The sequence below is a fragment of the Vitis vinifera genome, chromosome 8 (genome assembly GCF_030704535.1).
Source record: "Vitis vinifera cultivar Pinot Noir 40024 chromosome 8, ASM3070453v1".
NCBI lineage: Eukaryota > Viridiplantae > Streptophyta > Magnoliopsida > Vitales > Vitaceae > Vitis > Vitis vinifera.
Genome location: NC_081812.1, coordinates 16,633,416 through 16,755,311, shown reverse-complemented (window position 1 = coordinate 16,755,311; position 121,896 = coordinate 16,633,416). Strand labels below are relative to the sequence as shown.

Below are 121,896 nucleotides of genomic sequence, written 5' to 3'. Positions count from 1 at the left end.
ATTTACAAATATATATATTTCTTATTTTTAATTATTAAACAAAATCTATGAAACGAATTTATTAAAAAAATTATCGTTTTAGTATTTCGAACAATTTGAAATTTAAAAATAAGACATATATATATAATTTTTGCCAGCCTAATTTTTAGTCCCATTATAAACACAATTGAATATCATATAAAATTTATTAAATTATTTTATTAGAGTCGTTTGAAAATTTGAAAAGAATCTCTACTTTGTCGTTTTCTCTTAGCAGTTTGACTGGTGACTGATTCCCATGGAGTCATTCTTGCGCTGTAATGTGGTATCACTAGGATATATGAAGAAGGCTGTGAAGAGATGAGGTTTTTATTTTAAAATTTTTGTGTAATTATGTGCATACATATAATCATGTTAATTGCAGGAGATGGCGATATAGATGCTCCCATCACCTGCATTCCTGGGCTAGAAACGGTCATGTGTCGCAAAGATCTTTCAGGCATGTCCAGTCGAGGAGTTGAAAAGCCAGGCTCCCCATTGATGTTACGTGAAACCTTAGGCACGACCAAAGCCAGCTTCAGCCGTTATACTCAATACCCTTGAAGAAGTGGAAGCCACAGCGATTTCTAAACATGCCTCTCTGTTCCCAAAAGTTTACGCCATTGGTCCACCGGATTCTCTCTTGAAATCCCTCACAAAAAAATTCTTCGCCATCTTTTTCATCCGGCATTAATATGTGGAAACAAGACAGGAGGTGCGTGACATGGCTAGACTCTCAGGCGTCGAGATCAGTGGTACATGTTAGCTTTGGAAGTATAGAAGCGTTGAGTCGTGATCAGCTGTTAGAGGTGTGGCATGGGTTAGTCAACAGCGGTGAGCCATTCTTGTGGGTGTGACGGCCAGACTCTGTTGCGGAAAAGGAGAGTGATTTCGTCGGGACTCTGGAGAAGCTTGAAAGGGCGTGCATAGTGGGATGGGCGCCACAAGAGGAGGTTCTGCTTCATCCGGCTGTTGGTGGGTTTCTGTCCCACTGTGGGCGGAGCTCAGTGATAGAGGGCATTCTTGGGACGTGTTCCTATGATTTGCTGGCCACAGTTCGGTGACCACCATATCCGCACCATCAGCGTAAGGGAGCTTTACAAGTTTGGCCTCACAATGGACAAGTGTGATAGGCTCACGTAGAGACATTAATTGGTGGGAGATTTGATGGAAAATAAGCGAGAACGAGTGATGAAACCAATGGAATGCAAAAACGAGTCGTGAGCGTGTTGCTGAAGGTGGATCTTTACTGCAACTTAGAAAAGCTAATTGAAGACATAAAAGCAATGAATCTTGTTGGCAAGGCTTCCAGTGGTGGGGAGGCGATTAAAGACAAAGTTAAAAGATCTTGTTGGGGACGCTTCCAATGGCAATGGGGGCATTGAAGAAATAGAGGTATTAAAAGATCTTGTTACCAATGCTACCAATGGTTGTAATGGAGAGATTGAAGACATAAAGGCTTCAAAAATGGAAGTACTGGGGCGTTGAGGTGATGATAGTTTGTTATAATTGATCGAAGCTTGTTTCTTTGGGATGAAGCCAAGTGCAAACTTGGTCTATCTAATAATAGTCTTTAAATACAAGACTGGCTGACTGGGTATCTACAGTAATGCTCTCATCCGTCATGCTTGGCTTGTAATACACAAACATTTGCATTTATCTTTGGCCGGTTCACCGTGCTTCATTTATCGGGTTCCCGTGGAAATAGACCCAATTGACTCCCCTTTAATTATTGAGTGGAAATAAAGCTTTTTCCATCTCGGAAAATGCCACATTTTTTTTGCCTCCCTGATAATTAGCCCACAATATATAATAATTTCACGTTTTAATAACACGCTGCATCTTTGCCTGATTGGTGCAACCATGCTTCAGTACTAGTCCATTAAGAAATAGCAATGAGGATAGTTGATCAAAGGCTTTGCTCTCTACATAAAATGAGATTCCAGCAGCATTGCATTTTTTAAGTGGTAAAACTAAGGGTGATCATGCGTGCTGCTGGATCATGTTTGTGCTGTATCAAAATCTAGGCATTGCAATATATAGATCAATGTATATTGGAGATGAATAATATTTGGGTTAAAAATATGAACTCAAATTATACTTAATTATAAAAAAGGCAACATGTACTATATTCCATTTCACTTATTTAATAATCAAATTAAGTCTTTTGTTAACCGTCTATATGATTAATGTCTTAATCAAATATTTTTATAATATAATTGATCTATTTATTTGAAAAAAAAAAGTCAAATAGTTTAACGTTATAATTAGATTAATCAATATGATTATTAAATAAATTAATTTAAGTTAAATTCATGTTATCTTAATTGAGTTAAAAATTATTTATTTATTAAATAAGTTATATAAACTATTAATTTGATCAAAATCTAATTATATTAGATTGGAGGCGGTGCCTGATAACTCAAAAGGTGAATGAATATGCTTCTAGAAAGAAAAGTCTTAAGAGTGGAACCTACCATTCCCCCGATCCATGGGCAGTTTTAACTGTTCCAAACAATAATTTGAGAAAAGAGATGGCCCCAAGTAGAGTTATCGCACTCCAGATCACATGCTGTTTTGTTTGCAATATACCACTAGTTCATATCATTCTCAACCAAACATGTCTTTCTTTCTTTAGCTGGACGAAGCAAATACAAGCCATATTCCTTCCACAGATCAGGGCCCTCTTATCATTCACAGCTCCACTCAGAATTGTGCCACTCTGGTATTCCTTTCCAATAATATTGCACCCTGTCCTGGCTCATTAATAACATTGGGCAAATGTGCTGATTTTACTCGAATATTTGTATCTATAATTTGCCAAGTAGGTCATCTCAATTTTTGTCACTATAAATATTGTACTATTATATATATAACCCTTTTAAACAAAAATAGGTTTAATTTTCTCATTTTTGAAGAAGAGAAGAAATTAAGAACATTGAATTTTATTTTATTTGTTAAAAACATAGACAGGAGTTCTTAGAAAGCCCAAATCAATCCGAACCAATGACTGCTTCGATATGGTTACATAAAGTCTAACTTGATAATTAGAATTTTCAAATTGCTTTTTGAATAAGACTCGGTGAAAAAGTGCTCTTAGTTCCTCATAAAATCACATGATTGCAGTAAGCAAATATAAAAGATTATGTTTTATAACTATCTCAACAAGAAGCTTAATTAGACTAGGATTTTATGTGAAGATTAATATGTTATCATTTGAACAAAGAATTCAAAAAAAAAGTCAACTGCCTGTAACGGGTTAATGTCAGGGTTAGTGGAGAAAAATGGTGGGGTTTGTGCCAGCTCGAAACCTCATTCTCGCTTGGTGTGGAAGCAGAAAGAGGCAGGGCACATGAGAACGTGAATGCTGCTGGCATAATGGGGGTGCAGGCTTAACTGCAAAAGGTCGTTTTCTTAGTGACCAAAGCCTTTTCAAGGTTTTGGCTGTGATGGATAAGGACCTCCCAAAGGCAAACGACGCTCATGCCTAGCAACCCACATGGCCAGCTTGCATTCTATGGATTTTGATCACTTCCATGATTTCCATCCCAAAACTCCTCTTCTACCCAGTTTCAAATTCATCTTTCTTCAGATGGGTGTCAATGCAGGAGTGCGTAATTTGCTTTGAGAATTTTTTTATTTTATAGCTACAGCACATCCAATAATGTTATTTCTTATTATTTCCCTTTCTATATTTGAATTTTCCATTTATGTTTCTAATCCCTTACTGTGGAGTGATTAGAAATCACGTCACGAAGCATTCTTGATTCAATGTATCTTCTGCATTGATGGTTTCTTTGTAGTCTCTTTAAATTTGAGCTGCGTTCTTTAATATATTCTTCAAACGGGTTTCATTCTCTTCTGGAATTGGGTTATGTTTTCTCCATAATATCTCCCCAAGTTCGGTTGTGATTTCTTCCGGCTGCTGCCTTTTCGGTGTTCTGCCATGGGGTTTGATTCAGGGAGATTGGTTGCGAGCTCCAGCAAATTTTCTGTTTCTTCAAAGAAACAGAAGTACTGGAGCAACAATATTGTTGGAAATGCAACTGCGGTTCCTCATAGCTTAAAGCCCATTGCAGGAAATGGTCAAGAGAAGATATCCATTAGCGGGTTCAGGGATTCGAGGACTTCAAATTCAGGGAATTTGAAATATCAAAACAGCGGGAAGGATTTCGGTGGACTCACTAGGCATCCCAACGTGAATACCCGAAAAGATGTGAAAGGTAATGACATCTCGAGTCCCACTCCTTCCCCGTTCCCATCTTCTCCTTGTGATTCAAGAAAACGCTTGTTCCATCTTCCCTCCATCTCATCCCATGAAGGGAGCCCAAAATCTGCTAGGATAGATTGCTCAAAAACCCCTGTATCCCTTGTTGGAGGGAATGTCCCCAATGACAACTTTTGCAATACCCACACTGGATTTCCAACACCCAAAAGCCCCAACACTAGAAGCATCCTTTCATTTGGAAACATATATAAAGCTTCCAAAAATAAAGTCTTGCAGAACGATCCGCATCACACTAAATATGTTCAGGTAAATGGTGTGCCTGGCATTGAAGGTAAGATGGGTTTGGGAGCACCTGAACCAAGTCAATCAAGTAAAAATGTTTTAGGCTTTGGTGGATGTAATTATGGTCATGGAAGCATCATGAAGGGTGTAAAGAATGTGGAGAACCTTTCAAATGTTTGTGAAGTTAGCAGAAGTAAAGCCTTGGCAGAAAAGCCCAACTGTCGAGTGGTTCCACATTTTGAGAGTGTGGAAAAGCTTAAAAATGCAGGAAACCAAGAATACAGAAGAGGACGCTATATGGAGGCAATATCCTTTTATGACAAAGCTATTGCTTTGAATTGTCAAAATGCAGCTTGCCATAACAATAAAGCTGCAGCTTTGGCTGGCCTCGGCAAGTTTACAGAAGCGGTTGGAGAGTGCCTGCAGGCGATCAATTGTGATCCATCGTATTCTCGTGCTCATTACCGACTGGGAACCCTCTATACCAGGTACCATTTTAGCTTATGAGTTCATTCACTTTTACAAGGCTGATACACTGCAATTCTGTTTCCCTTTTTCAATTTTGTTTGTTTCATCTCCTAATGCTATGTTCATAACAAAAAAATGAAGGTAAATACGATAACAATAAGATATGAGAGAAAACTAAAAAAATATTAAAAATTAATTATTTTTATATGTTTTTAAATCATTTTTACTTAAATTTATTTTTTATATAAAAATTAAATAATTTAAAAATATTGAAAATTTTAATTAATTTTAATTATATTTAATTCTTTTTCCTTATTTTTTTTTTTTAATAAATCAAACATGACAAAATACAAGTATTCTTATTCAGTTTTAAAATGCTAAAAATATTAGAAATACTTTCATGATCAACACCAAAGGGATTCTTATTCAGTTATTTATGATTGATTATCTTCCTCTCCGCGCATGCGGGTTTAGGCCACGAGAGAGGGAGGATGTTAGCTTGAAATATGGGTATGCTTTGGCCACCAAAAGTTCAAATTCTATAATACAAGACTGAGCTTATAAAATACAATCATTTTTGTTTGTTTAGAGACGGTGATGTAAGACAAAACTGGAATAAAAAAAAAGTCATCTTTCTCAGTTTCTATTTTTATACTGTCTGCAGATGGCATTACCTCTAAAAGTGTGTAGGGCCATGGGGTTGTAATAGCCGTCTAGATTGGTGGGTACATTTCCAATGATTATTTATGTAATTTTTTTTTAAAAAATTTTGATACCTTGCATGAAAATGTGGGAGCCGTACCAGTGGTCATAAATGAAAAGTTGAATCTACAGAAAAATTTTTGAAACTTACCAAACTTGTAATCATATCCTTTGTTCGGAAACAAACTCATCTTAAGACAGCCTTACCATTGTGCATATGCTTGATTGCCTTGAGTTCAATATGGGATACTGTAGAGTCTCACAGGGAAGAATAGACTGCTGAAACAGAATGAGTCCCCTTTGACTGAATGCTTTGCTTCTTGTCCTTCAATTTGACTCTACAATTTTATAGGCGTGGAGACCAATATAAAGTTAATAATTCCTCTTTCTAACAACCTGGAATATTTCTAGGTTGGGCCGTGTGAATGAAGCAAAATGGCATGTCAAGTTGTCGGGGCATGATTTAGGTTCAGAGGCCATGCAGCGTCTTCTGCATCTTGAGGTACATTTAACAAATATGCAAAAAGCCAGAAAGGTTCAAGATTGGGACCATGTTTTGAAAGAAAGCACTCTATCTATTGAAGCCGGAGCTGATGCATCAAACCAGGTAATTAGAAATGCATATGTATATATTTGTTTAGATGATATAATGAATGTGAATTATTGAAAAAGAAATGTTTGTGGCAGGTACTTGCTGCTAAAGCTGAAGCTCTATTAAAGCTTCACAGGGCAAAGGAAGCACTCGAATTATTGATGGATGAAAAGAATTCAGAAGAAAGTAAATCAAGAAAAGCTGGTGAAGAGGCACAATGCTTGCTGATAATTGAAACTCAGATCAATTTGTATCTTGGAAGGTCAGTGCATTGTTAGCTTAGTTTGTTGTCCCGACCATCTTTTAACCTAATAGTTGTAAACTTTGTGACTCAAGTTCAACTGAATCACAGGTTCGAGGAAGGGGTTCTGGCTGCTGAACAAGCTGTTAACTTGCACTCCAGTTCTAAGTCATTAATGTGGCTAAGAAAAGCTAGGGGTGTTGCCGATGCTCGAAAAGCTGGAAATGAATTTTACAAAACTGGGAAGTACTTGGAGGCATGTTCAGTGTATGGCCAAGGTCTGCAGCATGATCCTACAAATTGCGTCTTGCTGTGTAATCGAGCTGCTTGCAGATCTAAACTTGGGCAGTGGGAAACAGCTATCGATGATTGCAATGCTGCTTTACGAAACCGTCCTGACTATTCCAAAGCACTTCTACGCCGTGCTTATTCTAATGTCAGGGTATGATTCTAATGTTCGCATTCTTTTGAAAAAATTAGTCCTTTTTGCAAATGAGTTGGAGCATTGGGCCCTTCCTATAGAATAGGGAAATGAGACGCTGAATATTTACATTCAAGTTCATTTTGTTGTTCTTTCAGTTTCAGTTTACTTTTATTTCCTTTTACTGTCAATCAGAAGTGACTTCCAATTTTTTTTCCCTCCCTGAATCAGCTTGAACGTTGGGAAGAGAGTCTGAGGGATTATTCTGTATTGAGCAAGGAGATGCCTGGAGATCACGTCATTGCGGATGCTCTTCTTCAAGTCCAGATGGAGCTGAAAAAGGCCAAAGGAGCAGGTGCATACAACATCGAGCTCTGGCCTCTGAGAAGCTAGCCCATTCAAACTGCCTGGAAACTGCCATAGTAAATAAGAGCATTCACTATTTTAAGATTGATATTGATATTATTTTTGTCCCTATATATTTACATGTAAAGAACAAAGTGTTCTTTGGCTTCTGTTCATGTGATGCCATACCATATAGGGCGAATGTATAGTTGATAGAAATTCTATGCTACAAATTTTCTTAAGTAAAAATGCAGAGTTTTAAAATTGTGAACAATATCCAACTTCCCTCACAACAAATTTTGCACTTTCCCCTCTTCCAATAGGCGATATATGCCTACTCCATCCATTTTTGCAGGCGGGTATTGAAGAAAACATATACAGAATGTGAACTGGAACTAAAAATCTTGACCATGCCATAGGCTTTGCAGCTCATATTTATACTTATATAAAATGATCACTTTCAGTTCATTAATATCAAACATACAAGTGCCTCGCTTAGTCTTCATCCAATAACATAATTTGCACGTCACACAAGCCATCTAATTGTTTGCTTATTGCATATCTATTTTTATTTATGAGCAGACTTCTGTAGGTTTTAGATTTTCAAAATTATCAAAATTTAGCTCTTTAACTCTTCGGATGTTACTCTGACTTGGGCGCAAATCACGCCCAGTGCATTGGTCCTGGGCCTCTGAATTGCGTGGTATAGCCGTATAGGTAAACTGGGCTTGGCCTTGGAGTTTTCTGCATGACTTTCGTGATGTGTTCTCTTTGAAGTCTTTGGTATGGTTGATTTCGGACACGTGGACGGCTCTCTAGGGAGCAATCCTCCAGGCTTCTGTGGATGACAAAAGCCCTGACCCCCCAATTGACTTGTCTTTTGATTGTGTCCAGAGACTGCCTTCAGAGGGGGTTATAGCACATTTATGAGTACTATTAGAGTTCTTAATCCATCCCACGCGCTTTTGGTTACCTCCATCTTATTTTAATAATTTCATTAGGAAAACTCAATTTTATCTTCCGTTTTTTTTGTCCCAAACTTTGATATTAATGTTCATATTTAGATGGTCTAATTGATCATTTTTATCATTTCCTTTGGGCGATTAAACAACACCCAGCTCTGTATTCTTCCAATTAACTTTATTTTCTTGCCACTTCTCTCCGACAAAACATGGCATAAATTATTATTATTATTATTATGACAATAATAAAAAATCCATAAATTAAAAATATCAATATAATTTTATAATATTTTATATTAGATAACAGATAAACTTTCTAGGACTATTATATATTTATATGAACTTTCCTTAACTTTATAGATGTATTTTAAAATTGAATGTGATGATTTTTTTAGGTCTAGAGTGGGTAATATTTATACGATTTGATATAAAATGGTATTAAAGTCGATCCTTATTTGGTTCAGTGAGAGGTGTTTATCTGTTTGATTTTATAATCTCGTTAAATACAATGAGGACATTGTGCGAACGTTTGTGATATCCCATGTAAGATAGAGAAGAAAATAATTGAAATCATTATATATGTATAAGTTTCTCTTAACATTATAGATATATTTTAAACATGTGAAAATTATTTTGGATCCAAATCGAATAATATTTACATGAGACATCGGTGGTTTCAAATTTTGATAGGATGTAATTTACTTGCCCAAAAATGGCCACTACTTAAAATTGATTTGTTTGTTTATTGATTGAAAATTGAAAATTTTTTCCTTTTATAATCTCACTAATTAAATTTTGTGAGAAAGTTCACAAAAATTAATTTATTATTTTCTTATATGGTGGAAAAACCTGCCTTGATTGAAAATAAATAAAAAATAAAAATAATTATGAAACAAATTTATTATATAAACTGTATTTATGCATTTGCTAAATATTTGTATATGTTTAAAAGATTTATATTTAAAATATAAACTGTTTATATAATTTCGTCAATAAACTAAAAAAATTGATAAAAAAGAGGGATCACGGAGCGTGAACTGCCTTCCTCATAAAAGACCGTGGATGTGGTACACCCCAGACTCTGCTGGCTATAAAGTGTAAGGGCCTATAGTTTTTATTTGGATTTTTAGTTAAAACACTCTGGTTTCGTTTGGCAGAATCGCAGCTTCACGAGAAGATGGAAAGCGGGAAAGCGCCGCATCACGATATGGGAGGAACGCCGCCGGTGGCCAATGTCTCCGGCACACACTTGCATCTGATCCACATGACCTTCTTCTGGGGCAAGAACGCTGAGATTCTCTTCTCCGGTTGGCCTGGAACAAGCTCCGGCATGTATGCTCTCGCCTTGATCTTGGTCTTTGTTGTCGCCCTGCTCCTCGAGTGGCTCTCTCGCTCAAGCCTCCTCAAACCCGGCCCACACAATGTCACCACGGGTCTCCTCCAGACGGCGTTGTACGCCATTCGCTCCGGCTTCAGTTACATGCTCATGCTCGCCGTCATGTCCTTCAACGGCGGGATTTTTCTCGCCGCCGTCGCCGGTCACGCGCTGGGTTTCTTGATTTTCGGGAGTCGGGTCTTTAAAAAAACGGGTGTGACGGCTTCAGATGAGCGGTCGGATGCCCCTTTGATGAAGTGATGGTGTGTTTGGTTAGTTGGAAATTGAATGCCAAAATTTAGTAGGAACGAGAAAAATCAGTGGTTCAAAATGCGCATTCTAAATACAATCTTTTTCTGTTTTCCTTTCCATAATCAATCGGCCTTTCAATTGGGTTTCTAATAAAACAAAATGAAATCAAATGAAGGAAAAGAAATAAAATCAAGAAAATACAGTCGGGTTTTTGTGATTGTGTTTGTTTGTTCCACCTGTGAATGCAAAATAGATTATTAAATTAGCATTTAGGAGTGTGTCAGTCCAACTTGGTTAGATTCAATACTGTTGGTTCACGGGATCAATACCCCATTGGCCGTACTCTTATCTTCCAGGTTGGACTTCTGCTACAGTCCTTGTAAAGTTTTCCAATTAATAAAATATGCATGATCTTATCAAACTTTAATCATAAAATTCCAATCATCATCAACAACTAAACCTTAATATTTATCTCTACCATTATTGCCTCTCCCTGGATTTCGCTTTGCTTCATCTAAATTCTAAAATATGAATGGTAGGAACAGCACTTCATTTTTCAACTACAATTCCTGTGGCCAGCAATCCTCTCAAATCAAATCAACAAATGTCACTATCAAATGCTTTTAAGAAGTAGGGTATTGTAATTCTTCTTGCATTTGAACAATTCTACGTTTGAATATTGTAATCAGTTTTTTTATTTTTAATATTATTTTTCTTTGACAAAGATTATTACCAACTTTGCAAATTGAGTTTCAGGAAAAAAATAAACAGCCTATATTTGGTTCTCAAGAAATTTGAGACAAAGAAAACCAAAGGGAAAAATACTTGTCTTTTTTTTAAAAAAAATATTTTTTTCTTATTTTTTATGGTATTAAGATGTATGGGAATTATTTTTTACCACTTTTTAGTGGTTTGGAGGAATTAACATAATAGAAAACTAAAAATTAGCATTCTAATATTCATACATTTAGAGCGACTTGACCCAATAATATTAGAATATTGAAAAATGTAATTTAAAGTCACAAGTATAGTATGATTAAGAAAAAATGAGTTTTTTTTTCCCATTTTGTTAGAAAAATCGATTGTGTGAATACCAAAAAAAAAAAAAATTATTAGATTTATAATTTCATTTGAATTTTTTAAAATATTATAGTAAAAAGGGAAAGTTGTGTTTTGGGCTTCCCATCTCAATATAATAACATTTTCAAAACCTAACAATGAGAAATATGACAATCAACTTTTAATATGAAAATTTTATCGTTTTTGTGCACTTTAAGCTAGCTCCATCTTTTGTGCCCAAATTGCCCCTCCATTTGTCCAGCTTAGCATCCTTGGCAGCATCCCAACCTCCATATTACCCTTTCTTGCTTGGAAGCTTTCTCACATCTTTCTTCACTCCCGAAAACCCAAAATCTCTCATTTCAATTCAGAAACATAAATCCAAAACTCCAAGACGATGTTAAAATGTGTCTTTCGGCTTGTCTAGGAGCCATGGGAATCTAAGAGAATTCGTAAAAAACGAAATGGAGCTCGGGTGGGAAGAGTAGGTACCCAAAAACTGAAACCCTAACCTCCAAATGTGTCCTAAACTTGCAAATCTATGTCCAAGATAGTTCTATTAAACAGAAATAGCATCAATCATCTTTCCTAGACCATTAAATCGATAAAATCCTTGAAAAATCAGAGAAAATGGTGCAGAAAATGAAACATAAGAGACTCTTAAAATATTGGGTCCCGACGAACTGGTCGACCGGTCCTCGACCGGTACTGTACCTTAGATATTACTTTAATAGCCCTTAGGTTGATCTTAATTTACCTTATGTACTACATCATGTGGGACCGATGACAATGCATAAGGAAACTTATCTAGAAATGGTCTACTTACATATGGGCCAACCACACGTGGCACTTTGGAACATGAAAAAAAGTTATTGTCGATCCCCTCAAGTATTCGAGTGGCTCACATGTAGTTCTTCAATTTGCTAGTTGTCCATCATCTTATTAATGGCAAAACCTTTCTCAACTTTTATGGCATACGTCTTTATCCTTCTACTGTTAAGGTTTGGCATTTTTTTTGGGCAAGAAGTGATATAACCTCATTCCAAATATAGCTCACATCCAAGCTCCAATGTTTGCATCTTCTCATTACTCTACCTCTGAATTTTTGGGGCAATGGAAGCTACCCATTGCCACCATCAAAGATTGTTTGACAAGTCACTTCATAGGTCAATGCAAATCCAAGAAGGCTTTATAGCTATGAAACAAAGGTAAATTTCGTACATCTATATTCATTCACTATGGTTAAGTTTTCTTCCATAGTTCCACTACTAAGGAAAAATTGAAAAACTAATACAACGGATCTTCTATTAAAATTGATCAAATCGATGCAATTTTTAACAACTATAAAAGGTCTCAATCTAGGAATTTTGAAAACAAACTTTATTAATTTGGTTTTCAATTTCCTTATCTCAAAACTAGTAAAAACCAAACAAAAATAATTTTCTAAAACTTCCATTTCTTGTGATTTATAATTGTTTAGTATTTAACAAGTTTTTTTTTAAATATTTATTATTATATTTATTTCATAGATTCTATTAAAGGAGTTCATTGTTATTATATTATGGTCAAATTAATTTCTAAATATATTCACTATATTTTGGATTAAATATTTTATATATATATATATATATATATATTGAACCTCAAACTTAAATTAGTTTTAATTACTTTTAAAAATAATTTGAACTTAATGTTTAACTTAACTTTTACACTCAATCGATCATTTAAACTGAACTAAACTAACCTTAAACAAATTTGTTTTGATTTAATTTTTCATTAATAAAAATTTAATTCAATTAAATTTTGATTCAATTATAAATTGATCATATTGGTTCAACTAATTTTTTCACCAAAAATCAACCAAATTACATGCACATTTTTACCATCCTACCTTTATCAATGTGGAGCCATAGTGGTTACAATTTTTTCCCCATTTTTATTGGGTCTTTGCTCAAATCATTACTACAAAAATCATTAACTAAAAAAGTTAGAAGACCTAAAAATAAAGGATTTGATTTAGAAAGCATATAAACTACAACTTTGCCCCAACTTGTTCTATTGAATATACATCACAAATAACTATTATCTAAGCACTATATTTTAATCTTAATCTTATAGTCATTGAGGTATTTAAATAATGTAAAAGCAAGTTTGTCTTCATACTTACCATTATTATGATTAAATGAAGGTATTAATATTGGACTTTTGTAAGCCTATAAAAGACTCTTGGAATGAAAAGAAAGACCATCCAAGTAAGAAAATGTTCTCTATATATTTTGAACCTCAAACTTAAATTAGTTTTAATTACTTTTAAAAATAATTTGAACTTAATGTTTAACTTAACTTTTACACTCAATCGATCATTTAAACTGAACTAAACTAACCTTAAACAAATTTGTTTTGATTTAATTTTTCATTACTAAAAATTGAATTCAATTCAATTTTGATTCAATTATAAATTGATCATGTCGGTTCAACTATTTTTTTCACCAAAAATCAACCAAATCACATGCACATTTTTACCATCCTACCTTTATCAATGTGGAGCCATAGTGGTTACAATTTTTCCCCCATTTTTATTGGGGTCTTTGCTCAAATCATTACTACAAAAATCATTAACTAAAAAAGTTAGAAGACCTAAAAATAAAGGATTTGATTTAGAAAGCATATAAACTACAACTTTGCCTCAACTTGTTCTATTGAATATACATCACAAATAACTATTATCTAAGCACTTTATTTTAATCTTAATCTTATAGTCATTGAGGTATTTAAATAATGTAAAAGTAGGTTTGTCTTCATACTTACCATTATTATGATTAAATGGAGGTATTAATGCTAGACTTTTGTAAGCCTATAAAAGACTCTTGGAATGAAAAGAAAGATCATCCGAGTAAGAAAATTTTCTTCATATATTTTGAACCTCAAACTTAAATTAGTTGTAATTACTTTTAAAAATAAATTGAACTTAATGTTTAACTTAACTTTTACACTCAACCGATCATTTAAACTGAACTAAACTAACCTTAAACAAATTTGTTTTGATTTAGTTTTTCATTACTAAAAATTTAATTCAATTTTGATTCAATTATAAATTGATCATGTCGGTTCAACTAATTTTTTCACCAAAAATCATCCAAATTACATGCACATTTTTACCATCCTACCTTTATCAATGTGGAGCCATAGTGGTTACAATTTTTTTTCCCCATTTTTATTGGGGTCTTTGCTCAAATCATTACTACAAAAATCATTAACTAAAAAAGTTAGAAGACCTAAAAATAAATGATTTAATTTAGAAAGCATATAAACTACAACTTTGCCTCAACTTGTTCTATTGAATATACATCACAAATAACTATTATCTAAGCACTTTATTTTAATCTTAATCTTATAGTCATTGAGGTATTAAAATAATGTAAAAGTAGGTTTGTCTTCATACTTACCATTATTATGATTAAATGGAGGTATTAATGCTAGACTTTTGTAAGCCTATAAAAGACTCTTGGAATGAAAAGAAAGATCATCCAAGTAAGAAAATTTTCTCTATATATTTTGAACCTCAAACTTAAATTAGTTTTAATTACTTTTAAAAATAATTTGAACTTAATGTTTAACTTAACTTTTACACTCAATCAATCATTTAAACTGAAGTAAATTAGCCTTAAACAAATTTGTTTTGATTTAGTTTTTCATTACTAAAAATTTAATTCAATTCAATTTTGATTCAATTATAAATTGATCATGTCGTTCAACTAATTTTTTCACCAAAAATCAACCAAATTACATGCACATTTTTACCATCCTACCTTTATCAATGTGGAGCCATAGTGGTTACAATTTTTTTTCCCCATTTTTATTGGGGTCTTTGCTCAAATCATTACTACAAAAATCATTAACTAAAAAAGTTAGAAGACCTAAAAATAAAGGATTTGATTTAGAAAGCATATAAACTACAACTTTACCCCAACTTGTTCTATTGAATATACATCACAAATAACTATTATCTAAGCACTTTATTTTAATCTTAATCTTATAGTCATTGAGGTATTTAAATAATGTAAAAGTAAGTTTGTCTTCATACTTACCATTATTATGATTAAATGGAGGTATTAATGTTGGACTTTTGTAAGCCTATAAAAGACTCTTGGAATGAAAAGAAAGATCATCCGAGTAAGAAAATTTTCTTCATATATTTTGAACCTCAAACTTAAATTAGTTGTAATTACTTTTAAAAATAAATTGAACTTAATGTTTAACTTAACTTTTACACTCAACCGATCATTTAAACTGAACTAAACTAACCTTAAACAAATTTGTTTTGATTTAGTTTTTCATTACTAAAAATTTAATTCAATTTTGATTCAATTATAAATTGATCATGTCGGTTCAACTAATTTTTTCACCAAAAATCATCCAAATTACATGCACATTTTTACCATCCTACCTTTATCAATGTGGAGCCATAGTGGTTACAATTTTTTTCCCCATTTTTATTGGGGTCTTTGCTCAAATTATTACTACAAAAATCATTAACTAAAAAAGTTAGAAGACCTAAAAATAAATGATTTAATTTAGAAAGCATATAAACTACAACTTTACCCCAACTTGTTCTATTGAATATACATCACAAATAACTATTATCTAAGCACTTTATTTTAATCTTAATCTTATAGTCATTGAGGTATTTAAATAATGTAAAAGTAAGTTTGTCTTCATACTTACCATTATTATGATTAAATGGAGGTATTAATGTTGGACTTTTGTAAGCCTATAAAAGACTCTTGGAATGAAAAGAAAGATCATCCGAGTAAGAAAATTTTCTTTATATATTTTGAACCTCAAACTTAAATTAGTTGTAATTACTTTTAAAAATAAATTGAACTTAATGTTTAACTTAACTTTTACATTCAACCGATCATTTAAACTGAACTAAACTAACCTTAAACAAATTTGCTTTGATTTAGTTTTTCATTACTAAAAATTTAATTCAATTTTGATTCAATTATAAATTGATCATGTCGGTTCAACTAATTTTTTCACCAAAAATCAACCAAATTACATGCACATTTTTACCATCCTACCTTTATCAATGTGGAGCCATAGTGGTTACAATTTTTTTTCCCCATTTTTATTGGGGTCTTTGCTCAAATTATTACTACAAAAATCATTAACTAAAAAAGTTAGAAGACCTAAAAATAAATGATTTAATTTAGAAAGCATATAAACTACAACTTTGCCTCAACTTGTTCTATTGAATATACATCACAAATAACTATTATCTAAGCACTATATTTTAATCTTAATCTTATAGTCATTGAGGTATTTAAATAATGTAAAAGTAAGTTTGTCTTATACTTACCATTATTATGATTAAATGGAGGTATTAATGTTGGACTCTTGTAAGCCTATAAAAGACTCTTGTGATGAAAAGAAAGATCATCCGAGTAAGAAAATTTTCTTTATATATTTTGAACCTCAAACTTAAATTAGTTGTAATTACTTTTAAAAATAAATTGAACTTAATGTTTAACTTAACTTTTACGCTCAACCGATCATTTAAACTGAATTAAACTAACCTTAAACAAATTTGTTTTGATTTAGTTTTTCATTACTAAAAATTTAATTCAATTTTGATTCAATTATAAATTGATCATGTCGGTTCAACTAATTTTTTCACCAAAAATCATCCAAATTACATGCACATTTTTACCATCCTACCTTTATCAATGTGGAGCCATAGTGGTTACAATTTTTTTCCCCATTTTTATTGGGGTCTTTGCTCAAATTATTACTACAAAAATCATTAACTAAAAAAGTTAGAAGACCTAAAAATAAATGATTTGATTTAGAAAGCATATAAACTACAACTTTGCCTCAACTTGTTCTATTGAATATACATCACAAATAACTATTATCTAAGCACTATATTTTAATCTTAATCTTATAGTCATTGAGGTATTTAAATAATGTAAAAGTAGGTTTGTCTTCATACTTACCATTATTATGATTAAATGGAGGTATTAATGTTGGACTCTTGTAAGCCTATAAAAGACTCTTGTAATGAAAAGAAAGATCATCCGAGTAAGAAAATTTTCTTTATATATTTTGAACCTCAAACTTAAATTAGTTGTAATTACTTTTAAAAATAAATTGAACTTAATGTTTAACTTAATTTTTACACTCAATCAATCATTTAAACTGAACTAAACTAGCCTTAAACAAATTTGCTTTGATTTAGTTTTTCATTACTAAAAATTTAATTCAATTTTGATTCAATTATAAATTGATCATGTCGTTCAACTAATTTTTTCACCAAAAATCAACCAAATTACATGCACATTTTTACCATCCTACCTTTATCAATGTGGAGCCATAGTGGTTACAATTTTTTTTCCCCATTTTTATTGGGGTCTTTGCTCAAATCATTACTACAAAAATCATTAACTAAAAAAGTTAGAAGACCTAAAAATAAAGGATGTGATTTAGAAAGTATATAAACTACAACTTTGCCTCAACTTGTTCTATTGAATATACATCACAAATAACTATTATCTAAGCACTATATTTTAATCTTAATCTTAATCTTATAGTTATTAAGGTATTTAAATAATGTAAAAGTAAGTTTGTCTTCATACTTACCATTATTATGATTAAATGGAGGTACTAATGCTGGACTTTTGTAAGCCTATAAAAGACTCTTGGAATGAAAAGAAATATCATTGGAGTAAGAAAAATTTTCTCTATTTTTTTAATTATTATTATCTCAATTCTCTTTTATACAAGATTCATTGTTAGTTTCTAGTGTAATAACATTTTTCAAATCTTTTAATTTAAAAAAAATTAACTATATTACAAATAAATAAATATTATTTTTTATTTTATATGTATTAAAAAGGGAAAATAAAATTTTACTTTAATTTAATTCAATTCAATTATATAAATAATTGGAGAGGGGGAGGAGCAACAAGTCAATGCATAAACTCAAATCAAACCAAACTATGGTGTTTTTTTTTTTCTTTCTTTCTTTAAAAAAAAATAATCTTAAACCTACTCTTAGTCCATTTATATTTTTCTGAAATCCATTTCATCATGTATAAAACAAGAGGATACGTGGAAAAACAAGAACATCGTTTTTACTATTACCATCAACATTACAAGAGAGTTTAAGGATAAAAATATTAGTTTTCACATAAATATTAGTAGATGAATTTTACAGATATATTTTGATATATCAAGAAATATCAAAAAAAAAAAAAAATTGACCAAAAATATTGATGAAACATAAATAAATCAAAACTCATAAAAACAAAGGGTAAAACTTAATATATATATATATATATCAAAAGAAATAATAATATGCTTATTAAAGTATTTGAAAACATGTTTTAAACAATTCTATCTAATTAGATATAATATGTTTATATCTAACTATATATATATATATATATATATATATATATATATATATATATATGTGCAAAATTCGTGAGTAAGAAAATTAGGAATTGAGTTATGTTTTTTATTTGATATACTCAATTTGAAAATCAAAATTATTTAAAATAGTTTGTTATTTTATAAAAATATGTTTAAAAGCTATATTTTTAACATACTTTTACAAAATCGATTTTGCTAATTTGCAATCAACCATTAACAAAAAAAAATTATTTAAAAGATTATGTTGAAATTTTAAAATGTATAAAACAATATCTTGAAAACATACATCTTAAAAAGAGATAACTTACAATTACGGAAAAGAGACGAAAAAAGAAAAGAAAATTATATATATATATATTTGTGATCTGATTTGTGTTGAGTGTCACATGACGCCAACAAATTAGAAATGAATCGAAAGAGAGATATATCTCTTGCCGCTACACGGCTACACCTAATATCTCCTAAAAAATGTGGACAAAAAATGGGGAAACTTTATTCCTTTCATGGGATAAGAACTCTAATTTCCTACTTCACCAAACTTCCATGAAAGGAAAAAACAGGAAATGATCATAAATAAATTTTCTCCTTCTAATTCATAAAATCCAATATTTTTATTCGTTGATTATCCGGCCAAATTTGAATGCATCAAGTAATTATTGAAAATTTTGGCCCTTACAAATTATACAAATATCTAAATAGCCTATTTCTCCTGAATTCTAAAGGAGGCGGCTTAGTAATTTAATTAATTCAGTCAACGGAATTGATCCATACATGTCCACTACCCAGCACTGACAGCACCGTCTCATCATTCACTGATCAAACCCCAGTCATTCCGCACTATGTCCAACACTATGCTTCTCATTTGAATTTTCATGATCAGCTAAGCCCTATATAGACCTGATCACCCTCCACCATTGCTCTATGACTCAATATTGTCAAGGATTTTCCTTCAGGGAGGTGGCTTACCCTTCTGCTCATAATTTCACATGGGCAATCGTCTCTAAGGAAACCGCCGGAAAGATGCCTTCCCACCCGACGGCGGCACACTCAACCTTCTGGTTTGGGAGGACAAATGTTATGATACTCTTCCCTGGATGGCCTGACCACACCCTCTCCCATTTCTACTTGGCTCTGTTTGTGGCTTTTATGCTAGCCCTCTTGGCCGACTTTTAGCACTAAGTTCGGCGTTCGAACCAAAACTCGCACCTAAGCGTCTGCTTAGCCACACCACTACGTATTGCCTGCGTATGTACCTAACCTACTTAGTCATCCTCTCCGTCGTCACCTTCAATGTTGGGGTCTTCCTCGCAGTTATCGCTGGACATGTCATCGGCTACTTAGCCGTAATGGCATTTATCCTCTATTGGCATCCCACCGCAACGGTACTTATCTACAATCAACATCCCACCGCGGTTAATAACAAAGTCTGACGGGGGCACCAAGTTCTTTATAGTTTATTCATGTGGGTCCTTGTCTCGTGTTTGGTTTGTTCATGTGTTATATCAAAGTATGAGTGGTGGCCTGATAGGAGAGGTCCCTATTGCCATCACAGAGCTGATACAAGGGTTACTGTTTCGTCATGTACTTTCATGGTTGAGTGAGGAATGTAACTGATGCCTATTTTTGTAATAATATCATTTGTTCTTGACTTCTGCTGAATATTGTGATAAACCAAACGTATTTGTTCTTTACTTCAAAATCAAACTGTTCAAGTGCGTAGAGTTCTTCCACTGTAGCCAGTGGAGTTACATTCGGAGGAGAGGTGAGGAATGCCATATTATTTTGGATTGGTTTTTAAAATTGCTTTTGGGTTTGTTAATTTTGTTGTATACAAATACTTGATTTATAAAGATAAAAGACCTTTGAAAAAAATTTTAGGCTGAGGTAAAGATGAGATCACTTGTGTTTTCGGATACTTAACTTCAGAAAATATTTGGTTATTTCTTTCCTCTTGTATATGTATGGAGCCTGTGGGAATGTCTTTCCCTGCAATCAAATGTGGGTGCCAGCATTGATCTCAGTAATTATGTTTGAAATGTGACAACTGGTGCCAGCAAAATACCCAATAGTGTATAGCTCAAGGAGAATGATAGCCCCCATTCAGTACTTATGTTGTTTATGTGGTTTGGCTTGATCAGGAATATTGAAACAAAGCCATCATCAAGAAATCTCTGACTCATCTCCAATTCTGTTTATGAACCTGAACTGATACCCATCCACTCTTTTTTACCGTCCACCCAAAAATAAGAAGGAAAAAGAGAAAGAGAACTGTCCCCATAGGGTAATCCATCAAGATGTTAGCACAGCGTGAGTGTGAGTCCATCCATTACTAATAGCCACAATTAGTAAACATGTTTGAGGATTAATATTGCAATGTGACATTAGAGGCCAAGGAGTAAGTTGGGTATTTGCCTTTTCATGGAGTACATGAAATTTTCAGGGCATCTACTAATTCAAGAGTCAGAGGGGAAAACAAAGGCCACCGTGGGCTTGTCACCTGTCTAATTACCTAATTGGGTGTTGTAGTTAATGTTATGATGGAATGTGAGCGTGGAAATCTTTATAAAAATTGTTTACTCAAGACTCTATATAAGATTCCTACCTCTGGAGTAAATTTGTGAACTTCTTGGAAATTTGTACGTTAGACCATAGAGCTTCTTTTCTTAATGTAACTTTGGCTGTGATTGTAAGTTTGTAACTTCATAATAAGGAAATAGTAGTGGGGAACAGGATTCGAAAGTGACTCTTTCTTTAGGTTGCAGGCATCGCTCTGATATCTTTAATTAGATAATGATAAAATTTTTCACGGAACTGTAATGTCCATTATTCTTGACAATTTTGTAAAACTGTTTGCTTGTGAACAAAACCTGTAGTGTTTTTTCTTGCTGTGTTTAGCGCTTTTCAACTAGGAAGAAAGAAGATAGACCTCTGAGCATTGGTTTCTTCGTTAAGCCCATGATGGGGAATGAGGATCACTGTTAGAGAAGCCTTTGCAAATGAAGGAAGCTATGGAGGAAATCTCTCTACCGTATAAAAGGAAAAATTGTTATGGAGTGAATCCATTCATTCTAACCGAATAGTAATTCCTAATTTTTGTCCTCATGTACATATGAACTCCACTGTTGTTTCAGTGTTACGAGGGAAAGACGAGAGAACATAGTAGGCAAAAAATGAACATATCACCATGGTTCAAAGTTACAGTATCAGTCACCCACCGACTCAACAAGTCTTGGCACATCGGTCTTGGTGTCTCAGAGTGATATGCAAAAAATTATGGTTTAAAAGCTGAAAATAATTTTAAAAAATTATAAAAATTATATAAAGATAATTACAAATAAATAAAATTAAAAATTAATAAAATAAACCTTTATTATATATAAAATTATTAGAATTGTGATAAAAGGATACCTTTAGAATCATTTATAACAATATTAAAAATATAAAAAAATAATTTAATCACTTAATATTAAATATGCATTATTGAATATGAAAATAATAAAAAGTGAATTTATTGTTTATATTTTTTTTAAATTAAATATTTTGAATCTTTTAAAAATATTGTCAATCATTAAAAAAATACATCTAAGAATCATCTTTCAAACAAATAAACATCATTTTTCTTATCAAATATGTTATAAATAAAATAATTATAAAAATAGAAAATTTTTATTTGAACAAGCATATTTGAATATAATATATTTTTCCTATGCGTCCATCTATTCATTAATTTAAATTTTTATATTCATATTCATTTTCTATTTTATTTATGTAAACCTAAATGTTCATAATTAGTTTACTATAATCCTAATTCCCATCAAATTTGCATTATCCATTTAAATACAAATATTCACCATATATTCATTAACTACTTAAAAAAAAAATACCACCCATAACCCATTCACCGAACAAATACCCATTTCCCTGTTTTGTATGGTACCCATTTTCCCTTTAAAATGGTAGCTTTGAGCTCTATGTTTCTCTGCACAATACCCATTTTTGAATGCTCACAAAATAGTCTTATGAAGATGCAAAATGATGAAAATGCAAATACAGGGATGAATTTGCAAAGGATATGAAGGCCCTAAACTCTCCATATTTATTCACTTTCATGGGTTTCAATCTTTTCTCCCATGTACCATTTTTGCTCCAATATTACCATTTTTTCCATCACTTATCACCCAAAGAGCTTAGTTTGGACATAATCTTAAGATTATCTCAAAGTTTCTATGTGATTTAGCAAGTTTATTCACGAGTCAAGGAAATATTGGACTTGGGTATTGATCTTATACCAATCATCGTACCGATTTCAACGGAGGTTCAACCCTGCATATCACCCATAATATGGGAATCAATAGAACATTAATTTTATTGTATATATGGTTCAAAGTTACAACTTTGGTTCTTGATTTGATAAATCTGAAGGCACATTGATCTCGATATCTCATATTTTTATTGGGTAATACACACAATATATTAGTTAAAAAATTTTAAAAACTCTAAAAACTAATCAAAACTAAAAAAAATATAATTACAATTAGGTAGACTCAATAAATTAATAAATTAACATCTATCACATTTAAATTTATCTAAATAATTATAAATATATGCATTCCAATTAGTTTATGAGAATTAAAAATAAATAAAAATTAAGCACTGTCATATTCATTTTTACATCAAATACCAAGTTTTAATAATGATATATCTTGAACATAAAATAAAAATGACAAAAGGTGATTGGTGAGAATAATTATTTTGAAAATGGTTCAATTTAAAATTTTTGTCTTATACCTTGGAGTTGTATCATAAGTTGGTCAAGTGATTCATATTTGAGTTGAAACTGAGTTATTATTGGACTACATGATACCAACTCGGGTATGGGATCAACTAATGCTGAACCAAGATAGACTTGACAGATACGTACCGGTATCAACTAATACTGGCTTAACATAATTGTGAAGGAGATCACAATTGGAACATGTATTGCTCCAATATCATAACAATGTTGTGGCCTAATAAATGGAACAAACAACTTCTGTTTTTAGTACTTCACTGGTTGGGGCTCTGATTGTCCATACATACACTAGTCCAGTATGCAGCACGTTGACATTGAGAACGTTTTTTATTGAAATTGCAGACCGATCAATGGAACTAAATTTCATGACTTGAATCAACTTGCAATTGAACCACTAAATGCCCTTAATTTACTAGGTGGCATCCAAAAAGTTGGGTTTTTGGATTTTATTTAATAATATATTGGTTTCCATCCAACTTCTGTTTTCACAATAAAAGTTGCTGTTGATGCCCAAGTTATTTATTTTAACGTTGTTGTTGATGACTTGATGTTGGGGTGTATTCTTTTTTTCTGAAAATCCAAGAAAAATAAGAAAGAAAGGGAAAATGATATAACGAATAAGTCCACGAAATAAAACAAAAAAAAAAAACTCCCTACTGAAGAATCAAAGCTAGAAAACTGTCATTTATGCCTTTTCCGTCCTTGTCATCACTCCCCTGCGTCCACGTTTCGCCTTTGGTTGTAGCTCCTCTGTTTAAATAATATGCCCGGTAGAAAAGCATTACCCTCTCTCACACCCATACTCAGAAATGTCTCAGCATGGTGGCATGGATATGCCTCCCTCTGATGATAATATGATGATGATGATGCAAAACAGCTTCTACTGGAGCAAAGACGCTATCATCCTTTTCTCTGGATGGCCCAACCACAGCCCTTTCATGTATATATTGGCTCTCTTATTCGTATTCCTTCTGGCTGTCGCCGTTGAGGTCTTGTCCATCCCTCCCACCCTCAAACAGGGCACGATCCCAACGGTGGCAGCCTTAACTCAGACCGTTGTCCACGCAGTTCGCATGGGTCTGGGTTACTTGGTGATGCTGGCAGTTATGTCCTTCAACGTGGGAGTACTCCTAGTTGCCATCGCTGGCCATGCCGTTGGCTTCTTTCTCAACAAATATCGTGCACTCTCTGTGGCACCTTCTCCCGAGGCCCTCCCTCTTAAAGTATGATGTTTTTTCAAGCCACTCATCAACAACTCCTTTCATGTGTTGTTTATTGTTCAGATCTCGCCTCTACACTCTGTATGTTTGGACATGTATGGGTATTGTATGCACTTATGCACTGTGGATGCCTCTTAAACGTTACACACTAGTTAATGTACCCTAGTTGGTGTCATTGTTAGATAATCACTTGGCATAGTAAATCTAAACAAGATGATCAACAGGAGTGGATAATCGCAGACACTAAGTAATCCGAAAAGTCTAACGAAATTTAACATTTCTGTTGTACAATATACAAACAGGTACGCAGGACTCTTTAAAACAAACAGATGTACAGAATAGAAATTCTTAGATGATGTGAAATTCTCTCTTGTTCGCTTCTCCAACTTACTCCATGCATAGAGTGTGGTTTTGTGCAAAGTTGCTTAAACATGTTTCCTAACTATTTTTTAAAATAATTCTAAAAAATAGTTTTTGAAAATTCTTGTCTAATGTTTTGTAAATCAAAAATATGTTTAAAGACCTAAAATATTTTTAACATATTTTTAATATTTTTAAATTTATATAATAAATAATTTTTATATCCACGACTTTAATTTTAATTATTTTTTATATTTATATAATTATTTTTTAAAGCAATTTTAAAAAAAAATGAAAACAACTAAAAGATGTTCTCTGAAAATATCATATTTTCTATTTTTCAATAATAAAAGACAATTTTTTTATTGTGACACATATTTTTCAGTTTTTTTCTTAAGAAAAATAGAAAACTGTTGTTAAAAACTATTGCCATACAAACCCTTATTAACCTTGAATGGCACGTAAAAACGAATATAAAATGATGAAATATTATTTTATATTGTACAACAGTTATAACAAGGCTAGAATCTCGGTTCTCTCAATTACAAATGGAGTAGTGGGTAGTTTGCCATTGGAAGTTCAACTCGGACATAACTCGAAAGTCTAAACTCGGATGAGTAGCCTTTAATTATTATTCCACAATTGCCTCACAATAGCTGTGACTCTACACCCGATCCCACTTTGGTTGATTGCTCTAGTGGCAAGATGAAGGGAATCCCCTTGCTACAAAATTACGAAATTGATAAATTGAGCGCCAAGAGAAAGACCCATTTACACAGGAAATATGCGTGCAATTTAATGTTTTTTAATACTTAACCTTTTTTTAATTAAAAATAATACTTTCAACACTTTTCACTTCTTAAAATCATCGTCCCACTCATTGTCGCCTATATTTTCTAAGCAATTTATCTTGTTTAAAAAATGAAATTGGAGTCGTCATTTTATTTTTGGTCAAATATGGATGCAGTACTGTGTTTAATTATAGTTTTAAATATATGAAATTTTTTTACCTTAGCCTTTAAACAAAAACACAGAACCCCCAACGGCTGTCATTGGCATGGAAATTAGTACGCCATTCTCTGCCATTTGCTTGATTTTATAGGCAACAGCTTCAAATCACAGAAAGACGAATCTCAAGAGAGATGAACCCCAACAGCAGATGACCTCCAAATGATTGGCCGGCTACAAGAAATGGGGTGGGAGTTTGTATTTGTAGGTGTACTTGCTTAGCATATAATGGCCAGTTTACAACTAAATACCACCAAAAATAACATCTCACTTGGGTCGACAGCCTTCCCAGCACCATGATTTTTTATTTTTTTTTAGCATAAGAAGAAAATGTTCCAACCTGCTTTTCAGTACTATGCCGATTCTTTGTCTAAGGATCACGCTGTTGAGTGAGGAAGGAAGAGCAGAGCAATATCAATCAAAGATTGCTGGATATGTTCGGACCATCCATTTGTGGATGTCATATTATTCCATTGACCCCAAACACAGAGTACCACACAATGCATGGGTTTACATTTTGAATTTGGTCCCCTTCACAGATGAGTGAGATGCAACATTTGAGTTCCAGATGAAGGGCTCAGCACATTGATACATGATCCAGACATATTTTAGTAGTAAAAAACACATTGACACTACTTGTAGTTCCTTGCAACTTATTATGCTGAATACACGAATCAGCAAGGCAGCAAGGGAATAAGGTGATGACCATCTCCAGCATGTCATTGCTAATGTTTTTTTTCAGCTGGGCCCCTTAATTATTCTGTCCCCACTCAAATTTAAGCACCTCAACCCCAATAGGTCGTGTAACTGAAACTAATCAATCTCAAAAAGTTAGACGCATGAGTGGGTGAGATACAAGTCTTACACTAAATCACAATATGGAACATCTATCCAACCCAAGAGCAGTGAAGAATCTTCTACCAGTAGGCCACAAATGGGAGAGAAAACCCATCGGAGGTGGAGCATCTTCTGCTTCCTGAAACTCCTTATCCCCATCAGAATCCTCCTTATCGTCGTTCTTCTCATTTTCACCCAACCTTTTATCTCCCCTATCGTCAACTCCAGCCTCAGCAATATCCCCTGGCTTCTTATCAAACAGCCCTTTAAATTGTGATCGAGCCTTCCTCTCAACTTCCTACACATCAGGTGGAAGAGACACAAAAAATGATAAAGCATTTTCACTCAATTAGAATTGTAAATGGAAAATTTGTTGGCATTTCAACTCACCTGCTCCTTTTGCTTTAGTTTAACTAGAGCTGCAGTGGCATCAGGTTCACATGACTTATCAATGCTCATCATCTAACAACATCCGAGACTAATGTTAGACAGAACATCAAACACCCCAACTTCTCAACCATTAAGAATAAAGAATTAGTACAATTACCATTTTGAAATCATTCCTAGCTTCCTCAAAATCTCCAGCAGACATGTAGGCCATTCCACGACGATACAGAGCTTTGACATGTGCAGGGCTTGCATCTAACACCTACATGGTTCCACAAAAAGGAAGAAACACCCAAGATTAATACTTAAAGAATTACCCTGCCCAATAAGACTTGATTATTGGGATAACCAAATGAGCATGACATAGACTAGGTTACTATTTTATAAGTAGGCTAGTGTTCATCTGTGGTTCAGAGGAATTTCATTCTGTTGGTTCTATTTATTCAGTCATCATAGGAAGTCTGAAGGTCATTTGATGAAGACTCAAATATCATTCCTTCATAGGCCATTTTTTATAGCTTATTTCCTCCACATACAGGCATGAGCCCTTCAACTATTCAATTACTTATTTTATGGAAAATGAAAATATTATTTGAAGGAGAATGTAGGAATAGGGGAAAGATATTTCCTCCTGAAGAAACAAGGAAAAAAAAATGTAATAACGGAAAGTGAAAAATGACAAACCCCAGGGAACAACACAACATAAGAGAGCAAGCCAAAAAGTCTATTTCCATATTTTCCATTGAGAGAGACCCACTTCAAAGACATAATCAAGGGCAAAAATGCTCTATCATCTCCTTTTGCAGATGAGCACACAATCCCAAAGACCTCTCCAGTCCCTTGTTCCTGTTAAAGGTCCAATTCAAAACATTGTGACCAGTACCCCCAACAGAGTTGGAGGAACTGTCACTCTTAGCCAGCTTAATGTCAACAAGGATGCTTGTTTGTGCCTTGTTGGAGTCTAGAGAATCAGAGGTTTTTCCTCTCCTTCAATCAGCTTGCCTCCTTCAGATTGGGTTTTCTTTTCTATAAGCAATGTTTCCTATTTTCTAAGTGCAAAGATATGGATCAAGTTCATTTGGAATTTAATACCATTTGGAATTTAATAATGGCTTCCTTATCTTTGTTGTTATTGATCCTCATCCTCATCTTGTGGTGCTGAGTTGGCTTGTGTGGATATCTGGAATGAGTGAGCACAAGAAAGGTTAAGCTCAGATCAGGCATTATACCTCGTGGGCTATAATTCATTATCTAATCCACACCATGCACTAAGAGAGTAGATGAACTGATGCTGAGATCAAAGAGCACGATCAAGGAGATGCTCCATTGGGTTATCAATAGAACATAGGGAACAGGTGGTGTGTTGAACATTGTGGCCCTCTATCCACCCCCTCCTATACTTACCACTTAAAGAAGTTTTGCAGCACATTTTAGCAAGAAGAATATTAAGTGCCTAGTGTCTTCCCACATGTCCTACATAGGGTGGCCAATTTAATAAGTAGGCAGTTATCAGGCATCATGTGCCACAATTGCTTTAATTGCGTGAGAGTCTATTTAAAGGGGTTGTGCCAAAAATCTGGTTTTATTCCAAGGTTTTTTGCAATTTTCATGGGTTTGAGTGATATTATTGAAGTGTTTGTCTCTGAGCAAATCTTTTAGCTCATGGTTTTTTTGTTAACTTCTACAATGCACAAGTTTTCATCCTAGCATGGTGCCATGCATCCTCCTCATGGATCACCTTGACATTTGAATTTTTAGGGTTGGTAGGTATTTGGTATGGTGTTCAGTAACAATCCAAACTCTCATTTGGGTGAGCATCCTGACTGGCTCAAGGTCATGATAGGCTTGGGTCACATGGACCATCATTCAGTTCATTCTTTGTCTGGGCACATCTTGGATGAAGAGGTCAATGAGGAGACTGAAGATTTACCATAGTCTCCTGCAAGAGCATGAAGATTCTCATTTATCTCTATAAGGATGAAGATGATTCAAGCTTTAAGTTTTCACCATAAGTTCTGGGTTCCAAGATATGTGGGAATTAGATTTCCTCTTCTGGAATATGCCTTGCGATACCAATTCCTCTGAGTTGAATGAGATGTATTTTGCTTGTGAGCAATTCCAAGCTACTTTATGTCTACCTTTTCCTGCTCTAGTTCATGAATTCGTGCACTTTATAGGAGTTCGTCCAATATTCTGGCATCCAAATGAATACCATATTCTTATAGAAGTAGAGTTTTGAATAGGTTTTATGGCTTTCTATTGGAGTTAGGGAGATTATGCTTGTATCAGTTTAAATTATCTCTGGTGGGCTACTTCTGTATCATCAGTGACTGTCAAGCATTTCAGATAGTTATTGAGTGGTACCTAGACAGGTTGTGATAATGTGATCTAAGGAAGTTGGGATGCCTTCCTTGATAAAGGGAGCAAGGGCCAGTGGTAACTGGACATTTGAATCATCCTTGTAAAAAGGAAAGAGCATTAGGTAGAGAGAATTAATTATGATAAGCTAGTCTGACTGTTCAAGATTCCTGTAGAAGAAGAGCTTACAATAGACTGCTAAGTGTGGCGAATCTTCATGAAATTCTTGATAATCCTGTGCCTTATATTAGGCATCACATTTCTCTGTGCAAGCCAAAAACTTTTAAATCTGGAGTTGAATTTTCATTGATCTATTTGCCAAGTTATCTAGAGTCAAAGGCACATGAACAAGAAGAAAGCCAACAAAAGAAGGAAGACAGGGAACAACCCCAATTGAAGGGTTGTTGAGACAAGCACCAATAGAGAAAGACCAATACGAAGAAAAACTATAAGAGTCGGCTGAGAGAATTTCTGCCGAATTTTGAGGATTCAGAGAATGACAACATGCCACTTGCAGACAAGGGAAAAAGAAAACTGTTGCCAACACCTCTTAAGCTTCTAAGAAGCTAATAGATAAAGTTCCTTCCAGCCAACCACTCCAAGCGTCAACATCTCAAAGATGTCCATTCTCCCCAACTACTGATAAGGGTTTTGGTCCAGTGAATCAGCCTCCTGTGAGATCTGGGACTCCTTTTCCCCTGGTTTGCCTCAACCAATCCATTCCTCAGTTTTTCTTGCTTGCACTTCTACTTTGCAGTTTTCTAGAATAAACACTCACATGATTTCAAGTGCCAAAATATAGTTTAATAAGTACTTCGGTCTTTCAATTCCTAATTTAGCTCATTTGTATCCTGACTTTATTTTTATGCAGGCTGGATTTTTGTCACTGAGATGGGAAGAAGGGTTGCTATGGGAGGAATCTTATGCTCAGTGCAAGCATATAAAGAAGAGAATGGAGGAGGCTCTTGCTCAGGCAAAGCAAGTCAAACCACTTGATAAAAGTGCTCCAGAAGAGGAAGAGAAAAGGCCAAGAAGGCTATGAAGGCAGCTCCCCGAGGAAGTCCTCTGTGCAACTAAAATTCAAGCATGGTCAAGGGTAAGAATGGAACTCTAAAGTTGGAGGCTGAGTTGAAGGAAGAAGCCTTGGCTAGTCTGAAGGAAGAACATGAGAAAGAGGTCAAACGACAAGTTTGAGTTTCCTTTTCGGAAGGTAATCCCAAAGGTGCAAAGGTTAAATATGACAAAGGATACAATGATTTAAAACCAAATACAATATTACTAAAGAGTATATTTCAAAGTTCTCCTTCGGAGTTGGTGGTGGGGGATTGTGGTTAGAGGCAGTGCCAGCTTTAGGTTGGCTGCAAAGTTGAAGGAGCTTAAACAAAACATAAAATCTTGGAATAGGGATGTGTTTGGAAGGTTGGAATGCAATAAAGTTTCAGCTCTTCAACAAGTGGATTTTTGGGACCTGGTGGAAAGCGAGAGAAGTCTGTCAGAGGAGGAAACATAATTAAAAAAGGAAGCAAAGGAAAATTATAAAAAGTGGATGTCTCTGGAAGAAGTCCATTGGAGACAGCTTTCAAGGGAGTTATGGTTAAGGAAAGGGGACGGAAATACAGCATTTTTCCATCGCATGGCAAATGCCGATCATAGAAATAACTCCATGGACAAAATTAAGATAAATGGGGTGTGGTTGTCAGAGGAGCAAGAAGTGAGGGAAGGGGTAGCTAACGCCTACCAACAGATGCTATCAGAAAACTTAGTTAGATCAACTAAGCCGTCAAGAAGCTGAGAACCTGGAGATTCCCTTTTATGAGGTAGAGGTTCATTCTGTTTTGATGGATATGAACGGAGACAAAGCCCCAGGCCCGGATGGCTTCGCAGTGGCTTTTTGGCAAAACTGTTGGGACTTTGTAAAAGAGGAAGTCATGGAAATGTTCAAGGAGTTCCATGAACAAAGCTCTTTTCTCAAAGCCTCAATACCACGTTTCTGGTTCTATTACCAAAGAAAGGAGGGGCTAAGGATCTTGAGGATTTTAGACCTATAAACCTGGTGGGGGGCTGTATAAATTGATGGCTAAGGTGTTAGCTAATAGGCTCAAGAAAGTGATTGGAAAAGTGGTATCCCCTTATCAGAATGCTTTTATGATGGGTAAACAGATTTTGGATGCCTCCCTAATAGCAAATGAGGTGATCGATTCATGGCAGAAAAGAAAAGAGAAAGGGCTTATATGTAAATTGGATATCGAAAAAGCTTATGACAACATTAACTGACAGTTTTTTATGAAGGTTATGCAAAAGATGAGGTTTGGGTCAAAGTGGTTGGGATGGATATGGAGATGCATCTCTACAGCTAGATTTTCAGTTTTGGTTAATGGGGTGCTTGCAGGTTTTTTTTCGAGTACCAAGGGGCTTCGCCAAGGAGACCCCCTATCTCCTTACCTCTTTGTCATGGGAATGGAAATGCTGAGTGCACTCATTAGGAGGGTTGTTGAAGGGGGCTTCCTTTCAGGATGCAGAATCCAGGGAAGAAGAAGACCGGATTTGAATATTTCCCACCTATTTTTTGTTGATGATACAGTTATTTTCTATGAGGCAAAGAAAGAGAACCTAACTCATTTGAGTTGGACCCTTTTTTGGTTTGAAGTCGCATCAAGATTAAGGATCAATTTGGCCAAAAGTGAAATCATCCCAGTTGGTGAGATGGAAGAGGTTGATGTGATGGCAATGGAGTTAAGGTGCAGGGTGGGTTCTTTGCCTTCTTCTTATTTGGGACTGCTCTTAGGGGCTCCTAACAAGGCTCTCTCTGTGTGGGATGGGGTGGAAGAGAGAGTGAGGAGGAGACTTGCACTTTGGAAACGTCAATATATTTCCAAAGGCAGGAGAATCACTCTCATAAAGAGTACGATGGCTAGCATGTCCATTTATCAAAGGTCTCTCTTTCGAATGCCCAAGGTAGTAGCAAGAAGGTTAGAAAAATTACAAAGAGACTTCCTTTAGGGAGGGGGAAACTTGGAGAGGAAAGCCTATTTAGTTAATTGGGAGGTGGTTTGTGCGGATAAGAAGAAGGGTGGGCTAGGCTTAAGGAAGCTAGTTCTTTTGAATAAGGCTTTGTTTGGCAAATGGATATGGAGATTTGCTTGCGACAAGGAAAATCTTTGTAAGCATGTGATATCGGCGAAATATGGGCAAGAGGGCCTTGGTTGGAGGACAAATAAGGCTAATGGGGCGTTTGGAGTAGGGGTTTGGAAGGAGATTTTGAAGGAAACATATTGGTGCTGAGAAAATATAGTGTTCACAGTTGGAAATGGCAACAAAATCAAATTCTGGACTGACCATTGGTGCGGCCGTACAACGTTGTCCCAAAGTTTCCCACAATTATTTGCCATGGCTGCACATAAGAACGCTACGGTGGAGGAAGTTTGGGACCAGAATTTTGGTCAGGGAGGATAGAATCTAAGATTCCTTAGAGATTTTAATGATTGGGATTTGGATTTAGTAGGTAATTTACTCCATGTCTTGAGGGGTTACAGGCTAACTTTGGAGGATGACTCGGTCTTTTGGAAGGGTGGAAGAAACGGGCAGTTTGGAGTTAAGGAAGTGTACAGCTTGTTGGTTAACCCCAATGACACCACCTTCCCGAAGAAGTGCATATGGGTGGATAGAGTTCCAACCAAAGTTGCTTCTTTGCTTGGGAGGCTACGTGGGGGAAGGTGCTTACTTTAGATAGGCTCCAGAAAATAGGTGGCAGCTCCCTAACCGTTGCTTCTTGTGTGGCTGTGAAGAAGAAACTGTAAATCATATTCTTATACACTGTATAGTCGTCAGAGTTCTTTGGGAAATAGTCCTAGTTTTGTTTGGTGTTTAGTGGGTCTTTCTAGAAACTGTAAAAGAGGTTTTAATTAGCTGGAGGGGCCCTTTTGTGGGAGAAAAAGGAAAAAGTGTTGGAAATTCATACCGTTGTGCATTTTTTGGACGGTTTGGAAGGCGAGGAATAGGCTAGCCTTTAGGGAGTTCAGAAACTCAAAAATTCTTTTGTTTGTAATTTATGGAGTTGGTCTAGTTTGTATATTGGAGAGGAGTCGTATTCTCTTATAGGCTTTTTGGAGTGGTTAGCATCCACTTAAGGGTTGGTGAGGTTTTTTGGTTTTTTCTTTTCTTGTTTTTAGAGGTTCTAACTACCTTGTATACCCCTTATATGCTTTGTGGCTATTTGCCTTTTGTTAATATATTCCTTGCTTATTTATCAAAAAAAAATATTACTAAAGAGTATTGAGGAAGATGAAGGGGAGGATTCTGGGGCCATTTCAAATGCTCCAACCACTACAGAGGATCCTGCTAATTTTACCTTAGTTGGCCAAACTAAGGGTGCTCAAACCGTGGAGATTACCAATGATGGTGGTTGTTCGATCCCTCAAGATGCTTCAGTTGTAGTTGATTAGGAACAAGGATTCTTTATAATTTTTTTGAGCTTACTAGGGATTTTTCTTGGGCATCACAACCTTTTAATAACTATTCCTAAACAACTATAAGATTGTATATGTTGCTTTTTAATTCTAATTATCTTGGTGCTTCAAGAGTCATTACATGTTCATCGAATGATATTGATGATTATGTCACATGGAAGTCAGTAAATGTCTTTTGACGTAGATTTTTACACAATTTTTGAAACAATAGCCTTGAGGGGCTTAAGTAGTAGTAGTTTTAGTGAGTGATTGTTTTATGAGGCTCAGCCTATTAGCCTTTGGTAAATCTTGGTTGTTGGGACATGGATAAGAGACTTGGCCTATAAGCCTTTTATTGAAGAGTCTGGCTTATGGGTTGTTCATGTGGAAGATGCTTTATGGAGTTTGCTCTCCTATGGACCTTCTATTCAATAACAGATTTAGGAAATAACCATGTTAATGATAACACTTTCTCAAAAATTGACAACACTTCAAAGCTGTAATACAATGTTGTCTTCCAGATCTTCTAACTCATAAGATCTTAAACCTCTCATTAAGATCACTAAATAAGGTTCTTCCCAGTTTAGTCCAAGTTTCCATGCATTTACATCTTTGGTATTCTTGAAAATTCGCCCAAGTACTAAGTCACCTTCATTAAATCGTTTTGCATGAACATTTGTGTCATAATACACCTTTATTTGTTGCTGATACTGCCCAATTCTAATAAGTACAACCTTTCGGTGCTCATACAACAAGTCCAACAAGTTCAAGAAGTCAACCAGAGATTGCTCATGCCAGGAGTCTTATTCAAGATTTGATCTAATCATGGGCATGCCTATCTCAGAGAGTATTACAGCCTCTACCCTATGTGCCAAGGAGAAAAGTTTGATAAGCCTATACTATTCTTGGTATTCTTCCCAGTTTAGTCCAAGTTTCCATGCATTTATATCTTTGGTATTCTTGAAAATTCGCCCAAGTACTAAGTCACCTTCATTAAATTGTTTTACATGAACATTTGTGTCATAATACACCTTTATTTGTTGTTGATACTGCCCAATTCTAATAAGCACAACCTTTCGGTGCTCATCCAACAAGTCCAACAAGTTCAAGAAGTCAACTAGAGATTGCTCATGCCAGGAGTCTTATTCGAGATTTGATCTAATCATGGGCATGCCTATCTCAAAGAGCATTACAGCCTCTACCCTATGTGCCAAAGAGAAAGGTTTGATAAGCCTATACTACTCTTGGTAATTGCTTTATCCATCTCCTTTTAAGATAGGCTAGGATGGTTTTATTTTGTAGCTTTAGCTAGTCGGTTACTCTAGTGGTCTCTCTGGTGGAGTATTGGTTTTTTATTTTGAGCTATGTGCAATAGTTTCTAAATATCTTACTATCAAATTACGTGCCATTGTTTGATATTAAAGCTCAAGGAACACCAAATCTGCATATCATGTTCTTCCAAACAAACTTCTTCACATCTCAATCATTCATACAAGCATATGCCTTAAACCATGAAGTGAAATTATGTCTAGCTACAACCAAGCACCTCTTCCAGGTGGGGGATAACGAGTAAAGGTTTGTTGATATCAAGCCCTTATTGAGCAAGAACCCTTCAATGATAACGAGCTTTAACCCATTTAGTAAAATAATGTCTAGGTACAAGCAGGAGCCCTTTCTAGGAAGGGGGCTACAACTAAAGGTCTAACAATATCGAGTCCTTACTGAGCGAGGGACCAAGGACTTGTCATGGGAAGTAGATGCTTTAGGGGCATGTGAGCAATTTGGGCAAATCTCTAACGCATTTGCTCGCATGCTTAATGGTATCTTTGGGCAGCTCGTGTAATAATATCCTTCAAATAAAGCACAATGTGCCATTGTTCTTCCTTCAGAGTAGTTTACACAAACTCCTTCATGAATCTTTGCCTAGCAAATATTTTGTCTATTGAGATATCCCATATCGAATAGAGGAAAGAGTTCTTAAAGTTATATATCTATGGATTCTTCTTAATCTTGTAAACATGTTTAAAAGTCATGAGGCTCTTTGGGCCCAAAACAAACAATATCTACATGGTTGGGAGCAGGTCGTTATAATTGGTATTAGAGTCAATCCCCGACTCCAGTGTGGGATTTTGTTTGGCCTTGTAAAGGGCGTCTATCTATTTAGTCTCACAATCCTCTGGTACACAACGAGAATGTTGTGTTTACATATTAGGGAGAGGTGATTGTGACATCCCATAATAGATAAAGGAAAAAAGTTCCTAGAGCTATATATGTATAGAGTCCTCTTAATCTTATAAACGTGTTTTAAAATCGTGAGGGCCCTTTAGGCCCAAAGTGGACAAAATATACATGGTCAAGAGCGGGTTAGTACAATTCCTCTAGATGCAAACACTTGAGAAGTAAAGACTACTAAACGACTGTTTATGTAATTGATCTTCGAGTGAAATGTACCGACCAGATTGTACTCAAGAGTTTTATTGCCTATGTCTTGTTTTCAAGGAGGGTTTTGTTTTCAAATCAAGCTTCATTAGATTCATCCAGGAAGGTGATGGGTCTCTAATTTCGAGCATCCCATGATTCTCACACATATTTTGTAGTGACTAAAGTATTACTTTTTGTACCGATCCTGGATTGGCTAAAGCATTTTCAAAATGACCATACTTGTGACCTAATTCATTACAAGCTATGAGTCACTATTCACTCATATGTTGCTATCAACAAATGTTATGCTAGCTTCAATCTTGCTATCAAGGCTTCATATTCAGCCTTGTTCTTTGAGGTAATCCCCATCTAATTGATTGCACCATACATATACCATTGGGCAAGGAGAACACAATTCCGATTCTTAAGCCTGTTACATGAGATCCATCCACATGTAGGCTCCACACTTAATTTGTTCCTAGCATTGGCACCTCACATGTTGGCATAATTTCCACAATGAAATCAAATAAAGGCTTGGACCTTTGTTCACCCCCTAGGCTTATATTTGAATAATAATGTCCTAAATAGATAGCCCGCTTTATTGATTGTCTAATAGATTTGGTTTACGCAAAATAACACACATATGTCAGTCCCTTAAGGCGTTCAGAATGTGTGATTGAAAGTAGGGTCATAACTTTTTTGCTTCTATATATAAGGCTATGTGTCATGGATTTAAGTGTTCCTTAAGCACATGTGCAACACTTGGACAACTCAAGACACTTAAAGGCTATGTGTCATGTACTTAAATGTTTCCTAAGCACACGTGCGACACTTGGACAAAGCAAAACACTTGAAGGCTACGAGTTACTTGTAAGAGCTTACAAAAACTCTTTAGAATACTCGACACAACTCCCAAGACTTTTATCTAATAGTGAAGATGTGCAAACGCCTTTGGATCATTCTGGAAGCTCCTTGCTCCTATATAAGCTCAAATGATGGGTAATTTGAGTAGGATGTGACATATAGCTATCTTTTCAAAGAAAAGAAGACCTTGTTTTGGCATCAAGTGATGACTTGCTTACATGATACATAGCCCATTGCTTCTGAATTCCATCTTCATGTACCAACATTACATTAAATGCCATTAGTGAGGTATAATTCTTCTCCATTAGATATGCTAGTTAGTATAGGTGTGGGGGGAAGAAAGATTGCAATCTTGCGAGATGTTTTAAAGCTTGAAAACCCTCCTTGCACTACATATGACATTCGAACTTTTTGGCTCCACATAGGATATTGAATAAATGGTGGCACTCATCTAACACCCTTTGATGTAAATCTTGTAAGAGCAGTTATGCATCCAACTAAGTTTTGTTCACTTTTAATTGAACTTTAGGATGGAAGGTTTAAAATAGCCTTCAATTGCTTTGAATTGGCTTTAGATATGCTAGTGAGGTATAATTCTTCTCCATTAGATATGCTAGTTAATATAGGCGTGGGGGGAAGAGAGATTGCAATCTTGCGAGATGTTTTAAAGCTTGAAAACCCTCCTTGCACTACATATGCCATTCGAACTTTTTGGCTCCACATAGGATATTGAATAAATGATGGCACTCATCTAACACCCTTTGATGTAAATCTTGTAAGAGCAGCTATGCATCCAACTAAGTTTTGTTCACTTTTAATTGAACTTTAGGATGGAAGGTTTAAAATAGCCTTCAATTGCTTTGGATTGGCTTTTATTTTCCTCTTGGTCACTAAGGCCCTATTTGGCAATTTCGAAAATAGTTTTTTGTTCTCCAAAAGAAAAAAATAGGAAAACACGTTTGATAACCAGAAAATAAAAAACAGTTTTTTATTTTTAAAAACAGAAAACATGGTATTTTAAGATAATATCGTCTAGTTTTTTTCTAAGTTTTCACTTGTTTTTTTTAGGACTATTTTAAAAAGTAATTATAGAAAATGATTAAAAATAAAGCATCATAGATAAAAGTTATTTTTAAACATATTTAAAAATATAGAAAATAGGTTAACAACATTTCAAGTTTCCAAATATAGTAAAAACTGTAGCACTAAGAAGGATTAGGAGAACTTAGATATGGAAGTAATTTTTCTTCTCCACAACATGACATTAGTTTATTGTCAACATGCACTAAAGAAGGAAAATGGCTCCCTTTAGAGATATGTATAATAAAAAATTGAGGAAAATTGACCATATATCTACTACACATATATTTGGTGTCACACAAATACTTGAATAATATAGCAGAATGACATAATAATCATTACAATACACAAGAGTACTGTTACCCTTCTTAAAATGGTTTCTTTTTTTGTCAGATTGCCAGAAGGATTTTTTCTCACAGGACAAACAGAATAATTGAATAAAGTCCCAATACGTACCTTGTTACATGCCTCAATCGACTTTCTGCATTCTCCCATTTTCAGATAGCAGGCAGCCACATTTAGATGTAAAGAATTCTTCAACCAATAGAAAAAAAAAAAAGCAAAGAAAAAGATCAACCCCAAGTATATATGCTGATTAGGTTGCTATAAAGTGAGAATAGGGGCAAAAGATAAATTCTAACATCTACTTACATAAATGCATACACATATACATATGCATATAGTTACATATATATACACACATGCACATATAATAGACTACGTAGCCAAATCGCAAGATAAAGAACTCTAGCATCAGAAAAAAATCATAAAACCATGCAAATGATGAAGTTCTTTTTGCACTACAAAAAGAAGCCACTTACTCTTGCATTGAGAAACACTTTCCCTTCCTCATCATCTTGTGGATTAACATGATTAAATTCACGAAGCACCTATAAAGCAATAACCATATGGTGTTAGAAGTTGAATAGTGTTGAAGAAAATCAGGTCCTTTAATTTAGGAATCATCATACAAATGTCATAATTCAAACTTTTTGCATATTAGGAGTGTTCTAATTTATAGGGACTATTAGAGTTAGTTTTCAATGATGAGTCCATTTCCAATCTAAATTTTGAATTTCCTAAATAGGATTATATAACCAGATAAATATGTACCATTTTTTTCTACTTGAATGAAGAAGACAGTTTTTTAGAATTTCTCACAACAATGATTACAGCTTACATATATTACAGCACAATATTTTTTGAAGATTCTGCAGACTGACATTACAATAAGGAATTATAAGATTATATCAGTTTGCAACAAGAATATTTTGGAATCTCAATGTAGTCATGTTCAAAGGAACTAACAGCAACACAGGGATAATCAACAACTGAATTTCATTTATTGGGACATATTAGCAAAAATGTTAGTATAGAGGAAAATCCCTACAACTTCTTGTCATAAGTGGAAACTCAAATTAAACTCAAGTTTTGTAATACAGCACTTGCCAATTAGAACATGGGAATGGTAGCTAACTGGAAATTATGATCACTGATAATGTAATTTCAAATCAAATAAGATAGCAGAAAATATTTTATCAAAGACCGACAACATAGACAAAACAGTCTTTTTCAATGCCCAAAAATACTTCCACAAGAAAAGGTCAAAATAGCAATAAAAAAATTAATGTGTAACGTGCCTTCTCATACTTTGCCTTGGCAAGCTCAAACTTCCCTTCCTTGAAGAGTCTGTTCCCCTGAAAGGAAAATAAAGGAGCAAGAGTATTAAATTTTCAAGTTTCCTTCAATCAAAATTAACTGCCTACTCCAATGATTATGTCCATTCAACACTAGAGAGACAGAAATTAAGAACAAGTAAGCAATATGTATTGATTGAACAACTTGACATACTGCAAATACAGAGGCACATGTGCCAGCACAAATACACACACATAAGAGTCACTATGAAAACATCTAACACTTCTCAACACCAAATGCAGCACTAGTTCACAAAAAGTTATGGAAAATATACCGTGCCTCTGATCTTGTCTGCTTCATCCATTATGGCTTCAAAGTTCAAACCAGTCCAGTCCTGCAAGGAGATTTCAACCATGCATAAATAACATGTTTTGATGCAATTAAATCAATATAGGATAGATGTAAATATATTTTTCTATTTTAAGATTATGAAAAAAAACAAAAACAAAAGAAAACAAGAATTGTAGCAGAACTTTTCATTGATATGTTTGTGTGCAAGGATTATTTTGAAACATGCCAATCCTTAGGCCTTACTAATAAAGCCGAAATTCCCTAGCATAAAGTGTAGATGGCTTAATAACCATCTTCTAAATTTTCTTCCAAACTTGATACATTTTCTTCATCTGTTGGCAAAATCTTCCCAGTCTCAAACTCAAGATAATTGATCCACAAGACTCCTATCTTCCTAATCCACTCTAAAGTTGAATGTTATATATTCAATCTCAACCTATCCTAGCTTTAAACCAGATTCTATAGTGTATGTTCATAATTTAAACTTAGTAATAACCCCCATTAAAGCAAGACATATCACTAGTTCCCAATATTCCCATTAAGTCCATCAATGGGCAAAGCACATAGAAACAGACATACGTGTGCCTGAGGGTCTGCATGCAAGCACCAGGCTTGTGCTGGGTTGAATTGCCCAAGGCACCAACCATCATGCCCATCTGACTCTAAGATTAGATTTTAAATGTTCTTCAACCCACGCATGCTCATCTTTAAGAACAAAGCAGCTCATTAGCAAGCTCACATACTTTGTCGGAGCACAATTGCTAACACTCGTTACAAGATTAAGCATAAGAAAAAACAAAAACTCCATATGAACTATTGTTACATTGTAGGATTTTTCAAGAGGTGTTAAACAAGTTCAAAGTGAATTATGGCTTCATAAGAGGGTTTCTGTTTCATTACCTTTGGCATCTCAAAACCAAGAAGCTCAATTTCCCATTGAACATGAGCACCTTCAGGAACATTAGCAGGTCTAATCATATGGTTAAAGAAAAACACAAGTATCATTAACAAGCAACCTTGAGAAAGAATAGGATGAGGATGAAGATAACAATAACAATTAGAGTTTCAACTAATAAACCTCTACTTATGCATTGGTTTTTGGCACACCACAATATAAATAATATATAATAACTAGATTTGGAATATAACCTGGGAAACTTATCATATGCGTAGTCAGGAGGACATGTTACAAGAGCTATCTCCCCTGGCAGCATAAGACGAACACACATTTCCAGCCCCTCAGGCACCTAGCCCACAAAAGAACAGCCTCTCACATTAATTAAGCAATTGCCATCATTGAAAGAAAAAATTATAACGTAGTTATGGGAAACTAGCAATTGGCTTATAGATATATTTCATTTGCGCATTCTGATAAAATATATATATATATATATATATTTCATTTGTGCATAAAGAAATACATGGTTGAGACATTGACAAAAAATCTACTAATACTTCAGAGAGATCCACAAATAAAAATCTAAAATCAACACTTGGCAGAATGGTTTTTCCTTTGAAAAGGATGAATAACTCACAAGCCCTTCTCCAGAACCAAACTCCAAAGGCTGGCCATTGTTATCAACCCTAGTGTTATAGAAAACAGTCTTCTCTTCATTAAGAAGCATGCCCTTGTAGTGAACACGTAGTAGACTGTCATGAAGAGGGCAATCCATGGGAAAGTCACCTAATTATTCCAAACAATTAAGAAGAACATAAAATGAAAAACTGATATCCATAGTGAAATCAAGACAGAAGAACCAAAAACACGAAAACACAGACTACCTAGTTTTCATTTGGGTAGTCCAAACATATTTCAAGCAACCTATTGGACATTTTCCCAAGCTATCTCAACACCTCAATGAAACACATAAAGAAAAAACAATCCATCAGGAAAAGCATTTAGACTAAGTTTGGTTCTTAGAAAGTTTGAGACGGAGAGAACACAATGAGGAAAATATGCGGAAAAAAATTATAAATTTTTTCTCTTGTTTGATTGTCCTTGAAAAAGTCCAGGGAAAGAAAACCAAATTCTTGATGAATGGATTTTGCCCTAACTTTCTCCACCCTTTTCAAGGAAAATGAGAAGGAAAACATTTTACGATCATTCATTCCCCATCCTAGGCATCTTTTTATTAGGTTTTTCTTTTTCTTTTTCCTTATCTTTTCCATGGTATTGTACAAGATAAAATACCCTAAAATGCATTTTTTTTCTTTTTCTTTCCTTCTATTTATAATTTTTTAGGGATAAACTACCACTTAGTAATTGTTGCTCAATTGTCTAAACGCGGTTGGTTCAATCTTGATGTTTTCACTCCTTAATAATCATACACCCACAAGTTCATGATCATATATATCCAAGTTCATGTCCATCACCCAATTGGGATACCTTATTATGATGAACTTGTAAAAAAATTGTGAACTACACTACTCCCTCTAAGTTCGTCTTGAAGTAGGTGTCGATTGTCATACTCCAAGTAGCGGTGCTTCTAAGTGATAAAGTAGATTCTTACTTGGCCTATAATTGCTTTGTGTGGCCTTGAATTGACAACACTTCATGATAAGCCATCAACAAGGGTCATAAAAGTGCCCACTTCAAAATTTAAAAAAACAAAGGGTATAAAAAGGGTCTCAAAGTAACCACTTGGGTGCACAAGGTCCATGTAAGACTTCCCGAGCCCTACTCCCTACTCAAGTAGGTGTCATAGCATCAGGGTGTCACTCCCTAAGTGAAATTTCTTCGAGGAAGTGTGTTAACACTACCCATACAAAAGATGAGGCCACCTCACAAAATAGCAAGCCAACTCTAACCTTATATGAGAGATCTAATTGACATCACGTGGTGAGGAAAAGAAAGTCATAGCTCACTTAGCAAGTATTTTCCCAATTAGAAGGTGATAGTGTACTCCATTGGCATTTGCTACACATGGGACATCCACTAAGGTAGGGGTTAGTATTCGTGCTCAATGTGTCTTCCAACCCAACACAAGACACATCAATGCACGCATGCAACAAGGCCAAACATTTATAATCATGAGTGAAAAATCATCTAATACACATGGTGATGTATTATTAGCAATACAACATGTCACATGGGAACATGTCGCAAAAGTGTACATATTCACATGGAATGCACGAAATTAGGTATTAACACATAATAAACAGGAAGTTTTGATTGACCCTACTCCCAAAAAGTTTTGCTTGGCCTTGCTCCCAATTAAGTACCATGCTTACTGTTCTAGGATGTAGCGAGATATAACAAGTCTTCACAAATTTTTAGATGACACATAAGCTAATTAGCTAATACGTTAGTTCCAAAATAGGTAATAACAATCAGTGCTCCTTCAACCATTGAAAAACTATCTCATAGTTGTTTTCCAAATAAGCTTTCCTATCTACCCAAAGACTTGAAAGAAAGGAAGACAATCATCTGAGCTCTTTAAGATAAATCATCTCAATGCATCAAGTTATCATGTGAGTCTCTAGATGTCTTCAATGCTCCAAGGCAATGGCATTTTTATTGATGTGTCTACTTGTTCTCATTTGACCTCTATGACACCCTTTGACTAAACAAAAACCTGAGAAAGTTGCAAATCCCTACTCCAAGAAAAAGTTTCTTGTGGTTTAGCTTCATCCCATATTTGGTCAAAAGATCAAAGTTGGCTCCTAAATCTTAATGACTTTCCTTCTCCACACTTTTCACCAACATATCATCAATATACACCATCTCCTTACTAACATTCCTAAAAGCTTAAGCTTGTAAGATTTGAGTCCAGAATGTATATCATACTTTCTAACACCCTCCCTAATGTGTGGTCTCATCATACCCACACATGGAGAGACACATGGACTAATGAGCAAACAACTACAATCAACCTCCTTTGAGCTTACACAGGCTTAATAAATCAGAAAAATAAACCTAGTAAGACTTAAACACATGACCCCCCTCCAAATGAAACTCTGATACTATATTGAACTACCAACTTGCCATTTAGGAAAGTTGGTAGTTTAGCATACAAGTCCCTAGTTTTCCTAAGTAAGACCTTCAAACATTTTAGAAATAAGTCATTACCATGTTGCACTAGTATTCTTCAACCTTAAAGGCATCAAAATTATCCTTCCCTATAACAAATGTCATCATTTTTGCATTTGATGGTTCTATACTCATCTTATCATAACTCAAGTAAATGTCCACAAAGGACAACTTTTTTATGTCCAACTATTGCTTCTATAGGTTTATCTATGCTTGAGATTGGGAAATAGTCTCTCAAGCAAGCTTTTTTTAAATTAGAGTAATTGATGCTAACACAAGATTTGGAACAACAATTGTATTTGCTAACCAGCTTGGATATTGAACTTCTCAAATAAATCCAACCTTTAAGAGTCTTTAGGCTTATTGGTTGGCAATTCTTCACTTTGTTTACATCAACTTTCCTTTTTTATTGCATAAGATGATATGCTTGAGGAGTAAGGACCTATATCTCAGGAAAACCATTTTTTATGTTAGAATAATTGGCGAACACAAGTTTAGCCTTCTTGTATGGAACAACAATTGTATTTGCTAACAAGTTCTCAAATTTCTACTATGAATAACGAAAAATGTTTTTCTTAAAAGTGAGATTTTCTTTATCACCTTGTGCTACCTACTACACTACTTGCACTTTTTTATCCTTTTTTGCAACAAACTGTCATAGTTTTTCCTTCCTTATTTGCATTTCAACCACATGCTTAAGGCTTATGCACTTCTCTATAGCAAGTCCATCACAATGCTTACTTTTGCTTTTCTTAGAGTAATCTCCTTCACACTAAGGTGGTCATCTAAGTCCTGTAAATTAGTTCTCTAAAAGTGTACTAGTATGTGGCATTGAGCGTAGTAAGAGTGAACTCTAGTTCTTTACTAAGTTGCTTCATCCACTACTAGCACCTCCAAATCTTCCTTCTCAAACAACTTTTCCCTTTTAAACTTCCTCCAAGTTAGATGAACATTTTTCTTGCTCTCTAAGTTAGTTGTTGTGATGACCTTCGGCTAAAAAGCGACCATATCCTCTTTTAAGCAAGCTTACTTGTACATATGTGTGAAAGAGTCCTCAATACTAGCAGGTTTCTTCTTGTGTAAAGATATGTAAGGGTTCGAATCGATTGGGAGTCCATTTTCAAAAGCTATCCTTGTTGTTGCATCATCATAACTCTCAACCTACACTAGAGCCAAGTTGAAATGCCTAAGATAGTCATGTGCATTCTCTCCTTCTACCATCTTTATATTGAACATTCATTCCATATCTTAATGGTATCGGGATGTGCACATATGGAACCACTCTAACAGCAACCTTATAGCCTAGAATGGAACATCCTACATATCAGTGCATTGTTTCCTCGCATAAGAGTCACTTGGTGAAAATGCATCAAGTAATCCACAAGTTCACCTATGTGTCATTATTGTCATATATCTGAAACTTCAAGGGAAGAAACCCATATGGAACTTCTACTCTAACTACTTCTTCTAAGTGGGATACTTACAAGCCCCTTTATGATGTTATTAACAACCTAAGGATGCAACCTCCCTTTCATCATGTCAATACTCATCTTAGCTTCCACCAGTTCATCCCAAAACAAATTAGGGGTTTAAGTAGAAAATGAAAAGCAATAAAATAGACGTGACCTAACCAAAACCAACCAAATCGGTTTAGTTTCAACAATCATGAGGGGCTCAATTCAATTTGAGATTGTGAAAACCATCATGGTCAGTTCAATTTTCAGTTTCCTGATCTCCTATCCAAAAAAAACCACTCTACATCGAGACTTCTTTTTTTTTTTTTCTTTTTTTTTCAATAGGTAAAAAACGGACTTGCATTAGAAACGCCTAAAAGTGGCAAAAACAATACATACAAAGTATACAAACAACACCTAAAAAAGCTAGCCAATAAGGAGACAAAAAAAGGTCTTCCCCTTACTTGACAAACAACCAATCTATAAAATCAATCATAAACAAAGTGTGATCCTCTATATACACCCTAACCCAATTCACAAAAGCATAGATAAAAAAGATTTAATTGCTTGGTCAGACTGTGCAATGTCATTGAAAGCTCTTCCAATCCTTTTCTTCCATAAAGTCCACATTAAACATAAAGGAGCGGTCCTCCACGCTTTCTCCCTTTTTTTTACCCACAAGAGTCATGTCAACCTAACAGATCCCTCCTAACTGAGGAATGCATAACCCACTGCACACCAAACACTTTGCACCAAGACTCTAAGACTTACATTTTTTGTGATTTATAATCACTTAATGTTAGATGAGTTTGTTTATATTCATTGCAATTTATATTGCATACACTATATAAAATAGATCATTGTTATTTGATTATGGCTCGAAACAATTGTCAAATGCATGTATTCTATTATAGGTATGAAATTTCAAATGAATTTTGGGTTTGACACCAAAATGAGTTTCAAACAACCTTTAAAATCCAATCGAGCTTAAGGCCCAAATTGGTTTAAGTTCAACTAATCCATTTAAACCAAACTAAACTAACCTCCACAAGCTTAGTTTATTTTGGTTTTCCAACACTAAGAGCCAGTTTGGTTTGATTGAAGCAAAAACCAACCATGCTGCTCGGCTAATTTTTCTAAGAACCAACCAAACCAAACTTTTCCACACTCTTAAGTGCAGCTGCACAACTCCTTTTCCCTTTTGAGAGCAAATGGTTCCATTCCTGAATGAATTTTCTTCTTTCACGATCAAGAATGACTTCTCTCGCTAAGACTATAATCCATAATTCAGCAGTGGCAATAATGATGACATGCTAAGTCAACTGGTTCATAATTGAAACTTGAGAATCACATTTTTCCTTTTTTAAAGCTTCATTTTGTTGGATGATTGATTGAAGGAACTGGTAAAACTACTCTTGTCATTGATCAAGCTGATTTTGAAGGCACTGCATGCAATCAGTTTGAAGAGACATTTCGCCTCCTACCATTGATGGCTGCTCTCATATTTGAGTCACGATTAGACTTCAATTGTTTACCAGCTAGCTAAAAGTTCCAAAATGCTTCCCAAGGACAGTACCAAATTATAGGGGATAAAATTGCCCAAAGTGTTATTTTCTTCTTTCCTTCTATTCATATTTTTTAGGGATAACCACAACTTAGTACATGTTGCACAACTGTTAGAATGCAGTTGATTTGCATCCCCACATTTTAACTCCTTAATAACCGTACATCCACATGGATCAATTATATATTTTTCTTTGTACATGGTCTTATGCATCCGATTTCATGAACATAAACATCAAAGTTCATCTCCATCGCCAAACTTGGATACATTATTAGGATGAACCCAGAGGAATTGTGAACTCCTATCATATACATAAATAAGAAAGTTATTTTCCTTAGCATTTTTTTTTTTCCTTTTCTTAGCACTTTCCAAAAATCAAACAGTGCCTTATCTTAACAATGAGTTAAGTTCCTATCAGCAAGATGCATAATGAACAATGGTTATTTACTATAATGCCTCAGTAACAACAACATAGACACCTTTATAAACAACTAGAAGCAGTTCTGGTGTTTTGCAACATCTATATGAACTTAAGTGGATTACAGACAATAACTTTCTTTTACCTCAGAAAAATTATGGGAAAAAGAAAAGGCTTAAGTCTACTATGACCATTTATAATCTTTATCATGAACCTAAATAAAGTATAACCTTCTAGTTCCATGGCCTGGTTGCCGTGAAATTACTTTTGCCTTACAGCACAGGCAATATCTTTATAAACTCATATCAGTAAGGAATATGTCAGAAATGCTATAATCTGATGTAGGGTTCTTTCTTTTACATACTCTTGAACTTCAGGATGCCCCATAAGGTAAGGGGTGAAAGTCACTCTACTCACTGTAGCCTACACTACAGGATCTTCTAATGAACATCCTAAATGAATTAACTCCAATAACTACTTTTTTGAAGAGCCTCTCTCACCTAGTTATGGATCAAAATCTAGCAGTTCCGAAGATAAATTTGTCTTAGCCATAGAACTTTATCCAGCAATGATCAACAATGTTAACTCTGAAGCATTTTTCATGACATGCTAGAAAAACAATTTACACTTGGGAAGCAATTATAAACATAAAATTGTATCAGGAAAAAAAGTAGTCTTGCTTTCACAAGCCTGCAGAAAATGGGGACTTCCAAAGATTAACCATATAAATTCTCATTCTATTTAGCACAATCAAGCTAACAAAATAAAGAAACTATATTATTGTTCCCAATATAAATTTTAGAACCAATAGTATCCTGAACACACAACTCAGTTGTTTGATTCTTCCTTTTTGAGAGAGAGATAGATACCATTGAAGTATTAAACAACTATATGAAGGTATGGAACAACGCAGTTGTTTGATACTTCAATAGTATCTATATTACCTTCTCATGTTATTGCTAGAATATAAATTCTGAATTAATACCCCTTCCATCATGAATGCGGCGTTTTATCAGACGTCCATCTCCAAGCATGTCCCGCACCTGGCAACACATGATGAGAGGATTAGATCACATCCTCCTCTACCTCTCTATAGAAAGGAAAATTAAGCATTGAAACAAATGAAGGATAATCAAAGGAAAAGAAAACAACTTTTCCCCTTTCAATAATGCATGGATATGATCATGATTCTTGAAATAACTATTTGTCTAGGTAATGCCAGGCAATGAGCATATTGTTTACCCAGGAGCCTTAATGGTTTGCCCAAAGCAGATGCCATATAGACAATGCTAAACAGAGTTTATCGCACAAGTGCAATTAACTTTGCAGTAAATTATAAAAATTCAGATAATCTGTTGTCTACAATAAGAAAACTACAATGATACGTTCTTTTACTAAAAAATATAAAGAAAATAGAGAGCAAAAAAAGAGAAGGCATGAAAACAATCCAAGTTGGACAAGCAATGCCATTTCAGAATTTACTCAGAACCAATCTTAGATGATCAAAAACAATCCATGCCAAAGAAACGCATTACTGGAGTAGCCATAACACCAATCGGAAACATTAAAGAATGACATAAAAACACACGCAGGCACACATAGAGAGAGAGAGAGAGAGAGAAAGAGAGAGAGAGAATCAGCACTTTTCTCCTCAAGTAAGAACAAGGTTAAAAAGCTTTTCTTTTTCCTCTTTTTTTTTAAAAGAATTCCTTTTCATAGAAATTGTGAAATTTTCTTAATATTATAAATTATTTATTTTTATGTTTTTAATAAATTAATAATAGGTGTCACCCAATTGACTTGCCGCAGAAAACAAGTTAAACAGGCATGCCCAGTTCATCTAACACCTTGGTGACAAAACTGGATCATATTATACCCCGCATGGTATCAAATCATCCCAGCATGATTAGGATAAAGTAAGTATATAACTATACCTATGCATTTTAACTCAAAAGGGAAAAGGAAAAGGAGAAAAAAAACTGATGAATTTCAAATAAATCCCCAAATCTATTAAATCATTTTCCTTAACATTTTCCTGATCGGAAATAATTTTACCTTGACATGAAGAAGACAAAACATTCATAACAACTCTTACATCTAGTACAGTGTCCTCTCACAAATAAACTCAATAATTTTATAAAGCAGATGAACAAACAACTATAATTTACAGCTGGAAGAAGTCTGCACACCTGAATGAAGTGGACAAGCTCTACTTCAAAAAGAACTTCTTCAACACCTTCAATTATGGGCATGAGAGGAGATTGAGTTATATACTGATTGGTAACATACAATACAGCCTTCTCTCCCCGTGTCATTGTTCCTGTTCCCATCTCAAGACCTTTAGGCACCTATAAGCAATGATAAACACCATATTGAAAATAGTCTAAGTCATCAATATAACAGAAGAGTAGCATCTTCCATAGCTACACAAAACAAACATAAGTTTCCAAGTCAATTGAAAAACTCAGATATAGCTGCAATCCGTCAAGCTCAATTAATTATAGGGCAAGTCACAAATAAAAACAAGGAAACAAGGATGGACTTTTCAATGCAATCTGCACTTATCAGAAGAACCCAACATATTAGAGGATGGAACAGACTAGGAGTCCATATGGGAGGGATTCTTGGAGGGTTACAAGAGCTTATTAATGCTTGGAAGCATTTTCATTTTTTATTTTTACAAAAATAAGGCGTTCAATTAAATTTTAAAACCACTTTTAAAAATCTATAAAAGCACTTGAAATAATCTTCAAACTAGAACTTGTTAGGTGCTTCTTCCAAAAATTACTGCTTTGTTATATATCCCATTGCGAAAAACATTTTCAAAACACATTTTAATTTATATCCAAACACTAAGGGCATGTTTGGCAACTATTCTCGAGAACAGTTTTCTGTTCTGTAGAACAACTAGAACAAAAAACCAGGAAAACACGTTTAGCAACCAAAAACTGTTTTTTGTTTTCTATTCTTAAGAACAAAAAATATGGTATTTTTAGAGAATAACATTTAATGGTTTCCTACTGTGTTCACTTGTCTTCTAAGGGTTGTTTTAAAAAATAATTATACAAACATGTAAAATGATTAAAAACAAAACAGTAGGCATAAAAATTATTTTTAAAACATATTTAAAAATATTAAAAACAAGTTAAAAACATTTCTGGCTTCCAAACAAATTTTTATTCTACAAAACATCACAAAACAGTTTTTAAAAATTGTTCTTAAAAATTATTTTTTCAGAACTATTTTCAAAAATAGTTACCAAACAAGCCCTAATTGATTCTCCATAAAAGTATTTCCGATATAAATGCTACAAGTTAAAAGTACTTTTATACAAATTACCCCCAAATGGACCCTACGTGCACCAGATGAAAGAGGAAAGGAAAGTTGCAGAAAATAAGTCACCAACCTCAGATTTTCCAAAAGTAAAGAAATACGGTTCTCCTTTTGTATGTGATAGAATCTCTTTCCCCTCACCAGTCTTTGCGGAAATCCTAGAACCAACAATATATGATGTAAGGGCTACAAAAATTTTAAGCATTTAAACCTTCAGTCCAACACTAAAACAAAAGATGGTAGCAAAGTACAAGTTTCTACCATGCTTTTACTTCATAAGGTTCCCGTGGTGATTCCCAACCCTGCCCTTCATTTATTACCTATCCATATAAATGGATGAACAATTGTGATACCATAGAAACAAAGATATACTAAAGATATTCAGTATAAATACCACCATCTATTTTAGAAAAATCTTCACCTTATCACTTCTTCCTAGATTGTACGTAAGGTTATAGGCAGGTTCACATAAGATTGTCTACAAATTATGCTTGCATGGCATGCCTTTCACTTTTTTCTATGAACTTTATTTATTCTTGAGATTATTTTTTCACACTTCCAAAGTTATTAATCATTATTACAAGGCACAGAAAATCCACTTGCAAGAATGTTCTACTCCAATCACAACCCTCAGCGCCGCACATCTTTGCTCAACTGTGCCCCACACATTTGCTAAACTTTGCCCTTTCCCATCCAACACCAACAACACCCATCCCCAACCTGCCCCCCAATGACAACCCCCCCAATACCAACCACCCCCAAAAGTTATAATTGATTCTTGTACCTTCTTTAACACTCCCAAATCATCACTGATGACCTGAAAATCAGTACAAACAAAAAAAAAAGATTAGAACTAAAGAACAGTTGCAAGCATTTTCATGAATAATCACTAAAACATGGTAAGCAACATGAAAATAATTTTAGTGTAATTACAGAAAATATTACAAATACAAGTGGACTATCAATTCACAGCTCAGTTACTAGATGCAGAACATATCTTTAAAAACAAATTGAAAACAAGATGATTTTCAGATGCTATTAAAAAGCTTGAAAAGAGGGCAGATAATTTTCGCATTGTCCCAGGACACTCAAGGTCTTCACAGTCAACCAGGGTAAGGTGTAAAATGAGATATAAATAGAGCTGTTTAATTTCAACCAAGAAAAAACCTTCAAATTTTCTAGCAAACACTTTTCCCATGTTGATACAATTTAAAATATGCCAAGGAATTTTAACATAAGTCATCATGTAGGGGGAGGAATTTGATATCATATCAAAGTCTAGATAAAGATAGAAACTCTTTCTTGCCTTGACTTTAAAGAAGTCCAACATCTCAATCTCAAAATGAAGCTCATCATCCTTCGGAAAATTATCAGGAACCATAAGAGGACAATTAGCCTCACCATAGTGCAGTTCTGCTTTCATCTTTAACTGAAACAAAAGAGATCATAAAAAAAAATTTAAAGTGAAAAGCAAATAATTAAACAAATTAAAACATGAACCAACAAAAATCAACAGAAACTAAAGGCAACATTTAATTTAATTTTTCAATGTGAACATTTCCAATCCAAAAGCCACTTTCCTAAAGAACAAGTTGAAAAAACGTATAATTGTGAAAGATGCCCTCAAAACTCCATGTTTGTGAAAGATGTTAAAGCTCTTGGCCAGACCCATGTGTCAAAGCATCTTAGAAGGAGCCGTTCTCGGGCGGCTAGAATCTTATATCAGAGTCTCAGTGTAAAACAACTCAAGGAGGCAATGACGCCCTCCCTCTAAATTCCTCTAGTATCGAAGCTCCCCTGTTAGCAAATAAAACCAGTTCTTCATTCTCAGATTGGGAAACCAACTTAAAAGGGACACTTGCTTTTAGTTTCTCACCAGCAACAAATGTCCCCTCTTATTCCCTGGTAATTGTTTGATCTTAAATTTACTTCTAAATTCACTTGTTAATAGGACATTTAGGCCTCATCTAGAATAACTTCTTGCTTTTTTCCTTCGCAAAGCTCAAGCAGAAGCTAAATCCAATTTTAGTAGGGTAATTTGGATTTGATTAAACATGAAACAACTTCATGCATAGCTAAAAAAATGTCTTCACTAAAAAGCAATGCTTTTCTTGCTTCTTTGTTAAGCTTTTTTTTTAATCCTTAAGATCTTTTAATAAACTTATCCAAACACATTCAAGAGCTTTATTGGGTTTAAACAAAGAGCTTTTGGCTTCCAAACGGTCAACCCAAACAACATCTTAGTAGATATTACATGATAGGAATTTATCAAAAATTTCTTCTGTGGAGAAGAGACTTTGCCAAACCTACTAATATTAAATTATACTTAGCCAGAGAATAAAGACACACTCATATGATCCCCATCAAGGTGACCCTGGGATTGCAATATTATACTCTGTATAGCGTAAAACATCTACCGTACTTCAACTCATCTTTTATAATGTAATTTATATAAATATTTAGTGCAGCTACAACAGGTAAACAGAATAAATCTAATAGTTTGAAGCTTATGGCAATGATTGAACAAAAAACTCATACGAGGCAGTCAGAGATATTTTTCTCCAGGGGAAAAAAGAAGCTGAATCTATTTTTATATTAGATTACACCATGTCATGTTTTTATCAAATAGTCAAGTCTTGTACCCTAGAAAAAACAAAATTTAGGAAAACAAAGTCCTTTCCCAAAAAAACAGGAGAAAAAAAAAAACAAAAAGAGTGACACTTAGAGAGGAAGACTTCTCATCCTTGTAGAATCAAAGTTTATGTTATCATCACATTCTCTTCCTTCATAAAATTATTTAGAGAGAAAAAGGTACAACCAAATCAAATCCTCAATTTAATTGCTTTCAAGCAAAAAAAAGTCCAAAGAGATGTACTAAATGACTGCAGGAAAAAATCTAAACAGCTCTGGCAATGGTCCTTTCCTGAACAAACACCACAAATAATATAATATTAAGCTTGAAAACTAAAAATCATTATATGATATTCATTTAATACCAGATCAAATTTTACACTCAAGAGTTTGGCCAAGGGCTTTAAAATGCCAAGGCTATTCCTCTGTTACCATTGCCAGCCAAGAGCAATGAAACAATGACACAAGGTTTTGCCTAGATAACACTTTCAACAATGTTCATCCAACCGAGGGATCTAATAATACTCTCCATTAAAACTTCAGTTATTTTAATGAATTGAACTCAAATAAGTTTCAAAGGAAAGCCTATAAATAACTCAGGAAACTTAAGAGAAAATACCATTGCCACTTCACCCTTCAACATTGTGGGCATTCCTTCAAGCAATCCCAATATCATCTTGCTTTTACCCAAAACATGTCTTATGGGGGTACCCTTGCCTGTTATGTAAATTAAATGCTTTCCAATTCAGTTACTATATATACTAAAGGGTAATATAAACCCAAATGTAATTTCTCATAGAAATTTTTTAAAGGATAAAATGCAGTTTAATGGACCTTCTTTAACTTCTAATTTCCACCAAATCAATAAATCAAGAAAACATATAAACTTCAACTTCCTTAAAAGTAATTTGAAAATACTTTTTCAAGAACATTGTTTAAATAAGGTTCACATACTGCTTAAAATAGGAATCCATGAATGGGCTCGATAAAGTCACATGAGCAGTTCCAGAATACTACATGTATGGCTTATTGATAAATGAAAAATATATATATATATATATATTAGGTAGGTTTTGGAGGAGAGGAATGGTTGGAGAAACTCTCATATCTTGGAAGAGCCAACTCACCTCCACATTCTGATCTGGTAGATTCCACAACAACACCATCCAGTGTACGAACCGTACAATGATATATAACCTACAAAAAGAAAAATACAACAGCAGGAACAATTTCACATCAAAAATTGTTTGTTTGAAGCCAAAAAGAAGGGCCACAACCCTTTCATCAAAAGAGGTTTAAATTTCAAAAAAGAATTTAAAGGAATCTATGGTTTAAACAAAAAAATAAATATCTATTTCAATTGATGAGGTAACACTGAAAGAAGGCTGAAGTCATTGTTCCCTTAGATTACCAAGAATCGGGATAATTGCAAGTTTCCAATGAAATGGTTGTAAAGTAAAATCAAATTATGATGCAGTTGTTTTAAAGACTATCAAATAAAGAATGAGAAGGAGATAACGGAAGTTAACATAACTAACCTGATCGCCATCTGAAGGTGTTGAGTCGCCCCCTCCAGGCCTTATCACTGCTTTCATCAAACTTCCAGGCACAATTTTCTTTTTCCTATATATAAACAAAAATATTCAACTATCCTTTTCCCTTCCTTCAATGTAGTGAGAGGAATCTAAAATCAATTTAAATTCAAGAACGAAATAAACCTCACCTCTTCTCTGCCTCAGATAGTGGTTTCTTCTTCTGCGGTACAGGCTCCTGTTCCGCATCTTCGTGTACGGTCATTTTTCCGGAAAATAGAAAGAACGATGTAGAATTCTCGGGGAAAGAGACTACAATCTCAAGAATTTCAAAGCGAAATCTAATAAAAGATGGACGCCATTGGGTTCTTGCACATCAGCGTATAGCAAAGTTACTAGTTAGATGAAACAAAAAGAACCCTAGAGGTCCGTTTGACCCCCAAGAAAATGCAATAAAATAACTTTTAAAGAAAATCTTTAAACGAAACGACAATCACCTGAAATTCGAAGCCGGCCGTTGATATTCCTTGCAAAGTCAATTGATGCAACGGTTTCTATTTCTTTCCCGATTTTCTAAAGGAGAAATAAAAGAAAGGTGGGGATTATGAGTTTACGACCGTTGGTTCCATGCTAACTCTTAATAATTCAGTGGTATGTCGGCAAGATATCAAATCCCCAGTAATAGGCCACGATAGGCCCAAGTTTTGGACCCCTGATGGATCTCTACTTTCTGTGGGTTCACGGCCTTTAGGCCCAACACTTGAACTATTAACCGTTAATATTAAAGAAATTTTAGAATTTAATAATGTTTCGTAAGGGTTGTTTTTTTATCCGCAAAACGTTCCAATAAAACTTGGGAAAGCATTCGTCATGTAGAAGTAATTAAATGCTTGCTGTGACTACTAGTGTTAGGATAGCCATTACTGGGCCATCATTCACGAAGTGCATCTAGGACGATCAATGGGCTGGAATCTGGCCCATTTATATTCATTTTTAAACTATTTATCTCAAAAATGATCCACTTTAAAAAATGTTTCCACAAACTAAACTCGATTCCAAAATAATATTCAATCTAATGCATCACTATCACATAAGCATCCCCGTCATAAAATTGTAGTTGATAATTATAGTGTTAAATTTTTTTTAAAACGGTCAAAAATTTAGTCATCAACTATAACTTAACTTTAAATTTAAAATTGTAGTTAGTCACTACAATTTTGAATTTGATTTTAAAGTGATAGTCACTATGTTTTGACTTAAATTATATATATATAATTATATTATTTGATTTGAAATATTTAATTTAAGTTTTTAAAAATAAATTGGTTTTTACTTAAATGTTTTTATGTGTATAAAATAATTTAAAATATTTAACTTTATTTTTTAAAAATAAATATGTTATACTATTTTTATTTTATATTTATTAAAAATATTTAAGTGATTAATAAACTTATATGATTATTTTAAAAAATAATATATGAAATAAATAATTGGTTTTTTTAATTTAATATAAAATATATTTTTGTTTAATTTTATCAAAACAATTGACATTATATCTAATATAAATCATAATTAGTTTATTATATTTAAATATAATAAATTATATTTTATTTAAAACAAATAATATAAATTAATTATTTTTTATACACTTAATATTGATGATATATAATATCATATTTATATAAATTAATTTAAATTTATAATTTATAATATTTTTATTTTAATATATAATAATTTGTTGTTATCGTGAGTATTAACTTTAAACTTAAAATGGTAGTTAATGATTACGATTGTAATCATTTTATCTTATTTTATAAGGTAGATATGTGGAAGAGTGCACTCAATGGGCATTATTTTGGAATGAATTTAAAAAAAATGGTTTATTTTTGGTAAAAACTCGATAAATTGTTGAATTCGGACCAAGAAATGTGGGCTAATGGACTCCGATTCAAATAGACTTACAACTTACAAGCCAACAAATAAACCCCGTTTGATTGATTGATTGAGCTGTCAGTTTATTTCTTTATTCAATCTTCATATTGAAATGAATCGAATATTACGGACCAAGAAGTAGGAAGAAAGATGGACATCTCATGATCCATGTACAATAATTAAAGAAGCGCAATTAAGTCGTTTACGTGAGACTCACGTTGTGGGGTTGAGACGCAAGACCCATGTTCTACGCCAAGCAGCAGGGTCGTACGCTTCGGTTGGAGTCGCATTATTTAATGGTCCACACCACGTATCTCCCACACTCCCAGCCATTTCTCCTATGGAGAATATCAACCTCACTCTCTCACCTAGTCACTTACAACTTACAACTACAAGTAATAAGTCATTATCACTCTTTCTGTTTTAAGATTCTAAAACACGGCTGCTGCTTGATTTGTTGAGCAACCGTTGAAAACGGGGATGAAACCCACTCCTGTTTCAACAGGTGGCACAAGGGATGCACTATCTGCCAAAGTCTCGCATTTTGAAAGGTCAATTAATTTGTTGCAGTACATTTTTCTTGAAAATTTTGGACTCTTGGGCAGGCCATTCATCATCACGAAGATATGCTAGATTCCCCGAATTAATGTATCTATTTTCACACTATATCCTATGTAATTGGATTCTTTATATGATTAAGATATGATAGAAGGGACTCACTTAGTTAAACTCTTGATATATTATAATCTGTGAAGTTAATACAATTTTATGAGGGTCAAATTTTTATACCGGGTTTTGTTTCTCACTAACAAACGTACAATAAAGGAGACATCATATAGATATTAGGTTACAATAATGAATTAGTAAATAAATAATTGTGTTAATATATTTAATTTTAATATAGAATCCAACGAAAATTAAAAAGCAAATGGAAAAGAGGGTCTTTAGAATTGAGAGGCACACAAATAGTCTTTAGAATTATGAGACATGGATTTCTTATGTATACCAAATGATAATTGTAATTAATAAAATTATAAATAAATGAAAATTAAAAATAGAAGAATTTTATATATAATTAGAATAATAATACAAGAAGACACTCTGATTCACCTCTCCCTTGCACAAGGTTTAGCACTAGTACAGAATTATAGAAAGGAGGATGACGTTTCCTTTCACTGTCATTTCATTATATTTAGTTTTAACTTTAACTACCATCGGCATCCGACCTTAAGGATTGAGGCCCACCGTTGCAACGGACGTGAACATGACTAACGGAGCTTCGAAGTTAAGTTAAAGGATCCAAACTAAGCCTATTCACAGAGATAACACAGTCCTTGCTACAATCAAAGGGTAACCACTAATAAAATAAAATAAAAAAATTCGTGCTATACATCCACATCAGGAAAAGGAGGGGGCCACGACATTGGAAAGAATCAGAATGGAAAGGTACCAGGACAAATGGTGATGGGAGTAGAAGAGCAAATGGAGGACCCAGTCAAAAAAGACACACCCCATAACATGCGAGGCACATAAAACCGCCACCACTCAGTTCTGAGTACCGACACATCACCCGCCACACCTCATTTTGGCATCTCCAACCGCCCTCTGCTGCACCTTCCATTTATCCATTAAGTAAAGGTAGTGCACACCGACTCAATAGAATTGTTTCAAGATTTTATTTTTTTTCTATTTTCAACAAGCAAATAAATCTCAGCAATGAATAATAGAGCTCACAAAAAACACGGTACACTTAATGAGAGACACGTATAAAGGCAAGAGATACTATGCACTACCGGGCCCCAATGTGACAGCTCACTTCCAACCATCCCCCGCACGTTGCTTCCCGCCCAAGAAATCAATCACTGGCGAATATGTATATACTTTTTCACTTTACATTTATAATTTTATAACACATACAATAACATAAAACTAACAACTATCGAAAGGAGCGACGCAAATCATGGGAAGACGAGACCTAAAGACAAATATAGCCGCTTTCCCTCGGGTGAATGACTTGTGCTACGGCATCTTCCTTCCAGTCAAAATAGAAGTCACTCATAAAACTTTTTTTTTATCATATTATAACTGGCCACAGGCCCACAACACACTGCTCAAGAACGCACCGCTACCTTCAAAATATGTATTGCTTTATAATATAAACCGAATAAAAGTAACAATTTTTTTTTATTTAAAAAAAAAGCATATTCTCGAGGTAGACATCATAAATAAAAGGCAAATAAAAGAGAAATAAGAGCCATGAGAAATAGACAGAAATAGCAAATCATTTCATTCATTTATTATTTGCTTCCGGCCATGGTGGGTGGGGCGACTGGAACATATTTCTACAAACAACAAACTAACTACTACTGTAGTAATAAGCATCGCAACAAATGGGGGAGGGTTCTGTAAACTTCCCCCCCGCTGATCAAAGAGGGTCACCCACTTAAATATTTAAAAACCCTCGCTATTTCCAAACTCCGACTTATTTACCCACACAAAATAAAAACCCCAGCAAAAGAAGGAAAACAAAACCGGAAGGCTCCCATCCACCGCTTTCTTGTTGCCCGAGCGAACGAAATGAACAAAAGCTGCTTTTCTGCATCTTCGTCTCTTTCCTGAAACATTCCACTTTTATTTTCATCTAAGCCTAACCCAAAAAATATCTCTTCATTTTCTCCCTTGTCATTCTTTACTTCTTAAACTATTTCTTCTTCATACTAATTTCCTACTACTGCCTAATACAACTTTCATTCCTTTCATCTAAAACTTCAATCCCTTCACCACTTCCATTTTAAGAAACCCAAAAATCAAACACAATTAGTTAGGAACCAGAGACTGAAGTTTAGAGTAACAGGCGTTAATAGGTCCATTCTTGAGGTAACCGGATCTCATGGTTCATGACAGGCTGGGCACGAAACGCACGCCTCTGCTCGCACGCAAATCCATAACTACTTCGAAGCTTCACTGCAGCATCTGTAAAACCAATCACCCAAAAAAATGTAGGAAAATGTCAGAAAAGAAAAAAAATACAATTGCAAAACGCTTGCCCATTTCAAACTATAATAATTAAAAAAAAATACAAGCATGGAGCTGATCAGTGTTAAATCTCACCAACGTCAGGAGCAAAACTGCCATTAAAACGAGGGTGAAGCTGGGTTTGAGAACCAACGTCGTCCAACTTCAAGTTCAGTGCCTGCACCACTCTAGCTGGTAGAAGAGCAGTTGAACATCCTGTACATACACAGAAACCCAAAGCCCTCAGAACAGTCTTTTATCCAAAACTGATAAATCCTAGAAAGCACAACAGAAATCAATACCAGAATATTTTCAGGCGGGGCAAAGGGTAAAAGATCCAAAAATTGAACAAAGAAGGAAATAAATACACTCCCACAGTCATCATGCCAAAACAGACTTGGAACTGGGGAATTCATTGAACAGGGCTTTGGGCAGAAATGAATGAAAATCTTAACGAGGGACACAACACCAAATTCAAACGTAGCCCAAAACTTCGATTAAAGGTAACCAACCAGACTTCTTGCGCATTTCGGGAGGATTGCCCACTCGACGAGGCAAGAACACGCCAGTACCAGCACATTCCTTTCTAGACCCATGCGTCCCCAGAAACACAACTCTCATGCCCGAACCACCTTGCTGTGGCTGTTGCTGCTGCTGCTGCGCTTGAAGAGGTGGCCAAGCAGAGAGAGACAAACCTAACGGACGATTGCTTCTGTTGATTCCAACCTCATTACTTTTTCCTCTGTTCTGGATCACTTGCTGGGGCTGGTAGAGGCCAGTTCCCTTCTGCTGTTGTCCTCCCCAGACGGCCTGGGGCCGCTGCTTCATCATTTGTTGCTGTTTGAGTTGCTGAAACTGAACATTAAAACAGAATCCGAAAATATTTAGTGAAATCGAGACAACGAATGATGAGTTGCTTCATCATTTCTTTTCTTTTTTTCAAATTTTCAATAATACCACAGATGGTAATACATCGACTTACTTGAGTCGCTTGAAACTGCTGGTGAGAAACCGAACGGTTGGAGTAGAATCCAGCGTCTGTGTTAGCGTTCTTCACAGGGACAGAGATTAGACTAGGTTTTCTCGGGGGGGCCAACAGTCCTCGGCTCTGTTGGTATCCATACTCTTCGTCATTCATTCTGATCTTAGCCACCTCCCCTGCAGCGGCATACAGCAAATCCCAGGTAGCAGGAGGCGAAGATACCTGAGAAGGACTGATTGGGCTTCCACGGCTCGAGCCCTGCTTGCAACCGCAGCCACCCCCAACTGCACAAAGCGTTGATTGTGGAGAACCAGCCATACCCCATGTCTGTAGAAAACAGAGAACCAATAAATCAGTACTTCAGGAAAACACAGTCACTCTGGAAAACAAAACGGCCTGTCGACCACATACCTTTTTGTTCTCATAGACGAAACCATGGTCGACCTTCACAAACTCATCCTGGAGAGCTGTGTGCGCAATTTGGCGAGTCAACCCAGCAAGGTAATCCTCCTCGTCACTCTCTGTCTCAGTCGAACCATTCACCGACTCAACTGGGGAACTCAGATCCGAAGAAGGCCCAAACAAATCGTACCCATAGGAGCTGAAACCAATCCCTGTGGTAATCCCACCTTTGTTCCTGCTATTGTTGATATTACCCTTGTCCATGAGTATGTCTTTGTCAGTGAGAAACTGCGCAGGAAGCCAAAACTCGCCGTCGTCCAAACTCTCTGCCATCTGAAACCCTAAATATAAGAGCGCCCGGACTGAAGAAACCAAAACGAATCCCAGATGGGATCTCTAATGACCAGAGTAATGGGTTTTGCTGGCTTGCGAAGGTTTAATAATAGCCCCAGTTGGGTTTTCTGCAAATGCAGAGGTAGGCCCCCCAGCTAAAGCAAAGCAAAACAACAGGAAGAGGGGGAGAGGACACAGAGCTTGTCAAAGCGGAGTCCGAGAGAGTGAGTGTGTCCTCCAAGCTAGAGAAACACAGACTATAGAGAGAGAATGAGGGGAACAGAGTGTATTTGTAGAGGGAGTGTAGGCTTAGCTGTCACGCGCTGCGGAAGAGGGCAAGACAACACGCTCAAATTGGGCAAAAAAAGGAAAGTAGAGTTGAGGCCAGGTAAGAAATGAGATCTGAGGAGCTGTGGGGTGGGACCTACCCAGACTATATGGCACTTGGCGCGCATATTATGGGCCAATCTTCAAAGTTTTTGCTTTTAGGTGCGAGTGGGCCTTACATTTCTCTACATTTGGCCAGGACGCGGGGCAGGGTAATGCCCCCACACTCCTCTCATTCGCTTCTGAGGTTGAGAACGTGGCTTCAAATGCTTCGCATTTAAGTAACCTGCTTTTCCCTCTTTCCATAAATATACTGAATTTCCAAAACCAATTAAAAGCTTATATATGGTGGAAAATATAATATTTGGTACCTTATTTGTGCTTAAGATATTTGAATACCACAAAGCCACAACAATTTAAATTATTGGAAATATAGGAGGCGGTGCAGAGGACTCGTACCTCCGTTTCCAGGAAAAGCCTCTGTTAATATCTGTGGCAGCAGATTTTTGCCCGCCCAAAATGGGAAAACAATACATCCCACCCTCCAAGGATCCTTCTATTTTAATCTTATTTTTGTTGGTCCATCACCATGAGCCTCGCCTGTGACAGAGGCGTTGGTTGATGTGAAGCGGTGGGAGCGTCTCATCCTCCTCAGGTTGGTTTACGCTGATTTTGTTTTTATCTAATTTTTTCATTATTGAGTCTATGCATAAACTGATAAACCAAAGATTTTCATTTCATTATTTGCTACTATTATGGTACGGGGATGGCAGGTGCCTTGAACCTTCAGCCTCTGGGTGCCCGAAAGCAAAATCCTACCTTCCCTTCTTCCTCACCATTTTACCCTAACGATCAAAAAATTTACCTGTTCAAGTTCATGGATCCTGTCGGAATAGAAACACAACCTGTGCGTATTTTGAAATTCAAATAACACGGCTTTGTTTATTTATTTATTCTTGGAATGCTTTTTAAAATGGTAATTTGCTCCTTAGCACATTAATGGGACACGTTGGGTATGAAATATTAACACGCTTTAATTATTATCCTCGTTTATCAAAATTAATTTACGATAATTAATCCAGAGAATACGGATGGCAAAAACAATTAAACTCAAAGCTGCAGTCAAAAATTGATGGATGCAATGCAACTCTATTCGTTAAAATGAATCTAAAATCTAAGGCTTGGAGAAGAATTTCCGAATTAACATGTCAGGCCTTGTTTTGAAAGGGCGATTTGGATTAGGAGTGTGACATCGCAAAATTAGATCTCCAAATTGGCAATATAAATAATAAATATCCATATACAGTGAAAGGTGTTCGTATAAAATATAAGGGGGTCTCGTTGGGTAAAATGCATACACTATTGCGATCAAAAGTGGCCATCAGATTTTGGATTTAAAAAATGCAATTAAACGACAATGGTTTAGGATATATTGAAAGTGCACAGATAATCTATTTAATGGACAACGTGAAGGGGTCGTAAAGAGAAAGGTCCTTGTTATGGTCACATAAAGCCATATCTAGCAATCGTGTTTTTGTGAATACAAATCAAATCATATTGTGTTCTTAAAAACACAAATTAAATATCATTTTTTAAAAAAAAAATAATCAACCATTGTGTTTTCAATTGTTAGGAAGTGTCTGAAATTTCTAATTAATATAGATTCCTTTTTATAAATAATATTATATAAAATATTTATAAGTTGATATATTATTGTAATATTAAACTTCCTTATAAATTAAGAAAGGTTGTTGGAAATATCTCTATAAATATTCTAAGTCATGAGAGAAAAAAGTTATGAGATAGAAATGGGTTTGTATAGACTATACAAGGTGGATAGAGATGTGAGAAAGAATGGGAGATACCCGGTGGAGCGAGATGGCTCGTAATAAGGTATGGATACAAGGAATGAGGAAACATGGGATGTTTCGGAAACCCAATAGTTGTATTTGGTTATGTCATCTGTAATATTCTTTATTGTATAATGGAATCATTATCTCTCATTCGTGGACGTAGGCATGGTTGACCGAACCACGTTAAAACCTCGTGTACCATATGTGTGATTGTTTTATCTTTGTGTTATTGAACTAACATTATTGGCATCAAAGTTTTCGTTGGCATTACATCAATAATACAAACTAAACTCATGTTTTTAATAATACAGTTACATATAACGGAAATGAAATCATTTTTGTTATCACCTATAATAAAAATGATAACAAAAATGATTTCGTCTTTGTTATAAAAAAGTTATTGTTTACTTCAATTATAAAATGACATGTGAAGTATGGATAATTATAAATATCAAACAATATTTAAGAAAAAAGACAATTGAAAATTAGTGTATTTATAAAAGGTACATAATAATTCATGTGAAATATACACTATATAATTTGTTTTAAGCATACATGATAATTCAAGTTAAAGTTGTATGAGTTTTATTAGGAGAATATAAACCATCCATGGTAAGTGTCACACCTTCGAAAATCATCCTAAATTTTTCACCTGGTGCGCGGTGCTAAGGACCCCTCCTTAGCCAACCTTCCTTCCCAGTCTTCCCAACACTCACACACACAAGCAACAGCAAACCAAAGAGAGACAAGGACACACGAGGTTACAGGAATGTCTTCCCAACTTGTATTAGTTCTCAACCTACAAGATACAAAATTGTTCCTTGAGCCAGAGGATGATGCTTACAACCCAAGCATTCAGAGATCCTCTTCCTTTCCTTCCTCTCTCCCTCTCTCAAGGCTGCAGGAGTCCTATTTAAAAGACTGGCCTTGCAGTTTCTCCCCAGGTGGTGGTGCAACTGCTCAGAACCGCTCTGAACTGCTGGTATAACTGCCCACCACCCAGATGGTGGCCTGTTGAGAAACCACCCACTTGCATCAGCATCAGTTTTGCCTCAGCCCACTGTCAGTCTATGCAGCTCCTTGACTTGCTCACTAGCTGTCCAAGCTGCATCAGTGTGCCTTCCCCACACTGATGAGTGAGCCCAAGCCATGTCGAGGTGCCCATGGTCTGGGTCTGTTGCTTTCCCTTCCTGTGTCAGGTTCCGCTTCAACGAGCCATGGCATTGCGCCCATGGCTGTTCCCTCTTGGTGCACAGGGCATTGCGCCCCTGTGTTGTGCATAGGCACTCGGGTGCTAGTCGGCTGTTTGTCTGATGCCCCATCTGGCCATGGCATTGCGCCCATGGTCTTCTTGGCTGGTTCGCTTGCACAAGGTTTATGCGCCCTCGTGCTGGCGCGGGGAGGGGCTAGGCCGCATCATGCCCCGTGCTGCTGCAGCCACGGGTTGCATGCCACACATGTCGTGGAGCCCATGTGTGCATGCTCAGTTGCCATGCCAGGATGCCTTCTTGGTGCGGTCAAGGCTCGCCCTTGGTGCGGTCAAGGCTCGTCCTTGGTGCGGTCAAGGCTCGCCCTTGGTGCTCATCTCCCTTGAGACACCCACCCCCCCCTTAAAGAGTAATACGGGCCGTTTTCAAAGTTTCTGGAGGAGACATCAATATGTCTGAGGAGACATAATGAAATATTTAAATAAATACAAATTAATTTAAATTCCCAAAATATCCCTCTGCACCACTCCTTAGCCCAAGTGCCTTCAAGGTGCGCATGGTGCCTGTCTGGCTTGCCCTTGGTGCGCGCCTGGCTCATCCGTGGTGCGCGCGCGATGCGTGTCTGGCTCGCCCACGGTGCGCGCGCGGTGCTCGTCTGGCTCGCCCGCGGTGCGCGCGCGGTGCTCGTCTGGCACCTTTGTGATTCTCCCACTAAGCTTCAAGGATTCGAACCACCAACCCTCTAGGCTTCCCTTGCTTTCAACCTAGGCTCTCATGGGTGCAAGGCCTACCCATGAGGCCTATTTTTCCCGGTCTAGATCAAGTGGCTAAGGGGCTGACAAACCCACCCCCACCTGCTGAAGTCGACGCCCTCGTCGACTTAGACCGCCAATAAGCCTGGACCTCCTTCTCAAATTGCCACAATGTAACATCTCTTTCCCATGAAGCTTCAGCTTCTGAAATCCCCTTCCACTGAACCAAGAAATCAGTTCGCCGGTTCTTTTTGCTATGTCCCATGGTCCTATGATCCAATATCTTTTCTAACTCTCTATCAAATTGTTTCATGACCAAGGGAGGTGCTCGCTTTGTCTGCATCCTCTCTGCATCCAAATCCTCATGGTATGGCTTCAGAAAGCTCACATGGAAGGTCGGGTGAAGCTTGAGCCTCTCAGGCAGCTTCAACATATAGGCCACCTGGCCAATCCGCTTTATCACCTCAAATGGTCCATCATATTTGGGAATAAGGCCCCTCTGCCTTGTCTTGCTGCTGATCTTCTTCCATATTTGGGGAGTCAATTTCAGGAGGACCCTGTCCCCAACCTGAAATTCTAAGGATCTTCTATCCCGGTCTGCATACTTCTTCATACGTCTGGCTGCCTTCTCAAGACTGTCCCGAGCTTCATCAAGCATCTCTTGCCGGGACTGCGCCATCTTATAAGCTGCAGGGCTGTTACCTCCTACCTTCTGCTTTGCCACCTCTAGAGGCATCCGAGGTTGTACCCCAATGGCTAACTCAAAGGGACTCATCCCTGTTGCTGAGCTTCTCTGCAAGTTGTAACACAACTGTGCAGTGTCCATCAAGTCCACCCAATTCTTCTGGGTTGCCGTGACATAGTGCCTGAGGTATTCCTCTAGTAATGCATTGATCCTTTCTGTCTGCCCATCTGTCTGAGGGTGGTTGGCTGTGGAGAACTTTAACTCTGAGCCTAAAAGTTTGAACAGCTCAACCCAGAACTTCCCTGTGAATCTTGCATCTCGATCACTGATTATATCCCGCGGTAACCCAAAGTGCTTAACAACATTGCTGAAAAACAACTTAGCCGCTTCCTCCGCCGGGCAAGTATCAGGGGCAGGGATAAAAACAGCATATTTTGAAAATCTATCCACAACAACAAAGACAGATTTAAAGTCACGAACCTTTGGAAATCCAGAAATAAAGTCCATAGAGATACTCTCCCAAGGTTTCTCTGGAATGAGGAGGGGCTGCAGCAACCCAGCAGCCTTCTTCCTTTCAGTCTTGTCCATCTAACAAACCAGACAAGTCTTTACATAGGCTTGCACTTCCTCACCCATCTTAGGCCAGTAATAAGATCTGGCTAGTAGTGCCAGTGTCCTCTCTTCTCCGGGATGGCCTGCCCACTTCGCATCATGAGTCTCCCGTAGTAGTTCCTTTCTCAAGCCGCCTGCAGGTACATACCACCTTCCTCCTTTTGCCACAAGGAGGTCACCTTTTAGCCAATATCTCCTGATCACACCCTCATTTACTTGCTGCCTCAGCCTGCCATATGCAGCGTCCTGCTCTGCAGCATGTTTGATCTTCTCATTGAAGTCAGAGATGACTTCTGAGAGGGCTGTGATGTAAGTGATCAATTCCTTCCTACTCAGGACATCAGCCACGGTGTTATGTCTCCCTGGTCGATGCAGCCATTCAAAATTGAAGTCAGCCAGGAACTCCTGCCACCGTGCTTGTCTGGGGCTCAGCTTTTTCTGGGTTTTGAAGAAAGTGTTGGCCACATTGTCAGTGACCACGGTGAAGATACTCCCCAGCAAGTAGTGCCTCCACTGCCGCAGGCAATGCACCACAGCAGTCATCTCCTTCTCGTGAGTGGAGTATCTTTGCTCGGCATTGTTTAGCTTCCTGCTCTCAAATGCCACAGGGTACCCTTCCTGCACCAAGACTCCACCCAAGGCTCTATCAGAGGCATCCGTTTGGACTTCAAAGGGTAAGTCCAAATCTGGCAACCGCAGCACAGGCTCAGTGGACATGGCTTATTTCAGGCTTTCAAAAGCCATCTGACACTGCCTGCTCCAATCCCACTGGTTGTCCTTCTTCAATAGGTCAGTAAGGGGAGACACCGTCTTTGAATATCCCTTAATGAATCTTCTGTAATAGTTGGCCAAGCCAAGGAAGGACCGCAACTCTGTCACTTTGGAAGGGACTGTCCACTCCATAATGGCCTGCACCTTACCCTTATCCATTCTGATCAGGCCTGCACTGATCTTATGTCCGAGAAACGTGATCTCCTCCTGAGCAAACTCACATTTCTCTGGCTTTACATAAAGCCTATTCTCCCTCAATCTCTAGAACATCAGTCTCAGGTGTTTCTCATGTTCTGTTAGCGTCTTGCTATAAACAACAATATCATCTAGATACACTACTACAAACGCATCCAAATAATCAAACAGAACATCATTCATTAAATTACAGAATGTAGCAGGGGCATTGGTTAATCCGAAAGGCATTACCAGAAACTCGTATGAGCCATACCGAGTTACACAAGTTGTTTTCCCCTCATCTCCTGCTGCAACCCGTACTTGCCAATAGCCCGATCTCAGGTCCAACTTGGTGAAGTAAGAAGCCTTTGATAGTCGGTCAAAGAGTTCTGCAGCCAAGGGGATCGGATACTTGTTTTTAATGGTCACCTTGTTGAGTGCTCTATAGTCCACGCACATGCGGAGAGAGCCATCATGCTTCTTTTGGAAGATCACTGGTGCACCATATGGAGCCCTTGAGGGCTGGATCAGGCCTGCATCCAACAACTCCTTCAGTTGCTTACGTAATTCCAGCAACTCTGCAGGGGACATTCTGTAAGGAGCTTGTGCAGGGGCCTTTGTTCCAGGTAGCAGCTCTATCTTGTGGTCAATAGGTCGTCGGGGTGGCAATTCCTTGGGGAGTTCTGCAGGCATAACATCACTGAACTCCTTAAGGATTTTGACCACAGAATCAGGGACCTCCATAGTCTGTCCCTCCTTGATCTCGATCAAGGCTGCAACGTAAGTCTCCTGGCCCCTCTTCAATCCCTTCTTCAATTGGATTGCAGACAACATCTCTGGTTGGCCCTTGCCACCATCCTTTGCCCTCAAAGCTTGTACAAAGCAGGGTTGCTTTTCTTCCAACACCATCAACCCACCAAGGTGGGGAATCAGGGCCACCTTAGCCCTCAGGAGGAAATCCACACCCAAGATCAAATCAAAATCATCCAAAGGTACGCAAAGTAGGCTACACATACCTTCCCAGTCACCAATTTTCATGGGGACATTCTTGGCTACCCCTTGGATTTTCTGAGCTTTACTGTTCACAGCTTTGATCCTGCTAGTGTCCTCTTCCAACCTTAATCCCAACCTAGCTGCTTCCTTGGTGGCCACGAAATTATGAGTGGCACCACTATCCACCAATGCCTTCACCTTCACACCGTTCACAATTGCATGTATATGCATTAAGGACTTCTGGACAAGGGTCTCACCATGAATCACGTTCAGAAGTTGCAGGGGGTTGACTCTTGGAGGAGTCTCTGGGTCAGAATCTCCCTTGTCCTCTGCAGTCACCAAGGCTGAGAGCTTCTCTCTTTTGGGGCAGTCCTTGGCTCGATGAGGGCCATTGCAGATGAAGCATCCCATCATCCGGGTGGTCTGTTGCACAACCTTTGTGGTTTTCTCCACTGGTTTTCCTCCTACAGCAGGCTTTTTGCCCTGTTTCTTCCACCCCGACTTCTGAGAAGTCTTGCCCTCAAACTTAGCCTTCTTGCCTCCTTCCGACTTGGGTCTCTGTGTGGTGGAGCTAGCGCCACCCATCTTGTAATCCACCAAGCAATCTGCTGCAGACATGGCAGCAGGGAGATCACGAACTCCTTGTCTCCTGAGTTCCGTCTGAGCCCACCCTTGCAATCCCGACATGAAGTTGAACAGCTTGTCCTCCTCTGACATGTTCTTAATATCCAACATCAAGGAACTGAACTCCTTGACATATTCCCTCACAGATCCGGTGTGCCTGATCTTTTTAGTGCCTCCCTGGCCACCCATGCCGTGTTGGTGGGGAGGAACTGATCCTTCAATTCCTTCTTCAGAGTCTCCCAAGTGGTGATTTGGGGCCTTCCAGACTCTGCATCATCTTCCATCCTCGTTCGCCACCACAGTTTGGCATCACCAGTCAAATACATACTGGTGATGGAAACCTTCTCGCCATCAGGAACATGAGCAGCCTTAAAGAACTGCTCGATGTCCCACAAGAAATTCTCCAATTCCTTCGCGTTTCTGTTGCCATTGAAGCCTTTGGGCTCAGGGACTCTAACTTTGGAAGGGGCTTCAGGGCCTGAGGCAGATCCCTGCAACACCGCCTTCTTCAGAACAGCGATGTCTTCTCCATAGGTCTGCAGGGTCACCTTGAACTCATCAATCCGAGACTGCATCTCGGTTTTGAACTCAGCCATTTTCTCCTCAACGAAATTGTCATGGGACTCCAACATGTTCCTCTGTAATTGGATTTCTCCCATGGTGTTTTCTGCCCACGAAGTCACAGTGCCATCATCACGTGGCCATTCTCCCAACGCCTCCTCTAATTGAGTCATCCTCTCCCGCAAGGCCTCCATTGCACTGCCACCAGCCATCTCTGGTGCTTGCTCTGATACCAACTGTCACACCTTCGAAAATCACCCTAAATTTTTCACCTGGTGCGCGGTGCTAAGGACCCCTCCTTAGCCAACCTTCCTTCCTAGTCTTCCCAACACTCACACACACAAGCAACAGCAAACCAAAGAGAGACAAGGACACACGAGGTTACAGGAATGTCTTCCCAACTTGTATTAGTTCTCAACCTACAAGATACAAAATTGTTCCTTGAGCCAGAGGATGATGCTTACAACCCAAGCATTCAGAGATCCTCTTCCTTTCCTTCCTCTCTCCCTCTCTCAAGGCTGCAGGAGTCCTATTTAAAAGACTGGCCTTGCAGTTTCTCCCCAGGTGGTGGTGCAACTGCTCAGAACCGCTCTGAACTGCTGGTATAACTGCCCACCACCCAGATGGTGGCCTGTTGAGAAACCACCCACTTGCATCAGCATCAGTTTTGCCTCAGCCCACTGTCAGTCTATGCAGCTCCTTGACTTGCTCACTAGCTGTCCAAGCTGCATCAGTGTGCCTTCCCCACACTGATGAGTGAGCCCAAGCCATGTCGAGGTGCCCATGGTCTGGGTCTGTTGCTTTCCCTTCCTGTGTCAGGTTCCGCTTCAACGAGCCATGGCATTGCGCCCATGGCTGTTTCCTCTTGGTGCACAGGGCATTGCGCCCCTGTGTTGTGCATAGGCACTCGGGTGCTAGTCGGCTGTTTGTCTGATGCCCCATCTGGCCATGGCATTGCGCCCATGGTCCTCTTGGCTGGTTCGCTTGCACAAGGTTTATGCGCCCTCGTGCTGGCGCGGGGAGGGGCTAGGCCGCATCATGCCCTGTGCTGCTGCAGCCACGGGTTGCATGCCACACATGTCGTGGAGCCCATGTGTGCATGCTCAGTTGCCATGCCAGGATGCCTTCTTGGTGCGGTCAAGGCTCGCCCTTGGTGCTCATCTCCCTTGAGACACCCACCTCCCCCCCCCCTTAAAGAGCAATACGGGCCGTTTTCAAAGTTTCTGGAGGAGACATCAATATGTCTGAGGAGACATAATGAAATATTTAAATAAATACAAATTAATTTAAATTCCCAAAATATCCCTCTGCACCACTCCTTAGCCCAAGTGCCTTCAAGGTGCGCATGGTGCCTGTCTGGCTTGCCCTTGGTGAGCGCCTGGCTCATCCGTGGTGCGCGCGCGATGCGTGTCTGGCTCGCCCATGGTGCGCGCGCGATGCGTGTCTGGCTCGCCCATGGTGCGCGCGCGGTGCTCGTCTGGCTCGCCCGCGGTGCTCGTCTGGCTCGCCCACGGTGCGCGCGCGGTGCGTGTCTGGCTCGCCCATGGTGCGCGCGCGGTGCTCGTCTGGCTCGCCCGCGGTGCTTGCGCGGTGCTCGTCTGGCTCGCCCGCGGTGCGCGCGCGGTGCTCGTCTGGCACCTTTGTGATTCTCCCACTAAGCTTCAAGGATTCGAACCACCAACCCTCTAGGCTTCCCTTGCTTTCAACCTAGGCTCTCATGGGTGCAAGGCCTACCCATGAGGCCTATTTTTCCCGGTCTAGATCAAGTGGCTAAGGGGCTGACAGTAAGGGTGTATAACAATTTACACATCGCTTCATAATAAAAGTACATAATAATTCACACATGGCTATTTTTCGACTAATAAATTATATCATATTCACTTAAAAAAAACTTTTTAATGTTGTTGATATTCAATATCATGTAGATGATGATTAATTCCCTTTTTTAAAAAATGACAACTTTTGTAATCAAAAGAAAACAAAATTTTATCTAATATAATTTAAAATTTATCTTTTGTTATTATTGATTGATTGAACAATGAAATACTTTTAAAATATACAAATTTCTTATTAATTTTTTAATTTACTACATTTCGAGTTTGCACCCATGTTAACTTAAAATTTCAACAATTTCTTATAATAATTAAAATTTATTATGCAAGAATAAAAATTATTGCTTAGCTATAGTTGAGAACAAAAGGTGTAATTTAAAATAATAAAATAGAAAATAATTATATTTAATATATTTCAACGTTCTTTATTTATATTGGAATTGATTAACTATTAATTAAGAAAAAAGTAAAGAGATTTTTTAAACTCTTTAAAATTCTTATTAAGGGTTAATTTATTGGAGGTTTAGTATAAATAGACTCTACCAATTCAAACTTCATAGCACCATTATAAATTTATTATATTTTTAAATAGATTTTAGATTGTTTTTTTTTTTTTTTTTTTTGTAAAAAAGGTGGGTGTAGTTAAGAATTTTCTAAAAAATAATTTTTATATATAAATACATCTATAGTGTGTTAATTTATAAATTTTGAAACCTAAAGCCTAATAAATTTGATGAATTTACATAAAATCTTGCAAGTTGTTAATGAAATCAACTTTTAATTTAATTTTTATAAATTAAAATCTAGTTTTTAGAATATTATTAAACACGCTTACCTAAAACTTTTTTAAAAAATAAATTTAATAAATTTATAGAAGTTTTAGCCAACAAATTTTGAAATTATTGGTAGTTAGATGCATTTAGGCCAAACCCGAATGGTGTTAATCCTTCTTATTAATGGAAATAATATTATTTGATGTATAATGGTATTATTTTCAAAGTTAATGAATATTAAGGGAAAAAAAATATAAATTATTTTAAATTTAATTATCATAAAATTTAGAAAATTTGAATATAATTCATTTTTATATAAAAATAAAAAAATATAAGTAAAATAAGTTGAAAGAAATTTATCAAAATAATTTATTAATCATAAATATATTTTATTTTTGTTATTTTTATTTTTTTTAATTTTGTTCTCATCCTATTTTCATTCACTTCCATTTTTTTATGAGTCATTAATTATAATTATAATTTTTTTTTTATTCTACCTTTTTTCATCCTATTTGCATTCCCTTCCAAGTTTTCGGATAAACTTTTTAGGGTAACCAAAATAAGCCTAATTAGCCTAAATTTACGAATACGTGGTAAGTGGAATTGTGCGAACTGTTGGTTGCTTTTTTGAGTATAATGTAAGAATTGGATAAAAAATAATAGGAGAAGGAGAATTACCCAATAAGTAGGCTAGATGGAATAATTTATAGGAAGACTTACTTATCTTAATGATTTTTAAAGGGTAATTTTAATTTGAATATGTTTTTTATATTATTTATAATTAAATTTGAGACAGTCAATGATGTGGGACTCATACATGATGATAAGTACAAACAATCAATAATACATTTTTTAGGTCCGAAAAAATTGTTGTTCACTTTTGAATAATCAAGTAATTGTTTAAAAGTTTGATTTTTTTTTGTTCAAAAAAATGAGATATAAATATTAAATTAAATAACAAACAATTATTAAATGGAACAACTCACAATTATTCATTGGGTAATATAACACATGAAAAAATAAAAAAAATTATGTTATAATATATTGTAACAAATCGTATCAATATATTACCAACATTCATCCAGTGCATTGAAATTATTTTATAATTTTTGTATATTTATAAAAAAAAAACTACAAGTTTCGTGAATTTAAATTAGTATTTCATTTGGTTTTATAAATTATTTAATATAATTATGTTATATATGAAATATAATATGATTATACAAAATTATCATTTTTATAAAAAAATTCAAAATATTTCTAATTAGGTTTTATTATTATGTATTATAATTTAAGTGTATTTATATTGTAATTATAACATATATTTTGTTGTACTTGTATTTTATAATAAAACTAATAATTTTGAAGATCACTCTTTATACCTCATTAATATTCAACATATCAAATATATTAACATCATCCTCTCAATATATATATATATATGAAAATCAAGGAAAAAAACACTATGTAAAGAAAAAAAATCATATAAAATTTTAAAATTTATTTTATTATAAAAAATAAAAAATAATTAAACATTCTCCGTTATTTTATTATATTTTTAGATAATCTAAATAAAAAATTAAACATTTTATATTCTTTGAATTTAATACAAAAACATATTTTATCAATTTAAAATTAATATATACATATATATATATATGAAAAAATAATAAAATATGTAAAAAATAACAATAAATGATATTTTGAAAATATGTTTTAGAAGTATTTTTGTTTTAAATAATAAAATTAAATAACAAATTACACTATTATTATTATAATAATAGTAAGAATTAAACAAAAAATTTTGATTTAAAATTTAAATATCAATAATTACAATAAGAGGCATGCACTTAACAAATCAAGTACAATGCTTCAAATATTTTGAATTTAAAAATTTTTAATTAAAAATTAGTATTTAAACTTATTATTATCCTCCCAAGAATTAGAAAAAAAAACTATCATTTTGGGTAATTATTCTTGCCCACCTTATTGGGTAATTCGTAATTCTTCCACAAAGAATTCAAATAGGAGGAATGAGTTAATGAAATGAAGCAAGAATAGATAAAAAAAGAAAAAAGAAAATGACGCTGTGGTCGTACAAACAAGTAGGTCGGGGCCGTTGGGCAGCTCAACTATCAGAGTGTCTTGGTCAAACCTCCTCCGTTTGTTTTAACGGCTGTCGTGTTCCCATGATTATTACGGCGTTTCTTTTTTCCACTTGGGATAACTGCCGGCACTGGACGGCGCTTTCTCTGCCTCTCTGGCAACGCCAGCACCTTTCCATTTAACCACTTAATAAACCTAGATGCCCATGCCCACTGCGTAGTTTTTAATTATTTCAACAATACAACACAAAACCAGAAATTTTAAATTCAAAGGAGAAAAAAATAAACATATAAAAATAAGAGAGTGAGATTGGGACATGCTTACCTGCGGAAAAGGACACGACAAGGACTTGTACACCTCACAGAAAATAGTAGACAAAGACTCGAGGATGTTGCAATTTCTATTAGCTCAATTTCACGATCATTGTTTTACCCAATCGCTTTTACCCGTCCGTAGATGCAGTCGTGATGGTCGGTGTGATATGAAGGTGTTACTCACGGGTGCCACTCCGCGTGATTGAGTTATTTCTCATAAGTAGGTCGGCACGCTAGCCTTGGAAAGAATATAAAAAGGGTAAGAAAATTTGAGACGAAAAACTGGCATTCTCTGTCTTGTTGCGCGAAGCTCAATGTCTGCCCTTAGTTTCTCATATGGCTTTTGAACTTCCCCGCCGAAAGGGGGGCGTGACTCGTGAACTTCATTTTCATATTTACTTCCATTTCGCCGTTGAATAATTCTAGTGGAATTCTTCTATTTGGGAATTTGAATTGTTTATTTATTTGTCAGCGAGATGTCATATCTATGTTACCAATCCCACCGGGCAATATTAGTAGACGTACCTCACCATTTCAGTAGTCGACAAGGCAATTTATGGCTATTTTGATAAGTCACTACTTATGGAACTCCAATTTGAATTCTTTCCAAATTAAAATCGAAGTCTGGGTTGACACTTCCAACTAAAAATTAAAAGGTGATCGATTTTTTTTTTCTTTCATTTATTTATTTGTTTAGGATGCTGGAATAGCCCAAAACTTCTTCCCACTTGTTAGGTCATTATCTTTATTGTTGTGACATTATCCAGAAGAGTTACATTTCTACCAACCTTATTTAAGAATATTAAAATGGCTATTACTATGAACCACCAAGAACTGCAGTTCATTACTTCATCGTCAAGCTTTGTCCTGTTAAATTTTCTTCTAACATTTTTGGATAATCCACAAGTTTTTATCAGCTTGATTGAAATTACCGGAATGTCATTCATTTCAAAAACTAAATCATTTTTCATGAAAATATAGAACCTCCATAAAACCATATTAATCAAAGGTAGATCAATAGTCATGTATAACAACATAACGAATGTACGACGTCAATAAAATTTATATTTCCTTTCACTTATGTATTACTAAAAATGTGAAATCGGAATTCCATAAAGTACTTAATGGATCCAATAGATTGAATTGGTCGGCAAAGTCGATGCCGCCGCATCACTTACCTTGTTCGGTCAGAGGGTACTGGGCCAGAAACGGCCCATCCATTTACATTGGTAGGCCCAATGCTTCATGTCAGTACGGCAATTGGATTGGACGAATGAGTGCCGCGTGCCACCACCTGGTTTACAGGGGATCCCCACTTTTGGTGCGGCAGATCTGAGATCACAAGGGACTAGGGGACCACTTGCTTCCCATCTGCTGTCTCCAACCCTCACTTTTTGTGGTGCGTGCATTTCACTTCCCAAACCCAAAACGAAAAATCTTCTGGGAAACAAGATTTCAGAAAAAGCAAAATATCTTCCACAGTGATGACTCATAATTTGAGAAATATGCTCATATTTTAACAATCGAAGCCGTGAGTGGTGGGAAGTGGGTGGAGGCCAGAGTGGGAGTGGGTCTACACTAAGGGCTTTCGGATAATGGGAATGTGTTATTAAGGGTTTTTCTTGAGTGACTCCTAAGCTTGCTACCCTTATTATACATTCTTATGTGCTTTGTTTTCCTTTTCATTTTTTTTTTTGTTTCCCTCTCCTTTTACTTTTTGCTTTTCATGGCTGGCCGTGCAAAAGTTGGTCAGCCTCCATACCCAACATTCCATTCCTTACTTTGTTTCCCTTGGGGGTTTCCTATTCCCACCTAGGACCAGATTTGGATGATTCGGTCCATAAGCTCATGTTCCACACATGACTATTAGTCCTATAACACATAAGTGGTGTCTCTCCCTTACAATAATACCCACTCCGTAAGTGACCATTTAAGAATAAAACGACGGTGTTATAAAATCTTTCATGATAATGTTATTTTTATTCTTTTTTATAAAAAAGCAGAAAAGCATTTGAAAAAGGTAGCCCTTTTCACTTATATCAGGGCATTTGGTTGGTTAATTTCTTTCATAAAAGATCATAGGACAGGATTCTGCTTGAGCCTTTGAATACGACTCATAAGTGGGCTGTGATATCAATGAGCATTACCAGAGATGTGGACAGATTTTAAGTGATAAGGTGGCAATGGCCGTTGGATACCAACCCTACAAGCAGTGTTGATGGATTGATAAAAACTTACGCAAAGAGCGTGCCATCGAACAAAAGATTTCATGAGTAAAAGAGGCGGAAGATTGTGCGTGGGGTATTCAATCAAAAGGCAATCATCCAAGTAAAGCTGATTGGAAGGCGAAAAAGAAGGTGCATCAGGGTCAAACCTATGTATTAAGAGAGAGGAAAAAAGAAGGCAAAGGCCACACAGTTTGTAGAGAGAAAGAAAAAAGAAATATTAAAAATTCATTAGGTAAAAAAAAAAAAAAAAGCATAATCCAGCATCATATTGCTACTTTTTTTCTCATTTTCTTCCTTGTATCCCTTACACTGCTAATATCACAAGTGATAAACACATGAAAAAAGGAAATTGGATTATCACATGCTATAAATTTGAAATTACATGTGAGATAGAGGGTAGAGAGTAGAAACAATGTTGGATACAAGGTAACTCAATTATTGAGCATTTGCATTTTAATTTCCTTGTTTCACGCCTACAAGGCATGTCAACCCCAGTGCGTGCGGACAGCTATTATAATCAATAATTGGGATGAGTGACAAAACATCAAGATTAAGTCACTAAACATGGGGATTGTGGGAATATTGAGGGAACATGTCGCCTTGATTAATGGTGAAGAAGGTGTTGCGGTCTCTAACTTTGTTTCTTCTTTAACTTTAATGCTTGAGTGTCTAACCCTGTTGCTAAAACTTTGACCATTTGTCCCCGTAACAGCCAACTCTCACTTTGACCAAAAAAATTAAAATAAAATTGGAGACTGCCTCTCATAGGTGGCATGCTAGCTGCCGCACCTAAAAACCCCCCCATATCTAGAAACCATCAATTTGCATTGATTCTATGTGATGGGAAAATGACAAACCATGGTGGGTCACAGTCTGGACAAAGTTAGGACATGGATCAAAGCCTATTACCAACCATAGTACTATGCTATTATACCGTGGTGGTTCGAAATATGAAAGGGTACCGTTTCAACTGCTACTTTATACCACTGAAACTACTCTTTTGTGCCAAATTGGGGTGCTGCTACGACTCGATGATTCTCAATGAAGAGGCGCATCCGGACCACTGTCACGGGAAAATGGGTGGGAATTTAACAGACACTGTAGAGAAGTTTCAACGTCTATTTTATTATTATTAATTTTAAATATTTTTTATTTGTTTGCGTTCCCTTATCCTTTTTCTCAATTTTTTTCAAGAGCGGTCACAATTTCTGCGGCATCTATCAATCAAGTTGTCAATTTCATTTAATTTCTTATTTTGTTTCGGCTGAAGCATTTAATTTCAATGGAACATCATTATACATTGCTCGAATTTCAAGCTCATCTCTTATCACTTTCATATCATTTCACTTTACAACGGTTTGGATATGTAGTTCTTTGCCTTTGTACGTGCGATCATGGTTGTACGGCAGCCATTGGTACTCTGTATGCGTCTTTTGGAACTAGGGATTTGCAACCAAGGAGCTAAACACAAAACCAACAATATCTTATACCTTCCCTTTGGAATATAGAAAGCTATTTTACAAGGTGTAGGCTTACCTTATATTCTTTAAATTATTTTAAATTTCAGATATTAAATTTTTTTAATTATTTATTTTCTAAATATTCTTGTATTTTATATAAAATTATTATTATATTTTATTTTTTAAGTAAAAAAAGAAAATATATCTAAACATGTGCATAGTATGTGATTTTGTATTTAGTGTGGTTTTAATTGTAATGCTTAAATATTTATATTATGTTTAATTATAAAAAATTATCAAGAAAAAATTTGTTATTATTATTATTTGAGATTTTTTTTTCTTATAGAAACAATTACATATAGGAAAAGTGGAGACTTCTTTTTTCTTATAAACAAATATCTCGTAGCAAAAGTGAGATAATTTGAAGAGTATGAATATTAAAAGACTTAAACCTTATTATGGGATAAGTTTGAGTTTTGTTGGAAATAAGATTTATGATTTTTTCTATAAACTCATCTACATTCCATTAGGTTGTATTGTTTATAATGTCTATACTTTTCAAACTATCTCGCTTTTATTATGAGACGTTTGTTTATGCTAAAAAAAAGTTTTAACTTTTCCTCTAAAAAAAATGCTTAATTTTTTTTATTGAATATTTGTTTCTAGAGGAAAAAATCTTTAATAATAATAAAATATCTAAAAAAAGAGAAATATTTACGTGCAAAAATTTAATTGTGGATTGATGTTAATAATGTAACAAGTGAAATTAGCATTTTAAAAAATAATTAGATAATTTATTAAAAAATCTATATATTTTAATTTATTTTTAAATAAATTAAAATAATATTGATTTAAAAATTTAAAGTTTATTTTTTATATATTTTTAGATTAGCAAGTCAAAACCTACTTTTCTTTTTTCCATTCATCTTTAGTTTTGTTTTTTCGAGGCAATGGATAAGGATGCGAATAAGAAATCCTCATCCAAATTGTTTCCAATGAATAAATTATACGAGCCATGACTTTGTCTTGTACAAGCAAAACCAACGTGATTTCCACACTGCTTAAGAGAGTTAGGTTTCCTGTGGGTTTGATTCCTTTCAGGTGGGCTGTCTCAACAACAGACTATAAATGTAAATCTCATGACCCTAACTTGGAAAGGGCGGGGCTTGGATGTTAGGCCCAACTTTAGTATAAGGGTAGCCTTAAGATTAGCCCCACTTTTCAAACAAGCCCATTCTATATTCTGCAGTGGGCTGAGGACTTTAAATCATGACAGGCAAGGGCAAATCCTAAAGTATGGTTTTTTCTTGCAACCATACTCATAAAAGGCTGCATCATTAATCATTCATAGCACCGCCTCAGCCAGCGCATTTTTAGTATGTTTATTTTAATACGTATTAGCTGTTACGGATGGCCTCTAGCAGATACGGAATCTTTGACCAAGAGCCCAAGGAAATTTCCAGGCAGCTTCCTTTTTCTTTTTGCCTCAAAATGGTTGGGAAGGGTTTACTTTACTTAGTTCACAAGGAATGAGCCCAGATGATCTCGTGCTTGGCATTTATATCATCAATGCAATTATGGCCTAGGCGACATATGAGAGTGTATTTGTTTTCACATGGCGACAACTGTTTTTGGCCTTTTGTTCAATTATAGGGGAATGTCACTAAATGAGTCAGCCTCAGATGAAATGAAATGGATGAACCTCGATTGTGAAAAATAAGCAAGTGCAATAGATACCCCGATGTATAATGTCTTTCATGGAAATCTTAAAACTATCAAATTACCACTTTTTTTTTAATTAATTTTTAAAGGAAATAATGTGAATTTGGAAGCTTGCTTGGCCTCTTTATTTATATTTTTTTTAAGCCACAGTTCCATTTTTTATTTTTTCTTGTTTGAATTCCTTTTTCCCTTTTTTTCAAATACGATATATTGATATTAGGTCATGTGCATATTTATTTCTTACAACTGTTTTTTATTACATTGTTATCTTTATTATCGAGTTTTCCATAAAATTTGTTCAATAAAAAAAATGTTCTTCTTTTATTCCATTTCCTTACTTTTAACTTGATATAGTATGAAAACAAATAATATGATTTGTTGCAATTTTCATCTATGATTCTTTCAAACTTCAGTTTTTTTCAAGATTGTTGACTATTATTGTTCCTTTTTTTTTTTCAATTGTTGTGAAGACTACACCATCTAAAAACATGGGTCATTTTAGGTTGTTTTCAAGCAAATTTATTATTGATAAGCCCCCATTCTTACTTTCTTTTTCAACCTCTCACCCAAGATAACCATAGCTAGAGCCTCCCATTCTTACTTTCTTTTGCAACCTCTCACCCAAGATAACCATAGCTCGAGTGATGTTGATTGCTTTGTCTACACATAACAAACAAATATGTATATGATCTAATAATTGAAAATCATAAGACAAACAAAAAAAGAAACTATTTTGTTGTTTTTGTTTTAGTTTTTTTTTACTGTAAAATGGTGGTTTTAATTTTAAGACTAAAATCACAACCATTAATTATGGTTTTAAAAATCATTGTCACTAATTATGACTTTACGATAAAAAATTTAAAAATAATAAAGCAAAGGTGATTTAAAATTTAGATTAGTAAATATTTTGAAAAACAAGGAATTATTTAATTTTTTTTTCCACCAAGCCCCTTCAACAAAGGATTAGATGAAAAGATCCAAAATTTGTAAAATAATTAATCTTTCGCATTTTTGAACTCAAAGAATAACTCATTTTTTAATAAATACTATTTAATATTTTTATTATTTACATGTGTATTTTTTTTAAAAGTTATTTTTGTAAGAACAAAGTTAATGTATTTTTATCCATTGGACATTTTTTCGGGTAAAAAAAAAAAAATAGAAGGTTAGATTTACAATTTCATGTTTTTTTTTTGTCTCATTTGATATGTTGTTACTTAAATAAAAGGTAGGCTTTAACAAAAATAATTTGTATAATATAATATTTTACAACAACGATGGGTGCTTTGTCTTTTTATTTTTTTTATTTTTATTTTTGGATAATTTGTCCCTTATGAGGTTGATTATTTAATTTAATTTTTTAATAACTTTGGCTTGTCAAGAGTTAAGACACAAGATTCAATAATTATTTAAAAAAAATATACTAAATTTGTTTCTTCAAAAACAAGCTTAAGAAGATTTTTTATTTTATAGAGAATATAAAATAAATTTGCATAAAAAATATAAAATTAAATTAATTTCTTATTAAAAAATTTAAAATTAAATATAGCTCTTAAATAAATGAGTTTTAAAACATGTTTTTTTCTTCTATTTTAAATATTATATATATATATATATATATTGCCACAAAAAATGATAAATAAGGAAAAAAAAAGAGTTATGAAAATATGATTAGAACTAATAAGGATTATATTTGTATTGGACAAACTAAAATAGATAAATAAAAATACAATCAAAATATTTAAAATACAATCCTACGTGTCAAAGAGAGAGAAGGAAGTGTTGACGGTGATCTTTATTATCATTTTTATATTTTAGATTAAATTATTTTAATTTTTAACAAAGATGACGAACATGGACGAGAAGTAAGGAAGGACTGACGCTTCTAAAATTATTATAACAATAAAATTAAAATTAATTTATAAGGTGATTAAACAAAGGATAAATTGGGAAGTCTTATGGCATCATCATATGCTTACACGTGGTTCTGACTCCAAGGGTTATGTTTTTACTCAAAACTTTCTTACGACTTCAAGAGCATTCGAAATATTTTCTTTTTCTCTTTTCTTTGTTTTGGTTTTGAAGCCGCGGGAGTCATCACGTCACCCTGCACGCCACACGCACTCGCGTGCAAGGAAAAACCGAAGAAAGAAAACAACTGACGGCCTCGATGGGATCATACTGAATACGTTGTTGCTCTGATTTCACGCTAACTTTAGAAGTTGGGTTGGTGATGCTGACGTGGACGGTCCAGATGCAACTGGACCGAGTCCTCGATGAGAATGAGCCACGCGCTTTTCGTCCAGTGCGAGGGCCATAAATATCTGAAGGAGCCATTTGCGTTTCTATCAAACTCTCGTCGTTGCATTGAAAAGAAAGCGCCATTTTAAGTTGTAACCCTCAAGAAAAAGGCAGATAAAGGCAAAACCCATTTCGGTTTCTAGGAATTTAGGGGTTGTTTGTTTCACTCGTTTGCATTGCTGGTATTGGAAAATCGACAGAGGGAGAGAAAATGCCGGGAGATAGGAAGATTGGGGTGGCCATGGACTTCTCCAGTAGCAGCAAGCTCGCTCTTCAATGGGCGATAGATAATCTGGCAGACAAGGGAGACCTCCTTTACATCATCCACATCAAATCTAGCTCGGGTGATGAGTCTCGTGACGTTCTCTGGACCACCCACGGTTCTCGTGAGTATCTCTTTCTTGCGATTGACTGCCTAGAAACCCACACCCCCAATACGCAAACTCTCTTTTGATATGATTTGATCTGGGTTTTGCAGCTCTCATTCCCCTGACGGAGTTTCGTCAACCAGAGATCATGAAAAAGTACGGTGTCAAAACAGATATCGAAGTTCTCGATACGCTTGACACTGCTTCCAGACAGAAAGAGGTTTTTACTTTTTATGTTTTTTCGTTTTTCTCTTTTTAATTGTTGGATTGTCTTGTTGTTGTTATTTCTTCTTCTTCTGTTTTTTTTTTTTGGATGTTTCTGCCATTTCATCAACGATTTTTTCCTTTGGTTTTATGGATTGAAGGTGAAGATTGTGACGAAACTGTACTGGGGAGACGCGAGAGATAAGCTGTGCGAAGCGGTTGAAGATCTGAAGCTGGACTCTCTGGTTATGGGAAGCAGGGGTCTGAGTACCATCCGAAGGTACTTTTATATCTCCGTTGTTCATTTATTGCTTTCATCAAGCATAAAGCCATTGCTCTCTCGCTGATACGCCTGGTATATGTTTTGTTTTGACTGCCTACACAGGATATTATTGGGGAGTGTGACCAACTATGTGATGACGAACGCAACTTGTCCTGTTACCATCGTCAAGGATCCAAGCTCCCACAAGCAGTGATTATAAAAATTTGGATCCAATTGCAACTTATACCTATAATTTCCAGTATTGTAGTGTTTACTGTTTTAATGCGCTCTGAATTTGTACTCTGGATGCTGTTTCAGATTGACTGGATGGCCAAATGATTGTTATACCTTCACTATGTAAGTAAAATAATGGATTTGCTTGCGGGCTTCTGTCCGGTTAATTATATTATATCTGTGCTTGAAATCACTACCGCCATTTTAAATTTCTCGAGCCACTGATAGGCGTTAATGGAAATCGTTGTAAAAATTTTATATCTCATTGATTGCGACATGTGATATGGGGGGTGAAATGTCGCATGTTATCCTTCATCTTGGTTAAATTTAAATGTAGGCTATGCTCAGGGCAGGTGATAAGAGGTGGGGCACATGGTATTCTTAAATTTCCAGTCACATTCATGGGCTATGGCTTGCTATCGCTTATTTCAATTTCACGTTGGTGGAACTCAGGCTCGCCTGCTTCTAATTTGTGCTGTGGTGGTGTCTGAGCTTCCTTTTTTAGGTTGTGTGATTGAATGGAATTTTTAGATTTGAGTTACGTAACCCGGCAGATATGGCTTTCTTTGTTGAAAAGACTGGAACTCTTTTTTCTCTTTTCGGGTTGGGGTTGCATAAAATATCCAGCGGAGGCCTTGCTGATTTCTTTGGATTCGATTAGGATTAGGATGTGGTTCGAACTTGAAACTTCCTAAATTTGATTTTGCTACATTGTAATTCCCAATTCTTTGAATAATCAGGTCGGCTGGCCTAATGTGATAATTCCATTCTTCTAGAGATAACGTAAGCCATTGTTGGTTGGGACTTTTCAGTGGCTGTTATGACATTGGATAGAGCTTAGCAGGCCAAACCTTCTGCCTCCTACCTGAAAATAATTTGACAAACAAAAGAGTGATCATTGAATCGTAGGTTTGACTGAAAGTCTGCTCGTGTACTCTTCTAAAATTGAATTGTAGGTTTGTTTCTTAGAATTCCAAAATGCAGGGAAAGGTCTCTGCGAGTTGGCGTGTAGCACAGGCCTATGATGAATGAGAAGAGTCAAACAATCTCAAAGAACGTGGTGGCGACAAGTCAAGCCTTCTCCTACGATGGAGGAGAGTTGAACAATCCCTAAGAACGTGATGGCAACTAGTTGATTGGTCTGAACGAATTACCATGGATAAGAACTTGAATTTATGGCTCTAGGATTAGATGTATACCCGAGGATAATGGTCAAGCTTGGAAAAGCCATATAAATCAAGTTCCAAAGGGCTACGATAGCTTTGGATGTCGGAATACTAATCCTAAATGAAAACCAAAAAAATTAGGCCTTGGTCACATTCAACCGACAATTCGGAACTCAAAATAAACTTGACAACAAAAATTTACTTTGCTTCACTTTTTAAGGGGCCATGACCGTTGTAGCACAACTATTGCGTAAGCCAATTATTTGGCAGCGTTAGTACTTCCAAAGCAAGGTGGGACAAAGCCCATTAGTTTGTCTTTGGGAGGCAGATTTTCGTTGATAACACTGCAGCTGACAAATTCATCAATCCATCTGCATCGCATCGGAAAAGCTGGCTTCAGTCAGCGATTCTATTGTTCTTCACTTCATTTTTGAATGATTTGAGACTCTCACTTGGTTCTTCTGTGGCCTTCTCTCGAGCGAGCAAGAACTACAAATTAAACAAGAGACTGGATCAGTCTGTCTCTCTTGGTTATATTCGGAACTTGTATTCCAGGATGACAAGCAATTCCGGCTTTCCGTTTTGTAAGAGCACTGACATCTTTTGTAAACAGGGTCAGAATTGAAAAACAAAGCACTCTTCTTACTCACAACTTCTTTAATGTACACTCATATGCTGGAGTCCTTTCAGTTTCAGAGCAACCTCTAACCTGCGGCTAAAAGGGTTTGCCGTTGCGCACACTCGAAGTAGTTTCACTTCATTCGCCGTTCCTCACCTGACTGACTTTAGTGACGTAATGCGACAATATTTAGTGTCCTATATTTTCAATTTTTTATTTTCAAAATTAGAAAATAATAATAACTTTTGTATTACATATAAACTTATATTTATCTCGAAAAATCAATCATAAATTTTTATTATTTTAAATTTTAAATTTGTAAATTGATTTTTAAAAATATAAAATAAACCTGTTTAAAGGAATAAATTTAGAAAGTATTTAATGGTTAAGACGACAAAAATTATATATTAAAACAAAAAACAGAAAAATTATAACCATGAGTCAAAATAAATCATACAAAGATGTTTTATATAAAAAAATAATTACATAATTATAATATATATATATATTCTCTTTATAATAACACAAAATTCATATAAATATATATTTTAATAGGAAAAATATTAAAAGACAATTTAACAATAATATCTATACATTAATTGATACATCAATTATAGTAGGCATGCTGAGTCATTGTCCTCGTAAGCACTTTAATGTCACTTTAATTTTATTTTCTCTTCTTTTAATCAATAAAATAATATTATATTTGCTTTTAATGTATTAAATATACAGGAAATAGTATAATATATTCTCTTCGTCAGGAATGAAATAGGGTAAGTCATTCTATTACTTCTTGCATTTGATCTTGATCAATCCAATAACATAAGTAATGAGAAGAGTCTAATAATCTTAAAGAAGATGGTAACAATTGTTGGAATTTATATATTGGTGAATGAAATTGAGACTTATTTTTTTCTTGGAAAATATGTTGATTTTTAATAGACACAATTTGTTTTAAATAATGTGTTTTGTATTTTAAAGATATACTCGTCCAAAGGAAGTGTTTAGTGTCTTAAAAGACACATCTCTTCTAATACTCACCAATAAAATCTATAAATAAGCCTTTCCTTTGTATTTTTTGATTCATTTACTCATTCATCAATTTTCCCAACTTTTTCTCCTTTCTAATTTTTTAAACTTTCAAGTTCTTCTTAGTTTCAAGTTTAATTATAATTTATTTATTTATTTTACATTTAAACGAGTATAAATCACTAATTAATTCGTTATTTCTTATAATTTGAAGTGTTACTATAATAAAAAAATGATCATTGTATCTTAAAAGACAATCACTTGAGTAGGGTGAAATTTATCTTAAGAATATAGTATCAAGCTCTAATTTTGATCAACCTCCAAAGACCATCTAATCCATGGTTGAGATAACAACAAGGTCAAGCCATCTCCTATGATGGAGGAGCGTTGAGCAATACCAAGGAACCGGAAGACGACTAATTGAAGGGTGTAAACGAATTAGCATAGATAAGAAGTTGAATTTATGGCCCTAGGATTAGATATATAGCTGAGATGATGGTCTTGGAAAAGCAACATAAATCAAGTTCAAAAGGGCTACGGTAGCTTTGGATGTGGGAATGCTAATCCAAAATGAAAAACAAAAAGCATTAGCCCTTGGTCACATTCAACAGAGCTCAAAATAAACTTGGCAACAAAAATTTACTTTGCATCACTTTTAAGGGGCCATGACCATTGTAGCACAACTCATGGGTAAGCCAATTATTTGGCAGCATTAGTTTATCTTTGGGTGGCAGATTTTCGTTGATATCACTGCAGCTGACAAATTCATCAATCCATCTACATCAAATCGGAAAAGCTGGCTTCACTAGTCAGCAATTCTATTCCAACTAATTCTTGAATGCCTCCTTTCACTAGTCAGCAATTCTATTCCAACTAATTCTTGAATGCCTCCTGCAATCCAAGAGACTATGATATTCCAACTAATTCTTGAAGAATGCCTCCTGCAATCCAAGAGACTTTGATATTCCAACTAATTCTTGAATGCCTCCTGCAATCCAAGAGACTATGATGTTGGCAGCAACGTGCCAATATCTACCAGTCCAATTGTTTCTCCTCTCAAGAAGCCTCTTGTTCCTCACCTCATTTTTGAATGATTTCAGATTCTCACATGCTTCATCTATGGCCTTCTCTCGAGCGGGCAAGAACAAAAAATAAAACAAGAGACTGGATCAGTCTATCTATCTCTCCTTCTTCTTCTTCTTTTTTTTTTTTTCGTTTCTCAATAGATTGGTCATATAATTACAAAGGATATGAAGGTACTGGCGCATAGATGGGGCATTTGCCATGAGACAAACGCATTGAAGAATTTGAATGGCAGGCAGGCAGGCACAAACGTGATATCCACCTTAAACAAACATGGAAAAACAAAAAAAAAAGTAACAAAAATCGGTTTGAATGAGTCAGACCAGGTCTAGGCCCAAAGTATCCAACTGGGTCAAACCTGCATTAAAATCTTCAGCTCAAATCGTGGCATCAACCAAATGGGAAACCCACTCCTTAAGGCAAATCGGACCTGCATGATAGATAAATACTGGCATGTCCAACCAGGACCCAATGTTAATAGAGGTTTACCAAACATACTTGACAAAATGTTCATGCTTACCTTTTCATGATTTCATCTTAAGAACTTGAATTCCAGAATGAAAGCAATTCGGGCTTTCCGTTTTGTAACTTTTAAGAGCACTGAGATCTTCCTGTAAACAGGGTCAGAATTGAAAGGCGAAGGAATCTTCTTACTCACAACATCTTTAATGTACTCATATACCGGACTTCTTTCAGTTTCAGAGCAAAGGGTTTGCCTTTTGTGCATATTTAATAAAATAAGTTATACAAAATTATAATATTTTAATTATTTATAAAATATATTTATTTTAATTTTCAAATTTCTACATTACTCATTTTTCCAAACAATTAATTTTAATTAAAATCAAAATTCATAGTTCAAAAAAGAACTAAAATATGCCTATATAATATATATATATATATATATTATAATATTTTTTATTTATATATTCTAAATATTTTAATCATAAATATTATTAATAAAGAGATAAAAAACTAATTACCAAATTATAAATTGCAAAATGATTTTTAAATAATACTAAACATGCGAGAAGTTTCATACTCTTTTTACTAGCAAATATTATGATGCAATTGATATAATTTTTATTTTGAAGAAATATCAAATATCAAAACATGTTATATTTTTTCATTTCATTTTTTATTCTTTTTATAAACCGACTCCTACAATGGTCTTCTCTCGTTCCTTCTCTTCTGATAAAAATGCGTTCAAGAGTGCAGGTAAACGCTAAACAAATCAATAGATTCAATTAGTTTTTGTGGGAGATGCAGCCCCAAAAGACGGGATTTTAGGAAGGATAGGAGACAATGATACGTGCACCTTCTCATATGCGAATTTAGCACATAAATGTGCTATGGCTCGCGGGTAGGGACCTTCAGGCAAGATGGTTTCTTCCATATATTACAGGATAACAATAGACTTCGCAATAGGCTTTGCATTGCGGAGTAAAATGATAGTCAGAAATTTATCGATATGTTTTAGTATATCGATTTCAAGTGTTTTGTTCATATTTAAATATTTAGAAGGAAATTCATTCTTTCGGCTGCAACTTGATTGGTTTGGGTGGTTAGAAAGTTGACTTACATCTAACTATTTATCGATATGTTCAATCCATTCCAAATCCAACCAAAGGTCGAGTTGGGAATTCCTAACTCCTTGTGTTTTAGTATATATCCGTACCTCTGTCCTGCTTTAGGCAATGTAAAAATGTTTATTCTCCACAGCCAACACTCTTCCGTTAGGTTTACACTTAATCACATTCAAAATCCCCCTACTTCTGCCTCCTCAAGGGGAAGTTGTTTGAAATTTATTTCCAAGGTCTCTGGCTAATCCACTTAAAAAGGAAAAAGGAATGGAATAGCATGATCGCATGATGAATAAAGAAAATAAATATGTCATTTATGACCGATTGACGGGGTGTAATGTTGTCTTTTTGTTAGTAAGAGAGTTAAATAACGGCTCTAGGATTACATGTTCAGCTTAGAAACCATACGCAAATTAAGCAAGCAGGAAGGGCTTTATTGTTTCCCTATTCAAGCTCACACTCTCAATATTTGACTCAACACCCTTTATTCTCACAAAGCGAGGAGTGGAAAAGGTGTACAGACTTTATAGTCTACCACGTTTGCCGGTTCATCCAAAACGACAATCGACTGCTTATTACACGCCAAAAACAAGTATACAACGTATTACAGTAGCAGAGGCATAACACATCACACAAACATATGGGAGAAGGCTGGTTTCTGTCAAGTTACTCGTGTCCATGAGCAGCAGTCCGCATAACCTCATCCATGGACCATAAACCATTCATTTGCATTAACTGGCGCTTTCAACCCGGGTCCGATAAAAGGCCACGACCTTATCTTTGGAAGGCAGATTTTCCTTGATCACCCGGCACCCGACGTGCTCATCACTCCATTTGCATAATATTGGAAATTTGTCTCTTGTCAGCAATTCCACTCCAACCGCTTCTCCAATAGCTCCAACCCAAAAGCCTATGAAATTGGCAACGATATCTACAAATCCGACACTCTCTCCTCCAAAAAACTTCTTATCCTTGAGCTCATTTTCTAGCGTTTTCAGGCACACGCATGCTTCTTCCACGGCCTTCTCTCGTTCCTTCTCTTCGCACCAACAAGCTTTCCACAGTGCAGGCACACACTAAACTCAATAGATTCAATTAATTTCTGTGTGAAATTGGGGTTGCAGGTCCCCAGAACGTGAACTCTAGACTTGAGAAAAGACATACCTTTTCATCTATGTATTTGGCCCAGAAACGTGCCATGGCTCTGTCGTAAGGGTGCTGAGGCAAGATAGGATTGTCTTTCCAGGTCTCGTCGATGTACTCGAGGATAACGAGTGATTCCGCGATGGGCTTCCCGTTGTGCAAGAGCACAGGGACCTTCTTGTGAACAGGGTTAGATTTGAGAAGCAAAGGACTCTTGTTAGTGAGATCAACTTCAATGTACTCATACTGGACTCCTTTCAGTTTCAGAGCAATCTCTACTCTGAGACTAAATGAGCTTACCCACATCCCAATTAGCTTCACTTCTTCAGCCATTATATCACCACTATCGAAGCTTGGTTCCTCTGCTCGTTTTGATGCCTTCTTATAAGGAATGTCCAATAGCTTCAAGGTTTCACTACTTGGCTAAGATGTCTTCTGCTCTAGGCTAAGTGATGATGTCACTCGACTTTACTTATCCAACAAAGTGAAAATTCATTTTCAGGCAATATTCTAGGCTTACAGTTTTGATGATTAATTATGCCGGTTGGGTAGATGCGTGACACGAAAATTTGACTTCACATTCACCACAAAACATAACAACAGTTGAAAATTCAGAATGCGCACTACTGATATGTATTTATTTATTTAAAAATTTTCCTTATTTTTTTTTCCCACTCATTTTCTTTTTCACCTATTTCTCTCAAAATTTCTGATCCAAATAGTCAGGTTAGTACAACAACCGTCACCCTTTTTCCTCTCAAAATTGATATAACAATCTAAGTTCGATTGTGGCCAAGTATGGGTGGTGGTCGACAATTTCAACCACGGCCCAGGAAGTCAAAAAAACGGATGGGAAAACAGAAAATTCTAAATCCATACCCCATCAATGATTTTAGAAAGATTTAAGTCGTATGGCTTCATTTGAATTAATCACGTGGATGCACAGACACCACTTCTCCTGGTTACAACTTTAATTTTTTACCTTTTATGCTTTATTTGTTATATTATTATAATTAAATATTAATACTATTATTAATATTATTATTCATGACATTAATATATATTTTTCATATTATTGATCCTACTAATATTATTCCTATTGCTACTTGACTTTACATATTTATATTAAATTTGATCAATTCGAGGAGATAAAGTCTGAAATTATCTTAAGAGAAATAAAATTTTAAAAATAAATTCGTATCTAATGAATAAGAAAAGAGTAAAATTATTACCTAAATATAGAAAGTATTTAATAATAAGGTAAGTAGTCAAGATGGCCAAAGGACCCAAGACAAAGAGATCATAACCATCCATTAAAATGTCTTCCATGTTTTCCTAAGCACTTTAATTTTACTTTTTCTTCTTTTAATCGATAAAATAATATTACTGTGGACCCCGCATTTCGGCTCAATGCGTTTCCCACTCGAATGGCGAGCTCGATTTTCTTATTTTGGAAAAATGATTTGATTATTGATTAAGAAAAATGACTTGGAGTCGTCACTTATTTTTGTTTTATTTTTAAAAGGGTAAACAAAATAAGAAAGAAAAACCCTAAATGTGACTCCATATTTTGGAAAAGACGGTCTGCGAAAAACCGGATCGGGTTCGGGGGTTAGGTTACTTGTCGGGAAGGTACGGTAAAGACCGTAGCACCCCTCTAAGCCCCTAAAATAGGTCTCTACTAATAAAATGAAGCAGACATGACAATCGATTAGGAAAAACAGTGAATACCCGGAACTATCATGCACATATGAGAATCAGAATATGAATAGCGAAAGATCAGAATGAGTGAATACGTACCTGGGCAGCAAACAACAATGCGCTATCATGGAATGGGGTTAGTGAATAAACACAGAATGATCACATGCATGCCATAGAGTGGAATAAATTAATCGCGCGTGACTAACAAATCAATAAATAAATAAATCAATCATAAAATCACGTATGTGGGGCCCCCACCAAAGCCCGATTGATCTTGCACGAATTAATCTCACAAATTCCATTGTTCCGAAATTATGAAAATGACATTCATGCTTATATAAAATTAAGAGAAAAATAAGATTATTTGAAAATCAAAGTGGAATTAAAACTGTTCGAGTGAAAACTGGATTTTTGAAATTTATTTGAAAATTGAAGTCCCAAAGATTATCTGATAATTGGAGTCTTGGGAATTAAATTTAAGAATTGAAATTTTGGATATTAAATTTGAAAGAAATTAGAAGTTTGGAAATTGGAAATTAAGTTCAGAAATTGGAATTTTGAAGGATTGTTTAAAATGGAATTTCAAAATAAATAATTGAAATAATAATAATTAAATAGATTAATGTGAATGTTGGAATTTTGGAATTGTTTAAAGTGAAATTTTAGAATAAAATAATAATAATAATAATTAAATAGATTAATGTGAATGTTGGAATTTTGGAATTAGCGGAAGTGGAAATCTTAATGAATTGTTTAAAAATGGAATTTTAGAATAAATAAATAAAATAATAATAATTAAATAAATTAATGTGAATATTGGAATTTTTGAAATCGGAAGTTTTAAAGAATAGATTAAAAATGGAGTTTTAAAATAAATGAATAAAATATTTATGATTAAATAAATTAAAGTGAGTATGGGAATTTTCGGAATTTAATCCGATAATCGGGAATTTTAAAGAATAGATTAAAAATGGAGTTTTAAAATAAATGAATAAAATATTTATGATTAAATAAATTAAAGCGAGTATGGGAATCTTCGGAATTAGCAAATTAAATTTTTTTTTAAAAAATGGAATTTTTGAAGATATGTTTAAAGATCGGATTTTAGAAATAAACAAATAATAATGAAATAATGGTAATAGTGATCAAATAAATTAGTGTGAAAATCGAAATTTGAAAGAATATCGAGAAATTAGGGCTTTAAGGATTAAATTGCATAAATTGGGAATATAGGAATCACTTGAAATAATAGGCATCCATTACGTGTATAGCATTCCTAATGGTAGCCATTACCATATGGTTGCTAAAGAGTATAACCACCTGAGCCCATCATGAGGTTATAACCTCCAGGAGGCAAAGTTGGTTGTTGCATCCGGGCTACTTGCCACATTTCAATATTCAAACCCATGCTCAGGCCCACATTCATGCCCAGGCTCAGGCCCAGTTTCATGCCCATGCTCAGGCCCACTTTTATGTCCATACCTGTAGGTTGATCTATGCCCACATATCCTCCCACTCCTATGATAATAATAAACCCCACTTCCTGAACACCACCACTAGTGAAATTCACCCTCCTACACCTCCCCTTTGGCATACACTTGTACCCAAGAACCCAGGTTTGCCTTCCTCTCTGATTTGGGCTTTGATCCAATAAACTACAACACGAGTTGAGAGGGCTTCAAAGAAGCCAACGAACGAAGTTTAATCTGAAGCAAGCGCGCAGGAAAACACGCGGACTGAGGACAGCCTAGGCAACGCGAGATGGAGGGAAATCACCACGACTTCCATACACTTCAGTGGGTGATGAGAGGGTGAGAAAGATTGGTTGCATGGGTATGAAAGTGGGGGTGAAAACGAGGGTTATGTGGTGGCACAAGCATGGGCTGTGATGGAGCACAAAACAGGGGTTGTGATCTTTTTAGGAAAACAAATGGGTGCATGACACGGTGTAGAGAGAGAAAAGATGGTGGTGAGTATGGCATGAACATGGGAGTGGGAAATGCATGATAGGATGAGCAAGGGAATGTCATGAGGGGAGCATGCGGGTTGCACGGACGTGAGAGAATGTGGGAATGGTGAATGGGTGGGAAAATAAGCAACTGGAGAAAGGATGATGGCGGAAAACAGAGTAAAATGGGTAGTGGAAGTCTGAAAACAAAAATAGAACTCTGAAAACAGGTTGAAGACCAAGCCATGCTAAGCATAAAACGAAAGCAAATGAGCTCAAATCCCACAAGAACATGACAAAATCCACAAGGCTCACATTCAAACATCAGAATAAATATATACATATACACTAGTAATCCAGAAAATCATAACCGAAACTATATGAAAGCAAAGAGATCCATTTAACAGAAAACCATACCTGCACTCTTTCTTCCTCAGGCAAACTTCTCTCCCCTCCGAAGACCTCTTTTTTCGTTCTCGCACCAACTTCACTCTCTAAGATCCCCCCCGGAACCAGTAAGCCACTACCGACTCCACTATTGCTCCCCTCAGCAAGTATGGCATCTTTGACCACCAGCATGGCCGGCCATCTTGACTTGCTGCCTCCACCAGCTCGTCTCAGGTGTCGGGAAGGGGTCCCCCCATTTGCCTAGGGTGCTGCCAGCTGCTGGTGATGAGAAGACACCCTCCCAATGTTATAAAATCCTTAAAAAAAAAAACTTAAAAGTCTCCGGCTAGGTCTACAATTACATTTGCTTTTAATGGATTAAATATATATGAAATAATGTAATAAATTTTATTGATGGATAATAAAATAAAATAAATTATTTGATCAATTATCATATCTCATCTTCAATTGGACAAGATAAGTAATGACATGTATTATGCACTTTTTCTTATGTATAAGTTAAAATATGAGATATATATATATCTTATGAAATATAAATTTATATTTTATATCAATTTTCTATATATTACTCATTTTTTCAAGCAAATAATTTTAATTAAAAAAGTTAAATATATAGTTCAAAAAGGACTAATATATATATATATAATATCATAAAATAATATTATTACATGTATTACTTAATATATACAAATTATTTTCTATATTTAACAAAATACTATAATATTTTTTATTTATAAATTTTAAATATTAAAATCATAAATGTTATTAATAAAGAGAAACTACTTACTAAATTATAAATTGTAAAATAATTTTTAAATAATACTAAACATGCTAGTACTCTTTTTACTAGCAAATACTATGACACAATTAATATAATTTTTATTTTGAATAAATATCAAATATCAAAACATTTTTTTTATAAACTTATTTATAAACCAAATATAGGCATAACATTATATATTATATATTATATTAGATATAATTCATTAATATATCATTTATATGGTAATCGTAGTGTTTATGATTTATCTTCTACTCGTGACACACTACAATATTAATTTATAAATATCAAGTAATTTTTTTTTCATTTTTTTTTGGATTTGACATAGATTATTATTATTTTCTTATTTAAATATTAATAAATTAAAATATTCCAAAAAAATTCAACCTTATGAGTGAAACACCTTTCCAAAATCATATAGAGTGTGTTTAATAGTGATTTTGAGAAGTATTTCTAATATTTTTAATATTTAAAAAGTAAAATTTTTTAAGTATTAGAAAAACTAAAAACGCTTTCCAGAATCATTATCAAACACACTTTTAAAGTGCATTTGAAAGTAATTCTAAAAAGAGTTTCTAACATTTTTAACACTTAAATAATAAAAAATTTCAAGTATTAAAAATATGAAAAACGCTTTCTAAAATCACTATCAAATAGACTCTTAGTTACATTTAATCAGGCATATATAAGCACCATTAATTAAAATAATATCTAATTGTCTTAGTTTGCCTTTCATAGCTTTAATTAATATCTAATTGTCTTAGTTTGCCTTTCATAGCTAATATACATGCGCATTTAAAAGTGGTTATATGATATGACATGTACAAGATATATTAGTGACAATAATGCTATTGGTTAAAACTTAAAATCGGTGCCTCCTTTTCTCTTTTCTAAGTTTTTTCCAGCTTACGCTTTGGTAGCATATATAACAACATATGGTAAGTAAACTAATGAATATATCCAAGGTCTTATTGGAAGCGATGAACAAGTGCAGTCAACTCCACATGACATCAACGGTACGAGAACCAACAAGAAGGCTGGTTCATGATGCTGTACTTTGAATTTTGTTTATTTTTCCTACTGGATTGATGCCTCCTTATGTATGGAGTGATGATTACACGGTTACTTGGCGGAGAAGCTTCTGGACTATTATAATCTTTACAATCTAGTATCTACTAGGTACAAATTACGTTATCTTAGTGGAAATAACAAACAAGAGCAGTCAACTCTTACAATGGACTTCTCTCATTCCTTCTCTTATGAACATTAATAAAAATATCGGTAATAATACTTTAATTTTAGGGAGAATTATCCAAAAGGGTAGGCTGGGAAGAACAATTACTTAAAAGGATGGTATCTTTTAATAATTCTTGGGGAGGACTTTAATAAGCTTAATATACCAAAACTGCCCTTTAACTAAAACTTTTAAAATTCAAAGCATTTAAAGCACTTCACTTGATTTGTCAATACATTTATGGTACATGGGTCCCACATTTATTGTAATTATTGATATTTATATTTTAAATCAAAATTTTGGATTTAACCCTTACAATTATATATAATTTGTTATTTAAATTTACTATTTAAAACAAAAATACTTTTAAAAAATATTTTCAAAATATCATTTATTGTTTTTTTTCCTTTTTTATTTTTATTCTAATTTTTAATTTTATGAAGAAAAAAATAAGTTTTATAATTATATAATAAAAATGATGATTTTTTCATATATATATATAGATATATATGTTAAATTGACAAATTATGATTTTGTATTAAATTTAAGAATGATAAAATGTTTAATTTTTCATTCAGATTATCTAAAAAGAATAAGAAAATGATAGAAAATGTTTAATCATTTTTTTATTTTTATAATAAAATAATTTTAAAAAATTTATATGATTTTTTTCCTTTGCATAGTGTTTTTTTTTATTTATAAATTTTCATATATATTTTTTTTTCAATGCATCGAGTGGATGATGTTAATATATTTGATATGTTGAATATTAATAAGGTATAAAAGGTGATCCTCAAGATTATTACTTTTATTATAAAATACAGGTACAACAAAAATATGTTATAATTACAATATAAATACACTTACATTACAATACATTACAATAAAACATAATTAAGAAATTTATGAATTTTTTTTATAAAAATGATAATTTGTATGATCATACCATATTTCACAACATACCTATATAAATAATTTCTGAAATAAAATAAAATACTAATTTGAATTCACGTAGTTTATATATATATACAAAAATTATTAAATAATTTCAAAACACTAAATAAATGTTGTTAATATATTAATACGATGTGTTAATACCAATAGAGTATGAATAAATATTTTTAAAATTATTACTTTTATAATGAAATATAGGTACAACATAAATGCATTATACTTACAATATAAATACACTATCATTACAATATATTACAACATAATTTAATTTATTTTTATTTAATTTTTTCACGTGCTATATTACCTAATGAATAATTGTGAGTTATTCCATTTAATAGGTGTGTGTTAGTCAATTGAATATTTATATATTATTCAATTGATGAGTGTTCGTAAAAAATAATTATTTATTATATTATGATAACAAAGTTTTTAATTGTATGTTTTATATATAAAACGATATAATAACTTTAGAATATGGTTTTTATTTATGAGATATTAATTTTTATTTTTTTTTACAAGGTTCTTTAAAAAATCTCAAGTTTTTTTGAATAAAAAAATAGCAAATTTTTAAACAGTTAATTATTCAAAATTGACAACAATTTTTTCAAGCTAAGAAATGTACCGTTGATTGCCTATCAACTGGTACATATCATCATGTATGGGTCCCACAACATTTATCAACCTGTACTTATCATCATGTGTAGGCCCCACATGATTGACAATCTCAATTTATTTATAAATAATATAGAAAACATATTCAAGGGTAAAATTGTCTTCTAAAACAATGAGCCTTTATAGTCATTATTTTTTCTAACCCACCCTTTTGGATAATTCTCCCTTAATTTTATAAATATATCAAAGATATATCATCAATATTTTAAAAAAAAAAATGAATAAATTTAAAATTGATAAAAACTTATGAAAATATAAGAAAAATCTCATACAAATATAATTAGAAGTCTAATAGACATTTAATTTTTTTTCAAGAATTTGATATATATATATATGATATAATTTATCATATTTGATAATAATATTATATGCGTCAATAAAAAAATATGAATTTTATAAGTATATATTTATTATTAAATTATATTAATTATTATTTTATAATAATATTGTAATATTTAATTATAATATGTCTAATTTTAAAATATATTTAATATTAAAATTATGATCAATTAATTTAATTGTATTAAATAATATAAAATAAATGATTATATATGCATAATTTTTTTAATATTTATATTTCTTATATTTAATTAATATATAAATGATATAAAAAAAGTTAAGAAAATTATCACTATAATTTTATATTTTTTATGGTCAATTAAATTAAATTAAATCCGCATTTTAAATCATTGATTAATCGGTCCCAATTGATATTTCGCTGATTTTTTCCCTTTTTTTGTGTCGTCACATGAAATTTAGACCATTTTAAAAAAAATTTCATTTATGCTTATGACAAAAAGTGTAAGGAAACACTAAATAGATGAATAAATTCAATTAGTTTTGGAAAAATTATCAGATGGGGTGGGTTGGATGTGATAATTAGTGGTTGCACAATCAATATTACATTTCTCATACTCCAAAAAATAGTTGTTCACTTTTAAACAATCGAGGGAGTGTTTAAAAAATTGTTTTTTTTTTCAAAGGGTTTTCCACATCACAATGAGCTTCACTTGGTCCCAACTTCTCTGTTTCCACACTAAAAGAGTATGTGGTTCCGCTTTTACATTTGGTTCTTCTTTCAAGTTCGCGCCTTCTTACGGAGGGACAATTATAGGATTACTTGGCAAATAAGCCTCTAGGAGTTTTATATTTATAAATTCACAATTGTTGGTGTACACTTCCAGAAAAGTGAAACAGGAAGAAAAAGAGGCCCTATTAATGCATAATCTACCAAGTGTGTTATGACATGTTTATGAAAGGTATCCTTCCTAGTTCCTAAATGATTTCAAGTGTTTTGTTCATATTTGAATATTTAGAAGGAAATTCGTTCTTTTTAGGACTAGCTGCAACTTAATTAGATTGGACAGGATGGCAGGTTAACTCGACACCAAATCTACCCGAGCTGGAGTTGGGAATTCCTAGCTCTTTATGTTTTAGTATATATTCATGGCTAGGTCATGTAAAAATGTTCATTCTCCATGGCCGATGTTTATTCTTAATCACATGCAAACATGCCTACTTCTGCCTCCTCCAAAGGAACTTGTTTGAAATTAATTTTTCCAAGGTCTCTGCTTAATCCACTTGAGACGGAAAAAGTGAAGGAATAGCATGATGACATGATGAATAAAGAAAATAAATGTCATTAATGACCGATTGAGTGGGTGTATATTGTCTTTTTGTTAGTAAGAAAGTTGAATCACGGCTCCTGGATTACATGTTCAGCTTAGAACCGCACACAAAGCTAGAGTGACGGGCTTTACTGTTTCCATGTTCAAGTTCACACTGTCAATGTTTGACTCAACATCCTTTATTCTCACAAAGCGAGGAGTGGAAAAGGTGCACAGACCATATAGTCTAACACGTTTGCCGGTTCATCCAAAACGACAAACCACGGCAATCGACTCCTTAGTCCTTATTACATGCCAAAACAAGTAGACAACATACTAGAAAAGCAGAAGCACAACGCATTACACAAATATACAGAAGGCTGGTTTTCTTTCAAGTTACTCATGTCCATGAGCAGCAGTCCGCATAACCTCATCCACAAACCATTCATTTGGATTGACTGGCGCTTTCAGCCCGGGTCCGCAAATAGGCCCCTAGCTTTTCTTTGGAAGGCAGATTTTCCTTGATCACACTGCACCCGACGTACTCATCTCTCCATTTGCATAATATTGGAAATTTGTCAATTGTCAGCAATTCCACTCCAACCACTTCCCCAAGAACTCCAACCCAAAAGCCTATGAAATTGGCAGCGATATCTACAAATCCGATACTCTCTCCTCCAAAGAACTTCTTATCCTTGAGCTCATTTTCTAGCGTTTTCAGGCACACGTTTGCTTCTTCCACGGCCTTCTCTCGGTCCTTCTTTTCGCACCAACAAGCGTTCCACAGTGCAGGCAAGCACTAAACACAATAGATTCAATTGGTTTCTAAGTGAAATAGGGGTTGCAGGCCTAGGAAAAAATCATTTGACTCAAGAATGTTCTGCGGGGGAAAAAAAAAGGGCATGGGAAAAATGGTATTATACCTTTTCATCTATGTACTTAGCCCAGAAGCGTGCCATGGCTCTGTCATAAGGGTGCTGAGGCAAGATAGGATTGGCTTTCCAGGTCTCGTCGATGTACTCGAGAATAACGAGTGATTCCGCGATGGGCTTCCCGTTGTGCAAGAGCACAGGGACCTTCTTGTGAACGGGGTTAGACTTGAGAAGCAAAGGGCTCTTATTAGTGAGATCAACTTCAATGTACTCATACTGGACTCCTTTCAGTTTCAGAGCAATCTCTACTCTGCGACTAAATGGGCTTCCCCACACCCCAATTAGCTTCACTTCTTCAGCCATTATATCACTATCTAAGCTTGGTTCCTCTGCTCCATTTGATGGCTTCTTATAAGGTCTATCCAAGTGCTTCACGGTTTCATTACTGCTCTTGACCCTTAATCATATTGTCCATCGGTCAATGGCCAAATTAATAATATATATATAGAGCCTTCTGAGAGGCGTATAATATTAAGGGAGAATTGTGTTTTGGGTCCAGCTGGGTCCAAAAATTAACATTTGGTCCTCCAATCACTCATATTTAAGCCCAAGACCCAAACAAAGTATGAAAATGAAGATGAAGGATATTGTCTTTCATTAATTCCTAAAATACCCTTATCCCTTATATGCCTACAAGTGAGTGTGAATTTTAATTTTTTTTTTATTTTTTATTTCCTTTTCTATTCCCTATTAAATATTACTCATTTCTAACTTTTTTTTGTCCTTTTTATTCCAATATATATTTCTATTTTATGTCAAATAAAAAACAATAATATTTTTTTATTTTTCATTTTTAAAGATATTGAATCTTTTTGCTCTTATTAAAAGCAATGATAAAAATTTTGGGATTTTTCATCCAAATATTTTTTATCTTTTTGTATTTATCTTTTAGTTTAATTTTCATTTTTTATTTTAAATTTATATTACCCTTTCATCTATATTTTTCTCTTATTTTTAATTATTTTTTATATTTTCTACATTAACCATATTTTAAAAAATTTTAAAATTAACTATCACTTCACTTTATTATATATATCTTTTTAGCTTTTTAATTTTTAATGATTTTATTTTAAAATTTTTAAAAAGATAAATTTGTTGAAAAAAAAAAACTAAGATATGAAGTTCTAATATTATATTAATAATTTTTCTTATCTAGATAGACTAATGCAAAGTATTTTGACCCACAACAAGAAAATTGTCAATACAATTTTTTAGTTAAACTTTAAAAATTAAGTTTCAAATAAAATATATTATATAAAATTTTATCTAAAAATTATTGAAAGTGGTATTTAATTTTTTTATTTATTGACTTTGAAACTTATCTAATTTTTTACTTGAAAGGTAATAGAACATGTTTACAAAAAAATAAATAAATTAGTTTTTCATTTTTTAAATAAATGAGTATAAATATATTAAAAGAATTAAAGATAATCTTAGTAAAAATTTTGATAAATATGATTATAATTTTAAATATAGATTCATTTGGATAAAATTTCACAAAAAAAAAATATATAGTGAAAAGAAATAACATTGCTAAAACTACAAAACAAAATATACAATTACAAATTTTTGATGATGAAATTTAAAAATAAAATTTGAAACAATTCTTGAGTGAGAGAATTTGAGTGGGGGAAAAAATTTTGAATGGAAAAAAATAGGAAATTTTTTCAAAATCACTTGAAATCCTTAACAAAAAGTAGTCTTATACACCCTTATACAATTACTAAATTTGTCTTGTACAGTTAGTGTAATACCTTGTACAATAACTCAAAAAACTCAAAATTTTATTTCTTATGTGTTAATTTTTGTAGGGAATGTCTTAATGAAATAGTTTGGTAAAAAAAAGAAAAAAAAAAACTATCAATAATTGTCTTAATATCAAATTCAAGTTGTTTAAAAATAGTACAAAACCTATTAGGAGCCTGGTAACTCGTCTCTTGAAAAAAAAAAAAATTTATATATATATCTTTTTAAAATTCCCAAATTATATTAAAAAAAAAAAACCACTCGGGTGGATATCCGGATAAAGTGGGATGTCATCCGGACAGAATTCCTACCCGGGTGGAACGATCATTCCCCCCGGATGGAATCATCGCTCATTCCACCCGGGTAGGAATTCTGTCCGGATGACATCCCACTTTCTCCGAATATCCACCCGGGTGGTTTTTTTTTTTAATATAATTTGGGAATTTTTAAAAATATATATATATATAAAATTTTTTTTTTCAAAAGACGAGTTACCTTGAGGAATTTTTTTTTAAAAAAAAATATTTTTTTTTTCATGAAGAGACGAGTTCCCTTGAGTAATTTTTTTTTTTTTTTTTTATAATTTGGGAATTTAAAAAAAACATTTTTTTTTTCATGGGAACTTGAGGAATTGTTTTTTTTTTTTCCTTTTTTAATTTGGGAATTTTTTTAAAATATATATATATATATATATTAAAATAAAAACTCTCAATCCATCCCCTTTCTTTATTTTTTTTATTTTTTTTATTTTAATAAATTTTCAATTAATTCAAATCATTAAAAAAAAAATCATTAATAAATAAATTTGTAGCATTTCATATAACTTATTACTAAAAATCATGTTCAAAAAGTTGTTAAAATAAGGAAGGAAGAAGATTAAAAAAAAATTAAACTTTTTATTTTATAATAGTAAAAAAAAACTTTAAAATACTTTTTAGTATAAAAATAAAATAAAATAGTGAATATATTTATTTTAAATGGTATTTTAATCATTAAATTATTTACTTCTAAAATGTAAATGATAAAAATAAATATAAAATATTAATTTTTATTTATTTAAATTAATATTTTTTTAAAAAGTATTTTCTAAAATAGTCTTTGAATCATTAATATAATTTTTGTTTATTTATAATTTAAAAATAAAAAATAATGTAAATTTTCAATTATTTATAAAGAGTTTTAAAAAAATGAAAAATCAAAAAATGGTTAAATAAGAAAGATGAGTGGCAAGTAGTAGAATAAAGACAAAAATGAGTCACGTGGGTATTTTTGTCAATTACTATCTCATATCCTTGGACTTAAATATGGGTGATTGGAGGACCAAATGTTAATTTTTGGACCCAGCTGGACCCAAAACACAATTCTCCCTAATATTAATTACAGGAGCAGCCCTCCAGAAGTGACCTAAGTGATGATGTCACCCCACTTTACTTATCTATTAAGGTAAACATTAATTTTCAGTCAATATTCCAGGTTAACAATTAATTATGACGGTTTGGTAGATGCCTGACACAGAAATTTTACTTTATATTCACCACAAAAGATAACAACGGTTGAACATTCACAATGTGCACTACCAATATGTATTTTTTTTTTTCTAATTATCTGTCAAATATTTTTTATTTAAAAAAATTGTCAAGATTCTTATTTTTTTTTATTAAAAAGAAAAGAGCCAATTTCATTATCATTTTTTTTAAATTTCTTATTTTTTTGTCCTAAATAGTTTGCTAATACAATATTCCTCACTTTTTTTTTTATAAAATAAAAATAAAAATTATAATTCATATAAATATCTATGAAAAATCTTTATATCTTGAATTAGGATGATTATCTCTATTTTATTTTTAATCAATTTAATTCAAAAAATGAATTTTGAATTTCATGAAATCTTATCAACTTATTCATCTTTTATTTTTATTTTTTTTACAAAAAAATCCAGATGTGAACGTTAAATTAAAAAAAACATTTAAATTCTAAAAACCTCTCAATATTGATAATTTGATATAATAATCTAACGTCAATTGTTATGTGGGGGTGGGTGGTTGACAATTTCAACCAAGGCGGCCGACAGGTGAAAAAGAAGGAAAGAAAAAGACGGATTAAATATTAATAATTAAATATTATATTATTATAGTTAAATATTTATGCTATTTTTAATATTATTGTTTATGAGAGATTAATATTATATTATTCATATCATTATTAATATTATTGATGGTATTAGTATTATTTTTATTAATATTATACCTATTATTATAAAGACAGTTGATATTATTATTAATATTATATTTATGTCGTTATTCAATATCTTTATTATTATGACACCTTCCATTACAAACTAATTACGGAAAATACACACATTTTTTTTTATAAATGATACCTATGGATAATTGCTATATGCTCCTAGACTTTACGTATTGACGTTAAATTTGATCAATTTGAGTGTAATAAACTACAAAATTATCTTAAGAAAAATAAAATTTATCATATTTGATAATAATATTATATGCCTCAATAAAAAAAATATGAATTTTATAAGCATATATTTATTATTAAATTACATTAACTATTATTCCATAATAATATTGTGATATATAATTATAATAGGTCTAATTTTAAAATATATTTAATATTAAAATTATGATCCATTTAATTCAATTGTATTAAATAATATAAAATAAATGATTATATATGTATAATTTTTTTAAATATTTATATTTTTTATATTTAATTAATATATAAATGATATAAAAAAAAGTTAAGAAAATTATCACTATAATTTTATATTTTTTATGGTCAATTAAATTAAATTAAATCCGCGTTTTAAATCATTGATTAATTGGTCCTAGTTGATATTTCGTTGATTTTTTCCAATATTTTTTTCCATTTTTTGTATTGTCCCTTACTGAAACATGAAATTTCGACCTTTTTTTTTTTTTTTTTTTGAAATTTTCATCTATGCTTATGACAAAAAGTGTAGGGAAACACTAAATAGATCAATAAATTCAATTAATTTTGGGAGAATTATCAGATAAGGTGGGTTGGATGTGATAATTAGTGGGTGCATACATGATATAAGTACAAGTAATCAACATTATATTTCTCATACTCCAAAAAATAAAAAATTGTTTTTTTTTCAAAAAAAATTGAGATTTTTTAAAGAACCTCGTACAAAAAATAATTTTCAATATCTTATAAATAAAAATTATATCCTAAGGTTATTATATCATTTTACATATGAAATATAAATTAAAAACTTTGTTACCCTAATAAAATGAATAATTATTTTCTCATCAATTGAATAATATATAAATATTCAATTGAATAATACACAACTATTAAATGAATTAACGAACAACTATTCATTGGGTAATACAACACATGAAAAAATTAAATTATGTTGCAATATATTGTAAAGATAGTGTATTTGTATTATAAGTATAATACATTTATGCTATATCTATATTTCATTATAAAAGTAATAATTATAAAAATGTTTATTTATATCTTATTGGTATTAACACATCATATCAATATATTAACGATCATTCGGTGCATTGAAATATATATATATATATAGTCTTAAGAATTCAAATTAGTATTTCATTTAGTTTCATAAATGATTTATAATATAAATATGTCATGAAATATGGTATGATCATACAAAATTATCACTTTTATAAAAAATTTCAAAATTTTTTCAATTAGGTTTTATTGTAATGTATATTTATATTGTGATTACAACATATTTGTGTTATACCTATGGTTTATAATAAAAGTAATAATCATAAAGATCACTTTTTATACCTCATTAATATTCAACATATCAAATGTATTGACACCATCCACTTGACGCATTGAGAAAAAAAATATATATATATGAAAATTAAGAAAAAAAAAACTATGCATAGGAAAAAAAATCATATATTTTTTTAAAAAAATTTATTTTATTATAAAAAATAAAAAATGATTAAACATTCTTCATCATTTTCTTATTCTTTTTAGATAATCAATGAAAAATTAAACATTTTATCTTCTTCGAATTTAATATAAAAAAATTAACTTATCAATTTAAAATTTAAAAATATAGATATGAAAAAGTCATCATTTTTATTATATAATTATGAAACTTGTTTTTTTCTTAATAAAATTTAAAATTAGAAATAAAAAATGTAAAAAAATAAACACAATAAATAATATTTTGAAAATATTTTTTAGAAATATTTTTGTTTTAAATAGTAAATTTAAATAACAAATTATACTATCATTATATATAATAATTGTAAAAATTAAAACTCAAAATTTTGATTTAAAATTTGAATGTCAATAATTACAATAAATGTAGGGGTCACGCACCATAAATGTCCCTACAAACCAAGTGAAGTGATTTAAATTCTTTGAATTTTAAAAGTTTTAGTTGAAGGATAATTTTGGTAATTCTCCATTGGTTTTATCTGGTAATTCTCCCATTAGTTTTTTTGTGTGAGATGCATAGATGCATGGCTGCTGCAACCCTAAAAGATAGTAAATGTTAGTAAGCTTTTAGTGAGGACATGAGAAAATGATATGTGTACGGTGTACCTTCTCATCTGCAAATTTAGCATAGAAACTATCACGACTCAAATTCCGGGCCACCCAAAATTTGGCCCATGACCCCAAGTCAAAGGTTTGACTCTAAGGGTTCCTTTTATTCTACGCTCGCAATCAACCAAAACACTCTGAATTTTTATTTTTTTTCTTCGACACATACCTCACACTAGAGTTTTCATCAACTAATAATATCCCAAACACTGCTCAAAAGCAACAAGATGTATTACTTATCATTACAGTCCAAATTAAAAGTTCATACCATAGATTTAAGAATTCGACCATTAAAATCATGATCGGCCATCGTAGAATCGTTTCTTTCGTCGAGTAGAACACCTCTTCAAAATTTGAGCCGAAACGGACGTTCGACCGTCCAATAGGTTGGCCAAAGTTCTGACGAGATGGGTTTCTCCACAGTCCGTCAGGACTCTTTCTCTCTCTCCTGTTCTACCACTTTTTAATTGCTTTTCCTTTTTTCCTTTTTTATTTTATTTTATTTATTTCATTTAACCACCAGCCCATTATCCATGACCCAATATCCAAAGGCCCCATTGAATCCTATTTATTTCTTTTATTATATTTATCCCATTTGTTTCATTTCCAATTTTTTTTACTAACACACAAATTAATGTATTAAACACCAACTCAAAAATTTAATTTTCTCAATTTTTCTTAATAAACAAATTTAATTTATTTTTTTATTTAATTAATTCTAATTAATTTTAATTAATTCACTTTTAATTTTCGTTTTCGTTTTTCGTTTCCGTAAATTTTCAATTTCTAAAATCCTAAGAAAATTTTGATAAAAATTAATTCTAATTAATTTTAATTAATTTACTTTTCATTTTCGTTTTCGTTTTTCGTTTCCTGAAATTTTCAATTTTTAATATCCTAAGAAAATTTTGATAAAAATTAATTCTAATTAATTTTAATTAATTCACTTTTCATTTTTGTTTTCATTTTTTGTTTCCGGAAATTTTCAATTTCTAAAATCCTAAGAAAATTTCTACCATAAGGTTGACGTGGCACAAAATTTTTAACTCGTCTAATTGATCAACACAATAAATCGAATTTCATCAATTCAAAATTAACACGTATTCTCCAATCATTTTTTTTTTTTTTTTGACTTTTCAACCACTACTCAAAGGAAAACTTTTCAAACTAGAATTTTCAACGTGGCCTAAAATACCCGGACATTACAGAAACGTGCCATAGATCGCCGCTTTCTAAGTTCTTCTATGCATTACAAGTTAACAATCCACAATGGGCTTTATGTTGTGTGGGAGCATGTAGAGCGACTAGAGAAGCAACAAACTCTTATTATTGAGATCTTCTTCATTGTAATCATACCAGACTCATTTTAGTTTCAAAGGGTTTTCCCACATCACAATGAGCTTCACTTGGTCCCAACTTCTCTATTTCCACATTAAAAGAGTATGTGGTTCTGCTTTTACATTTGGTTCTTCTTTCAAGTTCGCGCCTTCTTACGGAGGGACAATTATAGGATTACTTGGCAAATAAGCCTCCAGGTGTTGGAAAATTCTAGGGTACCTCTTCGGTACCTACCGAAAAGTTTTTCTAAGCCATTGATGTTCAATATTACATCTTGGCCATCTATTTTAAATTTGAAATAAAAATTCCTCTTAACCAGTTAAGAGAAGAATCATGACCTTCTTTCTTCCTCCATTCTTAACAATTTTTGGTTTAAATAAAATAAATATGAGATAAAAATAGAATTGGAAAAAAATAAAAATAAAAATGATATAAAATTTGAAAACATATTTATTAGCAAAAAAAAAAAATCATCATATATCATAATTACATTATTTTATTTTTAACAAATTATTAAAGATTTAAATTCAACATAAAAATGAATATGATAATATTTTAATATAAAATGAGTATTTTAATTAAAATTCAACATTTTGATAATCATATGTAAAACTTAGGTAATTAGATTGTCCTAATTTTTTTATGTACTCTCCAAATTTTACATTTTTTGAATTTAAGGTTTTTAAAGTTAAATTAGATAAAATAAATTACTAATACTCTTTTGAGTTACTAATGATAGTATTTTCGAAAATAAATTTTTAATTTCAAAAATTTTAAAACTAAAAATCAATATAAAAAATGTGATGAAAGTGCCAAACATGTATTTATCACATTTTTCGTACTGTTCTCATATTTTTTGTACCCTAAATTATTTATATTTTTAAAATTTCATATTTAGTTTTTAACTTGAAATAACAATAACATAGTTTAATAATATTATTTGAGTTATTATTGATAGAATTGTTACAAAAAAAAGAATTTTAAAATTTTAAAATTGGAAATAATGTAAATTATCCTAAAAAAAATTAGAAAATTAAAACACTAAAAAATTAGAGAGGATACAAAACATGTGAGAAAAGGTATGAAGATTATGAGAAATCCATACATTCTTCATACCCTACATCATATTCTCCATATCCTGAAATTTAAAATTTTTTCAATTTTTTCCACTTAAAAATGCAAATAATATTGTTTATTGATACTAATCAAGCATAGAAATGATGGAAACTATTTTCAAGAAAATTAAAAAATTAAAACACTACGTAATTGTAAAATATTATATTTTCAAAGTTCGTACACTCTCTTATAAAATTCGTACCATCTCTTAAAAAGTTCGTACCCTCTTTTACAAAGTTCGTACCATCTTTTACAAAGTTCATACTATCTCTTAGAAAGTTCGTACAATTTCTTAGAAAGTTCGTACCATCTCTTACAAAGTTCGTACCATCTTTTACAAAGTTTGTACACTATCTTAGAAAGTTCGTACAATCTCTTCAAAAAGTTCGTACCATCTCTTAGAAAGTTTGTACCATTTCTTACAAAGTTCGTATCCTCTTTTACCACGTTCGTACATTGTCTTAGAAAGTTCGTACATTCTCTTACAAAGTTCGTACCTTCTCTTACAAAGTTCATACCATCTCTTATAAAGTTCATATATTTTCTTAGAAAGTTCGTACCATCTCTTACAAAGTTCGTACAATCTCTTGTAAACTTCGTACCATCTCTTAGAAAGTTCGTATATTATCTTATAATGTTCGTATCCTCTCTTACAATGTTTGTACTAAAGTTTGTACCATCTCTTAAAAAGTTTGTACCCTTATCTTACAAAATATTGATGACAATTTCATAACAAATGACTAAATGCTCTCAATTTGATTAATAATAACTAAAAAAAATTAAAAAATCTAGATGTTATAAATCATTACATATTTAAATGTCATTTAACATGACATTTCTACCTACAATAGTTATATGTAAATGGAAAAAAAAATCAAAGGTTACCTTTTAACACTTGTAATCACTTGACATCCTTCAAGACATATAAAGCTTCATCTTCAAATTTAATCTATGAACAAAAAAAAAATAATTATATAAAAATATTAGTAACAATTTGATAACAAAATTTTATAATAAACTCATAAAAAATTCTAAAATCGTTATTTAACATCACATTTCTTTCTACAACAATTATATTTGGATAAAAAAAATATCAAATATTATTTTTGACACTTGTAATCACTTGAAATCCTTCATCTTCTTCATATAATACAAATTTTAATTTTTCTCTCTAAAAAAGTTTTAAACTTGATCTTGAAATTTGATTCATCAAAATACGTCTTACATATTTTGTAATTTGGTAGTTGAAATTATTTAATTTTCATATTAAATTACTATCTTTTTTTTTATATATGAATAATGAGAGTATAAGAATAGTTGGTAGGATTTTCTTTTTTTAGATAGAGTTAGGTAATGCATTAAATAACAAATTATATTTGATATTTAATAATAAATTATAAAAAAGTTATAATATTTATATATAGATGAAATGCATGTGATTATTTCTCACCAACAAATTATCTTTACCGATTTGATAAGTTTTTATAAATTTTTTAATGATATGTACTTTACACATGTCATCTTTTTATTGGGGTCAAATGTGGGTAGGTATCCCAAAATAGAGATTGGGTACCATAGAACAACCTTAGGTGTTTTATACTTATAAATTCGTCAATCGATATCATCCCCCAGGCACAGTTGTTGGTGTACACTTCCAGAAAAGTGAAAAAGGAAGAAAAAGAGGCCCTATTAATGCATAATCTACCATAGTAGTCCCGGGTTGTCAAGTGTGTTATGACATGTTTATGAAAGGTATCCTTCCCAGTTCCTAAATGAATATTTAGAAGGAAATTGGTTCTTTTTAAGACTAGCTGCAACTTAATTAGATTGGACAGGATGGCAGGCTAACTCGTATCTCGTCTATAGTATGTTCAATCCACACCAAATCTACCCGAGGTGGAGTTGGGAATTCCTAGCTCTTTATGTTTTAGTATATATTCATGGCTAGGTCATGTAACAATGTTCATTCTCCATGGCCGATGTTTATTCTTAATCACATGCAAACATGCCTACTTCTGCCTCCTCAAAAGGATTAATTTTTCCAAGGTCTCTGCTTAATCCACTTGAGAAGGAAAAAGTGAAGGAATAGCATGATGACATAATGAATAAAGAAAATAAATATGTCATTAATGACCGATTGAGGGGGTATATGTTGTCTTTTTGTTAGTAAGAGAGTTGAATCACGGCTCCTGGACTACATGTTCAGCTTCTGAGCCGCACACAAAGCAAGAGTGACGGGCTTTATTGTTTCCATGTTCAAGTTCACACTGTCAATGTTTGACTCAACATCCTTTATTCTCACAAAGCGAGGAGTGGAAAAGGTGTACAGACCATATAGTCTAACACGTTTGCCGGTTCATCCAAAACGACAAACCACGGCAATCGACTCCTTATTACATGCCAAAACAAGTATACAACATACTAGAAAAGCAGAAGCATAACGCATTACACAAACATACAGAAGGCTGGTTTTCTTTCAAGTTACTCATGTCCATGAGCAGCAGTCCGCATAACCTCATCCACAAACCATTCATTCGGATTGACTGGCGCTTTCAACCCGGGTCCGAAAATAGGCCCCTAGCTTTTCTTTGGAAGGCAGATTTTCCTTGATCCCACTGCACCCGACGTACTCATCTCTCCATTTGCATAATATTGGAAATTTGTCAATTGTCAGCAATTCCACTCCAACCACTTCCTCAAGAACTCCAACCCAAAAGCCTATGAAATTGGCAGCGATATCTACAAATCCGATACTCTCTCCTCCAAAGAACTTCTTATCCTTGAGCTCATTTTCTAGCGTTTCCAGGCCCACGTTTGCTTCTTCCACGGCCTTCTCTCGGTCCTTCTTTTCGCACCAACAAGCGTTCCACAGTGCAGGCAAGCACTAAACACAATAGATTCAATTAGTTTCTAAGTGAAATAGGGGTTGCAGGCCTAGGAAAAAATCATTTGACTCAAGAATGCTCTGCGGGGGGAAAAAAAAAGGGCATGGGAAAAATGGTATTATACCTTTTCATCTATGTACTTAGCCCAGAAGCGTGCCATGGCTCTGTCATAAGGGTGCTGAGGCAAGATAGGATTGGCTTTCCAGGTCTCGTCGATGTACTCGAGAATAACGAGTGATTCCGCGATGGGCTTCCCGTTGTGCAAGAGCACAGGGACCTTCTTGTGAACAGGGTTAGACTTGAGAAGCAAAGGGCTCTTGTTAGTGAGATCAACATCAATGTACTCATACTGGACTCCTTTCAGTTTCAGAGCAATCTCTACTCTGCGACTAAATGGGCTTCCCCACATCCCAATTAGCTTCACTTCTTCAGCCATTTTATCACTATCTAAGCTTGGTTCCTCTGCTCCATTTGATGGCTTCTTATAAGGTCTATCCAAGTGCTTCAGGGTTTCATTACTGCTCTTGACCCTTTATCATATTGTCCATCGGTCAATGGCCAAATTAATAGTATGTATATAGAGCCTTCTGAGAGGCGTATAATATTAATTACAGGAGCAGCCCTCCAGAAGTGACCTAAGTGATGATGTCACCCCACTTTACTTATCTATTAAGGTAAACATTAATTTTCAGTCAATATTCCAGGTTAACAATTAATTATGACGGTTTGGTAGATGCCTGACACAAAAATTTTACTTTATATTCACCACAAAAGATAACAACGGTTGAACATTCACAATGTGCACTACCAATATGTATTTTTTTTTTTTTTCTAAATATCTTTCAAATATTTTTTATTTAAAAAAATTGTCAAGATTCTTATTTTTTTTATTAAAAAGAAAAGAGCCAATTTCATTATCATTTTTTTTAAATTTCTTATTTTTTGTCCTAAATAGTTTGCTAATACAATATCCCTCACTTTTTTTTTTTTATAAAATAAAAATAAAAATTATAATTCATATTAATATCTATGAAAAATCTTTATATCTTGAGTTAGGATGATTATCTCTATTTTATTTTTAATCAATTTAATTCAAAAAATGAATTTTGAATTTCATGAAATCTTATCAACCTATTCATCTTTTATTTTTATTTTTTTTTACAAAAAAATCCAGATGTGAACGTTAAATTTTAAAAAAACATTTAAATTCTAAAAACCTCTCAATATTGATAATTTGATATAATAATCTAACGTCAATTGTTATGTGGGGGTGGGTAGTTGACAATTTCAACCAAGGCGGCCGGTAGGTGAAAAAGAAGGAAAGAAAAAGACGGATTAAATATTAATAATTAAATATTATATTATTATAGTTAAATATTTATGCTATTTTTAATATTATTGTTTATGAGAGATTAATATTATATTATTCATATCATTATTAATATTATTGATAGTACTAGTATTATTTTTATTAATATTATACCTATTATTATAAAGATAGTTGATATTATTATTAATATTATATTTATGTCGTTATTCAATATCTTTATTATTATGACACCTTCCATTACAAACTAATTACGGAAAATACACACATTTTTTTTAAATGATACTTATGGATAATTGCTATATACTCCTGGACTTTACGTATTGACATTAAATTTGATCAATTTGAGTGTAATAAACTACAAAATTATCTTGAGAAAAATAAAATTTAAGAAATAAATATGCTTGCAAGAAATAAATAAAATTATTACCTAAATAAAAAATATTAATGTCAACTAATTGTGCATCTGATAATATTTTTATTTGTAATATTTTTAAGCGAAGTGTTTTTTATGATAATATTTTAAAGAAATTACCTATTAGATATTTTTTAAAAAACTATTTTTTATATTATAAATTATTTTTAAAAATATATTTTAAATTTTATTAAATATTAAAAATAAAAAAAAACATTTTGTAGGCAAAGGACACTCTCACCCCACCTCTTCCGTCTATTAAAGCTCAATTTCTACTTTAATTTCTTCTGGACCTCTAGAAAGTATTCCATGTCTGCTATCTACTAAATAAGCATACCAACTACCCATTTATACTTTCTCACTCTACAAATAATAACATGGTAAATTTTTTTATTAGAAGAAAATTTCAAAATTCATTCCTTTCAAGCTTAAAGTTTTTTTTGTTGATTATTTTCAAATTCAAATAACTCAGGAGGTGACATATGATTCCAAGAACTTTTGCCCAGTCACGTAGAAACCACCACTTGGATGATGAGCTGGACTTTACATTGCATAAAAAGTTAAAAAGCTGATAGAAAATCATCTGGGGAGGGCTAGACTTCAAATGGGTCCACCCAATACATAGGAGAAGGGGAGATCTCCGACTTGCAAGGAGTTGTCATTTTACCACGCTACAGAACATTAGAATGAAGAAAATGTTGTAGTAAATAAGCTTATGCTTCGGTTTTCCATGACTTTTTGCATTGGCATTCTTATGAAACCAAGGCACGGTAACACAGTTCTTCCCATCGGTTGGTCTTCTGCAGCTAACGGGTTCCATATCCAGAACCACTAATTGGATTTTATTTATTTGAAGTTTTTCATTTTTGACTTCGTTTAGAATTTTACTTCACCGCGTATAGCATGAAACTCGGACCATGGAGCAAAGACACTCCAAATTTGCGGTTGTCCATATGAATATCAATGTTGGCTTTGATCATATTAATCCTCTCTGACCAAGTTTATGACAGAATTGGACTTCCAAAACCAACTACCATGGATGAATTTCACATGTGCTTTTACTTTTAAAAATAAAATAATATAAATAAGGGTAGGAAATGATGGGAAGATGGATATTTAGAAGTTTCAGTAATTAATTGGGGGATATAATTAATCACAGGTTTGCCATTTACAATGTTCCCATGTACTTCTCTCTCTCTCTCTACATATATATTTTTAAAAATTGATAATATTCAATACGCTAATGATACCTGTGACCCCGTTTTAAGTAAAAACAAGGAGACAAGGTGCAAAGGTGATGAGTCCTTTCTCTCACACTAAATTGTGGCTGGAAACTTTATTGCAGTCTTGTCATATCACAAAGCTCTCCTATAGAATTTTCACCATTTCTTCCCGATTTTCTTTATTTGCCTCTTCAAAACCAGGCAGGGTTCAGACTGGAATCTTATGGAGCGAGCTTTGATCGACATACAGTCTAGGGACGAGAAGACCCAGAACACGCAATATCCCAATCTGCCCCTGCCACTGGTGAAGTTGAGGAATTCCAATAACCCATCATGTTGTCCTTATTGAGTAGTTTCTGGGTGTCGAAAATTTTTCGAACTCTGCATCACAGAACGCGGTTTTCAAATGTTTTTTCGGTGAGGAGGCTTTGTTCTTCTGGTGTGGTACTTACAAATTCTGCTATTAGTGAATCGCCTGGGTTTATTGAAGAAGGTGGGGATAAAATGGACGGTTCGATAGAGAAAGGTAACGTGATCCAACAGTGGAAACTTGAGTTTGGTAATCATGAAGATGGAACTAAGGAGAGTCGTTCGTGGTCTGGTTCTCCAACCCGGAAGGGGACGTCTAATGAGGAAGAGAGTCACCGTAGCCCGAGGCATTCGTCTTCCTCTCTTCCGTTGGACTGGCCTCTTCAGAAAGTTGAGGAATCACATTTTGTCCGTTCTGATGATATTCATGGTGCAGAGAAACCCCATTTGCATGAGATGAAATTTGAGAAACACTGTTCAGAAATTTCAGGTTACGTATCTTTTTTTCTTCTCTTTATTATGTGGCGCTGATATATATATATGTAATATGTCTGAATATTTGGTCGTGGTTGTTGTTGGCGTTTCGGTAGAGGTTGAGATGATGAAGGCAAGATTTTCAAGATTGCTGCTTGGAGAAGACATGTCAGGGCGTGGAATTGGGGTTTGCACAGCATTGGCTATTTCTAAGGGCATTACAAATCTCTATGGTATGCTACATGTTTGGATGATAGGAGTTTGGGGTCCCATTTGCTTTTCTCTCTACTAATTACAATGGTTGGTTAATGAAAGAATAGAAAATTACGAATCACTTTTTTTTTTTCTAATAGTTATGTTTTGGTCTCAGGAAAGCATAAAGTACAAAAAAAAAAAAAAAAAAAAAAAGCTAAAATGATTGTGTTACTTCAAAGGGATAAAAAAAAAATCAAATATAATTTAAAATTAAAGAAAACTTTTATAATTTTAAATTATTTAATGTTTATATATTTCAATTAAAATAACTAAATTAAATTTCATTAATATATAAAAATAATTTATTAATTTTAAATTTAATTTTTTTAAAAAAAATTTCTAAACTTTTTCTCCCGATTTTCTTTTTTGTGCATTTTTCTTCAATTTTTTTTTTCTAATTAAACATAGATTATTTTTCTTTCTTTTCCCATGTGTAGCTACCCTGTTTGGGAAAATCTGGAAATTGGAACCTTTAGATCCAATGAAGAAGGCGATGTGGCGAAGAGACAAGGAATGGCTTCTTTCTGTCAGTGATCACATTGTTGAGTTCACACCCGCTTGGCAGAAATTTCCTGATGGAAGCGAGGGTGAGGTAGAATCTAATTCTAATTTAATTTTCAAAGTTCAACACCCTTAGGATGGTTTGTAAGAAGATATGGCGTGAAGGTCACGTTTGGAACTTTCGAATAAAGAATGAAAACAAAAAATTTATTAGTATAAAAATTAAATTTCACTCAAATTAAAATTTTTATTTATCTTTTCTAGATGATATTATGATTTATTTCCATTTTCATCTTAATAATCGAAGGTGAACCACTATACCATATAAAAAAAAGAAGAATGAAAATTTTAGTTTTTAAGGAAAAAACATTATTTCATCGAGAATGAAGATGAATTATATTACCATGTGGGAAAGGGGAATGCAAATTTTGATTTCTATACTAATGATTTTTTTTTTTATTCCTCTCCCCATTTTAAGAAAATCTAGGTTTTTTGGATAAGTCGAAACGAGGATTCAAAATCCTTACAAGAGAAGATTTTGGTTTCCATAAAAATGATTTTTTTTTCATTTCTATTTAAGATACATGACTATTATTTAATGTTTGATACATAGGGGTGAAGATTGAAAATGAATATTTTGTTTTTATTTTTATTTATACTTAAATAAGAAAAAATCTAATAATTCCAATTCTCATTTGAATGGAATGTAAAGTTGGAATTTTTATTGATTTTCATTTCAGTATTTTATATTATGAGATGGGAATGGAAAATGAAATAAATGGATAATAATAACTTTACAATTTTATTTGAAAAGAATATTTTTTGAGAGTTTTTTTGTTAAATAAAAATATTTAATTAATAAATAAAAAATAATAAAATAATATTTTTAACTTAATATTAGATTTTCTTGAAGAATAAAGAAAGTTATTGGAAATGGAGAGAGAGACAAGGGAGTATGAATATAAAGAGTGGGAAATCATGTTATGTTTCAAGAATTCAATAGTTGTAATTGGTTTTATCCTTAATAATATTTTTTATTATATAGTGGAATGATTTTATTTCATGATAGATCGAATCATCTTAAAACCTTGTATCGTATTTGTGATTATTTTATCTCTTGAATTAACCTTGTTTGCATGAAAGCTCCTGCGCTTACAACAATGGAAGGGATTACTTAATTTTTGAGATTTGTTTCACCCCTCGGTTTTTTTATTCCTTTTTCTTTTACTTTGCTGTGATTCAGGTCATGACTTGCAGGCTCCGAGCAGATCTTTATGCTAATCTCCCAGCTCTGCGTAAATTAGATGACATGCTTATTGTAAGGTTCAGAAATAATTGTCTCGCAGTAGATTTCCTATAGTTTCAAGAGGTCCCTCTTTAACTCATAACCCATTTCCCAGGAAACATTAGATAGTTTTGAAGATACAGAGTTCTGGTATGTCAACCAGGGGATCCTATCCCCTAAAGCAGATGGCTCATCCTCTTCCCCAGGACATCTACATCACCAAGAGGAAAAATGCTGGCTACCTGTGCCTCATGTCCCTCCCACTGGCCTCTCTGAAAATTCAAGGAAGCACTTGCAGCAGAAACGCGATTTCACTAATCAAATACGAAAAGCTGTCCGGGCCATCAACAGCACTACTTTAGCTGAAATGGAAGTCCCAGAGCCGTATTTGGAAGCTCTTCCAAAGGTACTAGAATGCTGCAAAATATTATTTTTATGTAATTGAAAGATATTTGTTATTGATTTCCACTGTCGTTGTTATCTTGCTTGTTCTTGATTTCAGAATGTAAGAGCTAGCTTGGGTGATCTTATTTATCGATATATTACGTCAGACCAGTTTTCCCCTGAATGTGTCCTTAGCCATCTTGATTTCACCTCTGAACAAGCTCTTGAGGTTGCCAACAGAGTGGAGGCCTCAATAATTGTGTGGCATCAAAGACACTACCCAAAACCCGTTAGTATTAAAAGTCAACCCACTTCGAGGCAATCATGGAAAGCAGAGAAGGAGCTGATGGCTGATGCAGACAAGACAGAGTCAATAGCAGAAAGGGCCGAGAGCCTCTTGTTTTGCATTAAGCAGAGGTTCCCTGGCCTCCCACAGACCACCTTAGAGATGAGTAAAGTCCAGTTCAACAAGGTTTGGTTTAATCTTATTCAAAACTTCAGTTATCACTGCATTTTGTTTTCCATGTATATACTCAACCGACCAAGTTTCCCCTGTTCTTCAGGATATTGGGAAATCCATTTTAGAAAGCTACTCAAGAGTTTTGGAGAGCTTGGCAGCTGACATTTTGGTTCGTGTCGATGATTTATTATATATGGATGACTTGACGAATCAGTTTTTGCCAATCACTAGGGTTGGGGTGACTGCCCACGAGAGCATTTCAATTCCATATTTGCTGCCCGTCTCAAGCACTCCTATTGAAACAGCTGTCACGACATCAGGCGTTTCCCAGGGGCAGCAAGTTATCCCTGCAAAGGCAGAGACATCGCCATTCTTCAAACCTAGCAAGCTTCTGCTTCGAGGGTTAAGCAAGAGAAAGCCCTCGACAGATTTTCAGAATACTGAGAGAAAAGGGAAAGACAATGACAGTCACATTGAGGGTTCAGAATTGACTTCAAAAGCAACTGGAGAAGCGATGGGTTTTCTTAGTACTGAGACAAAAGGGAAAGACAACAACAGTCCTATGGAGGGTTCAGAATTGATTTCAAAAGCGACTGGAGAAGCATCAGCGCCCCTAACTGGATCAGAATCTTTTGAGATTTTGAGAAAAGCTATTAGGCCTCCATCACAGGGCTCAATTCTGGGTCTAATGGCTTCTGCTAGAACTTGGGGGATCACCTACTTACAATGAGAGCTAGGAAGCCTCTGGACCTCTAGTGATATCTGTCAATGATAAGTAAAAGACTTGGGGCGTTATCCGCATAAAACTCAGATCTGCTGGTGGCGACATGCATTTTATACTACCAAGAGAGGAGTTGGATAGGTTATTTTATTGTTTTAATAGTGTTTAATGTACTACCAACATGTTGACACCATTAGCTTCTACTGTTGTACACAGGCCAGAAGAACAATGGCAAATGGCTGGTTGGGATTTACCATTACAAGGTATATATTCTCAATTTTAAGGCTCCCTATCTGAATCCAGGTCGGATAAAATTTTAGATAGGAATTGCAAATTCAATACAACATCTCACAACACAGTCACTATTTCCATCAATGCTATTTTTAGAGATTAAATTCTGAGTTTTAGGCTTCAAAAATCAGTACTGCATGGTGTCAAAGCAATCATGAGTCAGGACTGACACCATCTCACTCGTTCAGTCATGGCATCATCTCGCCTTTTGTCTCTGACCAAGTTGTAAGTTACAACTTACGTATTAACATCCCTTTTAGGCCTAAAATTAGAATTGATAGAGCCCATTCCACTCTTCATGAGCCATTGGAATGGACCTTATGCCACTCCAACTGTGTACCTTAGGGATTTCAGGCGAGCTTTGACGCAAAATAATGTTTTTTAAAAAAAAATTCCAAAAAATAAAGTGGTTATGAAAATAATGCCCGATCTAATGCGTCTGTGCCATATAAGCCGCCACGTCATAAAACCGTAGTTGGTGACTACGGTTTTATTTTTCTAAAGTGTTTAGAAACCGTAGTTACCAACCACGGTTTTAACTTTTAAGTTTAAAGCCGTAGTTGGTGACTACGGTTTTGACTTTTTTTTAAAATGGTCAAAGCCGCAGTTGGTGACTACAGCTTTGACTGGTCAAAGCCGTAGTCACCAACTGCGGTTTTAACTTTATATATATTTATATATAACTTTAATTTTTTTAATAAAAATATTATATTATTTTGATTTTAAATATACTTATTTCATTATTTTAAAAATTATAATATACAAAATTAAATAATTGATATTTTTAATTTGATATAAAAATATATTTTTGAATTTTATTAAAATAATAGGCACTATATTTAATATAAATATAATTAATTAATTAAAATAAAATATAATAAATTATATTTATTTAAAATAAATAAATTATAAATGCCTATTTAGAAAAATAAAAAAGTAATATAAATTATTATATTAATTAATAATTTTTTATATATTATATATAAGTGGTATATAATACCTCTCTCACACACACATATAAAAGTCTAATTTAAGTTTAAAATTTATCACATTTTTATTTAAATATATAAATAAATTTTATTAAAACATTTGACACTACATTTAATATAAATATAATTATTTAATTAAAATTAAATATAAATAAATTATAATAAATTATGTTTATTTAAAATAAATAAATTATAAATGCCTATTTGGAGAAAAAAATAATATAAATTATTATATTAATTAATAATTTTTTTATATATTATGGTCATGGGTCTGTGCATCTAACTGGTCTCGATAAAATATATAAAAAAATTATTAATTAATATAATAATTTATATTATTTTTTTCTCCAAATAGGCATTTATAATTTATTTATTTTAAATAAACATAATTTATTATATTTAATTTTAATTAAATAATTATATTTATATTAAATATAGTGTCAAATGTTTTAATAAAATTTATTTATATATTTATAAATTTTAAACTTAAATTAGACTTTTATATGTGTGTGTGTGAGAGGTATTATATACCACTTATATATAATATATAAAAAATTATTAATTAATATAATAATTTATATTACTTTTTTATTTTTCTAAATA

The 121,896-nt window shown here is 33.8% G+C and overlaps 10 protein-coding genes across 12 annotated transcripts; 5 read left to right on the top strand and 5 right to left on the bottom strand.

Annotated features, from left to right (window-relative positions):
- Positions 1–3,491: 3,491 nt before the first annotated feature.
- Positions 3,492–7,573, top strand: LOC100261370 (TPR repeat-containing thioredoxin TTL1). The gene is made up of 5 exons (XM_002273221.4): positions 3,492–5,016; positions 6,110–6,305; positions 6,386–6,552; positions 6,643–6,973; positions 7,184–7,573. The coding sequence occupies exons 1-5, from the start codon at positions 3,965–3,967 to the stop codon at positions 7,343–7,345; spliced, it is 1,908 nt and encodes a 635-aa protein (XP_002273257.1). The 5' UTR covers positions 3,492–3,964; the 3' UTR covers positions 7,346–7,573.
- A 1,652-nt stretch (positions 7,574–9,225) lies between these two features.
- CTR2 (copper transporter) lies at positions 9,226–10,105 on the top strand. Its single transcript, NM_001281067.1, has one exon. The coding sequence runs from the start codon at positions 9,437–9,439 to the stop codon at positions 9,893–9,895; it is 459 nt and encodes a 152-aa protein (NP_001267996.1). The 5' UTR covers positions 9,226–9,436; the 3' UTR covers positions 9,896–10,105.
- A 13,878-nt stretch (positions 10,106–23,983) lies between these two features.
- On the top strand, positions 23,984–24,403 carry CTR3 (copper transporter). The gene has a single exon (NM_001280900.1). The coding sequence runs from the start codon at positions 23,984–23,986 to the stop codon at positions 24,401–24,403; it is 420 nt and encodes a 139-aa protein (NP_001267829.1).
- A 1,794-nt stretch (positions 24,404–26,197) lies between these two features.
- LOC100249394 (peptidyl-prolyl cis-trans isomerase PASTICCINO1) lies at positions 26,198–55,827 on the bottom strand. 3 transcript variants are annotated; one of them, XM_010655923.3, is made up of 21 exons: positions 55,603–55,827; positions 55,297–55,473; positions 55,112–55,196; positions 54,701–54,770; positions 54,193–54,290; positions 52,249–52,371; positions 51,727–51,759; positions 51,204–51,262; positions 51,016–51,100; positions 49,799–49,957; positions 48,595–48,652; positions 41,679–41,827; positions 41,293–41,390; positions 41,044–41,113; positions 40,127–40,186; positions 39,795–39,851; positions 38,976–39,044; positions 38,611–38,688; positions 27,147–27,248; positions 26,990–27,061; positions 26,198–26,897 (listed from the first exon to the last, which is right to left on the bottom strand). In XM_010655923.3, exons 2-21 carry the CDS (start codon positions 55,368–55,370, stop codon positions 26,634–26,636), a joined length of 1,863 nt encoding a protein of 620 aa, XP_010654225.1. In that variant the 5' UTR covers positions 55,371–55,473; positions 55,603–55,827; the 3' UTR covers positions 26,198–26,633. The 3 variants fall into 3 exon arrangements, with proteins under 3 accessions (XP_010654225.1, XP_059595121.1, XP_010654226.1); XM_059739138.1 differs by lacking the exon at positions 55,603–55,827 and having other exon boundaries at positions 55,297–55,562; XM_010655924.3 differs by lacking the exons at positions 54,193–54,290; positions 55,603–55,827 and having other exon boundaries at positions 55,297–55,316.
- A 3,474-nt stretch (positions 55,828–59,301) lies between these two features.
- On the bottom strand, positions 59,302–62,098 carry LOC100254537 (uncharacterized). Its single transcript, XM_002275756.4, has 5 exons — positions 61,446–62,098; positions 61,035–61,361; positions 60,565–60,907; positions 60,149–60,268; positions 59,302–60,010 (listed from the first exon to the last, which is right to left on the bottom strand). Exons 1-5 carry the CDS (start codon positions 61,767–61,769, stop codon positions 59,895–59,897), a joined length of 1,230 nt encoding a protein of 409 aa, XP_002275792.1. The 5' UTR covers positions 61,770–62,098; the 3' UTR covers positions 59,302–59,894.
- Positions 62,099–82,779: 20,681 nt separating this feature from the next.
- LOC100259655 (universal stress protein A-like protein) lies at positions 82,780–84,326 on the top strand. The gene is made up of 4 exons (XM_002275709.4): positions 82,780–83,451; positions 83,544–83,653; positions 83,799–83,917; positions 84,023–84,326. Exons 1-4 carry the CDS (start codon positions 83,277–83,279, stop codon positions 84,111–84,113), a joined length of 495 nt encoding a protein of 164 aa, XP_002275745.1. The 5' UTR covers positions 82,780–83,276; the 3' UTR covers positions 84,114–84,326.
- Positions 84,327–89,899: 5,573 nt separating this feature from the next.
- On the bottom strand, positions 89,900–91,186 carry LOC100264838 (probable glutathione S-transferase). Its single transcript, XM_002275621.5, has 2 exons — positions 90,778–91,186; positions 89,900–90,689 (listed from the first exon to the last, which is right to left on the bottom strand). The coding sequence occupies exons 1-2, from the start codon at positions 91,087–91,089 to the stop codon at positions 90,345–90,347; spliced, it is 657 nt and encodes a 218-aa protein (XP_002275657.2). The 5' UTR covers positions 91,090–91,186; the 3' UTR covers positions 89,900–90,344.
- A 9,058-nt stretch (positions 91,187–100,244) lies between these two features.
- On the bottom strand, positions 100,245–101,406 carry LOC100242547 (glutathione S-transferase U8). Its single transcript, XM_002275503.5, has 2 exons — positions 100,985–101,406; positions 100,245–100,860 (listed from the first exon to the last, which is right to left on the bottom strand). The coding sequence occupies exons 1-2, from the start codon at positions 101,294–101,296 to the stop codon at positions 100,507–100,509; spliced, it is 666 nt and encodes a 221-aa protein (XP_002275539.1). The 5' UTR covers positions 101,297–101,406; the 3' UTR covers positions 100,245–100,506.
- A 10,644-nt stretch (positions 101,407–112,050) lies between these two features.
- On the bottom strand, positions 112,051–113,234 carry LOC100247682 (glutathione S-transferase U8-like). The gene is made up of 2 exons (XM_002275399.5): positions 112,784–113,234; positions 112,051–112,658 (listed from the first exon to the last, which is right to left on the bottom strand). Exons 1-2 carry the CDS (start codon positions 113,093–113,095, stop codon positions 112,305–112,307), a joined length of 666 nt encoding a protein of 221 aa, XP_002275435.3. The 5' UTR covers positions 113,096–113,234; the 3' UTR covers positions 112,051–112,304.
- Positions 113,235–115,957: 2,723 nt separating this feature from the next.
- Positions 115,958–120,271, top strand: LOC100257905 (rop guanine nucleotide exchange factor 7). The gene is made up of 7 exons (XM_010656048.3): positions 115,958–116,423; positions 116,524–116,640; positions 117,100–117,254; positions 118,407–118,481; positions 118,564–118,854; positions 118,951–119,304; positions 119,396–120,271. Exons 1-7 carry the CDS (start codon positions 115,958–115,960, stop codon positions 120,020–120,022), a joined length of 2,085 nt encoding a protein of 694 aa, XP_010654350.1. The 3' UTR covers positions 120,023–120,271.
- The last annotated feature ends 1,625 nt before the right edge of the window (positions 120,272–121,896 follow it).

What these genes read in the sequence shown, in the direction of transcription:
- LOC100249394 (XM_010655923.3), bottom strand. Translation starts at nt 55,370, where the DNA reads ATGACCGTACACGAAGATGCGGAACAGGAGCCTGTACCGCAGAAGAAG. An exon ending in TTGGTTCTGGAGAAGGGCTT is followed by an intron (nt 41,391 to 41,678) that starts GTGAGTTATTCA and finishes TTTGTGGGCTAG; the next exon opens with GTGCCTGAGGGGCTGGAAAT. An exon ending in CTAGGAATGATTTCAAAATG is followed by an intron (nt 27,062 to 27,146) that starts GTAATTGTACTA and finishes GGATGTTGTTAG; the next exon opens with ATGATGAGCATTGATAAGTC.
- LOC100259655 (XM_002275709.4), top strand. Translation starts at nt 83,277, where the DNA reads ATGCCGGGAGATAGGAAGATTGGGGTGGCCATGGACTTCTCCAGTAGC. An exon ending in CTGGACCACCCACGGTTCTC is followed by an intron (nt 83,452 to 83,543) that starts GTGAGTATCTCT and finishes TGGGTTTTGCAG; the next exon opens with CTCTCATTCCCCTGACGGAG. An exon ending in CTGCTTCCAGACAGAAAGAG is followed by an intron (nt 83,654 to 83,798) that starts GTTTTTACTTTT and finishes TATGGATTGAAG; the next exon opens with GTGAAGATTGTGACGAAACT.
- CTR2 (NM_001281067.1), top strand. Translation starts at nt 9,437, where the DNA reads ATGGAAAGCGGGAAAGCGCCGCATCACGATATGGGAGGAACGCCGCCG.
- LOC100257905 (XM_010656048.3), top strand. Translation starts at nt 115,958, where the DNA reads ATGTTGTCCTTATTGAGTAGTTTCTGGGTGTCGAAAATTTTTCGAACT. An exon ending in AATTAGATGACATGCTTATT is followed by an intron (nt 118,482 to 118,563) that starts GTAAGGTTCAGA and finishes CCCATTTCCCAG; the next exon opens with GAAACATTAGATAGTTTTGA. An exon ending in GTAAAGTCCAGTTCAACAAG is followed by an intron (nt 119,305 to 119,395) that starts GTTTGGTTTAAT and finishes CCTGTTCTTCAG; the next exon opens with GATATTGGGAAATCCATTTT.
- LOC100261370 (XM_002273221.4), top strand. Translation starts at nt 3,965, where the DNA reads ATGGGGTTTGATTCAGGGAGATTGGTTGCGAGCTCCAGCAAATTTTCT. An exon ending in ATCAATTTGTATCTTGGAAG is followed by an intron (nt 6,553 to 6,642) that starts GTCAGTGCATTG and finishes ACTGAATCACAG; the next exon opens with GTTCGAGGAAGGGGTTCTGG. An exon ending in GTGCTTATTCTAATGTCAGG is followed by an intron (nt 6,974 to 7,183) that starts GTATGATTCTAA and finishes TCCCTGAATCAG; the next exon opens with CTTGAACGTTGGGAAGAGAG.
- LOC100254537 (XM_002275756.4), bottom strand. Translation starts at nt 61,769, where the DNA reads ATGGCAGAGAGTTTGGACGACGGCGAGTTTTGGCTTCCTGCGCAGTTT. An exon ending in AGCAGTTTCAAGCGACTCAA is followed by an intron (nt 60,908 to 61,034) that starts GTAAGTCGATGT and finishes TTTAATGTTCAG; the next exon opens with TTTCAGCAACTCAAACAGCA. An exon ending in CGAAATGCGCAAGAAGTCTG is followed by an intron (nt 60,269 to 60,564) that starts GTTGGTTACCTT and finishes GTGTATGTACAG; the next exon opens with GATGTTCAACTGCTCTTCTA.
- CTR3 (NM_001280900.1), top strand. Translation starts at nt 23,984, where the DNA reads ATGTCTCAGCATGGTGGCATGGATATGCCTCCCTCTGATGATAATATG.
- LOC100242547 (XM_002275503.5), bottom strand. Translation starts at nt 101,296, where the DNA reads ATGGCTGAAGAAGTGAAGCTAATTGGGGTGTGGGGAAGCCCATTTAGT. An exon ending in CTAAGTACATAGATGAAAAG is followed by an intron (nt 100,861 to 100,984) that starts GTATAATACCAT and finishes TATTGTGTTTAG; the next exon opens with TGCTTGCCTGCACTGTGGAA.
- LOC100247682 (XM_002275399.5), bottom strand. Translation starts at nt 113,095, where the DNA reads ATGGCTGAAGAAGTGAAGCTAATTGGGATGTGGGGAAGCCCATTTAGT. An exon ending in CTAAGTACATAGATGAAAAG is followed by an intron (nt 112,659 to 112,783) that starts GTATAATACCAT and finishes TATTGTGTTTAG; the next exon opens with TGCTTGCCTGCACTGTGGAA.
- LOC100264838 (XM_002275621.5), bottom strand. Translation starts at nt 91,089, where the DNA reads ATGGCTGAAGAAGTGAAGCTAATTGGGATGTGGGTAAGCTCATTTAGT. An exon ending in CCAAATACATAGATGAAAAG is followed by an intron (nt 90,690 to 90,777) that starts GTATGTCTTTTC and finishes TATTGAGTTTAG; the next exon opens with TGTGTGCCTGCACTGTGGAA.